The sequence below is a fragment of the Oenanthe melanoleuca genome, chromosome 2, assembly GCF_029582105.1.
Source record: "Oenanthe melanoleuca isolate GR-GAL-2019-014 chromosome 2, OMel1.0, whole genome shotgun sequence".
NCBI classification, from domain to species: domain Eukaryota; kingdom Metazoa; phylum Chordata; class Aves; order Passeriformes; family Muscicapidae; genus Oenanthe; species Oenanthe melanoleuca.
In genome coordinates, this window is record NC_079335.1 from 101,452,491 (window position 1) to 101,578,433 (window position 125,943).

Genomic DNA, 125,943 nt, shown 5'->3' on the forward strand with positions numbered 1-125,943 from the left:
CTTATGGTTTACTACTGGAAGGAGAGAAATGCACCAAATACAGAGAGAATTCAGAAGAAATGCCTCAAGCAGGGGGAGGGTGACACGTCAATTCCTTGTCCCTTCGTGGATGAGCTCTGTCTCCCATGCAGAAGCTGGGGAATAGCTCCTTTATCAAAGGAACAGCAGCATCCATTATCATTGCATTAGGGAAGAGGTAGGGTACCTTTCTGACTGTCCACTATGGTTTATGGTACTTCTGTGTCCTAGAGTTTGAGTGCTGTTGGGGGTTAAGTGTTTTTCTATTACTGTGTCAATTTAAAGAATTTTTCCCATTATCATGCCAATGGATCTGGCCAGGTTACACCCAGGACCTTTGACGACTCTAGACAAAAGGGGTAGGTGGGAGCTGGGCTTCTGGAGGGCGACTCGGGCTTCCAGACGGGTGACTCGTGCTTCCGGAGGGGCGACTCGTGTTTCCGGTGAGCTTGGAGGAGGACCCCCCATCTCAAGCCACGCAGCCGAACGCAGGAGTGCCAGACAGTCTGTGATCATCTGCCCTGCATCTCCCCCGTTCCAGCCTCCTGCCTCTGCGGACACTGCTGACCACCAGAACACAAATGGTGAGTGAGGAGCTGCCTTCTCCAGCCTGCTCCCACCTGAGACCAGTGTGGCCGCTGCCACCCCCTCCCACCTCTGCTCCTGCCTGCTCTCTGCAGCTGCTGGGCTTTGCTCATCTGCAGCACGGGGACTGAGTGCAGAAAGAGTGTGCCTGCAGTTAAAGAAAGGACTGGAACTGAGTTATCTGTTCTGTTTTGTTGGTAATTTTAACAACTGCTGTTGTTTCTGCTTGTATGGTTAGATATATTAGTAAAAGTCACCTGAGAGGAGGAGTACATAGCACAGAGACACGCAGGGGCTGTTTCCTCCATGAGAACTTCCTCTGTGAGCTGCAGGAACCAATCGGAAAGCTGATTTAATAATTGACAGCCTGGGTAACCAATTAAAAAAAGTTATTTTGCTTTCATGAATCATATCGGTAAAGTTAATCTCCCTCTTTTCACTTCCGTCTGGAAGGCAGGTAACAACCGGCCCGGCCCTGGCCTGGCCTGGCCTGGCCCGACACCCCTCCCCATGCAGCCTGGCCAGGCTGGGGTGGGGGAGCCTCTGAGGCCGCCTCCCCTCCCCCTTTTTTTTAACAAGGGGCCCTGATGGCCAGGGGAAAGGGAAGCCTAGTTCCCCCCGCCCCCCAGCTGCCCATGCAGCTTGGGAGAAATGCAGCTGGAACAGAGGCCAGTTGAGCCTCCCCTACGCAGCCTGAGTGGCCTGAAAAATCCTGGTACGACTCTCTTCACCTTCTGTGTGCAATTCTAACACTTTTAATGCTCAGATAAGACTGCAGATCTCCTGACCTCCCTTGAATGAGAGGAATAAAGCAGGAAGTATACTGAAGTCAGTGAAGTGGGAGCTAAGTTTCCATATGGGAAGAAATTGACAAGATGGCATGAAAAGTTTGGTTGAAAAGAACCTTTTTTGTCAGATGTAGGGGACTGGACTACACTGAAATTCTTTTAAATTGTGGATAACTACTTGAGGGGGTTGAAGTGCTTGAGAAAAAAAGATCCTTTGCCCCGAGGGAATGGGGCTCTCTGTTCTGGAGACTGGAAAGAGAGAGAACAGAGACATTTGATGGAAAAAGAGATGAAGAGAATTTTTGTCTTTGAACAGCTTTCCCTTAAAAGGAATACCCCAGAAGTTTTTGACATAACCCATAACATAGCTCTTGAAAGACTGTGAAGATGGGAGGAGTTCCACGATTTGCAGATTTCCCTGGGTGGATGCAAATTGTGAAAGTGAAGACACACCCTATGGCTAAACCAAAAAAGAACTTTTCTCTGTATAGTGAAATGAAATTATTATTTAAATGGAAAACTGGCTGAAGTGTTCTCTGTATGTTGTTATTAAGAAATATGGAAAGCGGGGGGGAGGAGGGAGTGATCTGAAAATCTTATTCCGAATTCCTTATTTTCTCTGTGCTATTAATAAATTTCTTCTTAATACCCTTTTAAGTTTTAGGCCTGCCTTGTCTTTGCTCTTAAATCCTATCTCCAAGAGAAATTGAGTATATTAAAATTGGTAAACCTAAATCAAACCAAGACATCTGGTATTCTAAAAACAAACAAAATTATTCTATTATTCTAAAAACAAATAAACAAAACTCAACCCAAATTGCCTAGTTTTAATCCTGTGTAGCAGTTATTCTCTTTTTGCTTTATGAAAAAATTAATGCTGAGCCTACAATTCTGTATACCTAGAGTGTTTCCAAAGACCAAGAAGAACGAGATGTGAATCAAAGAATCATAGAATAATCTGAGTTTGAAGGGACCCATAAGGACTATCGAGCCCAACTCCTGGCCCTGCACAGGACACCCCAAGAGTCACAGCATGTGCCCCAAGAGCGCTATCCAAATGCTTCTTGGACTCTGTCAGGCTGGTGCTGGGAGCACTTCCCTGGGTAGCCTGTTCCAGTGCCTAACCACGCTTTGGAGAAGAACCTTTTTCTGATATACAACCCAAACCTCCCTGGATACAACTTCAAGCCATTCCCTCAGGTCCTGTCACTGATCACCACAGAGCAGAGATCAGTGCCTTCCCCTCCTCTTTTCCTCACAAGTAAATTGCAGACTGCAGTGAAGTCTTCCCTCTGTCTCCTCCAGGCTGAACAGACCAAGTGACATCAGCCACTTCTCATATAGCTTCCTCTCAAGGCTCTTAACCACCTCTGTTGCCCTGCTCTGGGTGGTCTCTGATAATTTAATATCTTTCTTGTATTGTAGTGTCCAAATTTGCACTCAACATTCAAGGTAAGACCACTCCAGAGAATCTATGAAGCAATCTAAATCCAGAGCTAGGGTCTCTTGAAATCTGAAATCTTGTCATGTTGTGTGTAGTCAAGGACAAGATTCTAGCAAAAGCAGATCATTGTTTGAAACATATAAAAGCTGTTTATCCTAGCTCCTCATGAAATTCCCATATTGTTCAAAGGGTTGGCAAGCAAACTGGCCACTTGAATTGCAAGTCTGCTATGTCTTCTCAATGACCCTTTTTGTGAGCTGATACAAGTGTCAAAGGAAGAGGTAAATCTGTATGTGTCTTTCAGCGTGTGGAGCCTGAATCACAAACAGACTTTTGAGTACGTTTCTCTAGAATGTACTACTAGTTTATCTGACAGATGGAGAACTGTTGGATTAACACCCTGGGGATGTTCCAGTGGATATAATTAGATTTAATGGGCCATGATGAAGGCAAAGGAAATATGGGGAAAATACTGGGGAAGGCTTATTCTTTATTTAGTACTTTGTGGCATCCTAGAGAGTTTCAATCTTACATTGGCACTTGAAGAAACTACAAGACAGAGGAGTGAGGACTGAAGCAGAATGATGGCAAATCATTGAGAAATATGCAAATTAGAAAGGTGGGTGTGAAGTACACACAATAAATTAAAACTGTCTTGGTTGAGTCAGTCTTATATTGGCAACTAGTAAGAAGTGGAACTTTAGAGGTGTTCAAAATCATGCTCAGAAATATTCGAATTCAGTCCTCCAAATAACTCCAGAGTATCATCTGCCTAACACTTCCCAGATAATTTAAACTTCTGCATCAGCTTCTTACCTGAAATGAGTCATGCTGAGTTGGAGTACACAGAACAGAGGAACAGAGTTAAAAATTAAGATAATTCTTAATCAGATTGTAGTTCAAAGTGCATGAAAAGGAAAGCGTTCATCAAGCTTTCATTTTCATTCAATTACCAATTTGACCGCTGGGTCTTCTGCTTGCTTCTCAGCAGAATAAGTGCACCATCACTATGCAACCTAAATATGTATATTTTATGATAATCCTAGAAATTCCTAGTATTTTCTCCTTACTTTTATTTCCTGCAGAGGTTAAGCTGCACAGTGTACTTCTGGTGTCTACTATATTTGCTTTGAAATCAGTTTCTCAAAATATTTTTAAAACTGCAGATCTGGGATAAGTAGCAGAAGAAAAGAGTAATGGAGAGAAGCAGAACTTAAATGTGTTTCTGACACCATAAATTACTTGCCTACAATTCTCCATTGCTAGGACCTGGGGCCCTCATTTCAGAAAGCAAATGTGAAAATGCCACTCTGCAAGAACAATAGTACTTGAATCCACTTTGCAGAAAGGTGACTGAATGTGTGAGATTAAGCCAAAGATAGCCAGAGACTCTGCATGTACAGTTTTTCCTTTTTACTCTACCAAAGAAAATCTAATCTGGGAGTGAATAGAGCAGTGCTTTGTTTTTCTAATTCCTTACTTTATTTTCCTTTCCTGTAATGTATGCTTATTCTTCTGAAAGTTTGTCTGAACTTCTTTTCTGCTTGTGATCCTCATGATGATGGATGATGACAAAGCCATATAAAATATCGCCCAAACTTTTTAATACATAGTATATCATCTACCATCTAGGGTTTATATGTTCTAAAGTCATTGTCCTTCTTTATTTAAACATAATGTGAAATCATAGCTTTTTGAAAGCGACAAAATACTACCCACACCTTTTTCAGTATCAAAAATGTAGTATGAGTCACTCTTTCATTTAATTCAGGCAGTGACAGCTGTGTTCATGCAGCCTTAATGCAGGCAGAGCAATGTTACACAGCCCTCAAAAAAAAAGCACATTGTGAGAAGAATGACAAAGCCTCCACAGAGTTACTGATAGCTGCCTTGGAGGACTTTCTTTAGCAAGACAGGCCTCACTCAAAGGAGGGGGCTTGCTCAGCTTTGCTATTGCAGCTAGTTCATTTGGTGGAGTAATCAGAGATTGGAGTCTGAGAAGGAATTATAAAAATGAAGCTGTAGGGAGATGCTCTGTTTAAATCCACTTTGCCTTGAAACACTTTCCCAGAGAACCACTTGTCTTTCCTTTCAGTCATTGCTACTGGATGAGAGTGGACATGGTTACATTACAAAGACATCTGGGAAATAAGGAAAAGCAGAGACTGCTTTCTGTTTGTTCTTTTGCATTTTGGTGAGTCAGTGCTGCTCACAAGCAGGTAGTGCTTGAACGTGTTGCTCTGTCTCACACTCTCTTCCTGTGATAATCAAAATGCTTAAAAATTTAACTTCTGACTCATAGAAATTCATTCATCATATGTGAAAGCTTTGGGACTAAGACTGATGAGACTGAGGAAGAAGAGACCAATTGAATCTCTCTCTATACTCTGAGGCAGCTGCAGATATATCCCAAATGTGTAGTGTTGAGCAAGTGTGAAGACACAAGTGTACTTGTACTCTCAGCACACAATAGCAGTGAAAATATCCTGTGATACTAACCAGGCACCCAAAAGGGAGAATTGAAGAGCAGGGATGCAGACATAACCTTTGCCACCAGGCCACGGGAGCACACTGCTCAACACAGACCACCACGACCCTCTGTGCTGACAGCCCTGTGGGGGTGGTCAGGGAACACAGGATTAAACCTAAATTACCTTCAGGAAATTCAGCTATAACAAACCTTACACCAATGCAGGACATGGAAAGCCCCAGCTGTGACTATCCTGGACCGTGCCACACATCCATTTCTCTAAACAGCCCTTCTCGTAAATTAGGGTCTCTCTCCTGGGAAAGAATTTTCCTGGGGAAGAGGTACCAGTGAATGTTTGAGAGGAGGAAAACTTTAGCTAGCACAGGGTACCAGCTTTACAACCTTTTTTTTTTCCTTGCTTAATGTTTGTTTTTTTAAATTTGTTCAATTAAGGAAGGGGGTGGAGGGGGTTGTGACCCATCAGTAGGGGGCCATGATGTTTGTTATAAATTCTCATCAGTCTGAGCAAAGACACCAGACCACAGGTCAGGGAATTCCTGTGCTTTATTGTATAATTGCCTTAACTCTGGCAACCAGCCCACTATTTAGACTCATAAGGTATTGGCTAACAAGCCCTCAAGTTTGTAAAATATAATTTCACAGATCGTTGGTAACAAGCTGTTAATTCTGTACATTACCCTTCAATAAGCTCTCAACTCCTCAAAATAAATTTCTGAAAGATGCTGGCTCAGAAGCAGAATTACTCTTCCACAAAGTCCCCAGTAGCACAATAAACTTCAGTACAGATTATGGAGTAGAATATGAGAGTTTTGTTTTGCCCAGGCAAAGCAAGGGAAGACAAAAATAAAGGTGGAGAATAGAGAGAAAACAGAGAATATAGTCTATAGTCCATAGATCCCATATTGCTCCTGCGGAGTCAACAATGGCTAAAATTCCCTGGAACATGCATGCGTTATTTATACCTAAGGCTTTTTAAACCCCACAAATTGACATATTTGGCTGCCTTAAGGATGATTCTGCTGAAAACAGAGATTGTGTGATACAAAGATTTGCCTCATTGGATTTATGAATATCAAGTTGTGTTGGTTTCAAGTGCTAGGGGGGAGGGGTGGATTTCGCCTCAGGGAAAGCACCATGAGGCCAGGGAATGGAGGGGCTGTCCTGTATCTGAGGGCTTCCCCTGTGAGCTGCGGGGACCCATCAGAGAGCTGATTTGGTAACGGACAGCTCGGGAAACTAATGAAAACTTATTTCGCTTTCATAAATCACAGTGGATAGAGTTGGCTAAAGCTTTTTCGGCTTCTGGCCCCCGGAAGGTGAGGTGACTCTGGCAAGGGCACCAGCCCTGGCCCGGGTCCGGGCTCGGCGGGGGAGCCCAGCCCAGCACCGGCCGCATGGCCCCAGCCCTGCTGGCTCGGCTCGGCTTGCCTCTCCACGTGGCAGAAGAGGCCTCCAGCTGCCCATGTGGTTTTTCTTCATAATCTGGATACAATTTTAACTTCTTAATGCCTGGATAAGATTCTTGACCTCCTGAGCTTCCCGGAATAAGAAGAAATAAAGCATGGAGTCCACAGAAGTCAGCGGAATGAAGATAAAGTTCCTGATGGGAAGAGATTGAAAAGATGCAACTGATAAGTAGCTGAATACCTTTTTTGTGGGGCTATGAGAGAATTGTGACTTCACTAAAATTCCTTTAAACTGTGAAATATACTTGGGGAGGTTTGGGGTGCTTGAGTAGAAGACTTTTTGCCTCAGGGAAATTGAGCTCTCTGTTTTGGGACTGGAATATGAACAGAGACATTTGATAGAGAAGGAGATGAAGAGAATTTTGTTTTTCAGCAGCCTGCCTTTAAAAGTAGTACCCCACGTGTGCATCATAACCCATAACAGGGCTCTGGAAGGACTGTGTAAATGGGAGGAAAATTCATGGTTCTGTAGGCCCCGGGTAGATGCAGACTGTGAAGGTGAAGACACCCCCTAAGCCTAAATCAAAAATGGGACTTTTCTCCCTTGAGTGAACTGAAACGATTATTTGGGTGGATAACTGACTGAAGTGTTCTCTGTATGCTGTTGTTAAGGAATGTGGAATGAAGGAAAGGAGAGGAGGGAATAATCTAGGAATCATATTCTGAATTCTTTTTGTGTTATTAACAAATTTCTTCTTTTTTAAGTTTTAAGCCTGCGTTGTCTTTACTCCTAAATCCTATCTCTAAAAAGAAATTAAATATGTTAAAATTGGCAAAACCCAAGTCACACCATGACACAAGTGTAGGAAAATCTGCTTTGCTCAGAATTTGTAATAAATCAGCACATGTTATTTTGTCACAGACTTTCATTTGAGAAAAGGAAATTGCTCTTAATCTGTTAGCATAGAGGGTATATATCTATATGAATAGAGAGAGATTTTCTCTTCTTGTATGAATTTTCTTTTGGCAATGTCTAGGCTTATCTCTTTGGGGTTTCTATTTCTGCTACAGTGAATTCAGACAGAATATAATTCTATTATTGCTGAACTGCATTGTACCTTTCCTGTGGAGTTATTTTCCGTGAAACAAATGGCTGAAGTTAAGCTTGTTTTGTTTCATTCTTTTTTTAAGGGAAGCTGAATGTCAGCTGCTCATACTGTTTAAGTGGCCACCGACTGGTTTTAAGATTGTGTGGCCAATCAAGATTAAGAAATATGCCAGATGAACTTTCCTGAATGTCCTAACATAGATTAACTCTGATGTCTATGATTTTTTTTGCCCATCTAGGAATTTGTGCCAATTGCTTGCATTGCTTTTGCTGGCTGAACCCATAGCTGTCAGTTGCGTACCTCAGAGTCCTACTGGCTGAGCTCTCCATGTAGTTGCTTTCTGGTCTCTTCAAAGTCTAAGTTCTCACAGGCCTACTAACTCTGCCATGTATTCTGATGATGCTGCCTGGCTGAAGAGACTATATATGCAAAGGCCTGTGGCACAAATGTTTCTGAGTGAGCATGTTCACAAAATTATTTTGATGATGTGTGGCACACAGTATTGTGTGTATAGACTGGCAGACTCTCAGAAAGCTGCATATGGACCAGGCCTGGATTAAATGTGTTCTCTTCTTCCAGAAATTCTTGCAGAGATTTATATAAATATTTCCTCCTCTTTTCTCACCCCAAAGAAATTCTGAATTTTTTCACTCCACAAATATTCCTTCCTGCTTCCACTTTCCTCCCCTTCCCAGTTCCCAGTGCTGTGGATGGAGCTGAAATTATCCCTGCTATTTTTATTTCATAACTTAAAACTGAAGTACATAGCACCTTTTTTGATTTGTGCTTAAGCATCCAGTGATACCAACAGGGATTTGCAAACAGTGGTTGCTCACTAATTTTTTTTATTCTATTAATTGTTAAAATCTTTCCCATTGCTTTCTCCCAACACCCATGGTATTTGTCGAGGAAAAAATTTCTAAAGTCTGAAACTCTGAAGTAATCCCTTAATAATTTTACTGCTGAATTCTTGTGCCAGTTTTATATGGAGGGCAAAGAAAAAAATTAGAAAAGAGTGCTTTATTGCAGGTCAAGGTAGCAGCCTAACTTTAGACCTCAGTCATTTTATTTTCCACTCCTTAGTTAGATGTAGAAAGTTTTGAGTACTGGCTCGTGTGCAATTTGATGGTGCAGCTTTGTAATTCAGAAGTTGTTGCACCCCCTACTCTTCTCAACTTTAACTTTGGTGTGGAGAGTTAGAGTTATGCATGCTGAAGATACCGGGATGTACGGTCAGATAGAATCCCCTGCCCCTCACAGACCCTCGGCTCCAGATCTGAGCCCAAAGCCGGACGTGAGCTAGAGGAAATGACCCCTACTACCTAGGCTATAAAGACCCTAGTAACCCCTCAATAAACCCCATTTGCTGTCCACCACATTGGTGTCCTGGAGCTGATGGACCGAGTGACCCTGGTTTAGGGCCACCGTGCTGGACTTGGACCAGGTCACCACACAACACTTTGGTACTGCTGAATTAAACCAGCAGTCCAAGAAGAGGTTGCACAGCTCCATCCCTGGCTCAGGGAAGAGGAGAAAGAGAGGGAATTTTTGAAAGTTATGTCAAGGCCAGCCCTGGCTCCCAGAGGATTCGAAGCTGCTCCAAGTTTGTATTAATTCATGCTGAAGAGACACAGACCCAATTGTTCTTGGTGCAGTCATAGATATGATGAAATCCTCTGCAACACTGAGCCTGATGCAGGTCCCCAGCGGGAAGAGCAGAGGGAGTCTCAGATACAGCTTTCCTCTGCTCGTAGTGTTTTCCCTGCAAGCTGTTTCTTGAATGCTTACAGACCTCTTCTGAAAATGTATTCTACCTCAGCAGCATGCTTTGAATCCAGAATGAAAACTGGAAAATATTTTGCGGTTTGACTAAATGAAGAGAAATTGAGAACCAGGTCCAAATAGACCTGATCTTTTAGGGGCTTGTTTACAGAAGCTGAGCCATTTCCAATGGCTTTAATGTTAAAAGTATTTTCATTTTCCAGACTATTCTGCAGCCTATTGATTAATTCATGGGGAAAGAAATGAAAGTAAAACCACAATAAACCTGTTGAGTTTTTTCAAGTATTCAAATGAGAAAGTCAAAGCAGACAAAATCTTGTGTTTGGCATTTCAGCAATCCGTTTTCTGACTCACAATAATAAAACCCAACCCTAATGAAGTACTGCCAAACAATTAGAGCAATCTCATGAAGATAAAACTGTTCTTCACTCTGAAAAGCACTGCATTTATCTCATCAAGGATTCTTACCACTTTAAAATATCAAAAGGCAAAAGCTTCACCTTTCTTGCTGGTGGAAAATAATGTGAAAGGAGCTATGCAGTTGTGTTGCTAGACAAAGGCTCACCTGCACTCACAGCATTACTGGTTGCACTGAGCTGGACACAAAGAATTATGACAGTATGGCTTCCAACAGAGAATTTTAAATATTTTGGCAGGGTTGAAATGATAGCAACTATTTAAAAAAAGGCCTTTTTTTCTTTTTTATCAAGAGTTTTAATTTAGAAATATATTTTGTGGCCATTTTGTCTAAATGACTCCCTGTCTTCTTTTCATAACATTTTAACTTGCTTTGTGATGAAAAGCATTTTTTTAAAAAAAGGTACAACATGAAAACTAAAATGCTCCAGTAACATTCAGAAGTGAAGATGGATTTTGAGACTATGTCCCTTTACTCAGCCTAATATTCAGCCTAATATCACTGCTAATACTTCTCCCTTTTCTTCTTTGGGTGCTGTAATCCAAAACAAGCCTGCACTCATGGGGATTTCACCGCTGTTTTTTGCTTCACTTTGGTACTAAGTTGCAGCAAAATGCTGGACTTGATCTCTACTACTGAATCTACAGATAGTTGGAGCAAGTCAATAAATCTTGTCTTCAGCTTATTTGCTTATGAAAGAAATAAAATCGACACAAATACAGTTCAGAGTGGTGAAGAAGCACTTTTGATTCTGTAGCACCTGTTGCAAAACATGAGCTTCTTCATGTTAAATGCAGAGAGATGCCTCAGCAGAGTATATGTTGTTGTGCAATGTGTGGTGTGTAGTAACCCCTGGGAAGTAAGAAGAAAATTACACCTAGAACTGAAAATCCATGTAGTTTACATAGGCTGCTGTGAAATAGAACTCATTCATGCAATTGATGTGCAGATGAGGATTCAATTGTAGACTGCAAAGATTTTGAATTATTTAAACTAAAAAGAGAATTTTAAAATTAACATCAGTGTGTCTACTGTCATATGAGAGACTTACTCTATTGTTCAAATGCTCCTAAAAATTTGATAAAGAGCACATGCATCACACAGCAGATAGTACTGTACTACAATTCATATTAACTTTGATTTAATTCTTTAAAGCTAGGCATTGAACAACAGTCAAGTGTTTGAATATTTGTAAGTGGGAGAAAGGCCTAGGAGCAAACAGAGGGATGAAATGTCTATATTTTAATATTATTTCAAGTATGTATAATTCCCTCCTCATTCCATTTGACTTATCATGCTGGTCCTTTCTTTGTTTGTTTCTGAAACTTGAATTAGACCATAGGAACAATTTCTCAAAATTTTCAAAATGGAAATGAATGATGCAAACAGGGCAATACTGTCTCCACATGTCCTGGTAGATATGTATCTCCTTTCTGGAGATGAGATGTGAAATGTTGCCTGACACCTTGAGAGTGTGTGTGTTTGTGTCTTTGTACACTGCAAAGAAGGAGAAATTATCATCCTTCTTCCATGAGGAAATTGGAGGTGTTTTAACAGGCTTTTGTTATAATAATTGCAAAAAAAAAAAGGGGAAAAATTCCCATTGAATTGGTGATTTGTTGTGGTTATTAATCCTGATTTATTTATTTTAATAAATCCGAAGAATTTTGCTGAAAAAGACTGGAATGTCCTCTGAAGAAGACATGACAAATATTTGAAACATGACATGCTTGTTTGCAACAATACAATGTTTGTCAATTCAGATGCATCCTTTTCATAGATGCTCTAATTTCCTTCCAGAACTCAAGGTATACAAACAATTTGCATTTTGCAAAGGCTTTAAGGCCTTTTGGTTGCATACTGAGTTAGATGCAGGTTTGTTTTCATGGCCACTATGCTGCTATCTTTACATGAAGAAATGCAGTTATTTTTCAGTCAGAAGTGGGGATCTCTAAGGAAAATAGTTCAATATTTTTCACCATGTGCATAGTTAAAACATGTTCTAGCCTTTGATTTTGAGACTGTAGCAATACTTATTCTCAAGTACCAATTTAATGGAAGAATCATGCTGATAATCAACATGATTTTGCATAGTGCCGAAAAACTCTAAGATCAGTGTGTCTTCCTCTAGGCTGAGCTACTCTAAAATCTTTTCCCTCAGTTTTATTCCAGGTCTGAAAGAGGTGTTTCTTTCTCTTACTTGTCATCTTCTCTGACCTTTCTGAAAGTTTGGATCCTTCCCACAGGAAACTTTCATGAGAACAATGTTATTGTAGTTGTGGTGAAAACATCAAGCATTTCACAGTTGTTATACTTATCTGTGAAGACGGATGCCGGTAAAAAGCTGACCCTTTAATTGCTCTTATGCTTCCCTTAAGCTAAGAAAAGTTAGTGACTGAAGGATTTTGACAATTTTGCTTCCAAATTTGCTCTCCATAGAAGTAGAAATTTTTGGAAGTTCCTGTTCCTGGGTTCATTATTTCAGTGCATCCTTACAGCAGCCTCAAGGTGAGTTTTAGCTCATAGAGTATTATTATTTTTAAGTTACTTTGCATGTCCTTCTTTTTTCAAACTCTTAGTGACTTCTGTAGTTGCTGGAAGTAGTTATTTTAAAGAAAACTCATGTCTTGTGTTTGATTCTTTAATGATGGTCTAATAATGTTGTCACATCCTTATGGATTACAACAACAATTTAGAAAGAAGAATTTTTATGTCCTTTCTGTGTATTTGGTACTTTTCCACTATTCTACTACTCCTATACTCATTCTGTACCAGTCAGCTGAAGCAACATTGTACCAGAGCCTCAGGTTTTGAGAACTTGTGAACGCACCCATCTTAAATGTAAACTGTTCTAGAGTGTTCACAGCAAGCTTTTCAAAAGAACTTTCTATTCACATCTATAAATAAGGGCTATGTTTCTAGGCTGATTCAGTATCTACCATCATAAGCTCTTCTGAAAAGCTTGCCATCTTTTCTGACATCTAAGTGAATACAGAAACCTTGAAGAAATTCATTCTCAGTTACATCTGCTAAAATATTTCCACATTTAAGTTCACATTTAGGTGAACAATCTAGCAGAGTATCATAAAGAATTAATCAAATCTACATGTGTTTCACTTCAATATTGAAATGAAAACAGGAAAGCATTAACGGAGAGAAGATGCATGGCTGACTTCTGTTCACAAAGCATCTCCCAGAGGCATCAATGAGTTAATGTGGGAGATAGCCAAAGGAGTTAGCAGCAAGTTGTCACCAACTGTCCCCAGTGATATAACCTCATACTTCTCTATCACTGTTGTTATAGCAGTTGTACTTATTATTTTTCACTTTTGCCATTTTTTCATTATATAGGATACGGTTGAATAGCTATAAAATACACAAAAGCTCAGATTTCAAATGCTTTAAGCACTGTGTAGAAGATGTTGTTCCTATTGTTGTTTTAAGTGTAGGAAGAGATTTCATGATCAAAAGATATTACCTATAACTCATGTGGCTAGGATCTCACGGTATAGTTTAGGCTCACCTTATTTTGCATGCTGTATAAAAACTTAGAAATATTTTCTCCCCAGAATTTAGAATAGAAATGCAAGACAGATGAAGAGAATTTAAAGACACAAAGAAATTCTTGGATGATGATGAGTGCATTTAGCATATCTGTGGTCTATTATTCAAGATTTTATTCAAGATTATATTATCAATATTGCTCAAGATTAGTTGCGAATATGTAAGAAACACATGGACACTAATACATGTCAATATAATATTGACATCTATCAAATACAAAAAGATGCCTTTTGTAACCTTTGAAGTAAGAGGTTTTGGAAAGTTTGTGGATGTGGATAAAAATGTAGTGCTGTGGTTGTTAACAGGTCGCTCATCCCAACCCTCAGATGTAGAATAGCAGAAAGCACGCAGTAAGAAAAATTTCATATTTACCAGGGGAGCAGTGAAAGCCAGCAATGCAGGCTAAGAAGTTACATCCTTACTTTTGTATAAAATTTAAGATAAAGGGTTGTACAGGCATAAGCTGTGAAAGAACTGACTGAAAACAAGGGAAATAACTTTTCAGCTGTCACAAGATCAAATAATAATGAAGTCTTCTAAAGATAGAGAAGATAAAAAAAATATAAATAAGCTAGGAAAAAAATAATAAAGGCATTCTTTGGGGATTCTCCCTAGGAACACATCAAGATTGCTTCTTTAGACAAGAGATATGGATATTTGAATTACCAGATTAATTGATCATGATTTGGGAGCCTTTGTTCTCTGGCAGTAGTAGTTTCATTTCCTAAGAGTCTACTACTCCAAATAGGCTTGATTTGAAATAGAATAAAGGTGTAGCTTTATTTTTATCATACCCTATGATAAAACTTCGCTTTTCATTTATTATTTTCTAAAGATAAGCTCTCTTGCTTACACACAAAATTTTCAGTTCAGCCCACTTATAAAAATATCAGGTAGCTACTAGGTCATCTTGATAATGAATCTTATATCTCAGCAGACTTGAAACTTCAGCAAAATCTCATTAGCATGCAAAATATCATTTAGATTCCATATTTTCAAAGAAAACATATTGATTTCCAGTATACAGATGCCCATTCAGAACTCGTTCACTATATTTTCTCCAGTGCATATAATGTATTAACATGCAAGAAAAAACTGCAGTGTGTAAGAGTGGCACTGACTGTGAACAGCTATGAGTTTGAGAGACAATTAAAGTAGTTACATAAAGTACTATGGGTGAGCCTAAGGAAGAGTATCTTAGGATAAGGTTTGGGGGATATATCAGCTATATTAGGACAATTACTTTTGAAAAATCAATAGTGTTCTCCTTGACTGCTATGGCTTATTCTAAATTGATGGCATAAGCCTGAAATATTTTTGTTTTTGTATTTTACACCATTATTTAAGCAAACTGTGCAGTCTGATTTGTATTTCACTTTTACCATTAAAGTATCTGATGCATATTCGATTTTTAATCTATAAACTATTTTAAATAGTAAAATCAGTCTCCAGGTACATTTTTCTCCTCTTTCTTTAGTTTCTCACCACAACTTTGTTTCCCCAATTGTTTGGTGGTTTTTGGTGGTTTTTGTTTTCCAATTACTTGAGCTAATTTCTCTGGCATCACCCAAATATCTTCTGTCAACAAATACAAAAGCAACAGAGGAGTTGCTAACAGCTCTGTGATTCTCTTCTTGGCTAGAGACTAACCTTGCACAGCATAGGCCAACTTCAAGACTTTTCTAAAACTGTTTGCAAAAATTTGCGTTAAAAGGATTGACAGGGATGCAGAGAATGGGTACAGTCTTCCTCTTACATCCATCTGCCCATGCTCAACATATTCAAAGTCTAGACACACAGTAAAACACCTATAGAGTCAAACCACCAAACCTTGGGAGAACCAGGATATATATTCTGATAATGTCTTTTTTAGTCATTTCTTTATGGATACTTTACATTTTTGTTTTGGTTTGGTTTTGGGTTGGGTTTGGGGTTTTTTTGTTTGTTTGTTTGTTTGTTTGTTGTTTTTTGTTTTTTGGTTTTTTTTAATCTCTAAGCTACATTTTATATTACTAGCAAAATTGCTATCTTTGGGACATATCTTAGTTTAGTCATTAAGAGAAATGGCAATTCTTAATAATTTATTCAATAATTAATTAAGTATATCATCCTGCTAGTGCTAGAATTCATGCCCTTTACCTTTTATCATTAAATATTTTAATTTCTGCTAACTTTTTGAGCCACTTATTCAGTAAGACACCACAACTTGATGACAAGCATTGCATGGTGTCTTTTCATGTATTGAGACCGTCAGAAGGGGCAGTACCATGGCTAAAGGCAGAGTATAGAAATAGATATAATATATATAATAATATAATATATATAATAGATAATATATATATAATATATATAATAGATATAATATATATAATAGATATAATATATATAGAAATAGATAGAAACTCTACTTTCCAGAAATAGTTTTTTGAGATTTTGAACAAGTCTTCTCACTTTTTTCTCCCCCACACCCAAGTTAAAAAAAATAATAATATTGAGGGATTTAATTGCTTTCTTTCAATTTATGGCAAGTCCAATTTTGATGTATGGTTATTTATAAAGAGTGAGTTTTTTGTTGACTTGAGTATCTAGCTGGAGACCGTCGAGAGCAGTAGGTCTTAAAAAAGCTGACTGTCCAAGCTTTTTATAGAGTGTTGTGAATTAAGTGTGAAAAATGGCTCATTTGTTATTTTTTTTCAAGACTGAGCTGGTTCTGTGAAGGCTATTAAAGAATAATTGCAATGTATCATTATTTGCATACCCAGACTGGCTTTGTACAGACTACTTGTATAATATCCATGCTCATGTCTGGCTTATCTTACCTTTAATAGAAGGATATAGGACCTCAGGATATAGAAATGGAAACCCATACCTATGCTTAATACATATCTTTTAGAGTCATTATGTTATACAATGAAACTGCATAGCATATAAGACCTCAAGCAGAGAAGTGATTTCTTAGGAGTATTGTTAGAAAATGGCAGGTGGGAGATACAATATTTTACTGTGAATCTTCCTGCTCTGTGTTTTACTAACAGTCCCCTAGCAATCCTAGTTGTCCCCTAAATGTCCTGTGTTAATTGGATTGTGCTTTAGGTAATTAGTTTTCCTAATGCAATATAGTCAGTTCTCTCTGAAATTTTCTTTTGATGCCTAGAGACACATCATGTCAAAACCTGATGAGTTTTCTAAGCTCATGTATGAAAAAGATTTACAGTCAAACTTACTCCTCCTCTATACCAACATAGTGAAGAAATGAAGGACTAGAACTATAATCCTTTCGACATCCCCAGCAGGAATCCAAACTTATTCTTCTGCCATTATAATATCAATGTCTTGCAGTAGTATGAACCAGGGACAATTATCCAGCATCACTGAGTATGGCCAAGTGTTTTCCATTTCTATCTTTCATTTTTGCTGGTGAATCATCAACATCTGTGCTTGTGACTGGATGCATCAGCCATGTGCACTGATCTCCAAATAGTAGCTGGAGCAGAAAAGGGGAAAAAAACCCTAAATTATTTTACACTCCAAAAAATCTGTACTTTTGACTTGACCAAATTTTGCAAACCTGTTTATTTTGATGAACTGCTAAGAAAAGCAAAATGAGATTTAAATATTTTGTTTGATGCTTCTTGAAGTGACATTTTCCAAACTGATAACACCTCCTATAAAATATATTTTGCTGTGACTAACATGTTGAAAAGAATTACTTTGTTTGATGAAATCTGAGCTTTTTTAAATGTCTTTGCTTGCTAGAGATCTTCCTATACACCCTAAAAGATTGTAAATGTCTAAGTAATCAAAACAGAACTGAAATACTGAGTTCAACCCTTAAATAGGTTAAATTGCTTTTAAATTATTTCAGTTGCAGCTTATTTTATTATACTCCTTGAGTATTTATCTAACTTTTAAAAATACACAAAGGTTAATAAGATATTTCTCTACATGACATCTGATGATATTGAAATAAACACTCAATGGTTTCCTATCTCACAGAAGAGTATAGGATATTTTGTTAGTTGGTGAAAGAGGTAAAATCAGAATAGCTTTGAGGTAGAAATTCTCAAAAGTCATTCAATTTAGGAATGTTTCAGCTGTTCCAATTAAAATTCTCAAAGGATGATTCCTTTGAAATCATGCAATACTTTGAAGTAACTTATTCCAGTACATTTTCTCATCAGTGTGAATTCAAAGAAAAGGAAAAAATCCTTTGAATTTCTGGTCTTTCAGCATCTCCCTCAAGACAGAGCATCCTTCCCATGGGATGCATCTCCCACAATTCTACCATACCTTGTGATAATGAATCAGAAGCCAGATGGATGGCTGCAGGAGCCATTGCACAGGAACAGTCTGAGGGTGTGCACTTAGGACTAAAGTGAGACTGAGATGCTCTGGTCCTCACCTGCTCTTTCCACTCCTCTCTGTTGGTGAAGATTTTGGGGGCCACAATATAAACCAGAGTAAAAACAGGGCTCCAGTACAGAGTCTTACCCAGACCAATGATCCAAGTTACACCATGATCTCCGAGAGAATGGCACAGCAGGTGGAAAATGGAAACAAGTGGATGTAGAATATCTTCTATAATTTTTGCTATAGAAGGAAAAGTACTGTATAACCTCAGCCTGAAAGAATTACACTTCTAGGAAACCCATCACCATGGGGGAAAAAAACAGACCTTACATCCATTTTTCTCAAATCTATGCTATAATATGAGAAGCATCACAATGATTCATCAAATATGATATGTACTTAATGCTTCTTGATGAACTAGATAAACTGAAATATTCGTGGTTGAACAGGCACAAACTGCAATAGTGTATTTTCTGAATGTAAAACAAGATTTTTTTTCATATTGGAAAATCCTTGACTCCCCTCCTGCTAAAATTTCTGTCAAGAAGTTACTCAAGCCAAAATTCCCCCACTGGTTCTTATTAAGTAATATAAATACAAAATATAATGGACACATTAAATGAAGCTTTTAATGTTTATGGTATCTTTGCCAGATCCAGAGAGTGTGCTCCATTTTAAGTGCAGAGATGGTGCTGCAACTCATAATACCCCTAAAATGAGAATGAACTAAGATTCATTACAACAGAGTTTGTAACAGGCAGAAAAGAACAAGCCTCAAGTACGTCAGTCAAAATGTTTATTTTTCTTGATTTTTCTTTCTGATGTCACATTAAGGAAAAGGTGGACAAAGAAGAAAAGACCAGTTGTTTTTTCACTTGTGGACAACATATAACATTGAACCTAGAAACAAAAACCCAAGCAACACATTTCCTGAAAATGGGAAAATGAGACCTCAGTACTTAAAAGAGTCCATGAAAAGAGAATATAAAGCAATTTCTCATTTGACTTGCATAGCACATTGCTGCAGCTGTAGCTCAGCTATCAGGCAGGAGTCTAGAATGAATGTGATAAAGAAAAGGAAGGCTTAGCAGTTAGGCTGTGGTCTGGCTATTCAACTTGTGAGGGACTGGTGCTCTGCAGTCTGGCTGTGACCCACATGCCCAGCTCCAATTTCCATGGAAAACACAGCAAAGGATGGAAGACAGAAATATATCTTCTTCTAATCTGAATTTTAAATTCTCACCAGGTTGAGTTCTCAGCTTTTGGAAGAGACTCACACAGTTTATTTGCAAGTTTCTAGCCTCAGTTTGCATTCTACACAGGAGGGCAAATTCTTGGCACCCTCTCCATGCAGTATGTGGATGTATGCTGAAGATTTTAAGGCAGTCTTCCTTATCTTCATAGCACACAACAAAGTTTCTCAAGTTTGTCTGGGTACTTCAAGGGAAAGAAAGAGACTTTCCTCTTATTTCCTAGCACTTAAGGTTTTTGGAAAAAATTATGAAGAGCTTAACCTGTGAAATTAATAAGGGCTCTGAGAAGAACACTGTGATGTAAACCCATTCAGCCCTCTCACTACCAACACTGTGATCTCTTTAATTACAGGCACAGTATGTTTTATAAATATTTCTTTACAGCTTCCTGCATGACAGTAAGGGGAAAATGTTGAAAGAAATTTTTATAATCACAGTTTAATGATCTGCATTTTAATTAAGATTTTTACCAAATAATTTCATAAGAAGACAGGAATGTTCCAATAAAACTGATTCATGATTAGGCATTTAGGGTTTAAATTGTCCTACTTTGTTATATTTGGACCTATAAGGACATGGAGATAGGAGGATTAAAATATTTCTAAGTGTTAGGGGTTTTTTCCTCATTTCTATTTGAAATATTCTAGAAAAACACATTTTCTTATGTTTGCCTACTTCTGAACAGTCAAAGCACATTATGCAATGTTTTGAGGAAGCACTTTAATCAGAGTTGATAGTCAGGTCTCATACATACTTGCAAAACACTTGACTCTGCTGCTGCTGTTCTCTGAGATGCCCTCTCTGTAATTCCACTTTGCTGAAAACAAACCCACACTTCCTTTGTTTTGCATTTGCCTAGCTATCCAGTTTCTTCCCTATTTTCTCAGCTAATGCTTACTTGACAAGTAATACTGTCACAGTATTGTTACTTACCAAATACAGAGTTAAAAATGAGGTAGTAGAGCTGAAAGTACTTTTTCCAAAATAATTTCTGCTGGTGTGAGAGTTCCCGTGTTTGCTAAGCAAGCAGAATTGGACCAAAATGTCTAATGGCCTGTGATACTACTATTGAATCCATATTTGGAGCTGTAGCAACTCCTCTCTGCCATCACTTTGGTCTAGAGGATAAACATAGCTCCAGTAATGCTTAACTTCATTAAATGGTGATGGAGAACAATTTTACAGAGCTTTTTTTTTGTTGTATTTGCAACAAAGTGTTGACAAAAAAAGTCAGGCTACTAATCCTCTCCTTCACTTGTCTCTGGTATCTGTGATACCATTAGCCAATCTTAACCAAACCTGCCAGAAATGGAACTTCTTTTTATGACAAGCTGTGTGAGAGAGGGTGGCAGAGTGGCTCAAGATTGTGTCGCTCTGGGAGAGGTGGTGTGTTTGCTCTCTGTCACCACATTTAACACACTTCAGATGCAGATCTGCTAGAAATCAGATCTCAGTAGGTGAGGTATGACAAAGCAATTACCAGTCCATTTTTTGCCGCTTTTTCAACTTTGTGTATGTGTGTGTGTTTTCATATTTCAGATTAAATTCAGAGCAAAATACCTGATTTACGTAGCTCACTGTTTTCAAAGTGGCTGTCTAGTAATTCTTGTTTCCCTACTGCTGTGTTCAGCGTTCTCAGCTTAAATATGTTTATTTTCTTTTTGATTTTTCCTTGCTGCTGACTGCTTAACAAATCCTACAAACACATTTTGTGATTGTTCATTCACTACAGGTGCAGGAATTTTTTTTTTTTTCCTTAGTATAGACATAGTAAATCCAAATGTTCTTGGCAATTGTACCAAATAAAAACACAGTTCTTCTTACCTTCATGTATAAAACCATTCAAATACATCTCTCTGGGTATGATCCTTTCCAGATGTGCAAAGGGATTGCTACCCTTTTGGATTGAAAAGATGACAACTGGGACCAGACACTGAGAATGCCTTGGAAACTCTGCTTCAGTGTAGAGATAAGGTTGTAATGTTGTATCTTTCAGTTTTCCCAGAAACCCTTTCAGTATCTCACCTCCAATATCTAGCCTTGCCTTTTCTCTTGTGAGCTTTCATCCATTTAAATTAGTAATCTTGGTCTACAGAAGCATAAACAGGAAATCAGCATATTGTTCTTTCTGGGCATGGAGATTTGCAATTTGTGAATATTCATTGATTTCTGCCAAGCCTCCCAAGTTATAGAATATTCTTTATTTGAGTGCAAACTTGAGTTTCCAGCATGTACTCTTCCCATGAAAAGTTATATTTGGAAGAACCACCTGCGTCACACAAGGTACATGATGAGCAGAAAGCTCATGCTCATTTTACTTTAGGTACTTTTCCAGCTGTGTGCATGTGTAAAAATAGGTTGCTACTTATACTATGCATAAAAGTCATCCATAAATAACCTTTTCATTTGGTTAAGAAAGAATCCTCATTTGGTTAAGGAAGAATATAATACACGTGACGCTCTCTTTTGCATGTAGCTTTTGTAATCCATGCCTTGGATATTATCCTATATCTGATTTTAATGAGTATTTTTCAAGTTAAGTATCTCTTTTGCTTGATCATCCTCCTCCATGGTTTGCCTTTCTTTTTGTAAGATAAGTTTTCTCTTCCAGGCATGATGTATGGCAGTCTCAAGTTATATTGTAGCTGAGAATCTCTGGCTTTCTCTTCTGATTACCTTTTTATACATGTGTTCAGAGAGTATATTCCGTGCTAAGCAACAAGTCTGATGAAAAACATGAAATCATCAAATAAACCAGTACTTAAAACCAGGAAAATAAATGTTGCACTTAATTATTTCTACTCTCACTTAACCCTAGGTGATACTCTATTAGGTTCTGATAAAAGATTTGACCAAGTATGTATGCACCCCAGGAAACAATTAGTGGAGAGCAATACTGCACTCTTCTCCAGAATGAAAATACAGTCTCATCACTACAAAATAATACTACTTACTATTGATGTTCCATCTCAGCTGATAACAGGAATGCTCACTTTCATTAGATAAATATGTCATGAAGGTTCTAAAATTCAATTCCTTAGAAAGGCATTTTTCAAATGACATAATAATAATTTTTGTCTTTCTTTACATCAAACTATCCACCAGTGGTGGAAAAAAGATAATGGCACAAAGTTAATATCACTGTGGTATCTTAAAGATAATTCATGTTTGATCAAATTTAGATGTAATGAGTTGAACTCTTCTTCCTATACTAAAATCAGCAGCAGAGTTTCCAATGGGATTGGGGAAAAGCAGCTGAGTCATTTACTGAAAGCTACAATTTTTAGGGAAAAAAAAGAAACAAACCTCAGTCTATAATATTGTCCCATGACTAAATATAGGGTAAAACCGAGCCTTTCTGTCTTTTTGTACAATTGCAGAGTGGTGAAATGCTCAGAGGATGAAAGGACTGAATGTGTTATTTCCTGAGAGAAGGATATTATGAATCTAAATATAGAGATTGGACAGACTGCATGAGAGTCACAAACTCCTAAACTCGGTGTGAGAGAATTATAATCACCAGGAGTATAAAACTGCTATTTGTGTAACATCAAGAGTCCTGACCCATCCAGAAAGAAACAAACCAGAAAGAAACTATCTTCAGAAAGTCATGTTACTGAACTGACAGCAGCTTCTAATGTAGGCAAAAGGACGTGCCCTGGCACATGAGGATGGATTTCCTACACAGAAGGTAGATACATATAGAAAATGAGATTATGAGAAAATACAACTTTTTGAGAATCCAACATTCAAAAGATTAGCTGCAGAAACTGAATCTAAACAAAAAACCACTGCACTCCAAAACTGTTTTTATACAGAGAGCCAAATTGAATTCCAGAGCCATTCACACTTCTTTTCTCACTTGACATGCATTTGCTTATTACCAAGAAACATACAGTAAATTCATTATTCTTATAAATTCTTATTTTATTCCTCCTCCTCTTCAGGGCAAGGATTAGTCTTCATGAGTTTTTGTTCTTTTAGGCTGACTCCTGCATCTCCTTGGTAGGTATTGACCTCACACTCAGAGTTATAGTAAAGCTCAGGTATGTTACTTGAGGAGAGTGTTTAGGGGAGTCATTGTCCTTTTGACTGCAAAGCAGCCAGTAAAGAAAGTATAGTAACTTTGCACAGCTTCTTCGCAGAAGTAAAAAAACCTACCAAGAAGTCCCTAAAATCAAGTGATGAGTGTGAGAATCTCCCTTTCAGTCTAGAGAGAGGGTAGTTACTTCACAAGCTGGAGGTCTTTCCTTTTCTGCTGCCAACAGTTATTTCTTTTCTATTGACAAGACAGAGAAACCAGGACTACTCCTAAACTTACTGCTGTCCCCATTAATTTTTTCATACTATGGGGAATTGGGCAAGAAGCTCATACCCCTCATTAAATGCAGAATTTGTCTGCCTGAGGCTCAGTGGAATGATGTTGCATTGAACATACTCCACTGCACTTATCCATTGCACCCAGGGAGGGCTGTTGAGTTGTATCCCTCTGAAATAAGATGTTTGTTCCCTCTCTACTGACAAGGCTTTTTTTCCAACTCCAACAGCATGGATAACTAAGTGAGTTGTGTGTGAGTTGCTAGTTAGAGAACAGTTAGAGAATATTATTTACCTTGAAGAAATCTCAATTAAAAATCCTTTCAAATCAAAAAGCCGTGTCTGTTCTCTAACACTCTTTATTTTTTTAAAACCTCAGACCAAAGAAAAGGTTGAAAATATAATAGGGAAATATTGAGATTGTGCAGAAAATAATTTGGTGGCCTTAATGGGTCATATCACTGCTTTGCTTATCACCTTTATCAGTTTCTTATTAGCAGACAAAGGGACATACACACAGGAGCATTTCCTCATCCTGGCTTTTAGCAGAGCTCTAGTTCAGCTGCTTATGATCCTTCAGCCATCTCCTCTGACTTTGGATAAGCAGCTCTTCAGGATGCTATTGCAATGCTTGGATATTTGGCCATTTCCAAAAATAATTTCTTGCAAATATCCCTGAGTTTGTAAATGAATCACTTCAAACTATGAATCACTGAGATGTGCTACAAAAGGAAAACAATAGCCCCACTCACTGTTAAATTTATGGCTTAAAAGCTATCAACCCAAGGCCTGTAGAAACAAAATTCTAATTTGGCTAAATGCTCCAAACCCAAGATGGAGAGTGAGGACAATCGCTGCTTCTGAGAAGCTTCTTGTCAAGCAGCTGAAGCTGTTGACTGTGGTTTGGGGTTCTGAGCTTCAAAGCTCTCCTGTGCTGCTCCCAGGAAATGCAAGCCTCCAACTTTCTCTGCCACTCAATGTTTAGCAGAGCAAAGATGGACACTCACATCTCCTGGGAAGTATTCAGTTCTTCTTTAATTCCCATCAGATGCAATCAGCACTGGCACTGGTGACCACGACCTTGGTGTGTTTTAGGCATGGTCTCATGTGGTATCTTCTGTTTGCATTGTATGCTATATCTGCAGCATGTAAGTTGCCATAATTAGGGCAAATGTGAAGCAGTCTCTCCAAGATTCTTTTGCACTCCCTCCATGAGTTGGTAATATCAGCCACCACCTAGTCAGTTTTAATGAGATTGTTGACACCTTCAAACAGACAAGTAAAATAAAATAGCCCTCCTGGCTACAGAAACTGCTATGATTTACATAAAAAAACTCAGTAGGCCCCAAGACTATGGTAGAGCATCTGAATTTCTGCTACACACCACTGCTTTTCAGATTTATCTGTGAGTTTCAGGTACAATCAGGGAAATGTCATCCTATTTAATTATCTGTTTATATGTGTATGTGTTTTTCTCAGGAGAAACACATTATGGTGTACCTGTCATAGAGCACAGAGCCAGGACATAAAGTTTTATAATCCTTTTATCCTCTCTTCATTAGATTCCCCCAAAAAATAATCTTAAAAATTATTTCTCCACTTTGTCTTCCTAATGCTTTTTCCTCCTCTCCCAGCCACAGGGACTATCTACCATGTTCCTAATTTTGTTATTAACCAGCTGCATTTTTGTAGATTGTTACATATAGGTCGCTCTAAAACCTTTTCTAGCACCACACTTTTGTAGATGTAAGTATTTTTTGTGTGTCCTGGTATTCTTTAGAACTTCTTAAAATCACCCTGACATCACCACATTTTTAAAGTGCGCAGAATGCTAAGTGTGGGCATTTGTCTTTGAGCATATTTTATAAATACATTCCTGTGCATGGAGAATTTTTTTTTCTTCCATGATTACATATTTTTCATATATGATGTGATTACATTTAGAGGGACCCTGAGGGTCCAGTGTGTGAATTCCTAGTGGGTGCTAGTGAATTCTAGAGAATATTCTAGGGAATGTGCAATCAGAAAAGACTAAAGTTTTTAATATACTTCATATAACTGTGCAGTTACTGAAAAATATATGATTCAGTTGAATGTGCAAATACTACTTGATTGAATGGCATATCTACCTTTAAGTAAATGTTAGGAGATCTGGAAAGTAACCTATGAAATGAGGTTAGGATCGCGGAACTGTTTGAGATAAAACTGTATGGAATATTAGATTAAAGAAAAACTTTTCAGTCATATTGTTCACTAACTGGAAAATCAATTTTTGCATGACCTAAACAATCTCCCAGTGGGGAACTAAGTTCAGGAAAAAAGTTCTTTGAGTAAAAATGAGGATCTTATAATATTCCTTTTCTTGTTTCTTGCAGTATTTTAAAAGTGAAAGCATTTTCTCTTCAAATCCTAAGTTTAGATCATGATAAACAAAATTAAAATTTAAGAAAGAGATGTCAGCACTAATAGAAAAGTGCAGTTTTAAATTCTAAAAAATGGGTATGCTTTTTATTTTATCTAGTGATGGGTTGGAGGAGGAAAGGACCTTCTGCAAACTATGTTTTATTTGTTGCTGGCTGTTTAATTATTTCAGTTACTATCCCAAAATAATCAATTATTTCTGAAGTTCCACCCTTCCAAGAGCTATGATAAAAAATAGCTTAACATATTTAAGACTTCCATTAATTATTCCTACCACTACAGATTTCTGTGGTCATACAGAATTTGGAAAACAGCAGGAGGAAAGCTTAATGTCTTGCTTTTAACTATGGAACTAGAAGGATGCATCTAAGAAAGTAATGAGATTACCTATTTTTACTAGACACAGAGAACTTGTCAAAATTGATCAAAAATTAAAAAAAAAAAAAGAAAATAAAAAAGAAAAAAAAGAGCCCTACCCCCCAAAAAAGCCCCAAAAGAAACCACCACCATCTACCCCAAAACATTGCAAGACCTTCAGAGAAATATTCAAAAGACATCATCCTACTATCCTGCTATAACTGATTCCTGAGCTTCCCAACTATTAACATTCTGTCAGCTTTGAGGAATTTTTTTCATCTAAGCAAAAAGAATGTCGTCCTATCTATCTCTCCCAAGTAGAATCAGCTGTAGGGAAAAATATAAAGTGTTGGGTTGTTTTATGTTGGGTTTTTTTTGCAGAAAGTTCAGATTAATTATTCTATGTGTTTTATCACATTCGTCAGGAAAAGAGAAGCCATTTTAGAAAGTGTTCTTGATTCTTGATTCTGAAGTAATTACACAATGCTATAATAGAAAGTCTATATCTAATCTTTTCGTGTTTTTCTCTAAATATATTATTTTGGCTACTGAAAAGAAGAGAGAGAGAAAAAAAATGGTAACAGGAGTTCATCATATAATTTCCTTGTCAGCCTAGTCAGAAATCAACTGTCAGATTAAAAACAAAAGAAGCTAGCAAAACAAAGCCAAAGAAAACAAAAAAAAAAAAAAAAAAAAACCACAAACAAACAAATCAATGGGAAAAAAACCAATGTGCTTTTTATGCTGGCATCAGGAAAAAAAATTAACATGAAAAGAGTTTATCTGGGACTTAGCTGTTCATAATCTTGTGCCTGTGAATCTGTAGAAGTGAAAATTGCTTTGGCAATTTCATGGTAGTGATGATGTCTACATAGTGCTGTGAAGACATCCTCAGCAGCACGTTCAAGGCCAAATGCCTCACCTGTCTGCCTGCCATGAAATTCTGGGAACTATCATGCAAGCACATAACCTGGCATGCTGGGAGTCCACAGAGGACATTTTTGGTGCACCTGCTCCTGTTGTGCTGCTGGCAATAGGAGCTGGTGAGATCAGCATAGCTGAAGACAGATGCAAAAGGCCCCTCATCATTATTCTGGGTCCCTTCCAACTCAGATTATTTCATGATTTGTGATACTCCTCCTTCCTAGGGTCATGCACTCTCGGAGCACAGTCATGAAGCACCAACTATGTCCCTTGACCACCCTTTGCCGTACTGGGCAATCCTGGGGCTGTGGCAACACCAGCCATTCTGCTGGAGCTGTGCCTTTTGCAGGCACCTTTCCCACTGCGCTCACCTCAGAATGAACATGTCACATCCACATGAGACCCCCTGAACTTTGCCCTCTTCTTCCTCATCAGCAGACCCCAAACCTTAGAGTTTTAATAGTTTCAAACAGCTTTGCTTCTAGCAAAGAGCTACAGAAATGTTTAATCATTATGGTCTACCCTGATATGCAAGCAGCCTCTCTTTAGCTAAACTCTTTTTGGGGTTCTTTTCCTTTCATTAGTTTAATGACATACTAATTCATTTTTAAAGTGCTTGTATCTCTTGCCTGTTTTAGTGGTTCTTTAGATGTTTGCGACCTAATCTGAGCACAAGTTAGGTGATCCTCATATTCCAAGCCAGATTCTGCAAATTAAGTTTAATTCACAGTACGTATTTAGGCACTAGGCTAAGAGGCTGGATTTTCAGAAGAGCTCAAGAAGCTGGACTCTGTAAACACTTAATATTCCACCATGAATGTTAGAGCAGCAAGATGTTGAGAGTTCTCTAGTTCTCAAAACAGCATATTAAAAAAAAAAATTGTAAGAGAAGAGAGAGTTTGAAAAATCATCCTATATTTACAGACACTAATTCCTGAAAATGCCACTGCAAATACTCCTGGATTCATTGTTCAACATATTTGATGAAAACCCAGTTCTTCCTATCACTAATAGAAAATTGCAAGTCTTGTGTATTTTGCCAGCAGAGAAAATTTATTTGCCTTTGTTATCAAGTTTTATAGATTTTGCTTTTCAGAATTTTCAGTCTGTAATAATGCTCAGGCAAGTGCATTTTCATTTCTAGTTTAATTGGAGGCCAGCATGTCTGGTTGGATTTGTTTGATAGCTTTCTCAGTTCCTTGAGGTTAAAGTGACTTGTGATGTCTTTTACTTGTAAGTAAAGGCACTGACAGCTTTTTTCCAGGCCTTGTTGTTCTATTATAAAGTTACATAAAGGACTAAGTGCCTATTGGTAATGAGCAACAAGAAGTACTGTTGTGTACCCAAGTCACCCCCTTCCACTTCCTATCTTTCCATTTCATCTTCAAAGTCCCCCTCACTCTACAAATATTCTGCTTTTTGCTACATAGTTGCTAGTGCTCAGTGGATACAAAACCAATGAGGCTGGCCTACAAGTCATATGGGTTTCTAACTCATCCCTATAAGGTCAGGGCTTTAGCATATACCACGCCCAAGGTACTGGACTAAGTTTGCACGTGGGATCATAGACCTAAAAGGTCCTGGTAGTGGGCTACATAGGCAAGAAAAACTGTGCAAGCTCTGATGCTGGCTGGAGAAAATAACTCACTTCTTTCCAAGCATGATGCACCACAGTCTAATGTGGTTTGCAGCATTTCTTGAGAGACCCATGGGTACTGGGCCAACCTTAAGACAAAAATTGAGAGAATGGCTCTTCAATTCCACTTACAAGGAGGAAGGTTTCAGTTGTGTATTGAGGAAATGCATTATTTCTGCAGGTGAGAAATTGAGAAAAGGTCTCCCTTGAGCATCTAAAATGTCCTGGATTCAGCTGGGAAAGAATCTGGACTGGAGAAATGGAGAGGAAATGTAGAAAATGGAATTATAGAATTTAAGACCAGAACTGAGCACCACTTTTTCCCTTTTCAGCAAATTAAAGAGAAAATTTTGAAATCTGGCAAAAATCTGTTTGTTTTACATGCCCTGTTAGAAACTTTGTTCTCTTTCTTTGTAATCTCTGGCCCCTCCCTTTAATTCTTACAGGTGGCATTAACAGTCATTTGTCAGGAATTCTTCCAACAGAGGCTTCTGTTGTGACATCCTTACAGAAACTGAAAGAAGACTGCTACTCAGGAGACAATTATCAAGCAGCGAGAACAACACAGAAGGCAAGTATTTCAAAATAGAGTCAAAGAAGTAGTGAAACACTTGCCTCAAGCTAAAATAAACCAAGTAGACTAGAGCTAAAATAAATGCATGGTGCAGACACATGCTGGGTAGATGTAGCGTTGTTATTTTATCACAAAATCTTTTTTACAACGTAATGTAAAAAAATTCATGAGCTACTTACTACTACCATTCTCTACTATCTCATGGGAGACTGACACACTGTACTGGCTCAGGGCTCCCCTGGTATTGTCCAGATCCACATAAAAGAAAACCACTCAGAATTACTCACCATTTAATATGCTCACATTCTATATAGTCACTATCTTTCTGACTTCTATAAGATTTTTAATTTTTTTAAAATATATTTTAAAGTCACACTGTTTTCTTTCTGTCCCCTCTTTGTTTTTAACCCAAACTATTGGCTATAGAAGTTTTGTCCAGAGTACCCAGCAAGGTAGCACAGGCAAAACATGCCAAGCTCCAGCTGAAATTAGTAAGAGGACTTTTCATAACAACAGAAATCCTGGCATGCACTTGGGAGCCTGTGAATGGCATGGTGGCTTTTAAGCCAGAGCCCTGGCGTCTAATTCCTCACAGGCAGTGGGAGAGCAAGCTTTTAATCTCCATGAGAAGCACTCTCTTTGTCCTCTGTGTGGACCTGTTGTGTGGGTGGTGAAAATGGAAGAAAGCCCTGTCACATCTCTAGACTTCTTGTAAGATTCCTGCTTCCTGTTCATGACAGTAACAGTGAAAGAATAGTTTCTGAATGACCTGAAATATAGGGATTGCTCTTGTCTGACCTCCCAAGTTGACTGGCTGCAGAGAAGAAAACTGTGCAATTGAGAGATGTCAGAAAGGCAGATGAGGTATTTTTTTTATTATTTTAGATGGTAGTACAGAGACATAATAGCACTTGAGCATATTCTTTCTTGTGGATGATACAACTGTCCCTGAAAAGGGCCTCTGGGAACTTATACCCTGAGACAATGAAACCTTTCATGAGAAATGCCCCCCCTCCCTACCGAAAGCCCTGTTATCATTTAGGATTTCTATTGGTCTTTAATTTTACTAGATGATTGGTCTTTTCTCACCTAGAATCTTAAAATAATTGGATAGTTCCCAATTTATAATTTTACTGGTTAGAATTTCAATCCCTCTAAAATCAATAAAAACCCCTTGCTATGCTATGTATTTGGATTTTGCTGGTAGAACCCTTTGAAAAAATAAAGCTACCATCGGAACCTCTACAGCAACTCTTGAAGTCTCATTCCTTGCTAGCTGATAAGCTAACCTTCTGCCTCGGGGGCCCTCGGAGCCATCCAAACCCCCTAGCAGCCTGAAGCTAGAACTACCCCAGCCTAGGCAGCTACACTTTCTGATTGATATAAGCCCTAGGGAGAAAGACTTGAACAGTCTTACTGTAATATGTGTACACATCGCTTTAATTGTGCAGCAAAGGAGGAAAAAAATATATATACCTACCCGTCTCAGTTTGAAAGACAGGTGTCTGCTAGGGAAACCAGGGCCCTCCCTTGAAATGGAGAAAGTAAATTCCCTTCCTCTGAATTAGTATAACTTTGAAATTAAGGGGCTTTCAGGCAAAGATATGGGGCTAGGAATGACAGTTCTTTACCAGTAAGTATAACAAGGCAAACAAAACAACAACAACCATGGAATTAATAATAAACAGAGCAGGAATCCAGTAAAAGTCCTCTTGGCTGCAGGCACTTTCCTCTTTGGTGCAGTTACCGTCACAGCCGGCAGGGAGCGCTGGTGGCTCCCAGCCAGGCAGGGCAGGTGCGATGATTCCCCCAATCCTTTGAAAAAGTTTCCTAGTAAACCCTGTACTACAGCTTGATTTGGCTAAACAGCTGGTTTCTAACCCTCCTTCGACTTCCTCTGGAAGAGGTGAGGGTTTGGCTTTTCATACAGATACTATTGAGAGTACGGGATGGAGACTGAAGCCTGCCTGACTGGAAGGCCACCAATCAAGTTCACTCTGTTAGTGCAAGGAGGGAGAGCTGACTGTCAAGAGTAGGATGATGATGCCTTTTGAATTAATTTACAGTAGTCCAGATAAGATAAACAAAGATGTTTCAGCCCCTGATCTTCTTGCTACTTAGGTACAAAAGCACCACCAAATATAAAGATCTCCCAGAGTCTGAAGAGTCACCGTCACTAAGCTGGCATTTGCCCAAATATGAGACATGAGGAGGGAGGTAGAGTATTGTGGGATAGAAGTAAAGTTCGAAAGAAATATATTAAGATAACTCCTTTCCTAATACAAATAAGGAGGGTGAATCTCCTTTTCCTTGAAGATGTGGCATTCCAGAATCTGTAACACACTCTTAACGGTTACACTAAATGATCTTAGGGGTCCTTTCCAACTTAGAAAATTCTGTTATTCCTAGACTCATTCCAACTATCATACAGTTATGAGATGAAAGGGTAGTTGGCTCAAGCCTGGAAGTGAAGCCTTCTTTACCTTAGGAGTACTATTTCTTTGTCATTTTTTTAATCACTGCATCATGCAAAACTGCTAACCTTAGCTCTCCTTCTCCTAATTAAGCAACAGCATTGAAACTCTTTATTAATGGCACCCCTCCCGTGTGGCTGCAGAAATATATATACATTCGGGGAGTAATTGCTTTCTGGCCCTCATTTTAATTGGTGTCCGTGGGGGGCCTGTGGAGTTTCACTGCCTTCATCTCCCACTGGCTCATAGTGCCTGTGACACAAATTTAGAAACAGGGAACTACTTTCCAGATCTGCATCTGTAAGAAAATACAAATGGGAGGGAAAAAAACTAACAATACTTAGTACATGAGATGTAAGAGAAATAAGACTGGAAGAAAACAAAGTCTTTCACTTTGGTTCCTTCTCTTATTAGGGAAAAAAAAAAAAAAAAAAGCAGCATAAAATATTTTCTGGCATTTCTGTTTTCTGTCTTTGTCTAACATGGTGCAGCTTATAACTAGGTTAAACAGAACCTGAAAGAACTTAAAGACCATTTAAAGAAAAGCTTAAATAAAACTTACCTTGCAAATATGACCCGCAGCTTTCTAGGTCCTTGGAGTCTCAGGAATGTAACCCAAATATGAAAGGAACTGCCTCTTCCAATTCAGACTTAAGCTCCAGAAAAAAATGTTTCAGCTTTATTGAAAGTTAATATTTTGTTGAAAATAGACCTTTTTAAAAGTTCTGAAAGAAACTATTTGCCTGAAGAAAACATTTCTGTCAGAGGAACTCCAAAAAACCACCAGGTTGGAAGAAAAATGTGTGTTCATGCTTGATTACACAGAATTTAGTCAGGAGGGTCTTACGCACAGAGATAATGCTTTGTTTTATGCTTAGAATTTTTGAGATGTGCTTTAGCTAGGTATTTCAAATGAAAACAATAGTAGTAAAATGGTAATTGTATTATCCTTATATGTCTTCATAGTTAATATATTCTAAGATGAACTAATTCATATCCATCCAAGCTCTTGTTTCAGGCAGTAACTGCATACACTTCTACTCTGTATAGTGTTCCAATTAATGTTTTCTAAATTATAGTCATAATCATAAGGACTGGAAACTATAACTTTTTTAAAGTGTGCAGATACAACATAATGAAAAGAAATTCTGTCTCATTTCAACATTTTAAAATAAGTTTTGTCCAATTCTTTTTGAATCAACACAGATGTAACTTCATAAAACTGCAGGTTTCTAATTACCTCTTCTGGAGATTTTTCTCAACATCTCACAGATTTGACAGTTTTCAATTAATTCTACCAGAACTTAATATACATTGTTCATTCTTCTTACTCTTTTTTTCTGTAAGTCTAGCTATTGGAACAGAGTTTTATCACAACCTAAAAATGCCCCAGTGACACAGACACACACAAATAGACAAGATTCTACACCTGAGTGTCAGTCCATGGTAATTGTGATAATAGTGGTTTTTTTCTTGTCTCCAACAAAAGACTGATTACTGTTGCCAGCTCTCTGCACAGTTGGGTCTTTCTAGAGGTCAGTAGCTCCTTACCACATCTGTCTAATTAGGCTGATTGATTCACAGCACCGAGCCAACCTGATTGAGAGGTGTGTTTGGTTCAGTGTCCTTATTTCTAACTGCTTTATTGTGTGTTAAATGAACTTTGCTGAGGCCCTTTGGGAGCCACTCTGCCAGCTTGAAGCAAAGATGCATGACCAGTGTAATGCTGAAGAAGTAAAACCTATCCTGCTGACATGCTGTGGGTGAGCTATGCTACAAATACCTTGAGGTCTTAGTTTTAAGTTGTGGTTACATTGAGGGGAAAAAAAAAATCCAGCCATGTGTCCTGGTTTGGAGGACAGGTGTCTGCCAGTAAAGGCAGAAGCTTCTCTTTGAAACAGAGAATTTAATTCTGCTTCCTCCCAAGTGTTATAATTGTTTGAATCAAGAACTCTAAGGCAGAGATAAGGGGGTAGAAATAACAGCTCTTTACTGATATATCTAACTGTACAAGCAGAAACAACAGCAGTTATTAAAATTAGCAACAAAACAGAACAAATAACTCAGTTCCAGTCCTTTCTTTAGCTGCCGACACAGTCGGCCTGTGTGTGTTCCCGGTGGTGTAACACTTGGCAGGGCCCACACAGCTGTGGAGAGCAGGCGGGAGCGGAGGCAAGGAGGAGGTGGGGAAACAGCGGCTTCTGCGCTGTGTCTCAGGTGGGAGCGGGCTGGAGAGGGCAGCTCCTCGCTCTTTCTTTGCGTCCAGGTGATTATCTGTGTCCTCAGAGGCAGGAGGCTGTAGCGGGACAGATGCAGGGCAGTGGACTGCAGAAGGTCTGGCTCTCCTGCGTTTGGCCGCGTGGGCTTGCAGACAGGGGGTCCTCCTCCTCCTCCCGAGCTCGCCAGAAGCAGGAGTCCCCGTGCTCCGGAAGCCAGCCCCTACCTATCCCTTTATCTAGAGTCGTCAAAAGATCCTGGTTGTAACCTGGCAGGTTCTATTAGCATGATAATAGGAAAAATTCTTTAAACTGGGACAAAAAACCCAATCCCCAATACCATAGAGTTAAAAGATTAGGGTTTTGGTTAGGCATTCATAAAACAGAGATCTTAATACAGAGATTAAGTGCGGGCTGATTAAACTCATTTTCCATTTAAATGTAAATTTCCATTTAAAGGTCCATTTAAGTTTGGCCATCCCAAATTGCTTTAAATCTGTTTTGTAGAAAGTAAACAAAAAGCCCACTGTACTTGTATCAGGGGTTGTGAGCCTACAGATGATATAGTTTCAGGCCGCAATTCTTGCTGCCCTTTCATAACTCAGTGATCCCAATCAATTCTCCTCCAGGGCCAGATACATTTGCTTAGGAGCATGGGCCTCAGAAACACAGCTTCCAGTATTGCATAAGAAATAGATTTTTCCAGTAGAAGTATCATGAAAACACATAAGGAGGCTGATGATGAGTTACACTGGAGCAATGAGAAGGGTGAGACAGAGCTGTGCCTGGAATGAGCTGCCTGACTTCTGTGCTGCAGGATCCAGAGGGAAATGGGAGAGAAGGAGACTGCGTGGTGTGAAGCAGAATTCAGACATTCGTTTAGCATTCTACATCCAAAACGTAGAGATGTTTAGATTAATGAGATTTATTCACTCCATAGTGGTGGCCTGGGAACTAATTCTCTATTGGCTGTAATTTTTGTAATCAAAATAATTATTTCAGCACATCATGCCTAGCATTTGCAGCATATATATACATACATACATACATATATATATAAAATTGGATTTTTAACTCTCCTAAATGTGCAATTTCTCTGTTCTCAGAGGAACCACAGCTTTACATTACAGCCTTCAAGTTATCTATTGATTTTGATGAGCAGTCACAGGAATGCTGTAATATTTAATATGGCTGTGAATTTAATGTGGCCAAATGTTCCTTTTTGTTGAACCTTGTAATGAAAATTTCTCTAAATATCTCTATACCTATAACTATCAAATGCTCTACTGGGTTCAAGTTCTGCTATGGTTAACCAACAGTTAATATCAAGTGCATCACAATTTGCAAAAATCATGTTCCTCTAAAAGAGATGAACCAACTGACAGATTTACATCAAAATCAGAGACACTTTTTGAAGTTTCATTTGATTACATGTGAGAGTGTTTCATAATCTGATGTACTGGTGTGCAAATTTAGAGTGCTGCCATTAGCTTTGAAAGCACTGCAGTAAGTCCACCATCCATGTATCTGACTCAGCAAAACTAAACCCCACATTCCTTTTCAGAAACCAAGTTCTTAATATTCTGCTCTTTTAACTTTGTTTACTCTTAAGGGATCAAAAAAAAAATTTTTTTTCATTTTGGAAGAGAAGGAAGGTGTTGCAGCTGCAGCACTGTGCAACCTTTGATCCAGTTTCCATTTCAAATATACATTGGTATGTACAGCTAACATCCACAAAGAATTTTGCATTCAAGATTAAAAGCTCATTTGAACACAGTATACACAGTGCATTAGCTCCTTTTATAGAAAGACCACTGCTCATGAGTAGTTGTCTAGAAAAGGTCTTACTTCAGACACGTGACAGATAAGAAATGCGTGTATTTCCAGAATCACACTCCTTCCTCCTTCCATGCACCCACATGGCTTGACCAAGCTGTAGTGACTCACAGGTTTGAAAGGCTTTTTCCATGTCATAAATGTTAAACACTGGAGAAGTTTGTCTGAAGAAGTGAGATAAATTGTGCACAACTATTGCAGTCAAAGGCCAAGGTAGAGTATGGGTGGGAAAGGGCAGTTTGCACTGGTGTAAGTGTGAGAGAATTCAGACCTGTGTTTGGTGTCTCAATAAGTATTATAGGTATTAGGCTTCATGCCTAAAGGCATTACAGCTGAAAGGCTGGGCTTAGGGAAGGCTCAACAATCTTTGATAGGATACTTTACATTGTTGAATTAGAATTTCAAGGAATAAAAGACCACCTCTTTCTCTTCAGTTTGAGTAACAGACCTTCATGCTAGCATCAACCTGAATGCATCAGGTGCATCAGTGTTCACTTTTAATAAAGAGGAAGCAGTTTTTCCTCTCACCTCCTCAGCTAATCATTGACCAAACCCTAGCTTTCTCCTAAACATGTTTTGAAAACTGCCTGCATTCTGTTCCTGAGCCCACGTGGTGTGAACACAGGCACACAGGTTCTATCAAATGCATTGATAGTCAAATCACTGTGTAATTCCATGGTCCTTCCTTCCCTACCTGGAGAAAGAAGGAAAATCCTCAAGCAGCAGCTCAAAGGGACATGTTCACGTGCCTTTTGAAAATGTCCCCCAAGAAGTCTTACAGCTCATGGATTTGTTCCAGATCTCCAACAAGTCTTTAACAAAGGCCAGGACACTAGCCATGCTCTTGCCTCCTCCACGTTGGGAAATCTTATTCAGCTGGTTGGAATGCTACCTAAGCTGGCAACCATGCTTCTTCATATCTGCCAATAAATCCCAAAAGAATTATAGTGTTGTAGTATAATCTGAGTGAAAAAATAGTAGGTTAAATTTGTTGGAGTCCTGGCAAACGGTTTGTTAGATAAGGCCCCCAGTATCAAAGCTACTTTTGTGGGGAATATAGAAAACATTTGCATGTTCAGGAAAGATAGTGGAATATGAGCTGATAACTAAGGTGACTAATTAAACCAGAAAACCTTTGCTTCCTGAATTAACATATAACATTTGAATGGAATTAACAGGAACCCTGAGGCTGAAATAGGGACGTGGCTTTTAAACTGTGCTGAAATGCACTGGAATAGTTATACTTCTTTGTGAGGCAGACTACACAGAAACATACAGAAAATAGGGAAGTATTATATATTTATAAAAACAGGGATTGTCCTTTCTGCATTGGAATGTCTTACAGCTAAAACAAATTGGTTTGGCTTTGTCATTTAAAACAGTGACTGATATTTTGTCAAGTTGTTCCCTAGTGGCAGCAATGAGAGCAATGATTCCATTAATTTGTGTCTCATCTGTGGTCCCAGGTGATGTAGTTAAAATAGTTTCTATAATTTCTGGTTAATGCTTGTTCCTCCTTTTGGTGAACTCTTTTGCAAACTTGCCCTCAGCTTGCATTATACCCTCTGCTAGTAGAAGAGTTGAAACTTGGGAACACAGACTTTAGACTTGAGCTAAAAAAATTTGTAAGATCTAAAGAAATGAAACTTCCACATGTCTTCAAAAGCAAGTTGGGTTATGGCTCCCCTCTTTTCAGTGGGGGGCCAACCCACTGCCTGACATTTCACAGAATTTTACCTCTTCTTCCACTCTCTAGTTTTACATTTTTTTTTACGTGACAAGCACAGTCTCACAGTATCTTGACTAAAAAGGAGGACAAGGTATTTCAGCTGGAGACAGTGGGACAAAGTTGCCAAATGCAAAGAGGCCTGGTCCTTGGCCCAAGTAGCCTCTAGGTGGAAGATAGAAAGAAGCAATACTCATCATCAGACTATCTAACTCATTTCTTGAAACAAGCTGGACGTCTATGCAGAGAAAACTTATGCTTTCAGAAGAAATTTTACCTAAAATTTAATTCCTATTTTATATATTAATCACAATTGATGGCCTTAACTATTCAACAGAGCATTTATTTTTATTCTTTCATGCCTTTGGGAATTTCTGAGTGGTCTTCTCAGAAATAAAATGAGCACTGGTGTAAAACTGCTTCACAAAATAAATTTGTATGTTTCAGAAGATGTTTCTCTCACAATGATTGAAAGAAAAAAGTAATTGGCATAATTTGGTGCAATCAGATGGTACATAAAGCACTGGAAAGAAGTAAGCACTTGAAAGTGATAAATCCAAGGATTTTTTTTTTTCAATTTTTTCATTCCACTTGAAAAAAAGCTCAAAACACAATTAAAGCATTATTAGAATTGATGTTGATCTCTCTGGCTAACATTTCCATGAGTTAAAACTTCAAGGATGTTTGGCTGTATTCTAGTTTTTTTCAGTTCTATGCTCTTTTAGGAATTTTAATTTTTCTTGGATAATTAGATCTCTGACATTAGACACATATAATTAACAGGGAAAATGGCTTGCATGCTGACTATAATAGCACTGTCTGATCTGTTTGCCAGATTACTGTTATGACCCGGTTTTTTGGAATTATTTTATTCCCACAGATAGCAGCAGAGATGCCTAACTGGAACCACTTCAATTTATTTGAAAGGATGAAATCCTGAGACCTATTACTGATTTCAGGGTTTTGCATGCATCCTCAAAATTTCCTTCTAAGATAATCCTTTCTCAACTTTTTTTTTTTAATAGTTGAATCTGAATGACTCCCCTATGTCAAAAAATAATAGGACTGAAACTTTATGTGCAAAGCTGTGTTGCTCAGAAATGTTTCTTAGAATTGTCACAGAAGCTTTTACTGTAATTTTCAAAATGTGCCTCTCTGGGTGGGAGGGAAACTTAAAACTAAAACATTAGCTTTATCTGTCTGTTGTTAGCCACAGTTCAAGACTTGAGTGTCATTCACATCTTTTGCAAAATTATCTCCAAGACCTTTTTAATAGCCTATTTACCAACTGCTAAATAAACACCACCTGACAATAAAGGACTAGAAAAAAACATTTTCAGCTGCTTCTTACCATGTCTTTTATGCTACTTACCGTTTGCATTCAGTTCAGATTAAGTTTTGGTTCACTAAAATAAAATTTTCACTTCTCATTTTTAAGGAGTAAAAAATATGGCTACACGGTGAGTGGAGCCATCAACATATTACTTTTTGTTTTTACTTCTGAGCATGGGATCCAGGAGGAATTTTTAGGTGACTAATGATAATTAAAAAAAAATAAATAAATAACGGCCAGGAAAAAAAGACTAAATTGTTTTGGACCAAAGTGGTGTTAGGATTTTCAGCTGAGTGCTTGATTATGGTCCAGTCTAGGCCACAGGAAGCAGGTTTAATATCTGTGGCATAAGATGAAGGTCCATTAAGCATGTTTAAAAATCCCAGGATGGCCTGAGAACAGTGTATTACAGTTCATGGAGAAACAGCTGTTAAGACATGTTCCAAACATCCTTATAATTCCACTGGGTGCAATGGATTAAAAAATTTGATCACAAAGAATTCAAAACCCTTACCAACTCTCTGCAGTTAAAGCATGTCATTCACATTACTCCATATTCTTTGCTTTTCTAAATCAGAAAATAAAAACAGATTCCCCACAAAAATCTCACATTAGAGGGTCAACAAATACAGAGCAGAATTTTTTTTCTAAATCAGATAATCTTCTACACTATTACTTTTGATGTATGGAGTTCTTTGTGTAATGATTTTTCCCCCCTTCTCTCCTAAGCATAATTCCTTACATCATGCTCCAACATGCTACGCTTCAACGTGCTACGCTCCAACATGTTTAGAATACATGAAGCCACAACTGTGCTAAAATGCAGCATGTGAACATAGGTGGAAGTGTGTGCATTTATAGTTACTGTTTAGATTCCACCTTTTTATTTCAATGTCTTTACTTAAGTCATCAGGTTTGAAAACAGCATTGTGCTTTTTTCCAAAAAGAAAAATGGCTTTATACTTCCTCCAGTTTCTGGTAGTCAGTGCAGAACAGCACTCTGTTTATCATAACAAACTGAGAGAATGGGAGCAGCAAAGGGAAAATTTTTGGTGATAAAATTTTTGAACACAGTCATTTTATTGCACAACTTAGATTTCCAGTGCGACTGGGATTGAATAGACACATATCTGCTTTTTAAAAGATCTTTCCTTTTCTGCAATATTTAAGACCAGACAGATTCCCAACTATCTGCTGGTTTCTCTACAATCTCAAATTAGAATAATACCTAGCCTGAAGAGCTGACAATTTACATACAAATTTTCTGCTTGCAGAAGTTTATATCAGAGGGCTGATCACACCCCCTTACAAAGACAACCTCTTCTCTATTCCAGTTTGATTACTAGAACTTTTCATATTTTCCTGTAAATCAAAGGTTTTTTTCTGACAGAAATTATCTTTTCCTAATGTCTCATCTCTTGAATGCTGAATGTGGACTGCAGAGGCAGCTGAATTTCCTTCTATCTGGCCTTCCAGAGGAATGCCCTAATTTGAAACAATCCCTTACATTAGGAGATGATTGATATCATTTCGCTATAAACTTCTGCTTTCTTTAATTGTTGGTCTACTATGCTTACATATGTCCAACCACTGGCAATCATTTCTGTTAGTTCTGCTTTTGGTTAAATTTCAACTATCCTGATGCTCATTGCTCAGTAGTCTTTTCTTTCCTCATGGTCCAGGTAAAGAGGCTAATAAGACACAGGAGTGTTATGGACTACAAATTGGAAATAGAATTTTGAAATTATAGAGTTACATTACCTAAATCATTATTCATGTAACTTTAGCTGTCTCAGTTATCTTACCAAAATCATTTTGACCAACTATATGGATAAATCTCCTACATACTTCAGTACTCTACCTGGCTTATTCAAAATCTGAAATCATAGACCTCAGTGATTAGGCATGTGAATATGAGATACCTCTTTCCATGGAAATAGCAGGAAAGATCCAGCTCTTGCTCTGTCCAGTGTGCAGTCCCATTCTGCCTGAAGAATTCAGACAGATTCTGAGGCATCAGAATGACAATTACTGAGTGGTCTTACAGCAGGTGTTATGACTAACAAACATAAGGAAACCTTGTGTGATTCTTTCTTGAGTCCAATGAGAAAAATAATTATAAATAAGGAAAGTAAAGGCACTCATACTTTGGACAATTTCCCCCCCATTTTTCTTTGATTTCTCCTCCTTTATGACATGTGTACTTCTAAAATCTTGAATATCTCTGCTAGTAAAATCATAAAATAATTTGCTCTTGTAGCTGAGCTTGACCCCTTTGAATAAGAAGCAGTGATCTGTAACTCTTAAAAGAAGCAGTAAGTCCAGGATGCTCTGTGTTGAGATTTCAAGTGGACATCAGTTGTCACAGATAAAACAACTGTATGAAATGAAGCACAATAAAAGTAGGTGTTATTTCTATGAAGAAACCAGGTTTTCACTGAGCTCTAAGACTTTTTATTGTTTCAAATAAAACAAAATAAATCATTATAGATAACCTCTTGCAGTGTTTTTAAAGTTTACGTCTTGTTATTTAAAATTTTATTTCCATTTCTATTTTGAATTGGTAAATATTTGGAGAGTTAACAACCCACTTACCATCAATATCTTTAAAATTTTACATCTTATCAAGAATCAAGGAATAAACCAAATATATTTGGTCTTCAATATATTCACTTTTTTTTGGGTTTTCAATATATTCACATCCAATTCATAAAGGGCTGAACAATTACTTTCTCGATTCTTATTTGAGAGCTGTGATAGATCTTTAAACTAAATTACATAATTGTGGGCAATCCTCATCATACACAATTCCATTCCACTTGACACATGCACTAATCTGATCAAGTGAAATGTTAATTTTATAATAATTTCTTCTATTGCTACAAAGCTTTTCATTCTTAAATGTCCAAAGGCTTTTAAAATATTTGCTGTGCACTACTGAGTTCTACAAACCCAACAGAAAAGCACCGTTTCCTGACCAAGGTCATTAGCACAATAAGAAATACTTTTTTTCTTCCAAAGCAAAATACATTAGTACAGCAATTGCAGATTTGCAGTCAATGGTAAGGTTCATTCTGCATTCAGCATGCGTGTTTATGCCTAAATATTACAGTGACAAGCATGCTGTAACTACCAAGGATAGGAAATACTGTGCATGCACAGCCTGTTTAAAATCGGTGCATATCCATAAGATATCTAAAGAAAAAACAAAAGCAAACTATATACATATATATATATATATATAAGCACAATATATAGACACACCCTTTTGTTCACCACCAGTTATGCTGGGAATGTTTGCCAGATCTTATTTTGGATTCTATTTACAGTCTAAGCAAAACATTGCTCTCAATACATTTTTGCTGACATTAGTTAAGAAATAGCTCGTGATGATGGTATTCAATAACAGAGTAAAAGGAAAGAACCGGAACCTGAAACAAATCCAGTAAAGCTTTGCAATGTGTAATACCCAGTTCACTCCTCGAAAAACTAACAACCTGACAAAGGAATTTAAGGAGCAATTCAGTTCAAGAAACGTCTAGGGAAGGAAGAAGTGATTGAAGCCCCCTTCTACCAAAAACCTTTCAGGAAAAAAAAGCCTGATATTCAGCATGGTTATCCTGTTGGGGCTTCCTCCCACCATATCCTGGAAAATGCTGATGATAAAAGAGATATAGACCTGGCTGAGATGGTATGATTATGTGAGATCACTACTGTGGACTGACTGCTACTGACAGTCACCAGGAAGAGTCTTAATGACTATCCAAGGAAATGGAAGGGAAGCAATCTAGAAAGAGTAGAGAAGATTATGTTATTTATCATAATTCTATTATCACTTCAATTTTTTTGTGGCATGGATACCCTGAAAGGCTTTAGTAGGTGGCTAAATCAACACTAAAGCAACCTATGGAACTGGTTCAGGTCATTCCTGTTACATTCATATTGGACCAAATCAGTAAATGGCTATTAAAAAACAGGAATGTCTAGGAGCATCTGTGAGTTGCAGGAAATGTTGCTACTGATTCTTCTTTTTATATCATATTCCAATAAAAAGTGAGAAGGAATTTATTGCCAGCAGAGATGTAAAATCAGGTCGGGACTGTTGCTGGTTATTTAAAGGTACTGCCATGCTTTTTGTAAGACTGAATTACACGCTGTATCTTGGCTGAATTTAATCTTTTATAATTACATCCTCTTCTCCCCTTCTCAAACATTTCTCACTGTCACAAGATAATGCAGCACTCTTCGTTTTCCTGGTCTAGATGTCTGTGTAGCAGTTTCAATCTCATCATGACCTCCCTAAAAGATATATTCAAGTTGCCCAAGATGCAGCGTGATCTGTGCACTCCCTGTGTCATTGTTGTGGATGGAGAGAAAGAAGGCTTTGAAATTAATGCTCAGCAGAGGTTCCAGTTTTTTTCCTTCTTAAGTACAAGCACAAATCTATTGCTTGGTCTTCCTCGACAGTTATGCATTTGCTACACTCCCTGGAGCAGTGGGAGGCTTAATACTTTACCTCTAAAAAATACTTGGAGATTATTTAGTCAAAATGCAACCCACCAGTATTCCATTAATACTGGAAATGCTTTCAGGGCATTGACCAGCTTTTGCTTCCAGTTTGATGAGCTGATGATTATAGCCCTCAGATGGCATTTAGATAAACAGAATCCACAGAGATTTGTTAGTATGTTAGCTGACTGATGAACTGCCAAGATTGTATAGTAAGCAAACAAGGGTGGGTGATTATAAACAAAAAACCCCAGCCACGTGATACTATTTTAATCTCGTTTTCTCTGTGGGTGCAGTGCTTGCTGGAGAGAAACAAGCAGTATCATCACTATGTGCTCCCTTAGACCCTCTTTGCTCAGAAGTATGGGATGGTTCATGCACCAGGCTCTGAATACTGTAAATTATATTGCCTGCTTTCCTTTTTCCTTATTATTTTTTCTCTACTAACATGGAAGTCTAAACAGAAATAAAGTATTTGAAAAGTGCTGATTTCTTATCATTCCTATAGTGAAATCCAGCACTATGCATGTATATTATTGGCAGAGAGGTGCTCAAATATTTCAAAGGAATATCCATACCAAAGAAGCAAAAAAAAGGGTGGCATAAACTATGGCATGGGCCAGATCCCACCAGTTTACTCTTGCCACTGTGGAGGTCTCCAGAAGGTAGGATTTGGCAGTACAGCAAGTGTGTATTTATAGATTCCTGGAGTGAGGAGCCTCGGGGATGTTCTTCTCAGGCTGGCTTCAGCCACAGCTTAGGAAGAACTACAGGACCCCTAGCGCAGAGGGCTGTGCCACACCACACCCTGTCACCTTTGTGTGTGCGACCAGAGATTGAGAGTGAAGGAGGGAAGACAAGACATAGCACCCACACAGCCAGAATCAGATCTCCAGCAAAGGAATGGTTGGCAGGAACTCTAGGCAACACACAACAGCCTTTACACAGCAAAACAACTTCAGCTGAGGGCTGGGAATTGGCGCTCATGTTTTATTCATTCAAATTGCTTTTCCCCACTCCAGAAATCTACACTCCCCTATACACTACAGAAGCTGTTCAATTTCCTCTTGTTTAGCACTGTGCTGCAGTGCTCCCATTTCCTCTGCGTACCTTCATGTAGCGACTGATCGGCAGTAATCACAAGTCCAGCTTCTCGGGATTGAAGCGTGGGTGAGAGATGTAGGTTCATCTAACTTGATCAGTCTGTTTTGTTATACTGTGTATTAGATCTTTGAAAACCAGCTTCTGTGGAAGGAGATAAAAATTTAAAAAATATAGTTTCTTTTCCTTTTTGTTTTTTTTGGTAAAATTTTATGTTTTATTCATCTTTCCCAAGCTAATTTCCAAAGCTAAAGAAACTGACAAATCCATCCTGATTGACAAGTGGGTGATTGGGAGAAGAGAAGGAGTGCAGCAGGAGTTAGTACTAATTTGGTAAAACAATTAAAGAGTGGTGTAATAGTCACTTACAAAGTCATGATGTTACAAGCTCTTCATACAAAATGTGTGCAGAATTTAACAACCTATAGAGAATTAACTATTAACCAGCCACTCCACATCCATTTCAAAGGTAACCTGCAAGTTCACCATAAGATGTTTTTGAGCCTCTTAACAAGAAAGACCAGATCACATGACTTGTGGGGAACCAGGCAGAATTTAGTTTTATGATTCCCACCTGTCAGGTTGCTGGGCTCACAGAACAGTCCTTGCGGGGGGCAGACCATGGCTTGGCTGTTCTAGGCTGGACCATCAGGGAAGGATGCTATGACTAGAGCTGGAGTATTCAATTTTTGTTGCCCTGCCAAGATCTCTATTGCCCACAGCTGTCCTAAGTCGAAGATTTTACAGCAAAGGCAAAATTTTACTTGCTGAGTGAAAAAATTATCTTCACACCTGGAGAATTCCTCCAGCACTGAAGGGAACGGTCTAAGACACAACTGCATTTTAGAAAGCACGCCCTTGGAAATAATTTCTCCTACTTACCTGCCAAATCAGCCCCTCTGAGCTCTGTACTTCCTTGCTTCAATCCCAGTTGTCACTGCCACTGCCTCAAGAACAAACAGTGGACTCGTTTTGATCCCTATAATCATGTTAGTGACTATAGGCCACATAATATTTTCTACTGGCAGACTCTTAAGACACTCTTTTGCTCTGAAGTAGCTGCACAAATAGCATTGCAGCATTTAATTTTTATTGTCTGCAAAGAATTTTGGTATCTTCTATGCTGTGTTTCAAAAACATAAAAGATCTCTTCTCCATCTAAGTTATAGTCCTGAAGATTCACTGGAGATTCAAAGAGAAGCTGATTTATTTTTTTTTTTCTGGCTTCTGCATACTTATTAGGAATAGAGAGGCTGCAGGGTAATTTCTGCTCTGGCTTTCATCTGTATAACCCCTACTATCTTGTAAACTTGCTTTCACTTTCACACACTGGTTATTTGAGGTGAAGGGGGCATGCAAGGCAGCTCCAAGTAGCAACTGTGTTTCTAAGGGATGAGGCCAGAGGGGAATCTGGTGTCCTCTCCCAGAGCTACAAGGTACTAAAGATCGTCTCTGACTTGGACCCCGTCAAATCACCTCCAAACCTGTATAGATCCACTAAACAACTAATTTTTTTTCTTCTCACTTTCTAGGACGTAAGTATTGCTATTAGAACCACATTTGGATTCCTTTTGTCTGTATTCTTTACATGAAAGAGTTATCTCCACCAGCCATATGGAGTGGCTCCCACGCAGCAAAGTGTATACGGTGGGAAGCACATCCATTCAACCTTTCACAATACAGACCTTAATTCAGCAGGGAAGAGAGCTTAATTGCAGTAGATTAAAATTGGAGGCAAAACCTCAAGCAATATAAAGCAATCTGAGCCAGACAGCGAAGTCAAGCTGACTTTCTGCTGGTAGTACTGCAGACCTAAGCATGACTTCAGGTGCTGCATCCTCAGGAATGACGGCACTGAGGAAAGCCAACAGGCTCTTCCCAATGGCTGTCTCTGCTCTGCTGCTGCCTGATGGAGTGTTATCACTATGACAACCTACAGGTATAGTACGTGCATGATAGTGGGAGCTCCAGATGACCCAGATTGCATATGCATGGCTCAGAGCTGGGCTTCCCTGCCTGGGAGGGGAGCAAGGAACACAATGGATCACAAGGAACACAATGGAGCAATGGATCCACAGGTAACTCTCTCCTCACTCTGTCCTGTCATTTGCTAGCAAGTTTGGGATGTGGGCAAGGTGGGAGCCTTAGAGACATTGAGTAGCTAGAATTCTAAACAATCTTCTCTGGGAGAAGGAAAAAGAGTAATTTTTCTCCTCTTTTTCTAGAGCCCTTTTGCTGGATTATTTTTCTTCAGTGAAAGACATGAAAGAATATAAGGGTATCCTTCAACTCTGTCTTCTCCAGTCCGTTAAAAGGTAAAATGCTTCCAAACCTCATATACACTGCATGCCTCTGAGTGTGTGTGTGTGCGAGTGCATGTGTGCGTTACTTGTTTTCGCTACTATGACAGCACATGCTCCTCCAGAGCTATTCACAGCATTAGAAATGCAACTCCTCCCTCCAGTGCCGTGTGTGTGCGTGCGCGCGTCTGTCTGTGTGTCTGTGTTTGTGTCTGTGTGTGTGTGTGTGTCTCTGTGTGTGTGCGTGTGTGGCTGTGGCTGTGGCTGTGGCTGTGGCTTGCTGCTTCAGCTCACTCTCCTCTGACTGTGGGGCTGATGGTCACGACGTTGCTCCGCACCTCCAGGCTTCATACGGAGGGGAGGAGTATCAGGGAAAAGCAAGGCACACAACTGACCTACAGAACTATCGATAATTTACTCCTTCGCAACACAATTGCATAGGAAAGGGGAGGGAGAAAGGAGGGGAAGGAGGAGGAGAAGCGGAGTGGGGGGGCAGGGGGGGAGAAGAAAATCCAGAGAATTCTCGTCTGGCAAAATACAGTGAAACCAAGCGGTTGGAGTTCATTTGCTCTAGAAGAGCAGAGAGAAGAGAGAGGACGTTAAATGAAAAGGAGCAAGAACAATCTTTAGCTTTTTTTCTAATAGTAGCAGTATTTTAGAGGTAAAATGATTCCTCCGAGCAGCACGACTGAAATCAGCATGGAGAGTGTGGAGAAAGAGAATGAAGTGGAGAGCACAGAGCAGCCCCCCTCTCCAGCATCAACTATCAGCCAGGAATCAAAGGTACTCAGAGAACGAGATTATTTTTTTCCCCCTCTTTCTTTGTTTTGAAAAGAGATGTATTTATTTGATTTTCATTTGGAGCCCTGTGCCAGGATCAGCGGCAGAGTGCTATGAGCCACCTCTGACTGCAGTGCCTGCTTCTGAATTCTCCCTGTCACCTCAGGACTCTGAGCTGGGGAAATACCTGTCTTCTGAGATGTTTGCGTTTGTGGATTTTTGTCTGTGTTTTCTCCTCCTTATTACAGTAACATCCTGGGGTAGTGGAGGGGCTCAAGGAGGGGATCGCTGTCAATGGACATTGATAGCTATTTTCACACCAAGTATCAGACCACTTAAAGGGGATTTTGTTGTAAAAATGATTTTTCTCAAAGGTTAAGGGAAAATAATTTTGTCTTGAGGCTTGGGGTATTTCACCTGATTTCTCTAGCAGACTCATCAGTGAACTTTTATGTTAAATGAGTCTTTTAAAATGAGCTAAGGCACAGCTTTATCACAATGTAAACTACCCAGAAAAGGATTTTTTTTTCACAGCCTGTTTTCTGTTTGTGAGTTTTTCAATGTGGTTCAATTTACCTTACTGAAAATCAACTTTCAGCCCAAATGGCATGGCCTCTGAATTTTTAACTGACTTGCATGTGAAAAGTTTTTTTATTGCCAGGGTGTTACTTGGAAGACAGAAAGGTAAAAGGTAAAAGTAGTAACCTTACATAATGCAAGTTCCTTGCAGCTGGCTTGGATAATATGCTTTTTCTGATCCTCTGTTACTTATGATTGATACCATGATAGCACCTTACAGATCTTTCTGTGAACTTTATAGTGATGCTGTGTAAACATGTAAAAAGAGGGAGGTTCTTGTCACTTAGGAGCTTACAGGTGGGTAAAGCCTCAGGAGTTACTGTGTGAGCAAAACAGCTGCTTGAAGGTATGCTCTGGCTTGAGTTTAAAGCCAGTTACTGCCTGGGTCTAATACAGAAAGACTACTACATTATTCTGCAATTATAGCTCTCCACTTTCTGAAGAGTGAGTTCAAATTATATGTCTGCAGAGTTTTGAGGCAGGCTTTGGGCTTCTTTATTTTATATATTTATTTAGAAGCTATATTCCAAGGAGGAGAGCTGAGGTATTCCCTGTGTAATACCTCTTTAAAAGAAAAGAGCTTTTCCAGTAACAATAGCATAAAATATTCACTATACACATTTAGCTCTACTGGAGTCTCCCTGGTTTATGGAAAATGAAAAGTAAATGGATTATTGGTATAAGACCAGGCTCTAAAAGGATATGGTACCTAAATCCCACCCCCCTGAGTCCATTTCTCTGGAATTACTGAAGTTTTATATGGGCAGTGGGAAGCTTTGCCCCTAATGAGGTCCCAAAAGTAACTACAGCCTTCACTGCACTGCCAGCACCAGCTGCTCAAGTGTTCTGGGCTCATGCATGGGGCCTGGTGGACTGTGTGCCCCCTGTGATCCTCACCCTGTGTCAGAATGGTTAAGGAGCTATATGTGCCACTTAATAACAATAGTGCTTGAGGGACTTTTCCACTGGGTCACGGAATGCTGTTCCCAAAACAGACTGGCATAGATCCAAAAAGAAAGAGAAAGTCAAGAGCTGGACAGCGGGTTCCTTCTTGCTATTCGTGCACCCATGTACTTCTAAAGAATGACAATAGGAATTAGCACATCTGGCCAGAAAACAAATAGGCTGCAAACTAGTTTGCAATCAAACATTACCATCATCAATTTTTTTCAGTCTTTTGAGCATTTGAAGAGATACACTGGAATAGGCAAAAGCTATGACCATGCAGTTGATGCCATTATTTGGGTAGAGATATTCTTAGTAAACAAATAATCAGTGTATTCACATTTTAGAGCTGCAAATATGAACAGATAGCATGATGTATCGTCATTTCAATAGATAGAGTCAAAAGAGCCTTCTGATCACTGGGGTAATAAGCTTTCTTTTTTGGTCCAAGGAAACAAGAGGATGGAAGAAATTCAGTGATTTTTATAACAATGTTGTTTATGCTTGGGTTTTCTTTTATTTGCTAAGATAATTGATGTACTTCAAAAACTAGAGTCTGCTGGTTTCCCATGCCAAGGGAGCTATCCTGTCATTCACAGAAAACTAAGCTTACTTCAGGTACTCTTTACTGCCTAGGTTAACAAGTTCATGTCTGGTGGAGTTATTGCAGAACTGTTTGTGCAGTATCTAATTAGCCCACAATGACTTTTTTCTGTGGCAAAACACTCCAAACTTGACAATTTTTTTCTGTGGCAAAACATTCCATTTATTATGACTCCAAATATACAAACAGAACCAACATGGATGATAACAATCTTCAAAATGCCTTTGAAAACACTTCAGTGGAAAAGCAGTTTTGAAAAAAGTAATGTAGAACTAATAGCTCCAAGCTTCCTTCCAGTCCAGTGTAATCATAGACATTGGTGGCACATAATCCCTTGTCATATTAAAACCCAGAAATTAGTTTTATCTCACACCCTCCAGACTGTACTTAGAAGATGATAGAGAGTAGGTACTGCAAAGTCTGAGTAGTGTTTGAGAGGCAGAGCTTTAGGCTGCTACCAAGTAGCTGAAATTTGGAAGGATGACTCTCATGCATTAGTCATGCACCTATGTTGCAGGAAAGCAGCTCGCTCTTAAACACATGCTAAAGCCTCCCACCACCTTTTCCTATGGAGTAGGAGCATAGTTGCACGTGAGCACACCCTGGCTGTTGGAAGAGCCATCCTGTGGTACTATATGTACCACTACTGTGCCAAAAACCCTAGAGCCTGAGTTGCTAAGAATCTTGTAAAACTAATAATTAATTTATTAAACTAATTTATTGTCTCTTGAAAAGATCTACTTCTCACCTCAGTATGACTTGAGTGGATACTTTAAAATTTATCAGAAGAATTACTTTAGGACTCACAAATACATGCAATTGCTAAATTTATTACATTCATGTGTTTGTAGTAATGACTCCCACCTGTTTGGGACATTTACATCTGTTTTCCAAGCGGGAAAATTACTAGTATTTTGTAAATTTACAACTCAGCAAGGGAGAAAGTCATTAGTTAATGAATCCTGGGGGAAGATTTCTTCTGGGTGGTAGCAATTAAAGATAGACTGCACACTTGTTGAATCACTACTTCAGCAAATAAGCAGAAATCTAGTGGCAGCAGAGATCATATTTCTGATGTCTTTTATCTAAATGTACCTTGGAGTCTAGTAAAGAAAACTAAAATTTGAATGAATATATGTCCAAAGAAAGGAATCCTACACATGGCATGTTTTCTTTATGTTTTAGCGCAGCTGGCACATAGTTCTGTTAACTTCAGTTTTGTTTTATCTCACTGATGTTTGTATATGAAGAGGAAAGAACCCATCTGTTCATTTCTTTATGAATCAAATCGTTATCACTCTTCTGTGAGCAATGGCTGGGGTATTCCTGGACCATAGGGTTATCTTTGAAAATTCTCTTAGCATTTTTAGGTTTTAGGGGACACCTGAGCATCCACAATGTTTGAACTAGTGCCACTAGGGTAGATTAGCACTGCTGATCTTCAAGCTATTAGAGTTCCATGTCAATATGTTAAAAGCCTTTCAGGCTTTTTCATATACCTCAGAAGGGGTATCAAGTCCTGCCCCTGCCATTGAGGGTAATCTGTCATGTAAAATTTACTTATTTGAAAATATTGATGGATTTCTGTGAAGACGATTTTTTTTCCCCACAGTTTTCCCATTTTCATCTACTTCATTTGATAAAATACAGTTATAATTGTTTTGTACTGTAATCACACATCTTTGGAAGGATTAAGAATTTTCCTCTGAACCACAGATTCATGGGTCAAAGAAATTTCTTGCACTTGGGTCAGCTAGGTAATTTGAACAGCTAAAAAAATTGAAGAAAAAAAAGATAAATTAGATCTACAAATAAATATGGTATGTGTACTATGTATTTAAAAAAATAAATGAGTTGGTCTCTGTCTGACACTTTCACTCACTGACTACCAAATGGACAATATTCAGGGAAATGCAGATCATTATCTTCAAATTCAGGAGATGCAACAATTGTTCCAACATGAGCTAACCTGATAAGCAGTATATAAAATGGAAGTTGAAAAGATTAAGAAGCCAATAAAAGGATTAAGCATTGAACAAGATGAGCAAGATGTAGTCTTCATTTATGAATATCCCCACATTGAATATCCCCACACTGTCCTGTTGGATCAAGAGAGCAATATTGATTACTTGAGGTTTCAAAACTAGTTGTTAATATTGGATATTGAACTAACGTAAACAGCTTGAAACTCTTTGGATTGTGTGGGTTTTAAATCACATAGAATTTGTGCTATGCTGTTAAGCAGCGATCTTTCTCAATGAAAGAGTTAATAACTTATGAGGCTCTATAGATGGTTACTCATCAATATTTTAAAAGGGCAGGGAGTATGGTGTGCAGTTAGTGTTTCACCCTCCACACCAGTGATAAATATCCAGCATGTAAACTAGTGCTGTAGTCTTCAAAGGAATACCAAACAGCTTAAAAACATTCCGTGAAAGGGCAACAAAGAACAGTTTTACTTCTCAGTGTTACTTCCATGCCTCTGTGTAAAATGGTGAGTACATGCTGTGGAGGTAAGACTAAGGGAAAGAAATTAGATGACGTATTTTTATTTGGTTTGCAACAAATTATATAAAGGAAGGTTTCGTTAAAGCAGGAAAGTAATACTCTATCCTATCAATGTTTCCTCAGCAGACTCATTCTTGTGTTTACACTTACTCTGACATTTCTTTCTTGCTCTTGTTCTGATTGAAACTCTCTGGCATTATTTTTACTTTGATATATATGTCAGATAAGTTTCTAGGTACTTTGAGATATCCAAGACAAAATAGAAGTTCATTCTCTTCTATCCACACTTTCAATGGTGCCAAAATGGAGAAGACATCTATTCCCTTTCAACAACTAAAAATGACTCAACTGAAATCTGGTGTGTTAAAAAAAAAAAAAATACGGATTTTTAAAATAGGGCTAATTTTCACTGAAACAAAACAAGTTGTTTACTCAGCTGGAAGAGAGTTCAGTCCACTGTCTCAGTCTCTTACACAGTATTCTTCTTCATAAAGTATTTTAGTTGAATTCAGCTTTTACTGCTATTTTAAAAGGCTCTGCCAACACCTGTATGGTCTAATAATGGCTAAGGGATGTCTATGCTTCATCCTCTTCTAATTCTGGTCTACATTTTCTTTTTGCCAGCTTGTGTGGCATTTTAATTATAATAATATTGCTTTAGCTTAAATTTCTCCTTTCCATTCTTGGTGCAGGTTTCCATCACATAATAGACTTTCATATCTCTCACCAGCTTTTTCTTTTTTACACTAAATAATCTGGACTGACATAAAACAAACTCTCCAGTCTTCATCTCATTCTAGTAGCAGAGCATTGTGCCCATTTCAGTATTGAATAATCTTCCTTGAAAATAAAGTGGCTGAGTTTGTGCATAGTATTCTCTATGAGAGCTTGTACAGTATCATTAACTCCCAGAAACCTTGCTTCTAATGTTTATGTCTCCTAGTCACCCACCCCTTGGTGAACCAAAAGTCTCAATTCTACTTTTCTGTAATTTCCAGGGGATCCAGACAGGATACATTTTTCTGTCCTCATCTGCAGTGGTTTGAATCAGGTCTCAGGCACAGAAATTTGCATTTCCAGGGCTGAACTTCATCATATTTCCTTGACTCCAGGCCTTTCCATATGTGACAATGCCTCCTGCCTCATATTAAACTTCCCTGTCAGACCATCCAGGAGCCACTGTGGCACACTCAGACCACCCAAGCTAGGACCAAGGCCCCTTCTCTGCTTCACATCCTACAGTCACACAGTCACACCAGGTTTCCTTACCCACTTGACCTTAGATTTCTCATAGCACATTCTCAGCTGTTTTGAGCCTTAAAACAACTTAATCAAAGTGCAATAGCAAAATAACAGCTTGAGACAGTTGCCTCCAAGGAAGGGCCTCAAACCAAGGAAACCCTGGGGGTTTTCAATGTTACAGGAAAGTGTGGAAAAGTGCGGAGTTCTCTGCTCCTGCTCTGTCTCTGAGTGTCTGGTCACCAGGCTGTGCCACAGGTCCCTATGCCTTTGTTATGCAAAGAGTCAGCAGTTCACAGTCTTGCCTGGGGTCCTGCCACCCAGAGCTCAATCTGCAGCTGCACACAGAGCTGTCTGCACTGAATGTATTCCTCAACAATGCCAGAGGGAAATGGCCTTATGACATGTGTAATCTTTGCAAAAACTCATAAAAATAAAAGTGGAGAGAGCAATATTGACCCTAAGACTTTGTCAGTGCTGTTCTTTGAAGAACACCGATGACCAAACCTCAACCTCTCCTTTCAACAGTAACCATCTCCCACTGAACTTTCCAAAAACTTACTTACAACTTTCCTTCTTTTCTGTCTTGGCTAATAAATTCCCTTTCAGCAGCATATTCAATAATTTAAATTAAATCCAAGTAGGCACAATCTACCTTTGACCTAAAACATTTTCTGGAAAATTGTCTAGAAAATTGTTCATCTTATTCATTACAACTGATCTAGAAGGATTAATCTTTTTTTATTGTTTAGGTTTGATTTGGTTTTGTTAAATTCTGTTAAGGTCAGATCTACAAATTTGTATTTGCTGAGATCATATTTTCTGTTTCCCAATAGAAACCTCTATTCACTTTGCATAATTTCTGTCTTGATAAAGCTTGTTAAGGAAACTATTTTCTGGGCTTTCAAAGTCTGGGCTTTCAAAGTAAAATTTTATAACAGAGTTTAACTAGTTTCTTTTCTCCCTTTCACCTCAACAGACACATTAAACTGCTTTTTAATGTAATGCCAATAAATTTCTGTAATCTCTTGCCTATTATTCCTGTTGCTTTTCCCCAGGATCATGGTTCTGGGAAGAAGGTAAGCTGAAGTGTTTGCTGGAAGTCCAAACCAGCCTTTTATTCTGTCCTTATTGTACCACAGCCTTTTTCTTCTTTTTCTTTCCCTAGCCCAAATCTCTCCATTGACATTTCCTAAAATGTATTTTCAAAGGACTCACTCAGCTTTTCTTTACAAGTAATCTCCTTTGACCTAAGGAACTGTGCTTGAAATGTCCAGTTTTAGTTCCACACCATTTGTTTTGCTTGTTTTCTTTCTCTTGTTCCCCTCCCCACTCTTTGTAGACTCTTCTTAGTCCAAATTTCCTTTTTGAGGTAACTATTTTCCTGCAGTTTTCCAAGAGCACACATCCACAGAGTCTTTTTATCTTCAATTCATAGCATTAGTATTAGTATTAACAACTTTGAAGAAGTTATATGTCTCTTAAACATCCAAGCACATTCAAGACTGCTCTGCTGCTTTCCAGACCACTGCTAAAACAGTCATATCTTCCTACAGTTACTAGTTCAGGTCCTTCTGTGTCACACTCCAAAGAGTGATGTGGTCTAAAATATACTTCTAGGTATACAAGAGTGCTGAAGGCCTGAAATTTCTTCGGAGTAGTGGAGTACATCAATTTTGGATCTTTGAAATACAAAACATGGCTTAGAGGTTCATTTTCCCTATGCACTTTATTTAATTTAAATGCAAGTAAATCATAACCACTTTATAGAAAACTGTAATTCTTTGTATGACAAGCATTTTGCCTATTGCCTAGGAGCCATTGCTGCATACTCTTGATGGGTATAAGATAGCATATTTTACAAATGTATACTCATATTTATCAGGCAGAGGACTAGGCTTTCAGATGTGAGCGTGAGTTGAATATTCTTAACACAGTCCTCAGTCCTGCACAACTTCCAGTTGCATAGGCAAGTAGTCATTCAGTGTTGAATGAAAGTGCTGAAGCATAAGCAAACTTTGCATGTTCATTAGCAAAGATGGCAGCTGTGAAAATGAGAAATTTATGTGTGAGTGACTGAAATTACTTTGGTTTTTTTTGACATATGCCTCTGTTGGAGAAAACTCCCTTTGATTTAGTAGACCAATTGAGAGAGTAAATGCTCCTTGTCAGGGAGTTTAACTCAGGAGCTGTGTAAAAGAGATGTACAATGGATGACAAAAAAATCAGATTTCTTGCGTATCTGCCATCAGCAGTTACATGTGACAAATGGCTTGCCCGTCTTCTTCTTTATTAAAATGAAATGAGTTTCATGTCTGTAGTCTCACATAAATGTACTGCAGGCTCATGGAATTTTTATCCCTGACAGGTCAGCATTTCTTAGCTGACCTGTTTTTAAATGATGAGAGTAGTTTGCTAAGCACTGTCAAATGAACTGTTTAGAGGGTGTAATGGCATTAAAAATACCATAGCATGAATAATTGTGAGACAGAGGTATTTCCCAGCCATGGGAGGCTGCAAGTTCAATATGGAATTGCAGTCCTTTAGCTGAGTAACAGCAACAACTTTAATGCTTTTCTTTTCTGTAGACAAAATATGCTCCATCTCTGAGTGCCATTTAAAAGCTTTATTAAAATGCTACACATGCACTGCTTTATTAATAAAGATCATTTTAGCAGTCTAGTATTCTGAATAGAAAAGGAAAATTAGGCTGACCTACAGTAACTGATGATTAGGCTTAACTAACTTCTTTCCTAAGAAAGGAGCAAAATACTATAAACTGGTATTCACAGAGCTATTAAAATCTGCATTTAGAATTTAGATTTTTTTTCACTTTTTCATCAGAGTAAGACAAAGAAATATATGTTTTGGAGGCACAGCTACAGGTGAGAGGGCAAAGTCACCCTGATAGATTGTTACAGCAAATGCCCCAGTTCAATACCTCAGATTCATCTTTTTTCTTTTTTTATTTTTTTACAAAAATTGCTCATTCATACTGAAGGGAGAGTTTTGACAGCTCTTGTCAGGGGTCAGATCAAGGGTCAGATTTCTGGCATGATGCAAACAAGTTTCTTTCTAAAATGTCACATATATAGGTGTACTATTCATCATTGATTTGCCAGTGTTTTCCCTGCCAGTTTAAATGCTGTGATTCCCAAAATCAAAATATCTTGAGACTGAAATGAGAGTCTAAAAGTCCTGACCCAGCCTCTATTGCCTTCGTGCACAGAGTGAGAAATGGCCTTGGACTGGGCATCTGTATGTTCACAATAAAACATTCAGCATGGTAAACTTCTCAGTGTCCTTGACTTCTTTCCAGTTAAATTCAGAATCCAGTTCTTTAGATGTTTCAGGCTCATATGCATTTTTAAAATGTACCTACTCCTATCAGCTAGTATTAGTCAACTCATAGACATGGCATATACAATTTTTTGTTTTATCTCTTAATGTACTTATTTATATTATTTATATGTGATATTAAATAATTTCTCACATTCACACATCCTCTTTTAATTTCAATTATCTAATTAAGGAATAATTACAAATAAACAAAAGGTGACATAATGATTTGCCAAATATTTTTGATAACGAGCATTTCAGTGAAATGTATGCTCACTGAGCACTTTAAAAAAAATCACTTACTGCTTATTTTTTAATGTCAAAACACCTGGTCTTGAGGAATTGTTCAGTTTCTTAATTGTGTAAACTTTTGCTAGGGAGCTTTCCCTGATTGCAAGTAAAATTTCCAGACAAAACAGCGTGGAAAAAAATGCATCCTAGGTTACATTGTACATCTTCACATTATAATTAGAGACCAACTATAAGCAGGTAAGTAAGTAGTTCAGCCCCTGTTTGTTATAAACAGAACACAGACCAAAACCGTTTTATCAAAGGTGATTTAGAGGAAAAGCCTGCTTTGCATGATCTAAATTAGTGCCTTTGAGCAGAAATATTTTTCCATTAATCAGAGTAGCAGCAGCTACAGCTGAGTTAAAAGCTCAGATTTAAGTACGGTGAACACAGTGAGATTCCATCAGAGCGAGGTCTTGAACTTTGCCTACAATGACTGGTCAGCTGTCTGTTCCCCTGTCTGACTTTCCCCTCTCCTCCCCACACATCTGTCAAAGACATTCTGAAAAGCTCCAGTTGCTTTTTTATCCCAATGTGGAACAAAATCAAACTTTGAAAAATTTTGCTAAGCAGAACTGCTGTTTCCAGGCAGTCCTATAATGGAAAGTTATGCATCTATGAGAAAAAGAGAGGAAAGTGTGAGCCTATCCAGGCTTCAGAATGTGAAGTGCGGCTGTTAAGCTGTAGCCACAAGATTAATCATGTATCAGTTTCACAAAGTACGGGCAAGCTGGAGTCTCTGGCAGGTTCACAGCAGATAGATTTACCTCCTGTAGTTAGTTATTATAACAAATGGATTTCATTCTCCTGACCATTAAAGATCTCGGCAATCAGTTAACTTTTTTGCTACCTTGCCTACTCACACTCTGCCTTTCAATGTTTCTTTCTTCCCTCTCTGTTCCTATTCTCACAGTAATGCTGTAAACCATGACCAAGCTCTCTGATTCAATGAATCTTCACAAAGAAAAACTTCCATGTTTCCAGGTTTAGCCAAGTTTAGACTTCTGTTTAAAAAATGGATGGTGGTTCTTCTGTTAGGGAAAAGGACCTTTGATAAACATTGTGTGGGTGCTGACACTCATGCCATAAGTATGCTTGGGAAAAAAGCAAACCCCACAGTTTATACTTTCCCTATCATCTATACTCAAGCTGTACTTGCATTATTCACAGAGTAATTCCTTCATTTGCATTTGATTTCTTCACATTTTCTGGTTTAACATAGCCTGTTCCTCATGTGTGGATACCTATTTATCTAATCCCTTGATGTAACCTCATCATGTCTTTGTATGTCTGTGCAGGAAACTATACACAAATTTAAAACCCGAACAATGAGGTAATACAAAACATTACTTATGGAGAAGAAATAAAGCCCTCTCCCTAGTTTTCACATCTTATCTTCTCCTTTCAGGGTAGGTAGTTAAGGACCAATGCTAATCAAAGGAACCCTTTTCAAGTGCACTGCTACTGAAGGTCTTTTGAGCTCCTGCCTCCCCCAGAAGTTTAGGTTCCCACAGTCTTCCTCAGGCTGCCCTTCAACAGCACTGATTTTTTAGCAGTACCTGCCTGGCATCCAAGAAAAATGCTCTGGACATCTTCCTTACAGATTATCAAAGCTAACATGAATGCCAACAGCTGTAATAGACCAACCTGAATCCTGCTAGATTGTAGACAAATTAAAAACATTTCATAAAGGTAAAAAAAAATTACAGTCAAACTTTAAATGAAAAATCTTAATAGAGTGATTTTCCTAAGAGGAGAATGCAACTATGATTCTGACCATAAGCAGTAGCCACCCAGTCTGGTTAAAAAAGTATCAGTTATATTTTAAACAAGATGAGAAAGCTAGCCTATTTTTTTCTGGCATTGTAGGGAACACACTGTAATAAATACAGTATTCCCAAAGTAGCAATAGAGGTAATGTAAATGTATCTTTACTACCAGCTGCTGAATTCTAGAATAAAAAATCTTCTTCCCATGAGTTAATATCCCTCCATATAGTCCCACACATAGCCTATGCTGCATATAAAAAAAGCAACTGATGGGACAAAATTGACATAAGTCGCAGAATTTAGCACTGCACCTTGCTCTTTAGTTAAGCAGTACACAGTAATTGTATTTCTGTTGTAATATTTCACATGCCTTATAAGTCAGTATTACTCAGCTAATATCAAGAATTCAAGAATTACACCTACTCTAACAGTAGAATAGATGAGACAAAGGGAAGGTCTTCATGGAAAACTCCCCTCTTTCATAGGATTCATATTCACATTCTTTAAAACTCTATATTAACTTGAATTTCCTTTCTTCTTCCTCCTATGTCCCTGCTTTCCTGCCTGCCTGAATCCCTCATGTAGCCTCATGCAATATGCTATTCCTCTTGAAGTCATAGATACTATTTTTGTCAGACAAGGCTTCACAGTTTTACTGGTTCAAGACCTCTGACTTTCCTATCAAAGTAGTAATTCTTATTAAATTAAATAATTGGTAACTTATATCAATGACAACGGCTCTTTTCTCTTGCAACACCAAAATTACGAAGCTTCATTTACTAGGTGAACACAACATTGTGAGAGCATAACAAGCTTTATTTTCAAAAACATTAGTACAATTATTAGATGTTTGTGTGCAGGATTTCATTAAGAGCAGTTTAACTTTAGATAGTTTTGAGGAATTTTTAAAAAAGTCTTAACATTCAGAAAAAAAAGGTAGTTCTTTGGAAAGAGTTATAGTCTTAAATTCTGTACATTTCTACATATGCGTTCTGTATGTAACTGTCTTTTTACACAAAACCATTTATCTGAGTATGAAAGCACATTTTTAGAGTTCAGTCATTATAATCTTGACATTTTGATCACGGTAATTTGTGCAGCTGGTGGGGATAAAAATGTTTTTGTTTTGCAGGGTTTATCTTGAAACAGTAGCTAGCTAAAGATATGTTCAGCAGCTTGGAGGTTTAGGTAAAAATATAAAAGAAACTGATTAGCCTGAGGCAAAAGGAGTCGAAGATACATCATAAATCTCATACTTAACAACTCAAATTAATTAACATCTCCAAATAGATGTGCTTACATAGTCAACATCTTGAAGCAGTGTTCAGGCCTTCAAGTGTCTCCATTGAAGTGCCAAGTATGTCATCTGTATGACAATATCATCATCAAGTTAAACAGATTTTCCATGTGGAGAATTGCCCTATTCTTTACGTAAGACATTGAATGCAGTTTTTGCTGGTATGACTAAAATGTTATAACAAAAAGGTGAAAGACAGAGTGAAATGGAAACTTGCTGTAGCAGTAACAGATTCATTGGAAACTAGTACTACAAGCATAATTTTTCCAAAGATTTTTGGAAGTGCTTTTTTAAAATTAGAAAGCTACTAGCGTAGATTTGTTTAAAGGGATAAATGCATACTGTAAGTTACACTTTGAGAAGAGCTTTAATGGAAAATGTAGCAGATCTGGACTGGATCTGAAAATAAATCTCTCTTTGTCATGGTGGACAGTAAAATAACTGGATGCAGAACACATTATTAAAAAAATATTCGCAAGGTAGAAAGAAATTTAATTAACACAGCATTTGTTATGTATGTGGTAGCTGCTATAGAACTGAAGAACTTAAAATGAGATGAAGGAAACCCTGTGGGTACCCAGGTAGTAGAAGAAGAAGAAGAAGAAGAAGAAGAAGCCCATGGAGAAGCCCAGAAGATTAACTAGCTTTGCTCCTCCTGTGCTATCATCTCTACCTCCAGATTCAGGACTTCATGCCGGAGTGGTTTCAGGGCAGCAGTGTGCACCAGGACTGTATGGATCCTGTTAGGCTTGTGGCGTCTGAACAGGCACTGCCTAGGTGGCCAAATGCCCTGGCCTTCTGATTGGCTGGCAAGAAGCAGTGTTCACATGGTGAGACATTGTTAGTCTTCAGGAGGAGCAAAAGGAAGATAGAAGGCAGCAAATCTGCTACTAGATTGCAAAAATATGCACAAGAAGAGGAAGGGAACAATGAAAAAGAAAAATTGGAAGGGAACCAACACACACTGCTAAAATTCTATAAGGTGTAAGCCCCTATGCCATCTCCCACTGAGAAAAGTTTAAAATGGAAGCATGGAAACAAGTTGTAAAATTTGGATCTGAATCTCTGTGAACAAGCAGCAAAGAAGAGAGTGAAGAAAACTGTGGGATCAAGTAAGACAAAATATCAGCCTGTGGGCTTCTTTTAAGCCAATAGGCAATACAGCATCCAAATTCTGGCATTGTGTTCTAGCTCTTTCTTTGACTGAAAAACAAAGTAATATCATCTCAAAATTAAATTACAGGAGCTAAGCAAGAATTGGACAGAATTATTCACATGAAGTATGAATTGATACAAGTGTCTAGGAAGGATAGAAGAAGCAGAAGCTACCTATATTTGGCTGTGGAGCAGCACAGTTTAGAAAAGAGCAGTTTAAGAAAAAGAGAAGGGAATTGAAAAGTCAGATAACGTCAGCCAGGTAACAGAATATCAAATATGGCCAGATGTTTTTTCATGCTGCATGCAGGAATCCTTTAAATTCACAGTATAAAACATTTTTTTAAAGTTTTATTTCAAAATATGCAAACAAAAAAAAACCTCCAATAACCCATCCACACCATGAGCCTTTACTAAGGATACATGCTCACTGAAGTCAGTGGGAGTTAGCAGTAAGCAAAAACCTTAGAATTTAGCCCTGTGACAATTATTTTGTTGTAGAGCTGAGCACCTAGATGTTTTCATTGCAAAACAATTTTAACAGTGTAAGTTTTGAGCCCCAGAAGTAAGAGTGGAAACACTGACAAAGTATTAACTGTAACAACTCTCAGTAGGTCTCGGACTTGCTTTTTGTTTTAAGGTGACACAAATGTGATAATTCAGTATGTGGGTAGTGATGTTCATGTTAATTTGCTCTCAGCTGGTATCAGCCTCTCTGTGAGACGTACTTCCATATTTGCTTCAAGAGATATACTACTGTTTAAAGTATTATAAAATAGCTCTGTTAACAAAAGAAAATAAAAAGAAAATAAAATGGGTATAATATATTAGTGGAAACTACTGCTGTAGGTAGCCCTGCATTTTTAGAAGAAAAAGTTTTTAGTAGAAAACACTATTGTGGTTTTTTTTAGAGCTACAAGGGTGTCATACTGAGGCATAAGATCAATAGGGGAAATGCACATTTCATAGAGGTACAGACATGAGATACAGTCAAGGATGATTAATCTTACATTCACAATCACATTTACTCCAGATTATTCATGAGAAGGAAAAGAAGCAAAACCCAGGTCCTATTTCTATCAATCTGGAATACTCTCAGCAGGTAGTTACCAGTGTAGCTTTTTTCACCTCTGCAGGGCTGCCTGCATTTACATAAGTCTGAAATCCAGCTTTTTAATGTCCAAATTTCATTGGGCCACATCCACCACAGCAAAGATTAATAAATGACTGAATCAGGAGTTATCAAAGGGGAATGAGTGTTCCATTTAGAAGCTGAAATGGAAAAGAGCTATCCAAGAAGAGATGCAAAATATGGGATTCCAAGAAGGGGCCTCAGAGATAACAGTCCAAATCCCTTCTACATCAAGAGGCAAGAGATAGCAACATCCTAATAGAGGCAAAGTATGGAGATGACTGACTGCTTAGCAACCAGGCATCTGAGGTGAACCCCAAAGTATAAAAAAAGATGCTGTAAACACCTACTTTTCTTGAAATTATAGGCTGATTTAAAAAAAAAAAAAAAAAAAAAAAAAAAAGGCTATTCCTAACCATCTCTTGCTTTCTTCATGAGCTTTCCTTTTGGTTTCAGGAGGAAAAATTGGAGACAATTCTATTGTCAGACTATGAAAGGGAGACAGGAGCTACACAGAGGACCGCACTAGACACATTTCGTAACCTGAATTATGAAGAATGTCATGCAATGGGTGCCACCCGTTGCCACCATGTGGAAACAGTTATTTAGCAGGATTTGTAGTCTTTGCCTCTGCTCCTGAGAGAAACAGGCCTTCTTTTGTTAGGTGAGGCAGCACGGGAGATTGAAGAGACAAAATATTTTGCAGCCCTGGTATTTGATAATGACCAAAGGGTTCTTTAGTTTGATTTCCAAAGTGTTTTGATCTATGCACATGTTGACAAAGGAGGGATAATTGATGATTATTGAGCTCAACATGGTGAACTCAGTAGATCTTACTTTGGAACGGTTAATCTGATTTTCATCAATTGGATTACAAACTTTGGAAAGCTACAGTACAGATTCTCTGAAAGATATTGTCACTTGTTATCTTGAAATACTGCAACTTTGAGAAAGATTCTCTGCTAGCAGTACTGAACACAAACCATGGCTGAGGGTTATCATAAGCATTTTCCCCACAAAAAATAAACTTGAATCAAACGTGTTAAGAAGTTTGAAGAAATACTGATAGACACTAGATCTCATGAAGATTAATGTAGATTACTCTTTCTAATACAGCTTGGTTTAAAGAAATACAATGGAATACATCAAAATAGAGCTGTTCAAAAACACAGAAGCAAAAATTATGTTAGATATAAAATTTGAGAGTTTGGGTGTGGATTTTGCTCAGTTTTTGATTAAAAAAAACCTTACGTTTTTTCTTCATTTTCATTCATAGAAGTATTTCTTTTGCATATGTTTTCTCCTTTTTAGAAACTATTTTAAACTTTTTTAATGACTGAGTCTTTTGAAGTTACAATGAAAATATAATTTTGCATGGAAGGGAATGTGAGCTCAGGGTTAGTCACAATTACAGAAAATCCAATAGTATCTACCCTTTTTTTGCCTTAGAACTAAATGGATAGTTCTAAACATAAGAGAGAGAAAAGGATTTCCCTGAGATTTGATGGCAATTGGTATACTTAATAAATTGTGTTTCCTCAAATCTGTCATTTACTGGACTGCATTATTTTATTCTGTCATATCTGATGCTGAATTTTGAAGATATATAAAGGATATTGAATCATATTTCAATATTTCATAATTTCAGGCTTTAAAACTTCGTGTAGTTTATTTCACCTTTACTTCACATATTTGCCAATTGTGGTTCGTTGCAGAGTGAGAAGATGACACATTATAGGTAGGATAAGTTCAAACCAAGTGCAGGAGCAATTGTTGAGGACCAAGTGAATTTTTAGCTTGTTTAAACCAAACCAGAGTCATAGAGAATGAACAGCTCTTTTAAGCAAACTGCCTGTTTGGCTACATGTGCAGGCTGACCTTTTGATAATTCAGAGGTCTGCTAACTAGAGACGCAAACACACAGCTGGCAAAGATGTAGTACCTCAGGAGAGGGCAGAGGACATGAGATTCACAGAGACATTTGTGGGGGTGGTGACTCCTGGGCACCCCTTCAGATTACATGCTTTCAAGCCTTGAGGCTCTTTCAAGGATTTTTTGCTGCTACACTCTGTCATGTTAATCAGAGCATTTCATTGTAGTTTAGGACTCTGTGTGTGAAACAAAATCACAGAAAGAGCCCTGTTCTAGAAGGTATTATATTCTAAATAAGTCTGAGAATCTGCGAGTGGATTTAAGAAATAATACAAGACAGAGAAGAGAATCTGAGGGCGATTATCAGAGCTGCAAGAGCCAAACAGAGTAGCTGAAGGTACACCATGAATCACTAATAATATTATTGTTAGGTATTATGGAAAATGTCTCCTCTTTGACTATTTCGGTACAATATTCAAACAGAAAGTTTGAATTACTTACTTTTTGCAACAATAAAAACCATTTTTTCTAACAACAGCTCTGCAATCTGTTTGGGAAAATACACAAATATAATACATAACAGATTCTACAATAATAAACACTCCTTCTTTGTTTGTAGTGAATTAAACAGATACAGTTTCCAAGAGAGCTGGCTAGAGCAAATGCATCTACATGATAGGGCCAGATTCTCAGACTGTATAAATCATCTACAATGGAAGTCAGTTTAGCTAATTGTACTAGCAGAGTGTTTTGACTATTTATTATTTAGAAAGAAGATGGTAGAGAAGAAATCAGCTTAGTTTACAAGTTTTACCATGGGTGCTTTGCCAATAAAAAATACAACGCTTCAAATATTAGAAATATCCTTTCATCTTGTTAATGTTATAAGACATGATACTCCTCTCATCAGTAGGCAAATACATATAGTGTTTATGAAATTGCATACTGCCTTTAGGCACATGCAATAACATCAATTTTGCTCATTAAAATGCCAAGGCAGAGCATTTTCAACTCAAACCCAGTATAAAACACACTCTGGTCTGTCCTCAAAAATCACTTGCCTTTGTATTTCTCAGTTTTAAGAAGAAAAATCATTAGCCTTCATACTCACAAAAAAATAAGCACTTGTATTTGAGCTGGTTCCCTGTTGGCTCTGTATCAGCACAGCTAGCTGGAGCCCAGAAATGTCACCAGGGCAGCTTACACCCTGGTAACTTCCAGTCCTTCAACAATGCAAGTAAACAACTGAAGTATGTTCTGAGAGTTGCTAATCAAATTGAATGTTCCTTGACCCAGGAAATGGACTGTACTCAGAGGAGAAGCTATTCATCAAGACTTTGTTCTCCCTTATTTGGAATGCTTTTGGTCTGAGTGCCTTTTGGTAATAGCCCCTGTACCTGACACTCTCTCTAGCAAATCTCTACACAACATCATGTGATCCATGTGTGTCGAAGTCCTTCTTTTATAACAATGTGAGAGTCAAATAATTTAGAAATTTGCTCTAAGAAGCTGCAAGGGAGAGGAAATAGTTCCTAACAGAAAGTGGATGTTTATCTCACAGCAGAGTGAAATCTGTTGACAGAGCATTTTTAGTCTAAACAAAATAGCTACATTTTATAAGGCTTGCAGGATTCAAACTGGCTTGATGGTTCATTCCAATTCTGTTAATATCCTGAATTATTTGTAATGGATCTAATGATATTGTTAACACCAGTGTAAAGAAAGGGATAGAAAGAGATAGAGAACAGCAAGCAATATTTTTTTTTTTTTTATTGCTATAGCAAATATAGCAAACAGCTGATGTCTGAAAATAAGGGCTTGGTTATATAATCAGTCAATGAATTACAGCTGATAAGTGGGACTCTTTTATTCATTTCTCCTAGAAAATAGTTGAGAGTGGAAATGTACAAAACAATCTCCCCATTGGCCCCACACTGCACAGGAGCCTCTGCTGCTGGCAGGGATGGTTAGCAGTGACCAAGAAGGCAACAAGACCAAGCGTGTTGTGAAATAACCTAATGTGTGCATGCTGGGTGCTCAACGGCCCTTGATTCATTCTTCCCATCTGCTTCTACCGAGCCCTCCTGACTGCTAATGTAGACAAGCTGGAGAATCAAGGGGAAAATTGTTCCTAGGTATCTGGGAGCACTTAGGATCCTGAATAAAGTACTCTGCAGGGTGGATGCATGTCTTTGTAATTGCAAAGCTAGGGGTTTAAAACAGCTCAAATCACTTACATTTTTCTGATTTTCATGGAAACTTCTAAAACGAAAATTCTAGAAAAGCATTAAGTGCTTGCAACAATGACATCAAATAAAGTCCTGGTGAAGGCAGGTGCAATTCCCATTCATAACAAAAGCAGTAGCATGTAACTAACACTATCAATTAATCTGAATATCTGTTCTTTTGCTTCCTCTTGTTTTCTGCTTATAGCAACTAAATAATTGTAGTATAGGGAAATTAGGAGTGGAGGAGTGCTGATAACAGAGCTTTCTGATCACTTGAAGCTAGAACATTCAGTGACTTGGAGGAAGATTGAGATTGTGCTGCAAGATACAGAATGAAGATGGTTAATGAGGCTCTGAAGTTGAGCTACTGCACTCACCTCTACCTTCCCTGTGGGGTTAGTATGTGCAGTCACTAAGAATCTGTGTGACTGATAAAAAGCTTTTAATTAGAAACAAAGATTTTCCCCTTACTCTAAATTCAAACCACAGGAACATCCTGGCTTTAAAATCAAGGACTCATGTTTCTGAAGTGTCAACATAGTAAGGTTTTGTGATGCTACATAAGTCTAGGAAACTTCCTGTGCTTTTGGGAATATTGCTTTTATTTAAATTAAAATTAAATTTTAGCCTTGCTCACAATGAAGAAAATGTGAAAGTCTTAGGAGATTTATTTCAAATATGTTTCTTAAAGCCTTTTTGTGCTTGGTTTAGAGGTTTTTTCAGTCTCAATGTATGATTTTTCACTGAAGAGTTGAAGTATTGAGTGTAGAACAACCCTAGCTGCAGGATTTTTTCCCAAAGTTTTGTAGTGTTTCTTCATAAGGTTTAATTTTTGACTCATTTACTCTGCAGAAATAAAGTATAAATAATAAAATTTTCACACGGCTCTCTCTATTGAAAGATTTGGTTCTCACCTCAGGTGAATGTTACAGCAGCTGTTGCATCACAAGTGCATTAACTCAGTTTACAGCGGACCAAAATCAGACATATATTACATATCTGTAATTACATTTGAAATCTTGCAATAAAAGAATGGGGATCATCCACAGAAAATTTCAAAATGAGGAGATCATGATATTTAAGCAAGGCAAATTATGCTTACTCAACTGCAGTCTAATAATTATTTAAGCTTTTATGGTTTTATAGTTTACGCTGTTTGTATAACAACCAGCCCTCGCCTTTGCTTAGGCCAACTTTTCCAAAGTAAACAATCATATGCCATTGCCCTATTTAAAATTCTCTCATTAGCCTAATATGAGAAAGTTGAATCTGATTTTGAAACCTGATGCAAATCTTCTGTGGCCCTGTATACTCTCTCATACGCATGAAGGGCATAGATCTGAGAGGTATTTTTAACAGTAAAAGTGTGTAATTAGCTGTGCAAAATGCTAAATTTTGCTGATATTCTTCATTTTCTCTGAGTCACTTCTCTACACATATAACCTATTTGGGATATAATAGTCCCAGACTTCCACTGGTGTTTTCGGTATGCAGTGAAAGCGAAACATGTAGGTGTCTTCCAGTTTGAATGCAAATGGGCATGATATCTGCATTTGGTTAATGACAAGGATGCCCATCATGCCTGGGAATTATTAAACCACATGAACACAGGACGGTTCTCAGTGGATTTCAGAAAGGACTATTAGCTTGTACAGAGATGCCTGCCAAATATGTGAAGGTAACTTGCTCAACTCATTCTTGGATATGTGTCCTCTGAACATTCTGGGAGGGAATGCTCAGAATAAGCACGGTTGCATGCTCTTTAGTGCTTATCCATAAGTTTGGGCAGGTATAGCCTGAATTCTGGACTATTCTTCTTTGGCAAACTTGACTTTTCTGCTTGGGGGAAGAAAAGCTGCTGGTAGACCCCTCAACTGGTAAATGGCTGTGCACAGGAAAATGGGATAAGGACAGTAAATGCAAAGCCTCTTAAAATGTACTGCATACATTCTCCAAACTAGCAGGACTGTTGTCTTAGGATAAAACAAATACTGTATTGTGTAGCTTAGGTTTCCTCCTCTGGCAGGAACAGCATTTTGAACTTTAGTTCGCTTCATGTGGCACTATAGAAATGGATAGCAAATCAATAATGGATGCCATTTCAGTCACCTTGTGGTGTTGTAATTCTCTGTGTTTTGCTATACTAATTAGGTCTGACTTCAGAGAGAAATGTTTCAGGACCAAGGAAGTGAATTATTGCCTGAGTTCTTGGCTGTCACAGGGGAGATGAAGTAATCTCAGAACTGAATAACCTCAGTGAGTTCAAGAGCTAGTAACTTAACATCCAAGAGGAAGAGGGAAGATCTCACATTATGATGGTGCAGTTGACAGTGAGTTTTAGGCTCAATCAGTCTGTGGTATGTGCTTTAGCTGAAAAAGCATCAGAAACCATAAACTACACTTACCTCATAGTTGGCATTTAATTATTTAATTGCTCTTATTTTCACATTCCTCTAGAGACTGAAAGTGTCTTGCAAACAGATATTTCCTTCCTTTGGATCCAGGGCTCCTCCCCTGAACCCAGAGAGAGTTGCAGGTGGGAGAGGTGCATGTGGGATGGGCCCCAGGTTGTGATGCTTCCCTGTTCCCAAAGCCACTGGGGAGGAACAGCTCAGGAAGTAGAATGCAGTTTGCTTCCATGTAGCAAACCTAAACAATGTTAGCTGAAGCCAAGAGCAGCAGTTCCTTGTCCGTTTATTTGACTTTGTGATTTTGTTGTGAAACATTGGGTTGAGAGCTAGTGTCTCCCTCTCCAGGAACAAGCTTCTTGTTTCTGAAGGTGGAAGAGAGGCTTCTCCCCAGAGTGTTTTGACTTTCCTCTCCAACAGCTTGCTGACAGCCGTGTCATAAAGAAAATGGATGGATCAGGAACAGAATCTAGGGAGAGCAAGTACTCTGAAGCTACTAAGTCAGCATGATGTACCAGTTCTATTCTTTTTTTGGGAAAGAATGTAAACTCCCTCCCTTTATATTAGTGTGAATTATGATTCCAAATAATCATTGCTTCTAACACAAACAGTTTCTAATATAAACCATTCCTTCTGGTTACCACAGACAGCCTAAGCAGCATGGAAAATTTCAGTTGTTACATCACAGTCACCCAGAGAATAGCAGCGGTGATTGAAATTATTTTGCAGTGGTTTGCATAATGTTGAGTGAAAGGTGATACAGAATTATTTCACTTCACAGAGGGCAAACACAAAGCAGACTCAGAGCTGTCTTTCATTTTACCTGGCCTCTCCTTGTGGCATTTGGAGCTGACAAAGCCACAAATTCGTGTGGCTAATTTCCTAATAACCTCCGTGCCTCATCCAGTACCCTTCTCGGCTTATACAAAATTGGGGAAGATGATGAAAAATGAGTGGATGGCTGATATTGCACAAGGGCATTTACAGATAAAGACTTTGAGTTAACAACTCTTAGTAGTGCTTTATTATGGTGCTTGATAGTCTGTCAATCAACACACAATACAACATACAAGAACACGTGAATGTGTGTTAACTAGTATTAATTAATGGATTAACTATCATTTGGCTTACTAATTACATTATTACTGCTGTTAAGACTTCTGTCCTAAAAACATTAATAGAGAATTTCTTCATCAAAGCTAATCAAATACATATATTTTAAAATATAATATTTTTCAGTGAAATTCAAGAAATTTAAGTATATCAAATATATTTACTGAGTTCATTTGCCATGTACCACCATTTAACAGCTATTCCTGTAATGGTTTTACAGATTGATTAAGTATTTTTAGAGGATGAATACTCTAAGTTCCCTCATGCTTGAACACAAAGGGTGTATTCTCCAATGCCTACAATTTGCAGTAGTACTTCTTTACTGTCATACCTGCAAATAAAGACCAAAACAAGCATTCATTAGGGACTATCAAGTTTATTGTCCATCAGATAACATATGTAGGGTAGGTTGTTTTCTGATTTGGATCGGTTTTCTTTTCTCAGAAATTGCTGGTTAAATTTTAAAGTCAGGTTTATGGTTAAAATCAAGAGCCTTGCATTGCTTTTAGAGTAGAAAAAATAGTAATTATAACTGGTTTATTTGTTGCAGCTTCAGAAACTGAAACGATCCCTTTCCTTCAAGACGAAAAGCTTGCGGAGTAAAAGTGCAGACAATTTCTTCCAGAGGACTAATAGTGATGTCAAACTGCAAGTAGACTTGATGCCTGAGGTGAGCACAAGCACTGGGCAGCTCCCCAACTCAGAGAGCCAGGCATCTTCACCCACCAGATCCCAACAGCTGCCAGAAAACAAGACTCACATCTTCCAGGAGCACATCTTCAAAAAACCAATCTTCTGTGACGTCTGCAACCATATGATTGTTGGTAAGAAACATTTTATTTAAAATCTCATGCTAGAACTTGCAGGATGACATTTCTCTAACTTCTGTGAGCCCAGATGTCTCCTTGAGAATATTCATGCAGAGACGTTGTGGATTTATGTCATATCTGCCACAGGCTAACAGAAGTTCTACATTTTTTGACAGATGTCTTGCCCTTTAGACATATATTGTTATCACAAATTACAGGTGAAGGATTCAGCAGGAATCAAACTCTTCTGTCATTCAGGTTATACTGAGCACCAAGCACAAGTCGTATGCTACACTAGAAGCAGCAGAAATCCATATTGCAAATGTGTCCACTCTCCTCACTCTTTTCCATAGCAGTAATTTTAGTTCACTTTCTCCTTGTGTCTGCCCTCACACCCTGCATCACCCTTAATTCCCTTTCACTGTGGTGACCATGGTGACCTCCCCCTGCTGTCCCACAAGTCACTTAAGGGACAAGCAGTAGCATCTGCTGGGTGGCAGGTTCTCATCTGCTTGTATGGATGTGGCTATCTAGGATGAATATTTTGGGAGACCAGGTCAAAAACCAAATATAACAGCCGAATTTACACTGCAGACTTTCTTGGGGTTCTTCTACCTGATCCCTCCTATGCACAAACCTTGCACTAACTTTATACCTTTGAAAGATAGGCCTGTCTGCTCTCTGAAGCTGTCCATGAGTATGTAAGTTCTAGGCAGGGACTGACTAACTGACAGACAGATAATTTTGTTACTGTCTCTAGTGGGCAGAAAAAACCTCCCTGCTAAGCCCTGCTTGTAAGGTAATTTTCAGTTCAGTGTGAAGACCTAAAAAGCCAGCCTTCATGGAGATCAACCATGGGGTTTTGCAAGGAGAGGTCAAGAGAGAAGTGCAAGTGGTTGGAGGCCACTTCATGGCCACCACAGTGGGAAGCTGCAGGAGTTGCTATTCAGAAATCTGATCCTGGGAATTCACATCCTTTTGACTAGTGTTGTGCACATGATTTGGTCTTCCTGCTTACTTACCATCTACTTGTCCCAGCATGGTAGAGCAGAAGTAAATTGAGTGGCAATTTACCAATGTGAAAGCAAGAGACAATTTCCAAGCATTGAGGCAGGACAAGGAGTTAAACACTGATTTTGCTTCATGTAGAAGTAGTACAGGTCTTTGAGTTTAAAATATTGTCTGTAATTTGTATAGCTTACTGTATAGCTTCCCTTGGCATGGAAGTTACTGCCTTTTTAGGTGACAGTATGGTAATTTCTTTGAAGATGCTGATAGGACTGATCAACCTTCTTCAAATGAGGTTGCTCAGTGCTTCCCACTTGTGTGAGGAATTTGTGGTCTTTGGAAAAGGCAGCTGTCCATAGAACATTAAAATTGATGCAAGACCATCTTGCTTCCATAAATTAACTTATATTCTCACTTCACCACAGCTGTAATGAATCCAAGGAAACTAAGGAATTTTAATCACAATTTTTGGTGTCACTTTCCAGTCTTTTAAGGTTTCTTTCTACTTGAAGTGGTAAAATAAATGAAAGAGAGAAGCAGTAAAGTATCAGTATCAGGGAAGTTCACAGTCCAGGAATTGACAGGAAGTCTGAAAGAGCAGTTAATTGAAATAACTTTATATATGGGAAAAGGCCCAGAATTTGTCTCCTTCAGTAATGTGGATGGATGTTCTATCAAAGCTTATTTTCACAATTATATACAGCAAATATAAGTTCCTTGAATTTCTGGCAGCTTCTTGTGAAGTTGTATGGACATAAATATCATAACAAATCTGCATGACTCAGCAGTAGTGTTTCAAAATACTGCTGCTCGTGACAGATTATTGCTGGCAGCAAACTTTGCAGAGAGTAAATCCAGTTCATAAACACTCCTGTCCTTCTCCTTTGCTGGGCAATCTGTCCTCCTGGAATAGGAAAGTCCTGAAGCACAGCTCTAAGCTTCAAAACATCAGCTTTAACCCCTTGTGCTTTCTGAACTTTTTCTATTCTCTCTGCTGAGGGCTTTGTTTTTCTGTTCTGTATCTTAGCCACTTCATTAGCTAAAGAAGATTTATAATTGCTGAAGAAACTAATGTGACCTATTTTGTCTGGTAGCAGTCTGAGTCAGGTGAATTGCTCTAACCTCCTCCACCTCATCTTTGTTTGGAGGTAAGGCAGAAGAGATGTTAAGAGTTTTATCTTAAGATGGCTTAGAGTATAGATGCCCTGATTTTCATAGACAAACATCTTCTCTATTCCTTCCATCTTCTCTCTTTGATCCTTACTGCAGCCATGCCTGGTTTTGCTGTATTGTATTTTAAGCAGCATGGTAGATCTCAGTGTTTCCATTTGTTGTTCATTTAATCCATATAGTTTGTGCATCTGTGGGTTATATGAATAGAGCACCAAAACAGGCAGATTTCAGGAAACTCTGTTAAGCCTGCTTCCAAAGACAGACTGAAAAAGCCTCATTTCTGTTAAGGGACTCTGAATTTATGGTTGAAATGTGAAGCCTGTTTATTCTCTCTGTTTGCATTTTTCACAGGCAGCTACACTTTAGAGTAATGAGTCTATGATTTAAATTCCTCATTGATGAGAATAAAGACAAAGACAGATACATGCTTTGAAGACTGGAGAAAAATTGTGTCTTGACTTTAGATGGTTTCAATTTTGCCACCAAGAATGATTCCAAGTTCACCTTAAACGGCACTCTGATCTATGAACTAATAGCTCTGTTTGGTACACAGTAGTGTAATGAACAGTGCACAGCATGAATGTGCAGTGACTGCTTCAGTCTCACTTATGTGGCAGAATCTGTAGCTTCAAAGGGAACAGGACACATGGAGCAGAGGCAGGAGGTTTCCTGTGCTGTTCTTTTCACAGCAAAATTAAAGAACTTGGAACATTATCTTATTAGAAAAAAATACGTGCATCATTCTCTTTGATTCCTGGGGCACTATGAGCCAAATATTGCCTTTGGGATGCAGTGGTTCATCTATATATTGGGGTCAATTCCAACAGCTTCAGGTTATAAAGTCTCAACACCCTCACTTGCCCTCTTCCCTTTGCCATTGTTTATGCTTTTTGGGTAACAGTTGTCCTTGATTCTCTAGCTGAGAAGGGATTGTTTTGTCTAACTACCCTGTGAAGAGAACTTACTAACACCTAATAAGAAGTTTCAGAGTTACACACCAAGCAGCAGAAAATCTGAAAAATATAAAAGCTAAAACCCAAGGCATCACAATCAGTATAGATATATATGTATATATATCAGTAAACTTTCAAATGTTTTACATGCATCCTAGGGTGCAATGCAACATATTCAAAATAAAATCTGTTTATTGATTTGATTTCAAAAAAGAAAAAAGACTATTAATAATGTGCTTCATACCTCATTTTAAAGGTGGGAGTGGGAATGTTCCTACTAATTGTACTAGACTGAGACTCAAGTCCCACCTCAGTAAACAGAAGAGAAATTTGATACAGAAGCAGTAATTTTCTGTCAAATGAAATAATGGAGGAAATTTCTCATTTGAGGGAGCTTTGAAGAGTGCATGCAGAATCCATTTTACATTAATGGGGCCTTCTTACAGCATCTAATTCTCCAATAAAATAATAATCTCTAATACTGAATTCAACAGTAATAATTCACAGAATATCAGAGCAAATCAGTGGTGTATTGGAGCAGACTCTGTACTCCTTTCTCCCACTCACTGTTTTGCCACTGTGAGTGCCTAGAATCGATTAGCTTAAGACTGAGGTTTCAGCTCCATGGAGGACTACATATTTTCCTAAATTTATCCACCCTTGAAATCCTCTCACAGTATGTCTCTTAGAAAGCCATTAATTTGCTGGGTTTAGTAATAGTATTTATCATTATTTTAATATCTAACCCAGCAAGGGAAAATTTTGTAAATCAAAGTGCCTTGTGGAACGTATTATTAGATCATAATTTAGGAGACACTAGGTCTCTTAGGTTTTTGGGAGTTTTTATTTTACATCACAGTGAAAAGAAAACCGAGTCAGATACCTCCAAGTTTGCATCATGTTATGTACCATTTTTTGTGTTTAGCAAGAACGTGGTAAACTTTGGCAATGGCAAATTAAGAGAGGCAAAACCGCCTGGCACCAGCAAAGATATATACTATTAAATTAATTTTACATCAGATTACAGTCTTAAACTATGCTGATCAGAAGAAAGTTCTTGCTCTTCAGTCTCTGGTATGCCATCAATCATCTCTGTGTCACTTCACTGTTGAAGAAAACATGATGTCAGTAATCTATAGTTGAAAAATATTTTTTATATTTTTTAAGAAAAACATCCATCTGTAGAATTCTCAACATTTTACTCATTTGCAGATCATTTCCTGTGCTGATTCACATGGAAAAAATGTTATTTTCCACATATTCCAAGTATATTACATGTAATTAATGTATTGCCATCTAAGTCAAATATAAGTTATGCAGATAAAAAAGTAAGGCACTTTGTTTAAAAAATATATTACTTTAAAGTCAATCTTTCAAAGCTGTGTTTTAAAGAAATATCTGCTTGTTTATACTGTATCTTTCTTTGTGTTTCCAAAGTGTACTTAACTGTTTCACTCCATTCTTAACCTTAACTATGGCACAGAATTTTAATCATACACCTGGGGGACTTTTTGCATACCTGTTAGAACCTGTTAGAAGTTTGCCTGGAACAAACTTCCAGGAAGACCAGAAAAAAAGGTCTGCAACGTCCAGTAATATTCAAAATCATGTCCTTCTGGGTCATGCCACCCCTGGCTTAGGTAGCTGAGATATATGCACTTGTAGGTGTTCTTAGGGCAACCGGGTTTCTGGCTTGGATGCTAATTCTCTGGACCTTTGCAGCTCTGGAGGTAAATAACTAAGTACCTGTCTTCTTGGGGAACTAACCAGACTGCAGTTAGAGAAACCTGTGGAAAATAAATAAACAAGTAAAAAAGATAAAAACCAAAATACAGCTGTAGCATAGCTTCCTTTCAGTCTATTAATCAATACTGCTTAAGCAGTGAAATTGTGTTATCCCTTCAGAATTGACTCACTCCTACCACCGTCTGTTCTGGTTTAGCCAGTCATTCTGGAGGTTCAGACAGCCAAAAAAGTACCATTAATAACCCTTTCTGACTTCATCTTTAAAAAGCAGCTTGTATTTCTTTATTTCACTGTGCAATTGTGGCTGCTAGAACTTTCAACTGCTTTTATCCTCAAAACTGTATTGCAAAATCCTTCAGAAAGTTATAATTCAAGGTGATAAACTGACCAAGGTTTTCAAATGCAGGAATAAGGAAAGACAGACGTCTAGACTGAACCTATGGTTCCCCTTTTCTGTTAGATCCTGCATCTGAACTCTTCTCTTGACTATCAGTAACTACAACTAATAAGTACTGGAAAAACTCCATGGTTAGAGGAAGTGTTTATATAACTGTAATTTATGTGGATGTTTATTAAATATAGAAAAACGTTACAGGAACTGTGACACAGTGCTTTCTGCATCCAGTCTGATCAGCCCTCTCTTAAAAAATATACTTAACTTTTTTAAGCTTGCTGCCTCATTTCATGAAGTAGACATTCTGGTTTGATCCAGAACTGCCTGTATCCAGCATTGTACAGGTAAACAAAGGTGCAGAAAACAGACACAGATTGATCACCACTTCTTGGCAGCAAGACAAAGTAAAAGTACTCCTGGAAGCGTGACTGTAACTGACTTTTTCCAAGTTTATAGGAGTTTGGAGGAGTCTTTTGACAGAGATCTTGGAAAAAAACAAAACCAAAAAAGGGCATTTTTATTTATCTTGAAGGATGAAGGAAAAAATAATGTTATTCATTCAGTCCTGCCTTCCACTTTTCCTAGTCTCTCTAGCATCTCCCACCACAGATGACCTTGAGAGAAGAGATTCATGTCACCACTTCAGCAGAACAGGAGTTGTCCCCTCTAGAGAAAGGTAAAGAGCTTCCAGTGAGGCGGACATACTCCTGGAGCAGGGCTTGTGTAGTCACAGCCAAGCCTTCCCACATCTATACTCCAGAGACGCTATTACAGAATAAATTTGTGTTGTTTATTACTAAGAGTTTTCCTACTTTTTTTTTTCATTTGTGACGAAAAATCATGAAATCATGCCAGACCAATCTGATAGCCTTCTATGATTGCATCACTGGCTGGGTAGATGAGGGGAGAGTGGTGGATGTTGACTACCTTGACTTCAGCATGGCTTTTGACACTGTCTCACATAACATCCTTGAAGGCAAACTAGGTGTTGGATGAGTGGACAATAATATGGATTGAGAACTAGTTAAAAGGTAGAGATCTCCAGTTGGAGGCTCATTGCTAGTGATGTTCCCCAGGGGATGGTACCAGGTCCAGTCTTGTGCAACACATTCATTAATGACCTGGATGAAGGGATGGATGCATCATCAGCAAGTTCACTGACATTACAAAACCGGGAGGAGTGGCCCCGGAGTCCTGTGCTGACATCCAGTGAGACCTGGACAGCCTGGAGAGTTGTATGGAGAGGAAGCTCCAGAAATTCAACAGAGGAAAATACAGGGTCCTGCACCTGGGTAGGAATAATCCCAGGCACCAGTACAGGCTGAGAGCCAACCTGCCTGAAAGCAGCTCTGCGGATCCTAGTGGACAACAAGCTGTCCAAGAGCCAGTGGTGTTCTTGTGGCCATGAAGGCCTATGGTATCCTGGAGTACATTAGGAAAATTTTGCCAGCAGGCTGAGGGAGGTGATCCTGCCCCTCTACTCAGCCCTTTTGAAGCCTCATCTGGAGTGCTGTGTCCAGTTCTGGGCTCCCTGGGCAAGAGATACGTGGTGCTCCTGAAGCAGGTCCAGTAGAAAGCTACAAAGATTATTTGGGGGCCTGGAGCACTTTACTTAGAGGACAGGCTATGGGAGCTGTGGCTGTTCAGCCTGCAGGAAAGACAACTGGGAAAGGACCACATCAATGTCCATAATTACCTGAAGGGGGTTTGCAAGAGGATGAAACCAGGTTCAGCGGTGCCCTGGGAGAGGCCAAGGGACAACAGGCAAAAACTGAAACAGGAAGATTAACCTGAAAATGAGGAAGAACTTATTTACTGTGAGAGTTACAGATCACTGGACTAGGTTGTCCAGAGAGGATGAGGAGTTTCATGTTACAGAGATAGTCAAGGTCCATCTAGCCACTATCCTGTATAACCTGCTCTAGTAGAACCTGATTCAGCAGCAGATTGGAATAGATGATCTCCAGATGTCATTTCCAAATCCAGTCATTCTGTGATTCATTGAAAATGGGCCATTGTGTAACCTTTTCAATAACTGGTGGTGGGTGCCATGCTATTTATTATTAAATGATCTACAATCCCTGCCTCTACCTCCTCCTTCCCTCCACTAAATTTACTCCTGGATTTAGGACACTTGGTTTCAGTTGACGACAATGAATGGCTCTGGGCACCTAAATCTTCTAGCACTTTTGAGAGTCAGGGTGAGTGAGACACTTAAGTCATCTCTCTCTGCTGCAGTAAGACTTAGGGCAAACAAAAACATTGCATTTTTTAACACACATTTGCTAAAAATTGGTGTAAAACAATCATTTTACCCTATTAGATTGAAATTGAACCTGGCTTAATCCTACAATCTCTTTCTTGAGTTAATAAATCTCCATAAGCATAGACCTTCCCACTTCTGCATGGAGCCCTGTAAGAAGAACCAAACAAAAGCTTTATGGAAATATGAAGTAGTAATTTACCCAAAATGTACAATATGCATTTAACTGCTAGTTATAGAACAGTCAGGTATAAGTAATATCATCTGGACTCTCCAAAATGTCCCAACAGTGGATAGTTTGTCTGTTAAAATAAATAAAGTGGGAATAAACAGAAGTAAAGACATAGAAGCACATATGGTATGCACAGTATAGGTGTATTCCATCTACTTCTACTCCTATTTTTTGATAAATATGGCAAAAAGTATCCAACTCATACAGCCCCACATTTGTAGAAAAGCTACAGGAGCCACACATTATCCCTGCATTAAACTATTATTTTTATTTGTTAAAAAAGGGTTAAACATACTTTAAAGTTAATATTGAAAAGAAAATATTTAGTTTGTTTATCCACTGGGAGGGCTTCCTCCTCTGAGATGAGGCAAGAATGTTATCGTAAATTGGATAATCAGGAACTACTTAGCTGAGAAAAGAAGGTGGAAATGTATTTTAAATTCGAATTTGCCCTTGAACAGCATTAGACATATTTCACATTTGTTACTAGATAATTTTCAAGCTCACTTTAATTTGGGGGAAATTGCTATTAATATGAAACTGCAGTTAATCCTCAGTCAAAAGAGACTTTAAAAATGTAGACCAGCATTTGCTGTTTAATTAGATGGAAAACAATACGCATTTCTAGAACATCTACAATTAATATTTTAATATTATGTTAGCCATGGTGATTTTTAATCAAAAAGTACATTAAAAACGCCAAACACCCTACTTAATAGTGAGTAGGCTCTTGGTACCATTGCTCCTGCTATCAGCTCCAGTGAAGAACACAATGGCAAGCTCAAGGTTTTTTAAAAGCCAAGGGATGAAGCAGAATGCAAGTAGGGATTTTATGTCCTACTATGTACTTTTCCAGAGCTCACATGGGATATTGGGTGCCTACAGATAAGCAAATTAAGTGCATCTTCTTCAAAGCTGACCTTCTTGCAAAAACATTCTTTTTCTCTTTAGAGTCCTTATCTACCAGAGTGTGACTGCTATGTGGATAATTACAATGCTGAATAGCTGACAAAAGCATTACCTAGAAGCAAAACTATTAGAAGTTTTACCTTACTCTGAGTTGCAGAAATCTAAAAATGAGACACTTAAAAGAAATGCTTTCACAAGAAATAGCACACTGCCATCATGTAAAGTGCCTGCCCACATTTGCTTGTTGCTGCCCTTACTATAGAAAGATGTCTCAGAGAGCAGTGATCCTTGTGGCTCACTTGGATCATCACATGTTTTTTTGCTTTGGTAATAGGAATGCAAGCTACCACAACTTCACCAATGCTCTTCTCTAAACTGCTAAAATTTTTGTTTTCTGGGTACACACAATATGGAGCTGTTTTCTTCTTTGACATAATTTATCTTGTACACAGATGGATGCTGCAAACACATGGGTCCTGACTTTTAATTCTGAAGACATGCTCAGTTGAAAAAGACATGTAGTTGAAAATTGTGGTTTCATGGTAGTTTCCTTTATAAGATGCAGGGAGTTGTCTGTATCCATCACTGGACAGAAGTTTTTCGTAGTAATTTAATTAGTAATTGGTGCCACATAGAAGTGTACCTATAGGTGAGCTTAGGCCAGTACTGCTATGTGTCAAGTAATGAATTGTATCATGTTACAACATCTGTTTACAGCAGCAAAGTGAGACGTCTGTCTTACAGTGTTTATTACACAGTAAAAAATTCCAATGTGGAGAGCACCTGGGTAGAAGGTTTTATTGAATAAACAGTGGCATTACAGATTTTGCCCTATTTATTTTTTCCTGTGCTAACTTCTTCCCTCCCCACCAGCCTTTCATTCCCTAAGTCTCCCCTTCCCTGCATTAAGGAGTCACTACTAGTAATGTTAGGCAGCAAGTAAGTTTTTATTCCTGCTGTGATGTGACTTGAAGATGCCCATCTCGGGCACAGCTCCTGGGCATCCCCTGGCGTTGATGTCCATCACTGAATGTCCATCACTGATGTACAACATGGCGTCCTCATCTTCAGGATCTTTCTACATTTCCCAGATCCCTCCCCAGGCGAGGATCTTCACCTTTGGCCCCCTTCTTTTTTTTCTAAGACCACTTCTTCCTCTCAGAAACTCATTTCTTGCCACCAGATTTTCTTTCTGGAAACCAAGCTCACCAAGTCCCTCCAGTCTAAATAAAGTATGAACATAAGAACAGCACATGATCAGTGTTTTTATTAGTGCTCTGGTCTCCGGTCTCTTTATTAATTGGAGGATTTGGGATATACTGCTTTTGTTTAGTTAGAGTGTTATCAACATTTCTAGCAGCTAATAGCAGTTGCAGCTTGCAAGTAGCAGCCTCCTGTCTTAAAGTTCAGGGGTCCCATTTCATACATGTCGAACATTCACCCACACACTTCCACAGTAGTTACATGCTACTTGTTCCTGTTCACAATTTCAGCTGTTCTTTGCCTATGACAGCGTCTAAATCTTAATATCTGTATTGACATTCAGCTCCATGCAGTACCTTCTGACACAATGATCTGCTTTTTGCTGGACTTTCGTTATATGCCATAGCTTTGTACACTGCACAACTGACAGATAATATCTGCCAAGTCCTTCGATGCCCCTGTGGGTTTCCCTACCCCTGATAGTGGTAGCACAATTATGATTGATGTTAATTAAGGTTTTTGGACAACCAACCATGTAGCCATGCTGGTGTAGAGCACATATGTAAATGAGAAAATCTATGGCTTGTGTTGGCTTGGTTTGTTCCTACTGGAATCCATGGTGAATTCAGGTAATGCAAATACTGTCTAAATATGGATAGTTTATAAATTATGCATTTAATTATTCATGTTGATAGACAAAATGTTAAAAAGGAGATTTTTGGTGATTTTGATTAATGACTTAAGTATTTTGAAATAGAGTAAAATTTCAGCTTAATGTCCCCATGTTTTTTCACTGTCCAAATTGACCATTGGGCAGGTAATATTCTTTTTGCTTTACTGAGCTACATAAACTTCTGTACAATAACTTGACAGAAGTTTTTCTTATATAATTAGTCATTTATGCCACATGGAAGTGTACCTGTAGGTGTGTTTTATGCCAGTACTGCAATGTGTCAAGTAATTAATTCTCTCAGATTATAACAGTGAAGGCTGAGATTACCTCTTTGAGCAGATGCCAGCTGTAAATGAAGTACTTTTACTGCCCAACCTGTGTGATTTCACTGAAATTTGTAACTATTTCTGGAAAAATTAACACCCCCCCCCACTCTATCCCACCATCAGCCTGTACTTGGTGTGAAAGGTTTCATTTGAATATTTTTCCACTGGTTGGAAATCAGGAAGAATTTACAGAAAACAGGAACAGATACTAGAAGAGGCTGCCCAGGGAAGTGGTGGAGTCACTGTTCCTGGAGTTTAAGGAGACTGGATGTAGCATTCAGTGCCATGGTCTGGTTTGCAAGGTTGTGTTAGGTCATGGGTTGGATCGATGATCTCAGAGGTCTTTCCCAAACTAATTGATTCTGTGATTGTATATTTTCCACATGGAAAAGAAACTGAAACACATTTTGCTATAAAATGTAATTGCAAAATTCTGAAAGATAGAAGTACATTGTGACTAACTGTAGAAATAACTACCCTGAAACCTGATCCCACCAAAGTGGTGTAACTACCTAGTTACTTATGGTGGTACCCTGAATTCCCTCCAAATTGACAGCAAATCATGCTGTCAATTACACCTCTAGCTTCTTGTCATCCTCCTTAGCTATGTGTGTTCCAAGGAAAGAAATGGGTTTGGAATGGAAGGCCAAATCCTGACCAAGCACTAGATTTTATCCCCATGTAGTTATCTTCTTTGCTCCATTTCCCACCTCCATCACTAGATACTGTAAAATGGAAAAAGGAGGGAGGAAGAGGAATTGTAGTCCTGGTAAGTCATATGTCAGCCCTTTGCATGCAAGGCCCATCACTGCAGGCACTGCCAGTCTGTTTGTGCTAACATAGATGCGCAACAACACTGGGAGCTTGTGCTGGTGAGGGAGTGGTTTTACTGCAGGAAGAGAGCCCAAACCGTCAGAAAGTCTGAAACAGCAAAAGGCCAGCGAACAACCAGATATATATATATATATATATATATATATATATATATATATATATATATATATAATGGGGCTTCTTTTTTTTTTTTTAATGAAACATTTTATAATTATAATTGATTTTCCTGATCTTCTGGCAAATAGCAGTCTCTCATTTCAAGCCCATTGATAATGATAGACCCACATAAGCAACAGGCTGTGCTAAAAATCTATTAGCAGAGGAGATAGGACATTAAATCTCTTTGCTGAGCAGACTCTTCTTTTGTTCTGTAATTCTTTTCCCACATTTTCAGCAAGCTCACAGTCCTGGTCTTCATTTAACATCACAGTTTTTGTTCAGATTTCTGGTTTCTGTTTTCCAACTCCTCTGCAATGGTACAAGGCCCTTGGAAGATGTAGGTTTTGGCACATGTGAGCAGCCTTACAAAATTCACCTGCTTTTTTAAAGCTTTTCAAAACACTGGAAAAAAAGGCTGTAACTGATGACTTTTCATTTCAAAGCATGTAAGAACACTGGTGCAAGTAACCTGAGCCTGTCAAAATGGAGATCTTGTTTGAAATCTGAATTTCTTCACCTTCACCTCAAGAAGAGTTACTATGTTTACTGAGTATATTTTATTATTATACTACTATAATATAACTCAGTATATATATATATATATATATATATATATATATAAAATAACTCAGTAGTTATACTACTGAGACCAAGATCAGCAATTCATCTCTGCTTGTCCTCATTTGAGATAACACATCAACCTTAATTTCTCCATGCTCCCTTGTCCTGTTCAGCTCCAGCACCATCACCTCCCACAGGAAAATCTATGTCTATCTTCTCTGAAATATTTTCCTCCACAGCAAAGTAGCCCAGTTCAAAGATCTATAACCACAGGCTCATCAATCTTGAAAATTATTTAGAAAAGTAGGTATTGATATATCAGTTCCAGTTTGTTTAGAGCAAAGAATGTTAGACATGATTTAGCATGTTTAGTGTTTAGGGGACTGGGACTTTATCTTTCAATAATAGCTGTTAGTTTATTTATCATGGCGTTCCAGCATCCTAATTAACATTTAAATTATTAAAAACCTGAGCTGTATTTTAAGAAGTGAGGAGGTGGATATTTCCTTTCAGAGATAGATTTTTTATAGCAAAGCTGCTGAATATGTAAAAAGTGCATTTTGAAAAAAATTCTTATGGCCAAATTTTTAAAATACTTTATTTTAGCAGGGATATTTTCCATCTCTATAACAGTCTTGTTGAAAAACCTGATACTGCCTAATACTGCCTCATTTTTTTTCTCAGCATGTCATTTCTAAAGAAAACTATGTCACTAGGAAGTCAGTTCTAATTTTGTGCACTGTTTTGTAGCCTGCATACAAGCAAGGCAGCTTTTCTTGCTATTTAAACATTGGATATTTTTATGGAGAAACTGGGGCAGGCACTCGAATGGACCAACACCTCTCAGTGACATATAAAATTTATTGACATATAATATAAAATTTATTCATTTAACAGGATAGGTACCAGGACTGGATATCAAGTCCTACTCTACAGAACATAAATATACAAGCTCCAGCTTCTCTCCACACTCTATTTGGTTTAGAGTGGCACAAGGTAGACGCAGGGGAACAAGACATTTCAGGCCATCAAGACACCAGGTCAAGACCTGGCAGCTTGCTCCCAAGTTCGAAGGTTCCTCCTCTAGTTCCATGTTGTTGGACATCCCTGTACAGTGTACCTCATTCCAAGAAATTATAAATTTTATACACTCAAAATTATAATAAATTATATAAATAAAAAAACTATAATAAATTATATAAATTATATAAATTATATAAATTATATAAATTATATAAATTATATAAATTATATAAATTATAAATATAATGCACCCACTGTACATTTTGAACTGGCAGATTTAACTGTAAAAAATCCAACCCACAACTTAATAAAGAAAAAAATCTCATTACTAAAGAGTAACTTTGTGTCCATCAATTTGAATTCTCAATCAGGTATCAGGCAGCAATGACTTCCAGTGTTCAGCCCTCTAGGGTGGCCGGGGAAATCTGTGTTCAAGCTTTGGTCTATGACTCACCTAATGAACAACTGAGGATCTGCATCTCTATACTCCCTAAAATGTCAGCTAGGGAAAGTGATGGGGCAGCATCAGTTAAAAAGTAAAATATTAGAAGGGTGCCCAGCATTAGGAGAGAGCATAGTTCCCAAGGTGGCAGGTGGCACTCAGGGAGGCTGTAGGCTGAGGAAGCTCATTCCCAGCTCATTCTTACAAAGTGAGTGGCTTGGATGAATTAGGCTCAAGGTTTTTAATTTTAAAGATCTGGATGTCTTGTGTAGAAAATGCCATTTTCTGATCTCCTCACAGCTCTTGATTGAGATAGAACAGGAGAAGTAGAAACACTTGTCCAGCAGCAGCCAGCCACAGAGACAGGAAGCAGCTACAGAAGAATTTTTTAAAATAGTAATCTCTTTCAGCATCAGAGCTTTTATTCAAAACCAAGTAATTAAAAACTAAGAAGGGGGCATGAGAGTAGAGTGCACAAAGGCTTAGAGATAACTGCAGAGGCACTAGTACCATTTCAGGGATTTCCTCTTTTTAAGGTGATATCCTAACCCTTCACTGCTGCAATAATGCCTAGCTTGCTTAAAGTTCTCCATTTCCCATAAATTTTGGCCTGGATGAAGCTTTCTGGTGACAACTGTAAATGCATTTAGGGAGAAAAGAGCAAGACACTCATTATTTTTATCAGCCTCCCACAGCAGAAGTTGAAGTGCTATGGAAATTATGTAGTTTTAAATGTATTTATTTTTGAAAGTTTTAAATCAAAACAATTTCTGACCGGTATGTTCCTCTCAGTTAGAATATAAAAAATTGTGGTTGGGTCATAGCTAGATTAGCTGGAGGTGACAGTCTCTCTCTGTCTCTTTTCCTTCCTCTTTCTCTCTTTAATAGACCTGAATGCTTTTATGCTCTCCTTTTTTGGTTTTTATCTCACTTTGGTGTAAGTTCCTAATATAGTTATGTTTATACAGTCAACATAACATCATGTTATTACCAACATTTGCAGTTTTCTTTGAAATTTCTCCAGGCTGCAGGGCTTATTCTCCCTCTCCAGTTATTAATCTTATGTTTAAACTTGGAACAATAGGCGAAAAGCATCAGCCAACAGTGTTGTGGTCATAGCTGTGCTGGCTAAGAGGATGATACAGGTTCCCTTTCTGTGTGTGTAACAAGCAGATTGTCGTTTGCATTCCATAGGAAAAATGTGACTTTCCTGAAATGCACAGTAGTTACTAAACTGCTTTTGTAGGAAACACAGACAAAAAGAGTTGGAATCAAATTCTGCCCTGTTCTCTCTATCCTTCTCTGCCTCCAAATATTTCCATTCACCTATATTGAGATATTGTTTCCATTTAGGCTTCCTCCAAAAAAGATTTAAATTTACAGAAGTAATGTAGTGTGTCCTTTTAGTGGTATTTAAGGTCATATTATCAGAACAGTTTAAGATTCAATTTTACATGACTGTTCTGGAAAACCTAGCCACTAGTTTAGATATTCAAAGGGGAGCTGACCCAGTCACAGAGTATTTCTAGAGAAGTGTTATTAAACATGACCTGTTTCTACAAACAATGAATCCTTCCAGATACATTATATCTGAAGAAAATTACTGGGCAGAACCTAATTTGTAAGTTTATTTAAGAGCTACTCAGTATTCTGACCTGAATTTTCCTCTTTTTTTCAGTTTTCCAGTGAAATACTGTTTATTTCATCAGTTTTGGCTTTTTTTTTTTTTCATTGGAAAAGGAATACCATCCTGTACAGACTTGGAGATAGTTGATACATTAAGGAATAGGACACAAAGGACATTTGTTCAAATGTCTGTGTGTTTTTTCCCTATATGAATTTCATTACTACATTGGCTCCACTTCGTTCACTGAAGAGGACATGTTAAGTGTTCATGGATACTATAAGTCAGATAAACATATCTAGTACTTTCCATTCTAAACCCCCACCTTTAGAGTTTGCAGTTTCTATAACTTAAACAATAGCATGTGGGCCAAAATAATATTAGTGCAACCTCTGACAGTTTTACCCCTTAGTCCCCTAAATTAGAGCCATCTCATACAAGTATTGGCAAGAGACAAAGACATGAACCCGTAAGACAGCTCAGGAGGCCGTTAACCACTTTGTATTTGGGGTAAGGCTAACATGGTACTCAAGAGATGGTGCTTAAAGATACACACTGACTAAGGAAACTAACAAATAAACGTTGAATAGAACTGCCCATTCATCAAACACTGTCTGCTCTGTTTGGTGAATATAGTAGTGTGTCTTGAATAAAAATAGTGAAAAATCACATCCCCAGACAGCAACCAAGAAGTGACCAAGCAAAATTTTGTTCTGTCCTGCTCAGTATTTAACAACCAGCTTAAGTAACCTTAGTAAAGGTCTTTGGAGAAGAAGGTAGGAGGGATGATTACTCTTTGAAGGTAATAGCAAAGTTATCAAAGCTGTTACTCTACTCTCCTTTTGAATGAAAGCCAGAGAAAAAGGTAGTTAGCTTACTCCAAGTGGAGCTTAGTTGTTAAGGCTTTAGTTCCTGTATTTCTGATCCATGACTGACTGAAATTATTCCAGGTGGGCTAAGACATAGCAGTGACTACTGTACGTGAGTATCAGTAGCTTCCAGCTTTGCTTTAACGTTGGTATAAGGGAATATCTGCTGGTGGAAATAAACAGTAGCCATCAGCAATTTAGGGGAACAGGAATCAACCTAGACAGCGATGGTCAGCCTTGTAGGTCATCAGTATGTATGTTCAGCAGACGTACCTGAGGAAACTGTGTTAGTGTCCGAGACTTCACTAATTGGAGCACTGCATTTTCCAGACAGTGCTATAACCAGCTCTCTCCTTACCTTTCCCCTGCCCCATGTTTCAATCCATAGAAAGATTAACCCAGTGGGAATAAGCACATCACAGAGAGGTTTTCAACTTCAAACAACACCTGGTACCCTATGGCAACAAAAAAAAATTATCCTCAAATAGTCCGCCCTATTGTGTTGCCAGAGCTGTTGCTATTCTTGTTACTATCTTTGTCAAGGTCAATTTTTATTTTTACTTTTATAAGAGTCATTAATACCCTTATTTTCTATTATTTAATGTATGTTCAGACCAAATTCTGAACTTTCTTATGATTTCCAGAACTTATTGGAAAATAATGTTTCAACACATTGCAGTATCCTGTACCAGTACTTTAGGCATAATGAAATAACTCTCTTATACCACTGCATGACTGTAGAATTCTCACTGTACTTACTCAGTATTAAATAACTTCCTTGCAAGATGCATGTTCTGCCTGCTTTTTCACTATTTCAAGCTACCAGATGTCTCCTAAAACCTGTCCCATTCAGGCATCTGCAAGGTCAATAAGTTTGCATAAGTGGGAAGCCAAAAATTGATGCAATGAGTCAAACACTGGTCTCATTTGCACATGTACTAAATTCAATCTCTTCTCCATGATGTGAGCTGTGATTGTTCCTTATTTCAGAATCTCAAGTTACCTGATTTCTGGCATGCACTAGTTTTGAAATAGTGTAGCCATGGTTCTCTGAGTGGCTTAGTGTAATGGGGAAGAGAAAGAATTATTCTGTGGCAAAAAAATAGGTGTCTTGTAAAAATACCATTGGTGGTTAAGCATAAATACAGCATAAATGCTTCTTTTCCAAGCTCCGTAGTTATTCCTCAGTGGGAGGCAGGAAGACACAAGGAAATTTTTTCTAAACTAGCCCTGCCATAAACTAAGTAGTTCAAACTGAAAATAGGTTGAATATTGAAGCTTTTGGTAGTTACAGGGATTTCATTTTGGTTTACAAAGACTTCTTGTAGACTCAAGTGTGTGACTGAAATATTTTTCTTCTCTTTGAAGCCTCTGCTTAGCTACTCAGATGTAAAAATACGGCACTCAGCAATGGAAATACAGTGTTATTCTTTTGTAATTGTCTTACTCATTTTCACATGACCACAGATTTCTGTTCTGAAACAGTTCAAGTTTGATTTTCAAAAGCAACACAGATGCTTCACATTCATTTTGCACATCATTTGGAGGCACAGTTGTTTTGACAAATGTGTATCTTCTGTGATCACATGGTTATAACACGTAAAGACCAATATCCATCTCGTAAAGTTAACAGTAAAATGGCTGGAAGAGCATAGCATAGCCAGCAGGAAGGACTGTGATACTGTCTGCTTTTTCACAGCTAAATCTTAGGAGTAACTTGGTACAAGCCAGCATGAGAGCAGAATTAGTCCCAGTATAAGGACTGACGTGTTGCATAGGCCAACTGTCATTTTCCTTTTTTCATTCTGCCTTATAAACATAATGAAAAACTGTGGGGGAACTACTCTTTTCTCAGCGCCAATTGTTGATTACCAGGAAGGGTGATTCAGCATTTCATCATCAGTAGCAAAAGCACAAACCCGCAGAAGTCAATAATGATTTAAGCACATGTAATTGAAAAGAAACTGTAACTTAAAAAATCCTCACAGCACACCAATACAAGTGCAACCATGCAGGAAATAGAGACCAAACAAACAGGCATGTGTTCTTCTAAGAAATCCTGTGATTGCTAGGAAAAAATACCCCAGAAAAGAGGAAAGGATGGCTGCACATACTGAAAGGTGTCTGAAAGAAGCAACAAGTGGACAGCAGGCACTGATCCCACTCCCTTGAAGCCCCTGGGGCACACCCCACGCTCAACCCCATTCAGTCCCTATCACTCCAGCAGTCTCTGTAGGAAGGTGGGAAGGATCTCGGTCCCCTGCCCTAAAGGAAGCACACAGGTGAAGCATCTGAGCCCAGCTCGTTGCAACAGCTCATGACTACCTCAGCCTGCCTTATTTGGCTTGCAAGTGGCCACTTCAAGTGGAACACAAGGCTTGGGTCATGGCACCAACTTGATGAAACCTTCCCTGAAGTGCTTCTTTCTGAGGTAGCAATCTGCTGAATGAAACTGGCAGCAAGTACATGGTGCTGACTATTCAAATAACCACTAAGCTAAGTGGGTACTTTCAGATGCAGGATCCTTCGGACTAATATTTATCATGTCTGACTAATGAAGGCTGGTTAAAATGTCAAGAGTTTTTAGTGGGTTTTTTTAACCTCCTTTCATACTCATTCTCGCAGTGGATATAATGAACAGATACATTGTATACTCATTCCCTTTACACAGTCCTGTAGGCTCTTATAGTTTAGATTTGCTAATTTTAATATACTCATTTTCTGTTGTGAAATAGAATTAAGAGCAAAAGCAAGGCAGGCCTAAAACTTACAAGGATGTAAAGAAAAACTTTATTAACAACACAAATAAAATAATAAATTTAGAATAAAACTTTCAGACCACCTCCTCCTCCCCCCTTCCACTCCTTAACAACACACAGAAACCCTTCAGTCAGTAACCAACTTAAATTTTTTTTTTTTTTTAGTTTACTTTAGAGAGCGAAGTCTCCTTTTTGTTCGGTTTTAGGGTTTTTTCCACAAGAGGAAAAAAACAGTTCTCTCGTGGCTTCACCTTTTACTAACTTATTTTATCTTCACAGCTTTCCCGAACTGCGTTATTGGGCCATGTTAAACTCATGAGGTATTTACTTTTAAGAATGAACTGTTCAAAAGCAGAAGTTCTCTTCATTTCTCATTTTTTCTATTCATATTTCATCTGCAAGACAGAGATCCCCCTTTTTCCCTCGGGGCAAAGGATTTTCCGAACACTCCAGCCCCCCATGTGTTTTTCCACGGTTTATAGGAATTTTTAGTATAGTTCAGTCCATCCCTTTAGCTTATAAAAGGATTTTCAGCCAACCTTCACAGCGTCTATTCATTCTCCTTCCACCCAGAACTTGGCTTTTGCCTCACTGACTTTGGTGTATCTTCTCTGTTCCTTTTCCTCTCACTCAAAGGGGGATTGAAGGTCTGCAAGTCTTATCTGAGAATTGGAAGGATTAAAATCTCACACAGACGATGCAGAGGCTGCGGCCGGCCATCCTGGAGTGGTGCCAGGATCTCAGGACAGTCGGGCCGCAGTGGGGAGCTGGGCGAGGGCTGCCCGCCGGCACCTGCCTTCTCTCCACCTTGCCCAGCAAGCAAGGGTGTGGAAGGGCTGTGCAGAACAGGACTCAGCTGCCTCTCCCCCAGAGCCACGTGGGCGGGCTCAGCGGGAACGCCCCGGGGGGGCGGGAAGGGGCCATGATCATAGCAATGGGCGTCTCCTCCCCCTGGCTATCGGGGTCCCTGTTTGAAAACGGGGCCCGGTGGCCTCCCAAGCCCACCACTGCCCGGCCCGGACCGCATGGGAGGGGGCCCAGACCGGTCAGTGTTACCTTGTGAGAGGCCAGGAACAAAAGAGGCTTTTCTAGGGTTTTACTTGCTTCAAAATGTGAATTTACAGAAGGGAACTAACTTCTGTAATTGGTCAGGCTGTCAACTACCAAACCAGCCTCCAGTTGGTCCCATCAACTCACAGACGAAGTTCTCAGGGAGAAAAACTTCCGAGTATGCCCTCCCCCCAGGTGCCTTCAATTCACAACCAGCACAGGGGATAAAAGAGTTGCTGCAGTGTCACCGCTTCTGCATAGTTTAGGAAGCGTTCTGGTTGTATGAATAAAAGTCACTGTTCCTGCCTGGATGCAAGCAGACTTGGGTCTGTCATTTAAGAGTTGGTCCTCACTGAATCTAATGCAGAGCTACATTTGGCCTAGTGGGAGAATTCTACTTCTTTAGAACAAAATTTCTGCTGTAGCTTCTCTATCTGTGACACATAACTTTTCAACTGACAAGGGAAGAAAGCACGGTCAAACTCGTGGCACTCTCACTGCCCCACTAAGGGATATGCAAGGAGCCCTCCCTGCACCCTCTGAGCTCTGGCCCAGGATGGTGAGAGCAGCAGTCCCTCGGAGCAATTGTCAGTATTGTTTTGAGTATAATTGAAAAGAAACTACAACTGAAAAAATCCTCACAGCACACTAATCCAGTGCAACCACATAGGAAAAAGAAACCACACAAACCAGGATGTGTTTTCCTGTGGGTGAGCAATGGCATGGGCTAACTCTCTCACACATGCCTGGTGTTATCTCTCACCCACAAAACCTGAGCCTTCACTGGTGGCCCAGCTCCCCAGAGTTGCTCCAAAGCTTGGGTGCTCCTTCAGTGGCTCCCTCAGCCATGCACAGCCATGCCAAGACCTTTCAAAGGGATTTTGCTTGGTATTGGTGAGGCAGAGACACTCTTGGTCAGATTATCATATAGCAGAGCATAATCCAATATATATCTAAAGGCAGCAACAGCCCGGGAAAGAGTCTGGGGGACAAATGCCTAAAATGGAGAGGCTATAAAGAAAATGGGTGTACGAATGTGCATTTTTAAAAGTAGGTAAGGCAAAGCATGCTGTCAGGATTTGCTCTACTGCAACTGACCTCATTAGTTCTTCCAGGTCACTTGTTTAAATGGATGGAAACTATTGATTTTTCCGAATTCAATCTTTTCTGTGTGTTTCACAGGGAAAAATGCTAAGCATGGACTGCGCTGTAAGGCTTGTAAGATGAGCATCCACCACAAGTGTGCAGACAGTATCGGACAGCAGCGTTGCATGGGCAAGCTGGTAAGTGAGCAGCCCAGGGCAGCTTGTGCTGGAGCCACTTCCTTTGTGTGTCTGAACCCCAAGTGTGCATTTAGCTTCTGCTTTAATAGAACCCAAACCAGATCATTTTATTGAGGTGGGAAAAGTGAAGGCAGGTGGTGCCCTGTTGTCAATTTGGGCAGTTGCTGCTGCAAAAGAATGCAAACAAAACCAAAGCATAAATGTCGTCTGCTTTGTGAATGTTAAAATACAGTTAAAGAATAAAAAATTTAGCTAGCTAACAGATTTAATTACCTTGATTTCAACTCTGCTCGCTGTAGTGTAAACATCTCAAAGAATGCTATAAATTAATCATAGTTTTTCAGTAGGGTTTAACAAATTAAAAATCCTTCAAATTATGTTTTATTGTTTTCTCCACTATTAGGGCTTGAATTAAAAAAACATAATTCGCCTTAAAAAGAAAACCAAAGGATATTTCACAGTAAGACACCACAGAGTTTGAAGCAATCTCTCATCAGGAGAGGCTGGGAAGAGCCTGCCTCTGTATGGACACAGCACTTTGGTGCCTGGATTGCCCTCTGAGCAGCAAAATCTCATGACTGGCAATGGCAGTACACTGTGTCTGAGACAATCCTAACCCAACTTGTTGACTGTTACAGGAATATTATTCCTTTTGGTTACTTTCGGGAAAATAACTTGGAAAATGCCAGTTGGAATATGAAAAGTGAATACGTAGATTCATGTTTCAGATGTTCTCAGATTTGTTGCAATTTGAAGGCACTTGAGACAACTATACAGTAAAGCCAGTTTTACTGTGTTAAGCGATGGGAAAATACAAGTACTGACTTCAACAGTGCTACAAACCCCACCTTTCACTGGAAAGATCTTTTCTGTCCAAGAGTGTTCACTGAAAGCTATTGTTATTTCTATCCCTGAGGCAAGTCTTTCTGTATCTAAATCGTAATCATAGTTCTAGTATGAGGCATTCTGGTATAGGAAGTTGGTCTGTGAAGAGCTAAATGACAAGCCCTGGACAAGGCAAATATTATCTTATGTTAATTGATTCATGTATTTCTTGATTCCAGCCTCAGCTCTTGTGGTTGCTAGCTTACAAAAATAAAAAAATAGAGACCAAATTTACAGCAAAGTCACAGGAGTTTTGTAAGCTCATGCTGATGCTCTGTCTGAATCTAGCTTGGGGGCAAACAAAGGCTGAAGAATCTGGAACTTATTCCTCTAAGACTCCAAGATTATCAGTCCCCTCAGTCTTTTTCAGTCTTATCTGCAGCTCGTTACCTAAAGAACTAGTTGTCTATCAGATTTTGATGTACACTGAACATGGAATGAATATGGAAAAGATGCATATCTCTGCAAATCTTCCTCACTTCTCACTGTGACTAGAAGTTCTCATAGCCTGCAGACATTAGAAATTGGAGAGACCATTTGTGAAATTCCAATGCCTTGGAGGCATTCATTTTGAGTACTAAGCATTTGCCTGAATTGAGATACATTTTTTAAAGTGGTATAGGTACCATTATTTCCATATTATGGTATTCTTTAATATAGCTTGAGTTGTTATGGTGCATTTCTCTACTGGACACTGTGGGAATATCTGGGAGAATTTTTTGATCTTACAAGTTAAAAGGAAAAATAAACCCACAAAAACAAAAACCAAAAAAAAAAAAACCAAAAAAAGCCCCAAAACAAAATAAAGTGAAGTTGCAATCAGTCAGCAGTAAACCCTAGAAAAACCTATAGAAAGGTTCTATATTCTTTGGGTTTCACATGTGCATATGTGGGAACATGAAGATTTGGAATTATGGTGGGGAAGGATAGTCACATGTTTAACAAATATAACACAATGCAAATTCACATTATGTAAGAAGATAGGAAGAGGGAAACTTCCTAGAACCTCTAATGATTCTGCAATTAATTAGTGCTGCTTTTGTGTAAGACAAAAGAAAAAGGAGAGCTGAAAATGAGCCCCTCCTTCCACATAAATATAGGAAATTTTTTTTTTTCTAGGAGAAAAATCAAACGAACCTGTGATCTCTAAACCTCACTGTTTGGACAACAGGAGGCAAATTTTCGGCCTCAACACAATGTTCAATTAACCAAAGAGCTGAGGCTATTTCTACTTCATCAATCAAGGCAAGAAATGTACTTCACTTGTTTTTGCTTTTTCTCCCTCCAGCCAAAGGGATTTCGACGGTACTACAGCTCTCCACTACTCATTCATGAACAGTTTGGCTGCATCAAAGAAGTGATGCCTATTGGTAGGTTTTCGACTGCTTTTCTATTCAGTCTTCCTTTGGCAATGCTCTGCAACAACAGTGGCAGGCTTCCAGCCATGGTATTTACCCTCAACAGCCATCCAGCTCCTTTCAGTGACTGGATGCCCTTCTGCCATCTCAGGAAAGGACCACTTCAAAGATACAAAGCTAGAAGAGGAGAGGGTGTGTTCATTGTGTGTTTCACTAAAAACCCTGTATGCATACCTCTTAGCAATTACCCTGTTTATAATAACAACTACCTGAAATCAAGGTAGGAACTTAGAAGTGAAATATTGAGATGAGGATCTGAGCTAGGAAGAAACAGATAAAAAGGCAGGGAGATCAGAACAGCAGGGGGTATTCAAATACCCCTGGCTTCTGAGGAGTGCTGCTAGGTTCCTGTCCTTTTTCACCCATATTTCTTACTTTCCTCATATTTTTCCTTGATCATGTCTACACATTGTCTCAGTACTTGAAAGACCACTATTTCCTCACTGTAATACCAAATTTCTGAAAAGAAACATTTTGAAATGGACAAGTTAAGTTTATTCTGGAAAATTTTTTCCCCACTAGTACTCTTACCAGTCAGATCTGGAAGTGCAAAAAATCAAAGCTAAAACTAGACAGTCAGTTTAAAACAACTTGTCTGATCATATTTGCATTGTTACTGTCAGCAGTTTAAAAAAAAATAATTACAAGGATTTAATCTAAGTTTCTCCTTCTAAAAAACACCCATCATTTTTATCAGAAGTAATAGAAACATTTTGAAGAAACTCTGGCGAAAAAATGAAGTGTGCTTTGCTCTAATCAAAATACAAAATCTATTCTGTTTTCTCAGTACTTTAGCTAAAATTTCCCTCCTTCTATGCAGTGCTACAAATGTGCCATATTCTACATGCCCACGGCCTTGTGTCACAACGGAAGTCGAGGTCCCAGAATGCAATATGTAGAAGAGAGTTTTAGCTGAATTTGCTTGTTCCCAGTGAAAACATCATTTCTCTTCCCTGGGAGATGATTTTTGTGGCTAGCTATGAGGGAAAGCTACTGTTGAGAGCAATCCAGGAAGTTACTGTTAGAGAAACATGGATTAGAACCTCTTGGTACTTTGTCTTTCTTACCTCCATGTAGGTAGCATCAATGATGATTAGGGAAGGAGGATAGCAGGTGATAGCAATGGCCAAGAATGGAAAAGCTAGTATGAGAGGAGGATAATCTTTATGGGACTAGAGAGGCAGCAGAAAATTGACAGCAATTCCATTAAGTTCAACACTCACTTATTATCAAGACAATTTCTCAAATTGTTTCTAAGCATACAGCTCAACCTCTTGGTGGAGGCAAGTGTTGTTTCAAGGTAAGCAGGAACATGACCAGAAATATCCTTTAGGTATTGACTGAGGTATGTTTTGTTCCTGTTGCAGCCTGTGGAAATAAGGTTGATCCTGTTTATGAAGCTCTCCGCTTTGGGACTTCTTTAGCACAAAAAACCAAAAAGGGAAGTTCTGGAAGTGGGTCTGACTCTCCCAACAGAAACTCTGTAAGTATCCCACATATTTTTCCATTTTCTTTCTGGAGGAGCAACAGATATTCATTTACATGAGTTTGTGTCAGAGTTCACAAAACTTGTCTTTCAAACCATAAAAAACCCCTAAAATCCTACTCTTAGCTCCCATATTGAGACCAGAAAACTTGTTATCTTTGCCAATTCAAGTTTTATGTATCTTTTAGATGACTCTTAAGAAAAAGAGAGAAGTACTAATTAAATTAGTAAACTGTTTTTATCAGACTGAGAAAGGAAATATTAATATTTTTATTTTACATATCCATATAGAAGTGTAACCGAGATATTGAACTGTCAGGCTGGAGTAGATGCAAGTGCCTGTTGTTGATGGTGGCCATTTGCCCTTCGTACAAGTGATAATGATGAGTTGGAGTCCTCAGAACCTTGGTTTAAAAGTAAATTACCCCAGTACAAGCCCAGACAAAATTAAGACACTGCTACTGCAACAGAGCAAGGGACTGGGACCTCCACCCCTGTCCAATGCAGAATTGTGAGGGGGGCATTACAGATCAGGGCTTCTCTCTCCAAACTCCAATATAGACAGGTGTGATTAGGTTGTTGTATCCAGACAGTGAGGTTTTAGCCTTAATGCTAATGTTTGTCATTCAGTCTCTCAAATCATAAAAGTCACTTTCTTAAGGACCGTGGCAGAAGAGGTGGAGAGCAAGGGAAGTGATAGTTCTCTTAGCCCTGCCTTTGCTGTACCCATACCTTGTTCAACAGTAACAATTGCCAGTTTCTTCCTTACAGAAATGGTTATTTATCCTAGTATTTGAATCCACAAGATCAGGAGCTCCTTCACGATGTTGAAAGAACATTTCCTACCCTCTCAGCCTCGTATAAACAGGCGCTTACACCTATGTTTGAGGTCCTCCTCCATTGCCAAGAGATCCTCCCCTCTCTACTCTCCCCATTAAAAAAAATAAAAAAAAAAATATATATATATATATATATATATATATATATATATAATACCTGAATTCACTGGAGGCTAAAGCTGGTTGTCATCTCTAAAAATCAGACTCACATTTTCTGACAATCTCTTCTGCACACACCTCATAAGACAAATTACTGAGCACAGAGACATGATGAGAGTTGGTCTCCAGGTCTCAAAGCAAATACTTATACGCTTAATATTAATTGATGCTAGTATCTGTATATGTTTGGTACAACATTTCCCTGGCATTTAAATGCATTCTCACTCACACGACTGATTTGTAATCTCAGGTGGTATAGGTGGACTCTAAACAGGCATCAATTTGTGTCAGGCAGGAAAGAAGACAAACTAATTTAAGCAAGAATTAAGTGAAGCCTGCAAGGGATTTAAGGGACATGTCCTCTATCCTACCCCATTTGTGCCTTAAAAGGAATTTGCTAACATCCTTTTCTTTTTTTAAAACTAAAGTGACTCTACCTTCTGTCACACTATTACATTTCTTTCTTTCAATTATTTAATTCCCTTTGAAACAAAATTTCTACATATGTAATTTTTGCTTTCTAAATCAATAAAGTCTATGTTGAATTATAAATGAAAACTCAAGCAGAGAAATCACTAATACTGTGTCAGCTTCCTCTAGGGAGCTGATCACAATTAGGTGAGATGTGGGTGTAGAATTAGGAACGCAAGTTCATTACAGGAATTTCTCCAGAGTATTGAAGCTTAGAGAGAATGTAACGTGTGTCAGCATACAGGAAATAGAAGACATTAGAGAATTGAATAAACAGACTTGAGAGACCATACATTTTGCAAGCATGAGCTTGTGGATTGAGACAAGAATAAAAAACAGGGTAGACACAACCCTGAGCAAAATGATGGAGCTGTGGACCTTAAAAACTGATGTGTAACCTGGGAGTAGGTACTGACCAGTGACTGCAACAGGGATGTGGCACAGAGCCCTTAGAAGCACGTGTAGTTAGTGGGACTAACTCAGAGGGACTATGACCTTTCTGCAGTGATCCTCATTTCTGGGCTATCTGCTCCTCTCCAAGCAGAAGCAGCAATGCAGCTGTAAGGCTGTGCTAAGTCACAGGCCTGGGAGATAGAATGTGCTTCATGGTTCTGCCATGTCATCAAACTAGGGATGCCAGGGATATGGGGACACCTGGGATACTACTTCACCTCGCAGGTGATGTCCAAGCTGTCCAAGGCCTCACTCTGGGTCAGCAAAGCAAAACTGCTCCTGATGAAGGTTAAAAGCAAAGGTGACAGGCGTAGGAGCTGTACCTTGCCCCTACAACCATGAAGCTTTCATACTGCGTGCAGTTCATGTCTGCAGAAAGTAGAGACAACCATCTTCCTCTAAACTAGCCAAAGTATTTTTAACATGACTGAACTGTGTAGATGGATTTTTCCACCCAGATTCTGCATTTCCCGTAAAAGAAATCGTCCATATGCTCCAGATTTACTACCTACTGCTTGCTTCAAAACTCTGCTTCTGTAACCCACATTTATACAAAAAGTTACTTGAGGTGATGCAAATGTGAATCTAGTTCTTGTTATTTTTTTTGTGAATCAGCTTCTCTCAAAATCAGCTTTGCACCTCTGTCATTTCTATTAGACCGTTTGTCATGCAGTCATTCAATAAAAAGTCATTAACGGTAAATGAGGTTTCCTCAGAAGGTTTTGGGTGAGGTATATACTGAAGAGACAGTCACTACACATCCCATATGCACTAGAACTTAACAAAATAACATTAATTGCTAATCAGCAATAATGAAGCTAGTCTGTGAAAACTGAGAAACATGTAGCAATGAGCTAAAAAATACCTGGGAGTTAGTGTTTCAACAAGCCAGTCTTTCTCTTCTTCACCCAGGAACCAGAATCAATGGATATGCTCTACACTGGATCTGTGTAAACTTTGCTATTGCAGTGCCTTCTTGTCCTCGGGTGACCTATTTGGGCAAGATGCAAGACAAACATGACCTGCTGCAAAAGGCTGAGTCTAAAAACAAGAAGCAACAGAGCAGCAAAGTATATATTCTTAAAATAACAAGGGAAACAAGATAGCCACAAAACACCTGTGGCACAAATCTACTTTCAACCCCTTTGTTCATTGATTTCCTTCATGGACAAATAGCTAGTAAAGTACTAGATAGGAGAAATAAAATTGTGAAAGTACTTTCTAAAAATAGCTTTGCTGTCAACACTAGTAAAAGGGGAAAAAAAGCTAACATATAAAATCTATAAAGCAATTCAAATTCTGCTTCCTAAACAAAAACAGGGATGTTCAGCCACAAGACTGCAAAGCAATAGAGCAAGCTGTGTGTACGGTATAATTGTAAAACATCATACAATAACATTAAATCCTTCTTGTGACTTAAAATTTGTGAGCTAGAAACAAATGAATCTTAGGAACAGTGTAAATATTTACATTTATTTAGATTAGAGAAAGCACCTGACTCATGTTCAATCTTTGGGTTTTTTCTGGTTATCAAAGATGTTGAGAGTTCAACGACTAAAGTTTTATTAAGGTCAGACTCGCACAGAGTTGTTTGGAGGAGCTCCTCATTCCTGTTGGGCTATACAAGGAGAAGCTGACTACTCAACCAAGGAATCTGGTGCTGTATTCAGAGTATGTTTCTGAGGCTTGAGATTATATCATCCCACGTTTTCCTATACCCTGGAACACAGGGTCCCTAATCATGACTAACATTAATATGATGCAAAGAAGAAATCATAGTAATTCTAAAAGCAACAGTTATGTTTCAATTTCCCTAACAATACTGGCCAAATGACAGTTTAAAAAGAAAGTGAGGGCAGACTATTTAAAGACTGACTTCATCCACTCCATTGCACTCTAGTTCTTTCTTTTACAGCATTTTAACAGATTTTAAATGACCCTTACATTACAGTTATTTTACTGAATAATGTATTCAGAGCTGATATATTAAAACTCAGTAGTTTCAACAAATACTCAATCTCCCTGGATGATAGCTATTTAGTATATCTGCAGAATCGCAAATTCCCTCATGCCCTTTCTGTTTTGTACAGAGAAGCACTTTCACTTTATTTTATACTACAAAAATCTTTTGTGCTCCAGACTCCAAACTTGGTCTGGAATTTTTTTCTGGGATTACACTGCTCCTTGTGAGTAGGTATGTATTGTGCATCACCAGATCAAATTTTTCCTTCCATCCCATTAGGCTGACTCTGCTCTGCTCTGACACCACTCAAGTACCGCATTTCCCAAAGACTCTTGCTGTGCTTTTATTTCACTTCATCAGTCACTTTTTCTGCCTTATCCTGTCTCATTTGCTGTTTCTGTTCCTGCAGACAGCTGACTTGTTGGAAGTTCCGGAGGAAGGCAATAGCTCTGCAGGCACACTTAACATATGCAGGAAACGCAGCAACAGCGGTGAGTGCCCTCCAGGCCAGGACAGCATTTTCAGGTGTAAAGGCCCATGGACAGCCTGTTTCCCCCAGATGGGGGGTTATGGCATGTCCAGGTTTTAGCAGTGTTGTCATTTTCAAAGCAGGAGATGAGTTGGTGCAAGAATTTGGGGAATGTTTTTTGCCATTCAGATGAAATTGAAGCCACCACTTTCCTTGATGTGGTGTGTCCAAAACTGCAACTAGACAAGGTTCAGGTCCATTCCCTATCTCCTATCATTACTTCATGATCATGACTGTAGACTTAACATGCTTCATTTCCACATTGGCAAAGTGGAACCAAAAAATACTTTCTTTTCCATATGTATGATTTTTCCACATGATTTTATATATCATAACCTCTTTTGGACAGAAAATGAATCATAAAAGATCTTTGTGTCTGTAAAATATGCAACACAGTGAATTTTGATTATAATTGCAGCTTCTCAGTACAACTGTAGTATGTGCCCAGTAGTATTAATGGCCCAATTCCTTTGTTTCATATCCAGGACAAAGGTAATGTTTTTCACAGCATTGGCTTGATGAGATTTGAAAACCAGCATAGCATCAAGAGTTTGGTAATAAAATCTCAGCCACTAAGAGTTGGTGTTTGTGACTCTGTTCTTGAATTCAGTCATGATGGTAGAAGTCATAAACAAAAAGAGTTATTGCTCAGTTCAGCTTCAGGCCCAAACCATCAGGGCAACTTCTCTAACAGCAACTGAAATCAACTTTACGGAATCTCACAAGATATACAGAAACAAAAACCAACCACAATGAGCATAACTTTTTTCTTCGTGGTACCCCCAGTGCTCCTCACATACTGCTAGCAATTCATGTAGGTAAAAGGCTGCCTTCAGCTGTCTGTTTCTGTATTATCCCACTTCCTTATTCCTTTCCTCCCTTCTTGGTCCTATCACCTCTCCTCACTGTGTTCAATCATTTCCTCTCTCTCATTTTGTGAACATCTCATCCATATTATCTGATTTCTCTTGAAAATTCTGTGAAGTTTCTGTCTTGCAAGTGCAAGTTGACCTGACCTGGTTAGAGAATTCAGTCTGCACCACATTGTTTAATCCTGCCCACCTGAGATTAAATCAACCCTGTTTGAATGTTCAGATAACTTTATTTCTTTGCAAGTCAGTAGTTTCATTTCTGAAACCCAAAGAAACGTTTTTCTCTGAAATCTGTATTCACCAAATGCACAAGAAAGCATTCAATGAACTTACTTAAAGAGATTAGTTTAAATACTCAGCATGTGTCAAATCTCCATATAACTTCCATAGCACATTAATGATTCCTTTGACCAGCTCAGCGCTGGGTTTCTTACAATCCATCCTTTAGAGGCTCAGGGTATAAATTATGCATCAGTCACTCCAAAAATTTTCTCTTGGCAGATTTTTAATAAACTGGCTGCACTGTTTGCACAAGCTATGGAAATGGTAAAATCCTTTTCAGAATGTAAAAATCCCTGTTTTTTTCTCTTTTTTTGGCTGCTGCTGCTAGGGCAAACAAATGTGAAAATAGATGGATTTCTATTGTGTGGAGATACGAACAACATACCTCTGTGGCTTTCAGATTCATATGCTTCTTATTAACATCCAGAGACCACAAAATATACATAGATTAAAAATTTAAGTACAAAATGTTTTTACAAATTGACTCATGCCTCCTTTTCCCTCAGTTGTCCGTTGCCTCTTTATCAGGAAGTTCCCTACTAATGCCTGGATGAATCAGGTCCATTCTGGTTGAGTATGTGGTGTCTGTTTTTTTCCTATTAAAATACTGTTCTGAAAATAAATATTTAGGAAAATGTACCCTTGATGCTCTTTGGTAAAGGGAAACTGCTGAAAAGACAGCCTCCAGAAGGGTAAATGGATCCAGCAACTGTGTGGCAATGTAATTTTTCCTGTAGAACTCCTATGACAACAACTTCAAGGGGTGGTTCTTTCATTCAGGCCCTGGCATAAATCCTATGAAGCAAAGCTTCCCAGTTTACACCTGTGAGAGGTCTTACCTAATTTCCAGACCTTCAGCTTCCTCTAAACCAGTTATACTCTTTCACTGCTGTGAACTGCTGTCTGTAACAGAAGTCCCAAAAGCCAAAATGTACTTTAGATGACATCTATGAGTCTGTTACCAACAGAGATTTGAGAACTATCCCCTTGAATCAAATACAGGATGTCCTTCCTGCAAAGCAAATTTTAGTGAGCATTTCTCAGCCAACACAGGGATACAGTTCAGCTCCCTCCCTGTGTAGTAGGTCAGCTCCACAGTTCATAAGGCTTTACATTATTAACTTGCTTTATTTTCTGTCACCAAACAGAATTATTCCAGACGTGATGCTGAAATACATTTACTTCATCTAGTGAATGACTTTTTGCAAGTTCAAAAGGCTCCTGGTTACCCAATTGAGTATTCACCAGAACATCTTCAATTTGCCTTCTAACTCCTATTCCTCTGAACATGAAAAACAAAGCATAGTGATTTGAGTAGGACTTAAAGACTGCCAAACTGTAATAGCAGCACTTTAAACCCCTCCATACAGACGCCAGACATATATGTATCCCTATATTAATGGTACAGAAAATTAGGTTTATTTCTAAGGTTTTCCTTCTGATACCTGTGATAGTTTGCAGGGTCAGAGCCCCTTTGCAACAGGACTTGGTGAGGAGCATACTGAGGCCCCAAGTCCACTGCAGTCTGGACAGCCAGACATAATAAGGGGCATTTTCACGTTGTGGCAGGTATCAGCTCACATGCTTCCTTCACATTCACAGATTGAACTTTATGACAACAGCATTGTCTTACATTTTGTCAGAGAAGATGTGTGTGCTCATGAATACCTGTCACTTTGAACAAAATATTTCTCATGCATGTTGTGGCTGCTGTTTTTTTGTCTTTCATCTGTTACAAGAACACTGTCATGTTTTTCAATATCCAAGTACAGCTCTCTACTATCAGAGAACCTTACTATTTCCCTCATGAAGCTTCTCCACACACTCTGTTAGGTTGTCAACGACCATGTAGACTAGTCCCAGAAACAGATGTTAATGAAAGAAAGGATGAGTAAGTGAAAGAGGAGAAAGATTCAGTGGTATGGTGGTCCCTGGACTTTTTTTCCCCTGAATGCATGCAACTGTATTGTTGTATTGCATTATGACTCTATATTGTCAATGGCTTATATTGCACTGAGAAAAATGGTTTGTTCTGTACTCTCCTGAAGTTCCGTGAAGGTGGTTCAGCCCTCCCCTAGCTCCTCCCCACCGGTGCAACCCCATTGGCTGCAGCTCGGTTTCCCCTCCCCTCACTCGAGATTTGAAAAGTCCCCGCCAGTCTTTTGTGCCTGCTCTTTTCCCTGGACCCCATTCAGGAATAAATCTTGGATTATCCCGGAAAAGGAACCTCCTTTGGTCTTTTACTTTGTCCATGTCGAACCCCCTCCATTTCTGACCTAGAGCTAGCCAGAAGAAAGGTTGGAGAGTGGGGGATCTCGGCACTGTGTGACAGAGAAACAAAAATAAAGCATCCCCAAGTCACCTGATACTACCACTTTGGAGATTTCCAAATTGTTAAACACTACAAAGTCCAGCTTCTGCTCAAAACAGCTACAGAGGTAAATGGTAGAAGAAGACACTGATGGTTGTAGCTGCTCAAAGACTTCGGCTGTTAAAAAAACCCCAAATATATTCAACCTTTATCCAAAGCAAACACTGGCAATTCTTAAAATGTGAAGGGGGAATTCAGTCAAAATGATTAAACTACTGTGTTTTTTCTGCAAAGATAACTGAGGACAAGTATCGGTTAGCTCATGAATCAATTAAAATAGAGGGTAACTGATTACTTATCAGGTATGTTAGGTGCTGGGACTTTGTCTTATTCTATGAGTTTCTGATTTAGTAACTTAAAAGCAAATTTTTACATCTACAGGCCTGTGTCTAAGTTTACCCACCCTGATTTGAAAGCAATTCAGGTGCATCCTGTAGATTCAGAGAGAAGCAGTGTATCCAGTGCACCTCAGGCATGGACTAGTTGAGAGAGGGACCAAAGAAGGCTATCAAACAGAGGCAGAGAGATCAGAGAGGGGAAGGAATGGGTTTTGCATACAAACTTTCCCAATATTGCTCATATATGATCATCTGCTTTTCAAGGTACTTTAAAACGAAAATACTGCTTATCCTAAACATGAAAATACAGTACTCAACATGAGGAAAAAGTCTGCTGGACTTTAATAGTGATGCAAGTATATTCATCTGATCAAAATGGTTTATTTGTTACACTTGTAAATTCTGGAGGAGATTGTGTCATGTGCCAATAGCATTTGTGGGTTTTTTGGGAGTGTAGAAGGGTTCAGAGGAGACCACAAGGAGTCAAAGAAAATAAGGGAGAAAGGGAAGAGATCAACAGAATCCAGGTGATCCTGTTAAGGTGAAGAATCTGAAGCTACTCCTAAAATGTCATGTATTTTCTTTATTTCAGTGTTTACATATTCTGAAAATGACACAGAACACTTTGGAGAAGAACCAAAAAGTATACATTGCCCGGTATGAGCATAAATTTTGCGATGATGCAATGGTAATGGGAAGTCATGTAAAACTCTTGTTTTTATGGCTGAGGACCTTGACTAGGTCTGATGGGTCGCCGATATCTGTCGTGTTCTTACACCATTTCTGGGCCACTGGCCACAGTTGAAGCAATATACATTACTGGATGGCTTTTTGGCTTATCCTTTGCCATCACTCTATGTTTCTCTCCTTATTGCAAATTGATTTGGGAATACAAAAGATCCAGTGTGCAGGTCGTGTAAGTACGATAGAACTGCCATAATATAAAAATCACAGCTTTCATTTTGAAAATTATTTAGTGTTTCTTTTAGCTGCTTTTTCTTTCCACCTCCCCCCCTAGATTAATAGTGGAAAAAACAAGAGAGAGTAGCCAGTCTTCTCTGTTGAAAACCCAGTACAAAAAGATTTCACACGTTAACATCACTGCTCTGAATGTGGACCTGTGCACTGTACAATTCTAGCTCCATTCATAATGAGGACTGTAGACTAGACGCCTTATATAATGCAAATAATACACTACTCGGCTCATAGGAGCTATCATACATAATAAAGAGAGGAAAAAGGCACATTCATTTTTAAGATCTTGTCCCAAAGACCAACCAGTGCAAATTTCTGCTTGTATTCTTTGGAAGCCTAGAATTTGATCCTGGAGTTCAAATAATCTTCTTTCTTAATTAAGATAGTTACTGCCTTAATGGCCTATAATGTACTAGGGCCATAGTCCTCCAAGCTGTGAGAACAGAGAGACGATTCTGGCTGATTTATTGTAAGATCAGCTTCTGGTTCCTCTGTTTCTAACAAAGCAAACCAAATTAGTTTACAGAGCAGATATTTAAATTTTATCTTTCTCTTTTTTCTTTAAGGGACCATTTTATAAAAGCATGTTACAAATGAACACCTATGTTGCCTTATACAAATTTGTACCACAAGAAAATGAAGACTTGGAGATGAGGTAAACTCCAAAATATTTGTTAGTTGATTTGACACATTTGCAGTGATGGTCATTTGATTATATGTGACTTTGGGGAAGGGAGGGCTTCTTCTGACATTTTTAGTACACATTTTTATAGAGGTAACCATCTAGATACAAAGATGTTCTCACAATTAAAAAGAACAGATGACCAATTACTTTGGCAAAGATAAAATAAATTAAAAGTTTCAAAAACACATCACTTTAGTAGCAGGATGGCTTTCAGCTATAAAATGTTCTCAGTTGCTTTGTTTTTCAATCAGAAGTTTTCAGCTAGGAATTATCCACCAGCTCTCATGCTAATGCTAAAAATTCTACAGTCCTGTTTGATCCTCCCTCTTATTCAATTGTGTCTGAAAGAAGAGAAGGGTGTCTAGCTGCTGGATGGCAGTGTTTTCACGTGAGAACTTTGCAAAATAACCTCATTCATTGCTATTTTTAGCACTTACTTTCTCAGTTCGGCATCAGTTGCTTGCATTACAAGGTCTAATCCAAGCCCATTAAAGGAAAAGAACAGCACTTCTTTCACAGAAATTATTTTGTTCATGCGAATTGCATTTTGCATGGTCTTGCTAGAGTTCTTACTGTGAAACATATCACCTGTCTTCAAGGCATCCCGATATCAAAATAATCATGCATGTGCCACAGAATTTAGGAAATTTGACAGAGAAATCCCCCTTTCCTCAGCATCTCCAACACTGAAAGCCTTTTTCCTGTTCCTAGCTGTGCTTTCTCACTGCTCTGGAACTAAACGGTGGGATGTAACAATGAAATTACAAGTTTTCCTATCATTCTGCTTTACTGGCATTCCCTGATCATTATTTTAGGAATGTTAGCTCTTCAGGAAATAACCACAGTATATGGGAACCTTTATTAGAACTTGCCAGCTAATCTGCTTGAAAGATTGCACTTTACATCCTGCTCTCTAGGAGTGTATTCCATCTTGTGCATTTCTTCCATAACATAGAACATCTCTCAGACAAGCCTGCACTGGACTACCATCCTCATCCAGACACAGAAATCCAAAAAACACATCAACCTTCAAAATCCTCCTGTTCCACATTTTAGGGGGAAAAGCAGCCTGTGGTCTGAAACACGCTTTTTCAGGGAACACCAGGCTCTTTCCTGGGATATCAGGAAATAGGAATACTAGGTTTTAGACTAGTGGTTCTCAACCACAGCAGTGCTGTTTGTCCCTTGGTCAAAAATTCCTTAATATACGTGTTAACATTGCTCCATAAGGGATGCCAAATAGCTAGTAATGTTGTTTTGTTACTGCAGAGCCAGGCAGGATCCAACTCAGTTGCATGAATACCCATTTTGCATAGTTGAGGTGCTGGAGGTAGGTTCAGCAGAGCAATGTTGTCAAGACTGTCAAGCACTGTCCTGGGAACCCGAGTTGGGAACCAGCCAGGCACTGATCAGCTTCATCATAACACAGGCAAATAGCAGAGGAAGGACCTGAGCTGAGAGGAAGAGTTAGGGCAGATTTCTGGAGTTCCCAGCTCATCTCTGAGAGGATACAGTGAGTGGCAGATTACTGCAGTGAAGATGTGTAGCCCTTATTTCAACTGAAATTATAATTTACCACATCCTGGATTTCTTCCCTAACAGCAGGAGTAATCAGTCAAATTTTTCAGTGCTCTGGCATAAGTAAAGTAGGAGTTGCTGTAATACACATATTCTAAGAGATGGCCTTATATTACAAGAGAGAATCCTGAAAGCAAGCAACCCCATGTTTCGGACACTGCAGAGAATGGAATGGAATGGAATGGAATGGAATGGAATGGAATGGAATGGAATGGAATGGAATGGAATGGAATGGAATGGAATGGAATGGAATGGAATGGAATGGAATGGAATGGAACGGAACAAAGCAGAACAGAATAGAATAGAATAGAATAGAATAGAACAGTTGGAAGGAACCTATCTTGCCACCTGCTGAAATCTAGATCACTGAGGTAGAGCAGACAACTTATCCAGGGTTATGATTTACAGAAGAAAAAGATAAGAGACTGATTTCAACCAGTAGTAAGAACCTTGATAGGGTTACCCCCTGTCAAGGATTAGCAGCTTAAATCTAGGCTGCAAGAATAACAGGTCCAGATAGGATTTCTATTTTGAATCCTTTCTGGAGATTAAAGACATCTATATTAGCTCTCTTCTAGGAAAAAAAAATCAACTAAATCATCAGGCCTTCAACCTAAAATTCTCTGTGCTCAGACAAGTGACGGGGAGAGACTTTAGGTTCAGTTGCCATCTTTCTCTGACAGCCAAATAAATTTATATTTTCAGGGTTATTTTTCTAACAAACAGGCTGAAGAGTGCTGGGTGGACAAGGCTCTCTAAATCCTTATTGAAAGTATTTTTACTTTCAGTGTAAGGGGTCCAGTGGTGTTGGCCCTTGTTTATTCACTTCGAAGTTATGGGTACCTTAAAACTTCTTTGGGTGTTTCATATTAAATATTAGCTGTAAAAAGAACTCAGATATTCTTTCCCATTGAAAAAAATATCTCTCACAGCTGGGATACCAAGTTGTCCATTTTCTCTAGCTTCCTTCCTCACCTCATCCATTTTCTCTAGCTTTCTTCCTCACCTCAGCAGCATTTATTTATACCAAATACACTGAAATAGTTTCTTGAGGAGGGCTTAAGGACAATGCTGTTTCAGATTGCACAGTGTTAGAAGACTAAATGCCTGTTTCTCCAGTTGTCAGCAGCAATGATAGCCACTTGGAAAGTGGACCAAAGAGGCCCACCACTGACCACACCTTCTGCTGCATCCAGGACAAATCCACATTTTCTATGCATGCTCTTAAAGAGCCTGCTAAATTGGCTCTGGACCTATAATTCATCATAACAGATGCTCCAGATGTGTTTGCAGGCTCTTGTGCTGATACCTCAGCAATACAGGAAACGGGGAAAGCTGAATAATTAGGGGTCAAAAGTTTTAAGAAAAACATATCACTATTATAATTACATAGGAATGTTGATGAGGTCTCACCAAGGGTGGGGGAGCTGGTGGCAGGGTGAAGGTCGAATAACTGCTTAGCTACCTGCACAAAATCAGCTTAGCAAATTTTGCTATTAGTGTTCCTAACCAAATTATTCTCTTAGCTCTGCTTTGGAACTTGTAAGCTGGATGTTGATACTTAGCAATCACAACTCAGCACCACACATTAAAAAGGTAAATATGTCCTATTCAAATAAAAAAAGACATTCTTGTGCAGAATTGTATTCCTGCTGACTAATTGCCTTTGTCAGTAAACTAGAGCTATTTTCCTGCTGCCTGCCTTCTGCAATCACAGCTTGAAATCACAGATGATGAAATAGTGTGTCCCGACAGTGTGAAATGTCTTAAAATAAAGCAATAATGCCTTTAACAAAGAGGGACTGTGTTTTAAACAGCTCCTTAATAAAGAGGAAGCAAAGCTTCCAGTTCTCAGATGTTGTCTCCAAATAAAGATCTAGCCCCAAGATACAGAGACTCTCTTTCTACATAAACATGTGTGACTGAAGAAAACCTTGCCACCTTATTGAGTCTACCTTCAGTGTCTGCTCAGACAAAATAAACATAGAAGGACCACCTTCCTATTAGAAGGGAATTGTGGAAGCTCCTTCAACATGACAATTAAGAGTCATCTTAGATACTATTCCTCTTCTAATTACAGGCCAGGGGATATGGTAACACTTCTGGAAGACTCTAATGAAGACTGGTGGAAGGTATGTGTTAGTCAGTTTATATGTTTTCTTTCCAAAAGGAAAAATAGCTTGTTTTCAATACCAAACTCTATCAAGGCTGCTACTGTTAAGAATCTTCTACTATCAATATGTTTCCTTCATAGGGAAGAATTGATGACAGAACTGGATATTTTCCTGCTAACTTTGTTCAGAGAGTGCAACAAAATGAGAAGATTTACAGGTGTATCAGGACATTCATTGGCTGCAAGGAACAGGGACAGATAACTCTGAAAGAGAACCAGGTAAGATCCTCTCTGCTGGACCCTCACTGGACTAGGGCATCCAGCAGTCTTACCAATGACTGAAGGGAAAATTGGGCAAGATGAGGACAGGCAGATTTTTTCACTGCAATTTTACAAGTTCTGTTATTCGTATGGTAATAGTGTCTAGTAGCCATTTAAAAGCAGACATTCATTATTAACATATACTTAACATATTTTTCATTCTCTTACTGACTTCAGAGGGATGAACACAGAATCTTAGCAGTAGACCTTGTGTGCCTGAAAAATGATCTCGTTTTCTCCTCACTATTGGAGCTCATCTAATAATATATAGTGCCTGCCTCCCCAGACCTTTACTTACCTAAAGAACTAAAAACAGGCCATTGTCTTTGCTTCAACAAGAAAAGAGTTAAGACAGCATCACACAAAGCTGTAAATCCTAAATGTAACACTTGTTTGCCATTTGCAAGATGTATTTAATGCTTTTTTGTGTGTGTGACCCACTCTAAAGGCTGTAATATATTTTAAGGTTTACATGCTCCTGTGAGCTTAAGTACACTACATACAGTGAGGACTTGCAAGGTCCATTCACCCTGGTGTATTTTCAGCAGCTCCTTCTACTTTGTGTCCTTCAGGTGGGTTCACTAGGCACAAGCCATGACTCAAAATTTCCACTAAGGGACAGGTTTGTGGCATCAGCTCATCTAAATAGGATGATGACATGCTAAGGGTGATGCACAGCTTGAGTTCTCTGAAACCTGGATGCAATAAAAAGATAGATTTTTTTCTTACTGTACCTTGCGAAGCCCAATATTCTTCCACCTCATTAGGTCTTTCCTTACCTGTGGCAACTCAACAGATGTGTCACATAACCAGAAATGGTTTTCCTTACAGCCTGAGCAGCCACTGATTTAATAAAGTAGAGAAGAAGTCAGATCCAGTGTGGACTTCAGGACTGCAGATTTTTCAGAACTTCTTTAATGCTTCACTCCGCTCATGGATAAGATTAACTTACAGCTTGGCTGCTGCTGACTTGTAGCATAGCAAAACATGAAAGAGCTAACAATCCTTGGCTGCACACAGCTTTTTAAGGAAGGCACAGAAATACAGTGACCAGAATATATTTTAACTGCCCCTGTATACATAGTACATTGGGCAGTTTTGCAGTTTCTAGAAAGAAAGTTCTTACATTCTTTTTATCCAACATCTCTTTTAATTTTTTTCTGTCTGTGCACATAGACAAAAGAAATATTACCAGAGCAGAACAAGAGCTTTTGGAGTCTTTATGTTCTAAAATAAGCAATAAACAAGGGCAAAGGTAGGAAGTGGTAGTGTTGGAGCATGGCGTGCCAGCATGAGGGAATGGTCAAGATCTGTGTCACTTCTCATTAGGGGTCGTACTAGATCATCTCTGTCAGCGTGGCTACGGCTGCAGGCAGTGAGAGTGCAGTTGTTTGCCTCAGTCATCACAAAACCATGGTTTCCGAGTGGGCAGCTCTGGCAGTTTCATCTGAACACAAGGGCCTTTCTATTGTCCGTATTTCATAAAAGCGTCACAAAGGGTTGGGATGCCTCATCATCTCTGGCAAGGCAGGAGGTAAAGAAAGGGATTGATCTATCCTGTCTCACTCTTATTAAAAAAACTTTTTCAGCTCTATCTCAAGCCCACACAAATGCTGAGGCTTAATATTAATGCTGTCAGGTGCTCACTCCATGTGGGAGAGGCTTTAGAGGAAGAAAAATATTTGTTGTGAAATAAGGGGCAGGGATCAGACTGCACAAACACATGAATGCACGGACATGAGAGGAAATAAGCACAACAAACAGATCCCACACCACTCCCAACTAATTATGCAAAAGGGGTACATTTAAGTAGCTTGAAGGCCATTTTGGGTACTTCCCAAGTGGGACAGCCACAGTGAGGCCATGGACACTTACCTGCTTCTGCTGTCCCTCCAAACAAAGCACAATTTTTTGTATTTTTTCAATTAAAAAAACTTCTCCCTTCACTGCCAAAGAACTCTTATTGTGAAAAACATTTTAACTGTTATTGTGAATATTTTACTTTAAATTTTTATTTTATATTTCCAAAGTCAAATTTCCTTTCTTATTTCTTCAGCTGTTTCTCTTATTTTCTGTCCTTTATTTCTCCATTGTTTTCCATGTAAAGCTGAAAGAGAGGTGCAATAGGGAAAGGCATGAAGAAAACAAAGTCATCTGAATGTGACTTGTGAGAAAACTTTGACAGAATTTTTTTGTTTGTCTTTTGTTCTATTGGGAATTTCTGTGGGATGTCACCAGCTATTTTACCTGTCTCTGGGCACAGTGTTCAGAGTGCTGTGCCTGCAATACATGTACTATGTGCAAAGCACTAACTTCCAGGTTAGCAAACAAGGGAGAGTATTCATCACTACTTATTCCTGTCAAGTCTTACTTTAGCTGGTCTAAATAAATTCTTGTGACTATAGTATGGCAAAGTTACTTCACTGAGTCACTTTCCATGTGGTTTAACGAGTACAGAACCATTCTGACAATGAAAGCAAGGATGATATACTAACAGAAAAACTTATCCAGTGACAACATAAATTTTCTTTACATTGCTAAACCATTCCATGGTTTATCCTTCAGGTCTCTGTCCCCTCATGCCCTATATGAATTTTTCTGGTAGAGAGTCTACTCTTGTAAGGCAAAAGGCAATAAATTCACATCAACAAAGCCACATGACTACCCTAAGAAAAGCCATTTTAGGCAAGCAGAGATATTTTCAAAGTCTGAGGCACAGTAAGTGATACTTTTTCTGGAATCGTTTGGCAGTTCCATGCCTTGGAAATAACATTTGTAGATTCAGCTTCATGCAAACCTTTCTGGCAAAGCCAATATTCAGGGAGAGGGCTGAAGAATAACTAGTTTGTTCACCCATCTTGAGCAATATGCACAAGCTAGTCTTCACAAAGGATCCCTTGAAAATTTCACCGAGCAATATGAAACCCAGACTGGAGGAAAAAAAGTGTTCTGCTTCAGAGATGCCAGTATCTTTCAGTTTAGGGTTGACCAACAGATTTTTGAGTCCTGAAACCACTTCAGAAGATGACTGGGCACTACAGGGCTCAATCAGGTTTCTGTAGGAGGTAGGCAGGCATAGCCCCTGACATCAGTAAAGCAAGATTATCAATAAGGAAACCAAACCTGACCAATTTCAGTGGTTTTCCACACTTTTAAGCTGTTCACACAAACAGTATGAACTGCATAATTTCCAACTCTGATTGATTGTCTCATCACTTGTATATATGTAAAATTTTCTCCAGCCTGTAACTTCTGCCCTAGACTACTCAAATTCATTCCCAAATATTATAAAAATACTTCTTTGCATGACAACAGGCTTTGATTTGACCTCTGTTCACAAAATTTAAAAAATCATAATATCTAATATACCAATGTTTGGAAAAGCATCTCTTACAATATCTTTAAGGTATTTGATCATCCTTATTTTTAAAGAAGTCAAAATAATCTGCTGTTTGAATGTCTGCTTTACTTTGAAAAAGATCCTACTCACACCTTTCCCTGACTACCTCTGATATCTACAGTCACACTAACACAAATTAGTTTAGAGTTGGGCTTTTTTGTAATTAAATAGCACAATTGATTTTAAATTGTGCAAGTGATCTTGGGCAACAGAAATTACTCCAAACCGTGACAAACTAGGAATCAGAACCTCTTTGCCTCATCCAGTGTGCATTGAGTTTACATAAAAGTCAGTGCAACTGACCCATTTTCTGATGGATGTTTTACAAATGTCACATATCCACAAGGCTAGGCTTAATAAGGCAGGATTGGAGGACAGATCTATAGACCCAGGAAATCCACCTCTTTTAGGTCTTGTGATTAGCCTGGATTCTTTGTTGCTACCTGGCTTTTCACCTCATTTCCTAGAAGTTGCTTTATGGCCCCATATTTCTGAAATGCTGTAAAAGATGCTGAGTTTCTAACAGCATGACTCAACTGCCTTTGAAAATCACTTTCATTACAGTGACTTATGCATTCAAATTAAATCACTTAAAAGGCAAACTCATCACTGAAAGCAATGTTGCAGTTCTTCATGTGCTTCCCAACTCTAAGTGCTGCACTTCACAGCTAGGCTGAAAAGGAACAGGGTTGTTTTCCAGCTCTCTCTGATTTTCTTTGATGTCAGTCTTGCTGAGAAGGGATGGATGTCCCCATTCATTTAGGGATGCTGAGTGGCACAAAAGATTTGCAAGAGTACAAAACAAGGGCACAGATCATTATGCATCCAGTCTAGTCCAGGTCTTCTTTAAAACCCTAATTAAATTATATAGGTGAAACAAGACAGTGCTCTAGGTCCAAAATTTAGTGAAATAGCTGATATAAAACCCTTCATTATCATTTGCACTATGACTGTATGGGTGTGGAAACTGAACTGTTTAGCATTTCCATCCACAAGGTTCACATAGGCAAGGGCCTTGGTGCACTGGCAGTAGCAGATATAGGAGCTCACAGTGTCCCTGTGCTGTCATTCTTGCAAATAGAAGACGTGAACTTGCAGACCTCTTGACCTGGCACTATCTGCAGGCTCCAGGACAGCTCTTGAAACTGTACTGCCATCATAACGAAAGTCCTACTTCATCAGAACAAGCCTGTGGCTGTCAGACGGGTTAATTATGTGGAAGAAAGAAGATAGCTGCAAAAAGTTACAGCAAGTTCAAAATTACTCCCAAAGAGAACTGGCCATTTAAGGCCAAATTGAAGACACAGGATTTAGAACAAGAATGACCATGCAGGTCAAAGGACAATTTCCTAATTGTTCATCTCCCCCACCTTCTCAGGGCTGACTAACAGATAAAAAATTCTCAGGGCATCTGTTGACAAGTTCAGACAACAGTCACAATTTGAACATTTGTTTGGGTTTTTTTTAATGTTTTGACTATTTTTTAAAGAAAATTAGATGAAAGAGTGGGGAAGTAATTTATAATAATAGATCGCACTTTCAGATAATTCCGAAGATAACTTGTTGAGTGAGAAATAGCCTGAGATGTGGTTTCTTATCCTGTGGCATTCTCTACTACTAATCTCTTGAGCCAGAGTGCTAGGGAAAAATCCCAGCTGTCTCTCTTTGTGATCCTACCAAAATGACTGGAGTGTGGTTTCTCTGTCTCACTTTTCTAGTCAGGCCAGCAGCCTGCCACCCAAAGCATGCCAGCCTGAGTAGCTGCCATTTTAAACAGTTTCCTACTTCATCCAGAAAACCATGACCACCTGTCAGTACCTCTGGCACCTCGTGCCTTCACAACTGTCATCTTTGCCATCTCTCATCAGGGGTAATCCTCAACAACAGCTGATTCATCGGGTGAAATCCAAAACTCTGAATGCTACCATGTCCTCATCTGGGATTACACAGAATTTACACCCATGTAAGAAAATCAAGAACCAAATCTCCAGACAAAACTTGTTGGTGAAATCCTTGGTAGCATACATAAAAGGGGATGAGAGCAGAAGTGGCCATAGATGGTGTTTTATTCAGTCTTCTCTGAAAACTGCAGAATTTGGAGCTGCTCCAGGGCTTTGAAAAGTTCCAGAAGCTGTCACAGACCCAGGAGACCTCCTGAGTTGCACAGGATTATTAAAGTGTGGCATATTGTGGCCAAGCTTACTCTGCCCTGAACCCTACCCTTGCTTGGAAAGTAGTGAAAAAAACTCTGCTGTCTGGGGTCTGACACATGCAAGGCTTAGTGTCTTATTATGAGAGAATTTCAGCTGGAATTTGGGAGAATTCAGGTATATTGGTATGTAGAGTGAGAGTTCTCACATAAAAACAATGTACTCCTCATGCCCAGTGAAGATCTAAAGTTATTGCTGTAGCAGAACACTCTCACTCAAATCAAGGAGCACTCAAACGAGCAACAGAAAAAAAAAAAATTAATACTCCACACCACTTAAAAAATAAGAAATCTGCCATATTTTTTACTCAAAAAACCAAAGAAAACCAATGTTCAGAAAACTCAGTATTTTTCTTTTGTCCACAAGTCATTCTGCTGACAATACAAGACAACAGGGATAACAACTCTGTTCTTGCAATATGTTCTGCACAGCAGCAGGTTAAGCAAAAACTGCACCAGGATTAGTGAGCAATGTAGACCTGCTGGAGATGTGATTATTTTGGGGATCCTATCAAAAAGCTAGATGTCTTGCAGACATCTTCAGTTAGGAGAAAAGCACAATCATGTAGTGAATCACTCCTTTTAACCAGCCACCTCTAGTTACAGAATAGCTGCAAAGGCTCATGGCAGTAGGGATCAACTACTGATCAGCTTTTCAACTAATGCCCCTTCCTACACTTGGATAGTCTTCTATACTTGGCCATCCTTAGTCCTGGGCTTCTTCGCAGGCTTTTTCTTTCATCATTTCTTTCTCAGAGACAGAGACAAACATGTAGCAGTAGTTAGAAACACCTTTCTCTGTCCATGTGCTTTGCACCTCTCTGTTTTGAATGGTGATGTGACTGCAAAGGAAGCAGATGCTGTGCTGGGGATTCATGATATAAATAAGCTTGGCTGTTTTGCGATAGAACCTAAACTAGGCAGCATCAATTCCAAACCTGTCCCACGCTTTCCCTGTGATTTAGCCCAAACAACAATACATTATTCTTTCTAATTGCATGTCAGCCCTGTTGGTGTCCTCAGTCATTCTGCCCCAGGGATCCAAATTCAGTTAGTGTTGAGTAGGTACAATAAGTAAGAAAATTAATGAGTCAATTTGCTTTCCAAAATTTTGTTTGCAGGTACAGAGATCCATCTCCCTATTTCTAAATACTAGAGGTGGTAAATATAAAGCAGCTTCACCTCCTTCTTGTAACCTTTCATTTCATTCTGGCAGCATCAGTGCTGCTAATAAATTTTATCTATGCAACCACAGGACAAGCTGGCCCAGAATTCAGATGTGGTTTTTAGGTGTCACCCATAATAGTCATGCTGAAATTGATTTATCCAGGAACACTTTAGAGCTATTTTTGTTCATTTCATATCCTCTGAATTACTGTAAAAGAACATTTTAAATATTTACCAGACAGAGTGTTAGTCCAGATAAAGGGCTGGCACTGACATCATTAGAAATTAGTGTGTGGAGTGGTCTCAATAGGACCGTCAGTTTTCCAGCTATGTTTTAAGTTTGTTTGATTGGTAGGAAATATATAGTTATTTGGCACAGACGTTTGAAAACAAGTCTTTATTCCATGTGGTGTTGTGCCCAGTCTAAAATGCCCATGCCACTGGGCTTTCAAATGGCTCAGCCATTATCAGATGTTTCAAAAAGGGCCTTAAAGGGAAATGCCTGAGATCACAAAGGTCAGGAGGAAATTAAAACCTTTACCACAATGTAATATTTGTGCAATATAAAGACCACACAATTTCATGATTGCTTCCCTGTGGAGTAGGTGTTATGGAAATGTTCTCACAGAGCTGGATTTGGGTCACACATTTTGGTATCCAAAACAGGCATTTGCAGGTGCGAGGGCTGAGCAAATAACATAATCAGAGGTACTGAGGCTCCTTTTAATGGAAAAGAGAATATGCTTGCATTCAGGTCAGCTGCTACAAGTGAACCACGATTACTTTTCACCACCAGGTGCTGAGGGAGTCAGATAGCTCATGATCTGAAATACACATTTCTCTCATACACAGACAGCTGCAGCATGATCATCACATTAGGCTGAAGTCAAAATTCAAGTTTCAAAATCTTTTATCCTTTTCAAGGATATTCAAACCTTTCCAAGATTTCAGAATATTTTATTCTTAACAATTTTGATCTCTCTCTTGCTTATGTGGCAATTCAGGGAGATAGGGGAAAGATAACTCTAAATACGTGAGTTTGAGATTCTTATCAAAGCAGTGTGAATCCAACGGGGATTGCTCTACTTATAGAAGTAACTAGCAGGATGTCTAACCTGCCTGATAAACACCCTGGAATAATTTGTCTCTTTGATCATGGCAAAGAGTTTAACATTTTCATACCTTTTTTGTATTCAGATCTGTGTGACCTCTGAAAAGGAACATGATGGCTTTATCAAGGTATACAGCGGGAAGAAGAAAGGCTTTGTCCCCATAGACGTCTTAGAAAACATCTGATTCCAACAGCCCAGTCATTGCAGTGGGAGCCCTTTGGCAATGCCTATCTGCCTCATCTCACACTGTGTCAACCCAAATGGACTGTCTTGCAAATGTTCAGGGAAATAGTGAGAAAACTGCAACAATATGAAGAAAAAGACATTTAGACTGCCACAGTAATACTAAAAATATGAAAAGTTGAATGTTTGAAAGAAAATGTAGTCAGAAACCACCAGAGAAATTAGACATCCTTGGATTCTAACAGGAATAAGGTAAGGGAGGGAGAAAAACAAAGCCTGGGCTGATTTCTGGTGCAAGATGGCTGCTACAACTCTGATGGAGACAGGTAGCTTGTTCTGAGGGACTTAAACTAGCGTCCTGTTCTTGTGTCTTGGAAAACTGTTGGACTGCTTTCTTGTTTGAAGTGTGTATTTTAGGGGCGGGGGGAAAATACTGTTCAAACTGTCCTCATACTACAGTCCAATGCTTGTAGTAAAGTGTGGCTGTGGTTCTACAGTTTTGTCCCCAATACCAACTGAGTTTAAGTGTTTAATCCTGGTATTTAGTCTCACAACAAATCAGTTTGGAGATACCGTATGAATGTCAGTTCAAGAAATGCACTCTGCCCTAGAAGCTGGCAACTTTCTGTGCAATCTTCCCATAAGAAAGAGTAGCGAATTTGTGTGTCCTCTGTCTTCTCTGTGTATGAACAAAAGCTCTCAGCATGTGTTGTGTGTTGGCTGCTCTCATAGGTCACAAAAATTTCTGGTCCTCGGATTCACAAAACTGCTTGGAAGCATTGCTCTGTGTTTCCTTCACCTTTATCTGGTGATACAGAAAATGGGTAAAATACTGGGAGACAGCCACAGGCTTGAAACATTTTATATTTTTCTGTGTTTATTTCACTTAAAACATTTTATATATTATTCCTATTTATAAAAAAAAAAAAAAAAAAAAAACCAACAAACAGTTCTATAACCCACTGGAAGGCTGAAAATGTTAGGAAGGGATGGGCTGCACACAGGACTGAAGTCTGTAATTATCAAAATGCAGAACTCATGTCAGAAAGGCACTGAGTGTCTTGGTGGTGTGTTCACACATCAAAGCTCTCTTCTCCATTTGCTAAATAGAACTTTTGCAGATTCAGCAGTAAATATACTGACATAAATTTTTCCTTGGCATAAACTGTGATCATCCCTTGAGTCTTTTCCATGCTAGTGAGACTGTGCAGACATCCCTGTTTTGTCCATGCAGGCCTCTATCTTCAAATATGTTCTGGGCACAGGAACCTTTCAGTACTGGGGAGCAGTCTGTGAGACATGTGGGTCTTGACTAAATTACAAAAGTCAGCCGGTGCCAATTCTGTTGTAGAGCAAGGGCCCTATATTTGAAGACTGTAAACCTAATTTCCAAGTATTTAATTGGATGTAATTGCACCAAATACACTTAAACAGCTTAGCATGTATTATGACGTAGATATTAAGCCCTGTCCTAAAGCTCCCTGCTGAATTCATGCCTTCTTTGACTAGCTTGAAATTGAATGCTTGTCCTTTCTGTGACTAACCACAAATTGGTGTCCTATATCCTGATACTGCATGCCAGGCTAATATAGGCCTTTGCAAAGTTGATTCTCTTTCTAAAAAAAGCAGTTACTGGTCCTGTTCCCATATATTCAGTCAGATTGAATCTGTGTTGCATAGCCCAGGTCTCAGTAGCTGACTTGCCCTATTTGAATAGCCAATCTTGCTCAAAGCCTTATAAAATCCAGGTGAACTCTACACTGAACTGGAAGTTCTCAGAGCAGATTGGTCATCAGCCTCTCAGAGACATATTTGGCAGCTCTTATGCATCATTTAATTGCAGAGGAAGTTGCAGCTGTCAACTGCTGAAACATGGCCCTTTGTAATGCAACTGGTCCATACTGATTACTAATAAACTCCTGGCTGGTGAAAAGTATCTGATTTCTTACCTTCTGTGGGAATATCAGCAGTGATTTTTTTTCCACTTCAAACAATATTTGCTCAGCTCATTTTCTTAAGTAACCAATAAAGTAACCTCTCCGTGGGAGAGGATTCTGATGATCCTTAAGGATCAAGAGGAAAAGAAGTAGAGACATATTAATCCAGTCTGCTTTATAAGATTATTTTTTAATATATATTCACCATGCAAAGGAAGAACTCAAGTGTTTGTTCAACTAAAATATTTGGTACTTTTTTGATCAGGCCTGTCAAGTGGACAAAAGGAAATCTGTATTAATCTCTCCATATGGGCTACTGTTTACATGATTACAATCATACTGTGATTCCTCCTTTTTCCATTCTTCTATGACTTTGATTTATTCCTACAATGTACATCATACTATTCAAATAATTATATTAATATTGCCTACAAATCACAATGGCCTTTAATCAATGTCAGTTTTATTCCTCTTGATACTGAGCAATAAATAATAAAGTGACTGAGTGAAAACAAAACAGGCCTTATGTGGACTGCATTACATCTGAGAAACTATTGCTTCTGAACCAAAGCTTTCATGTTTGTCTTTTCTTTGTGTTTTTTGTTGGTTGATTGGTTTTGTGTTTTTACTGGGCTTTTGCTGCCATTCAGTATGTAGATGTAATTTATGCCTAATTTAGCAAGAAGCACATATCATACATGAGTCTTACTTTAAGTATGTGATTCATTGTCTATTTCCATGCTTAAAGCTGAAGTACTTTGCTAAATTAAGGTCATTTTACTCAAATTTATTTTGGATACCTTACTCTGAATCCAGACAAGTATCTCATCACTTTTTTTTTACTACCATATGCTGTTTGCAATGGCTACTGTGTTAGCAAGCAGTTAAAAGTCAGAAGATGGAACATATTTTATTCTGACATATGTTCAGAAAAATTGAATTTCAGGAGATAAATGCTGCTCAGATTTAATTTAATATTCTGCTTAATAAAGACTATCTGATGGTTGGAAGGAGAATAGAAGTGTATGTGTCTTGGCTTTTTTGCATAGACTATGGAATTTTCAGTTACCCACCTTGAAGCACAGTCACTAAACCCAACAGCAACAGAGGTTACTGAACATTTCCATTTGAAATTTATAGCAGTTGCATTTGCCACATTTGGCAAACCATTTCTAACGTATTTCTGCAGTGTATGTAACGTGTAGACTCAGAGGGAAGTTTTGTGGTGTGGCCACCCTGAACACTTGTTTCTGGCATGATCGGCGGAAAGTGTCATGGGAGATTTGGAAGAGCCCTAACCTTCTAAAGAAGCCACTGGAGACCATGTAGGTTTTCTAAAATGGAACTAGATAGATGTCTCTGTAAAAGAACCCAACTCATTTTTTTAAAATGTGTGCAGACAAGTCTGATTTATTGAGCATTTAAAAGACATCTTTCCATAAAGGATGCAGAATAAATGCAATATGCCATATCAATCATATCCCATTTAAATCCAAAGTAAAAAAGAACTCTTGAATGCCATAGGGACTAAAGTTCATTATCTTGCAAAAGGCTTGTCAATGTTACTGTCCTCCCAAAAACCTATGATGTCATTTGTCTGATCTATTTATATCTGTACCAGGTAACACCTACTACATATCTTGTACTTTTTAGAGTACCTCTGAAGATACTGCTTGTGATTATTATTAGAAATGAGAAAAAAAGGTGCATTTTTTAACCTTTTTCTTTTTATAGAATTTTCTTTACTGGCTGGTGGGTGAGGGTCGCTTCCTAAACAGAACACATAAAATATAAGGAGGGAGGAGTGTGAATGATATTCCCATGCATACTCCTTCTGTACTTTGCTCTACTACAAATAGGATCAGACAAACACAAGTGTTTCATTTAATATTTGAGGCATTTAGTAATAAATGCTGTCCCAAATTATCCAGATTTTGCAAACTACATTTTGCAATGCAAGGAGAAAAAATATTTTCCCAAGCTGTAATATATATCATCGCAATGTTGAGTTTTCCATGGCTAAAAAGAGCATTTGGATCTAAGAGGTACATGAGAGTTATTTTTAAAGCCATCCTTTATATAGAAAACTGTTACATGTCTCAAGATTGAATAGTTGGCAGGGTTGGCCCAGAAGCCCAGAAAAACTTTAGTAGGAATGCTGTAGGTCAGCATGTGCATCCATCTCCTGAGTGGCCCAAGAAACTCTTCACAACACTTGCCTGCATAAATGTCATTTTTTCAATCAAATGAGCTAAATTAATTTCATATTTTACTCATGTACACACAGGCATATATACATGCATAAATATGTATGCATGTATATATATCTTACATACTTTAACAGCAATCCATTTGCAAGAGTACATGCTCTTAAAAATTTTGTCATGACTGCCTTTTTTCTTACCTTACTGTGCTCAGCACCAAGTTACAGTAATGAATGGTGCCCAGTAAGTACTGAGACAGGCAGCTAGATAGACAAAGTCTAGAAGTTTTGTCTGTATTAGACAATGTATATAATATATAAAGCCAGAGTTTCAGCAGTTGAACTGGAAATAATGGAGTACATTGAGCAGAGTCTAGATGCTCGCAGCTCTGAAGTGCATGCCGTTCATCAGGCAAAGAGAGCACTGCATGCCACATCCAAATTGGCAGCCTGAAAACATTGTCAGAACATCATTTAAATCATACTGTTTTGACCCAGTGCCTCACAATTACAAGATACTGAAAATAAAGAGTAACCTCCTGGGATGCCTGAAGGAGAGGAACCCAGGAGGCTTTAAAAAGTGCTAATCAGTCACACTTGTACACCTAAATCTACCTTCATTAGAATGAAGTAAATCAACATCTGGATACTTACTATGCTACCCAGCAGTTTGCCAGCTGACAGGGTCAGAGACTGACAGCACAAAAATGAGACACCATGAGAGTTGTTTCAGCTTTGCATCACAAATAGGAAAAATGAGACAAAGCTGTGGGTAAAACCCAATGTTTAACAGAATCAGTGCAGCAGTGGTACTAAAGCAAACCCTTCGATGTGTTTGTCGGTTCCATGCAGCCCTCTGTCCCTGGCAGGCCCAATCTGGGTGGCCATGGCAGCAGATCCCACCCCTTGCTCACTTCCAAGGGCAGCACTGCAGGAACGACTGCACAACTGAAAAGCAAATCTCTGGGCTCTTTCCAGACTGCCTACCCCATGCCAACAGAATCAGCCACTCTTCATTTCAGCCACTATCTTTCCAGCCTTTCTTCATTTCAAGGGTCATGCCAGTTCACCTTCTGGCTGCCAACTGCTTGCCCTGTGTCTAGCAAAAGATAATAATAATCCCAAGGAAAACAACAGCCAAACAAAGCAGCAGTCCCCAAAACCTTGGAGTCTTGCCTTCCTGCATGTCCCTACGGTGTTGCAAACTGCACTGCAAAAAATGGTGGTTCTTTGTGCCTCCCTGAGAGGTGTCAGTCACCTCTTCTGCTCCTTGTCCTTCTCTGTCCGGTCAGGCTGCATCACTTTTCTCACAAGCTATCCTCATTTTACACCGAGTCCCACTCTGTCCTGCCAGGCTCAGCAGCCTTCCCACATGGAGATCTATGAACTGCTTCTTTCAAAGGGGCATGGGCCTACTATGAGCCCCATCCCCACCAGCACAGGGGGTGGGCAGGGCCCACTTCCATGTGATGAAGGATAGAAAGAGGAAAGCTATCTTATTTTGAGCATTTGGAACAAGTGTCTCTAAGCCCGAGTGTTTCATGAGTCATACTAAACATGGAAGAACAACTTCTGGTTTAATCCATCCACATTCTTTATTACTCTGTATTACCACATTTTGGCTCAAGAAGTGTAAAGTGAATGCAAACCTTTCTTGCTTTCACTCACTCCACATCTTCATCAGCTGTTGCCTTGTGTCTTTCAGCTCATTCTTGCAAAGGTCTCCCCTCCCTGGGCTTTTCCCCTCCTGCCACAAGTGATGCTTTCTGTGTATCCAAGGTACAGTGACATCATCTAGCCCTATTGCTGTACCTGTATCTCAGCCTGCGCTGAATATGGCTAGCACAGCCACCTGGTTTACAATTCATCCTGCTGCAAGGCAACATAGGGTCATGTGGGCTTTTTAAAACTCCATAGCAGACCACCTAAACACAAGTAGACCATAGATGAGTACTGGGAAGCTGAATTATTTGATTTCGGGGATTGAGTGATCAGACCCCTATCAGTGTTATTGGTATTTATATAGTTTGTAGTATTTTACCATGTAAATAGAATGGTAAATACACAAAAGTAATCCAGCACAAAATTAATATACTCTTACCCCTCATCTTATACCTGCAGCTTTTAAACTGCCTGCTGTAGTTTTTCTGTAGAGATGCATACAGTCCTATGGCTTACTGTAATACACATTATTAATACCACTGGCAGGCATATCTGTTTTACTGACATCCTGAAACTAACTTGCAGGTGCTTTATGGAAAGAACAGAAAATTTGTTTAATTCCTTTACATAAATCTTCATTGCATGCTAAGGCATTTCTTAACATTTTTCCTTAGGAGTGCAAAAGCTCCTTCATAGCAAGTCTGGAAGAGAGACATTTCTTCCTGAAGACTGCAGAGAGCAGTTCTATCCTCCACATCACTGGCAAGGGTCTGCTCTCTAAAGGCCCCAGAGAGGCCACAAAGAATCTATGCTGATCCTCTACTGAAGTACCAGGAGTGCAATGGGACATGCAAGTCTGCCTGAAATGTTAACTGGAACAATTTCTGTATCCTGCACACTTAGATGCCTTTTGTTCAAATAAAAAATGGCAAGCTAGTCATTCCTGACTACAGAATACTTCATGCAGACAATGAAGCTTTTTTCTTAGGCTAGGTCTCAGCTGCACTGCAGCAGGGCTGGAGTGCAGGGTCAATATTAGCTGTGCAGAAAGCACCACTTCCCAGTCTGGGGTTGGACAGCACCTGCCCAGGGTTGTCCATATTGTATTCACAGGTTATGATGCTACAGCTTGGTTTCTCAAAAATCTCTTTGCCCTTTATGTTGGTTCATGTGACATTAGTAATGTCACTTCTCTGCATAATGCACCCCCCAACACACAAATCCAATCACCATCACACATGAGCCAAGAGATCAGATGCTGGAGCAGACATACAGTTCTTCATCTGACTGCACTGTACATACCCCTTCTGTTACATGAGGTCTGCTAATTGAGAAGGAAAGGCCTTAATTTCTTGAGTTTTAAGTGCTTCTTAAGAAATCTTCCTGCTTCAGCACTCCAATTATGCACCTCACAGAGTTAGGTCACTACTCACATTTAATGTTAGCAATTAATGAAACAATCTGCAGTAGGCCAGAGGCATCAAAGGAGCCTCTTGCCTTCAGTGCTGTCTCTGTGAGTGAACTCCTCTGCCTGCCAGATCAGTGTAGCATTGGGCGGTGAAGGTAATAGGAATGGTCACTTTTGTTCTCCTTCTTTTAAGGGGGTTCCAGGTTCCATCTCCAGACTAAGCCACATCCTCAGCCCCTAAAAGTCCTTTCTGAAGGCAGACATCACCAGGTAGTGGTCTTTGCAAGTTTTAACTTCAAGATCAGAGTTATACCCTATCTATCTGGCCTATCAGACTAATACCGCTTTCATAGCCAGCTTTTGAAGATGTAACCATTTTGTAAGTCAGATTTCATCTTCTTTTAAGCAATATCACTGTGGCTTTGGTCTCAGACCAACCA

At 38.7% G+C, this 125,943-nt stretch overlaps 1 protein-coding gene across 1 annotated transcript; it reads left to right on the forward strand.

Moving 5' to 3' along the window:
* Positions 1 to 47,406: 47,406 nt before the first annotated feature.
* Positions 47,407 to 121,238, forward strand: STAC (SH3 and cysteine rich domain). Its single transcript, XM_056485664.1, has 11 exons — positions 47,407 to 47,715; positions 70,742 to 71,015; positions 92,384 to 92,484; positions 94,658 to 94,739; positions 96,155 to 96,270; positions 100,568 to 100,649; positions 105,143 to 105,207; positions 106,092 to 106,180; positions 109,869 to 109,920; positions 110,043 to 110,180; positions 118,196 to 121,238. The coding sequence occupies exons 1-11, from the start codon at positions 47,599 to 47,601 to the stop codon at positions 118,292 to 118,294; spliced, it is 1,215 nt and encodes a 404-aa protein (XP_056341639.1). The 5' UTR covers positions 47,407 to 47,598; the 3' UTR covers positions 118,295 to 121,238.
* Positions 121,239 to 125,943: the final 4,705 nt, after the last annotated feature.

Bases quoted from the DNA above. Each gene is read 5' to 3' on its own strand.
- STAC (XM_056485664.1), top strand. From the start codon at position 47,599: ATGATTCCTCCGAGCAGCACGACTGAAATCAGCATGGAGAGTGTGGAG. The intron at 100,650-105,142 runs GTGAGTGCCCTC...TCTTTATTTCAG, and splicing joins CAGGAAACGCAGCAACAGCG to TGTTTACATATTCTGAAAAT. The intron at 109,921-110,042 runs GTATGTGTTAGT...TTTCCTTCATAG, and splicing joins CTAATGAAGACTGGTGGAAG to GGAAGAATTGATGACAGAAC.